The following is a 108,860-nucleotide window of genomic DNA, read 5'->3' on the forward strand; positions in this document are numbered from 1 at the left end:
TTACGAACACCTAAGGAATGGAGGTTGTTTGTAACACTGAACAAAACGTTATGGTTTTTCTTTCAAAAGTTTATAACTGAACAGTGACTTAGTAATGATTCAAAGCTGTATTATGCAGAAGAAAATTGCTGCTTTTAACTATCTTAATTTAAATGAAACAAGCACAGAAACAGTTTCCTCACCTCGTCTCAAATCTTTTTTCTAAAAAACTTTCCTTGTATTTTTTTTTAGTAGTTTAATACAGTACTATACTTGCTTTTTTGTGTGTGTGTGTGTGGTGGTGGTGGTGGGGGTGTCCTCTGCTGCTGCCTGATTGCGTACCTCTGGTGCCAATAAGGTGTGTGGTTGACTGGTCAGTTCGTAACTCACCTAGGATGCAGAACACCTGTTTTCAAATTTCTCCTCTACCTGATTTGGTAGCCCTAACTCCAGGAGAGGGTTCACGGCTGAGAATCCCACGTGGAGACAGGCACCTAAGATGCAGATCAATGTGAGGTAGCCACTTAAGTCCCTTTGTGGATCTGGACCCCAAGCCCTGCCTGTTTCCTCTGCATTTAACTTAAGCAGCTCCCCACTCAGCTTGTGGGCTTCTGAGAATCCCTTTCTTAGGTGCCTAACTCTCCCCAGTCATTGTATGGGGAGCTGGGTACCTAACCCAGGGCTGTGAATTCTACTTGGTGCCTAGGAGTTCCTACATCCTCTTTGTGAATCCATCCCTAAGTTCCAAAATAGTGGTTCTAAACATTCATTTTAAAAAAAGTTACTCCACATTTCCACTATCCACCTTCACAATTAAGTACTATGGAGCCTTCCACATCTGAAGAAATTTTAGTATTTGTTAGTGATGCAAAATTAGAAATACAAACAGTGCAGCAGTCTAACACCTAGTGAACACCTGTACATAAAGGCTTTACATAAGTTTGATCTGGTATTATAAGGAGATAAATCAGGGGTGGGCAAACTTTTTGGGACAATGGCCACATCTGGATGGGGAAATTGTATGCAGGGCCATGAATGTAGGGCTGGGGCAGGGGGTTGGGGTGCAGGAGGGAGTGCTGGGTGTGGGAGGAGGTTGTGGGTGTGCAGGAAGGGGCTCAAGGCAAGGGGTGCAGGAGGGGTGTGAGATGTGGCAGGGGGAGTTCGGGCTCCGGCTTGACACCGCTTACCTCGATCAGCTCCGGGGTGGCAGCGGCGCACAGCAGAGCTAAAGCAGCTAAGGCAGAAGTGGCCAGCATGTCTGGCAGTGGCTCCTGGGGGTGGGGTGGGGCAGGTGGCTCCGTCACGCACTGCCCTTGCCTGCGGGTACCACCTCTGAAGCTCCCATTGGCCGCGGTTCCCCGTTCCCAGCCAATGGGAGCTGCGGGGGGGCAGGCGGTGCCTGCAAGCGAGGGCAGTGAATGGACTCCTCTGCCCTCCCACCCCCAGGGGACACAGGGACATGGGGCTGGCCACTTCTGGGAGCGGTGCAGGGCCAGGGCACGCCAGGAGCTTGCCTTAGCCCCGCTGTGCCACAGGGCTGGCAATCCCGCAGGCCAGACTGAAAGCCCTGACGGGCCAGATTCAGCCCTCAGTTTGCCCTCCCCTGAGATAAACGAACTGACATCAGTGTCACAAGTCAGAATTAAGTGGACTTGATGAATCGTGTGAAAGTTTTGTCCTCAAGTTTACCTGTAAAACCTGCAGACTCACTTTGTTTACCTTGTTTTATTTAAGTATTCATGAATGGACCAATATACAAGTACATACACTGCTTACATTTCAACCCATTATTTGTTACTGCACAGCAGCAAGAATACACGTAGTCTTTTTTTTTTTCCCCTAATATTTATTTTTTTCACCTGCAAACTGTAGCAAAACATGATCAGCTTTATTAGGCAGACAGGTATCCCTCTACATTATAGAGAATGTAGGCATGTATAAATAGAAGAGCTCTTTAGGAATGAACATTTTGGAGAATGAACAAAACCTCCAATTTGACTTCATGACTTTCAATAGCAATGGTTAACATGATGTAGGTAATTCATTCCAAGAGATACAACAGCACCTCAAAGTGGCTGATCTATTTCCTCAGTAACATTTTTCACATAACCATGTGTTAAAATTACAAATACTGATATGCACAAATAGCTATTTTCTAAGAAAAAAATATGTACAGTACTGCAGCATAACGAATGTGGTATCTGCAATTACTTATTAGCCAATTTTAATATACATGATACCGCTACTTTTCTCCTGCCAATTCACAGGTTAAGGATATTAACACAGCCCTCCGTTTTGCACATATTACCTGGTGGTTTTAATACACAATGCAGGGTTTTTTATTGAAGACTTCTCCTGTGTTTAAAGCTAAGATCAGTGAAACAAGACAACAGTGCAAGAGGCGCAGAGATGTTCTGTGACCACGTAAGAGTTCTTTTGGGTAAAGTGTCTATAAGGCTATAAGAAAGGATTGGTTGATGAGCTTCCTGTTGGAAATTGTCCTGCTGGTGCACCAGCCTGAAAAACAGACAAATGCCAAAAAAAAAAAAAAGAAAAAAAAGAAAAAAAAAATCAAATGCACAAACTGTTTTTCCACATGGCAAACCCCAAAACAAAGTACTGTATCTGGATGGAATAAAAAACAAACAAAAGCCTGTTACTACCTTGGTAAGAAAGATTTGCTTTTTATGTTTAGCTTAATATTTCGGCTGTCAAGCAATTAAAAAAAATAATCGTGATTAATCGCACTGTTAAATAATAGAATACCATTATTTAAATATTTTTGGATGTTTTCTACATTTTCAAATATATTGATTTCAATTACAACACAGAATACAAACTGTACAGTGCTCACTTTATTTTTGATTACAAGTATTTGCACTGTAAAAACCAAAAGAAATAGTATTTTTCAATTCACCTAATGCAAGTACTGTAGTGCAATCTCTTTATAATGAAAGTTGAACATACAAATGTAGAATTATGTACAAAAAATAACTGCATTCAAAACACAAAATATAAAACTTTAGAACCTACAAGTCCACTCGGTCCTACTTCAGCCAATCGCTAAGACAAACAAGTTTGCTTACAATTTGCAGGAGATAATGCTGCCCATGTCTTGTTTACAATGTCACCTGAAAAAGAACAGGCATTCGCGTGGCACTGTTGTAGCTAGCATCGCAAGATATTTACGTGCCAGATGCGCTGAAGAGTCATATGTCCCTTCATGCTTCAACCACCATTCCAGAGGACATGCGTCCATACTGATAATAGGTTCTGATCGATAACTATCCAAAGCAGAGCAGACTGACGCATGTTCATTTTCATCATCTGAGTCAGACGTCACCCTCAGAAGGTTGATTTTCTTCTTTGGTCGTTCGGGTTCTGTAGTTTCCGCATCGGAGTATTGCTCTTTTAAGACATCTGAAAACATTCTCCACACCTCGTCACTCTTAGATTTTGGAAGCCACTTCAGATTCTTAAACCTTGGGTCGAGTGCTGTAGCTATTTTTAGAAATCTCACATTGGTATCTTCTTTGCGTTTTGTCAAATCTGCAGTGAAAGTGTTCTTAAAACGAACATGTGCTGGGTCATTATGCAAAACTACTATAACACGAAATATATGGCAAAATGCGGGTAAAACAGAACAGGAGACATACAATTCTCCCCCAAGGAGTTCAGTCACAAATTTAATTAACGCATTATTTTTTTAACAAGCATCAGCAGTATGGAAGCATATCTTCTAGAATGGTGGCCAAATCATGAAGGGGCATATGAATGTTTAGCATATCTGGCACATAAATACCTTGCAACGCCGGCTACAAAAGTGCCATGGGAATGCCTGTTCTCACTTTCAGGTGACATTGTAAATAAGAAGCAGGCAGCATTATCTCCCATAAATGTCAACAAACTTGTTTTGTCTTAGCAATTGGCTGAACAAGAAGTAGGACTGTGTAGACTTGTAGGCTCTAAAGTTTTACATTGTTTTGTTTTTGAGTGCAGTTATGTAACCCATTTGTAAGTTACACTTTCATGATAAAGAGATGAAGTGAATTGAAAAATACTATGTCTTTTATCATTTTTACAGTGCAAATATTTGTAATAAAATATATAAAGTGAGCACTGTACACTTTGTATTGTGTTGCAATAGAAATAAATATATTTGAAAAGGTAGAAAAATATCCAAAAATATTTAATAAATTTCAATTGGTATTCTATTGTTTAACAGTGCAATTCATCGCCATTAATTTTTTTAATCGTAGTTAATTTTTTTTGAGTTAATCACATGAGTTAACTGCGATTAATCGACAGCCCTACTTAATACTTTATGTATTGTTGTGCTTTTTGGTGGTTTATTTTAAAATACAGTAACTCCTCACTTAATGTCCTCCTGGTTAACGTTGTTTCATTGTTATGTTGCTGATCAATTCGAGAACATGCTCATTTAAAGTTGTGCAATGCTCCCTAATGGCACTGTTTGGCAGCCGCCTGCTTTGTCCACTGCTTGCAGGAAGAGCATCCTGTTGCAGCTAGCTGGTGGGGGCTTGGACCAGGATGGACTGGCAGCTCCCCATCAGCTCCCCGCTCCCCTAAGTTCCCTGTGCAGCAGCCGTACAGCAGGCTATCAATTGCCAGGCAGTTCAGCTGTCCCTCCCCCCACATGCTGCTCCTGGGAGCCTCCTGCTTGCTGGGGGCGAGGGATAGGGAGGGAAGAGGCGTGCTAATGTTAGGGTGTCCCCCTCCCATAGAGCAGGGGGAACGGGACACGACACGGCTCAGGAGAGAGGGAGCTTGCTGGCAGCAGCTGCTGTCTCAACTTGCTGATCTACTTAAAAGGGCAATGTACTTAAAATGGAGTCTGTACTTAAAGGGGCAATGTGAGTCTCTTTCTCGCACACGGGGGGGGGTGTGTGTGTGTGTGTCTCTCTCTCTGCCATGTTGGGTCTCCTCCCTCCATTCCTGCTGCCTTGCAGAGTGTTAGGCTACATTAACAACAATATGTTAACCCTTGAGGGCTCAGCCAAGTGCTAGCTCATCATTTAGCCGTAAGACATTTCCTGGGAAATATCCCACCCTCTTCCACTCACAATCATCATTGCCGTTTTGCTTAAAGTAGCATTTTTCAGGAACATAACTACAACGTTAAGCAAGGTGTTACTGTACCCCCTAATAAGATCATTGTACATAAATACCTCGGTCTGATTTTGAACTGCCTTATCAATGCCATGTCATCTGAATACTGAATTGTATTTGGAGATCACATGCTGCATTCCCTAATTTAAAACAAAATCAAGCTGCATGCGTATCTAAATTAAATGTATTGTAGATTACATCTCTTTTTGGACCTGTAAGATTTACTATTACTGTGCAATAATTCTCACTTACCATAAAAGGATTACTAGATACTCCAACAGCAGCAACTTGTCCAAAGGGGGTTACTACAGGCTTTGCCTGTCCAAATGCAGCAAAACCTGCACCTTGTCAAGATAAAAGATGTTAGAAGTAGCTTCATACTGGTGGCCAAGCCTTTAAAGGCAGAAGACTATTTCCTATAAGCCCACTCCCATCACAGTGACACAGGTTAAACCTTTTAGTACATTGGTAATTTGTCTATCAAGGCAGCAGGACTGGGTCAAATCCGGTCCATAATTTAGCCTCTCTAAATATAAATTTATGCAAAACTTCAAAAGAAATTTTAAAAATCTATGAATTTTCTTTCAATTCCTATGGAAACATGTTTTTAGAATTCCCATGACTGTTTCTAAGCCAAAACGCTCCAATGTTGTTCTAGTACATGACACTCTAGTAAGTTTCTAATCAATTTAACGTAATCAGAGCGAACATGGATGTGAAACAATTTTCATCACGTAAGGTGAGTAAAATGCCAAACACACTAACAATACAAGTTCAAATTAAGTTTTTCAGCTGTAAAAATTAGAGATATTGAGATTCAAAAAATTAAAGCTTTGTAAACCCTTAAAACACAAATTGTCAACACCACGACAAAATATACAAATTAAATATGCTTAAATCAACAAATCATAGCTCTTTACATGATTCATGTTAGTCCACTTGTAACAAGCCTAATTCAAAAGTCTTAAATCACTGGATTTAAATTCAAATAAGTTCTCAAGCAGCAATTTTCTTATTTTGCCTACCTGTACATTTCTATTGTTAACTGAAATCTCTGTTCAGTTTGTGTACACACAGGGAAATCAATGTTTATAAACACTTACCAATAAAAACCTAATCCTTCCAAGCCTTGCTATAAGCCAGGACTATTAATGGTTTTCCAGGAAGAAGTAAGGCCAAATCATTGTGATTTTCTACTACACATTTCGTACAAAGTAACAGTACAGTAGCACAGTAAACTACAGCATCTTTTTAAGTGTTCAGAATCTGAATACTCTGCCTCCCTAAAGCTAATACCAACAAATATTATTGAACCAATACCCACCAGAGATAGGGCTTTATAATATTAATTACAGTTACAAGTGCATTAATCAGTGTTAATAGAAAATGTTAAAGAATAGGAAAAACAAAGTAGCTACTTTTGTGTTACTGAAAAAAGGAAGCAAGAGTTGGGTGGTTATTTCTAAAGGTTCCAAAGTTATTCCTTCCTGACTATATTCCAGTGCACAGTTTTCTTTTTGGACCTTTTCCTGCATGTAAAAATTCATTAAAAAATAATTTAGGCTATTTTCTTTTATGCTCTCTAGCCCTCTCTCCTTTTTAAGGTTTGAGGAAATATGTTGTAATAGGTTCCAGACACATACAGTCTCCTTCCCTGCACAAAAGTTTCAGTAAAAAATCCATATAAAAAGTCTCACTATCATTTTGAGATAGCGATCATAGTTATAGCAATAAAATTGGAGACATTTGACAAAGATTATACCATGCCATAAAAGACCATGAAGAAACCAAGTTCTTTAGTCCTGCAATTATATAGTTGCAAGATCATCCCAAAAGATCCAAGATAAGGAAAATGTACATTAGAAGTTAAGTATTATCTTGGATTGCTAAAATGTAGTTTGACTATGCGATCCTCTATGTTTTTTGCTACTAGCAACGTACCACAACTGGCACAACAATTAAGGTATGCTCCTGTCATGCCTGCTCCTTACATGCAAGGAATTTCCTTTACATAGTCCCACTTGCTTAACCAAGATTTCTGGTATGTATGAACTTACCATTTGGTTGCTGAGCAAAAGCAGTCTGTTGTGGGAAAGCTCCCTGGGTTGGGAAGGCAGGCTGCTGGAAATTGCCACTGAAGCTAGTAGGAAGACTGTAGGATGCAGGAGTTCCAAATCCTGCAGGCATGCTCATGGATGCTGTGCCAAATGTAGCCGCTGCCAAGTGAAGCAACATTCAATTATTTTTAATTTACAAGTAATTTCTTATACAAAATGTACTACAATGCCACTAAGAAGAATCTTGCTAGCTTTCTAATACCCGCCCAACAGCCACTGGGCGGGTTAGTCTCAGCTTCCAGTAACACTACATTAATTTGCTCACTAGAAATTAAACAAAACACATGCAAGATAAAAAAAATTAAAGCTAAACTGCGAGTAGAACACCGTCAAGTTGGCTGGATCCAACTTTTTTGATTACATTAGCATCTGTAAAGTCAATGGAATTCTTTTCCATGTTTTACTTCTACTCAAGTGCTTCCAAAAGTTATTTCTGGTAAAGAGTTAATGTGGAGGCCAGTACTTACAGGCAACACCAAAAAAACAGCATGTAAGTTCAAAGAAAGAAAATGTTAGGTCTGAAAAATTTCAGTTTATAATTTCCAAGGTGAAATTATAAACAATGAGATAAAGTTGTAAAATCAATCTTCAGTGTTCTTTTAAAATAACTTCTTACTATGCTCAGACTCATATACAAAATTCCTAGCACAGAATTCCTTAGTTTAAGATTGAGGTGATGCTTTAAAAAAAAAAAATCTCATCTGCCTCACTGTTACTGAACATTCCAGGTAGAACAAACCAGGCATGTCTTCAGAGAAATGTTGAGTAAGAGTAGCACAGTGTGACTAACAACAAAACCATTACTAAATCCTTCGGGGTTTACTGTGAATAATATTAAATAGCACACAAAGCTTTTTGGTATGAACATAAATGTCAGGCATTTTTGCTCTAATTCAGCATTGAGTGTAACCATTCTTTTAATTTAACTTTCTTTGGTATAAAATTTGCACAAATTTAATTCCAAATCAACACATTTGATTAACTGAAAAGTAAACTACTGTCTGGAGATAGTGTGCCCTTGTTGCCAAGAAGGCCAATGCCATTTTGGGATGTATAAATAGGGGCATTGCCAGCAGATCGAGGGATGTGATCGTTCCCCTCTATTCAACATTGGTGAGGCCTCATCTGGAGTACTGCGTCCAATTTTGGGCCCCACACTACAAGAAGGATGTGGAAAAACTGGAAAACGTCCAGCGGAGGGCAACAAAAATGATTAGGGGACTGGAACACATGACTTAGGAGGAGAGGCTGAGGGAACTGGGATTGTTTAGTCTGCGGAAGAGAAGAATGAGGGGGGATTTGATAGCTCCTTTCAACTATCTGAAAGGGGGTTCCAAAGAGGATGGATCTAGACTGTTCTCAGTGGTAGCAGGTGACAGAACAAGGAGTAATGGTCTCAAGTTGCAGTGGGGAAGGTTTAGAATGGATATTAGGAAAAACTTTTTCACTAGGAGGGTGGCGAAGCACTGGAATGCATTACCTAGGGAGGTGGTGGAATCTCCTTCCTTAGAAGTTTTTAAGGTCAGGCTTGACAAAGCCCTGGCTGGGATGATTTAGTTGGGGATTGGTCCTGCTTTGAGCAGGGGGTTGGACTAGATGACCTCCTGAGGTCTCTTCCAACCCTGATATTCTATGAAAGGAATGGTGAGAGAGTGTATATATTTAAGTAACCATTAAACAGAATAAGATAAGTATGGGATATAAAGTAAACAGATAATTGACACAGTACAATTATCAAAGAATGCATTGACATTACTTTCACAAATTCCCATCAACAGAAGAGGCTATTTAATAGTGAACAGCTTGACAAAACAGCAAACCCAAACACCATTGCACAATTTGTCACAATGGTTTAGGATATCCAAAAGGTGTCAAACTTACTACAAGCAAGCTTCAAAGAATTTACTCAAATAAGTTGTAAGCATCTACTAACGTGACCATGGAGGTAAGCAATAATGACTTAATTGCTTGATGCAAATAAAAAAATTATACTAAGACAATGCCAATTTTTTTCCAAGTGCCACACATCCATGCTCACTCCATTTTAAAATATGGAAAACAGCTTACTCAAAATTTACATGCAGAGAACCAGGAAGCTGGCAATAAGTTTTCACAACAAAGTAAACAATTAGCCACACGAAACTCAGATATCAAATGTGGCCACCTACCAAAATGAGCCTGAGGAAATATGTGAGAGTGCATTGCTCCCGAGAGGCCTTATGGAAAGCCACAAAAAGACCAATGTCAAATGATTTATATACTTGTGAACAGTCATTTTTATACAACTATTCTACATAACAAAAAGTGCAGTGATTAAAGAGCTTTTTTAAAACCTGTAAAAATTTTCTAACAACTAAACTTTGAATTTATCAAGTGTACTGCAGACCAATTGGTAAATTATATATGTTACCTGAAATAATTATGCTAACAAAGTCAAAGGCTTTTTTCTAAAATACACTATAAAGTTTATACCAAACCCATTTATACTGCACACGAGATGCAAATATAGCATAAAGCTAAATTATAAGCAATCTTATTATACTTATCACGTTTGCAGAAAGGAACTTGTGACACAGAAAATGTTAATTACAATATCCTATCAGATCCTTAACTGGAGTACAGTAAAACTTGTTGATGCCTAAACACTTTTTCAAAGGACAGCATGTTTTCAGAAGTAAGGGAACACAGAAGTAGCTGAATAGAATTTGTTTTAAAGGGTTAATCTAAAAAACAACCTTCACACTTGTCTTCACACTTTGTGACAACCTTCACACTTGTCACAGGGCTTGTCTATACTGCCCTGCAGTTCAGCCTACGGGGGAGTGAACAGCAGTGCACACCAAAGCGCTGAACTGTAACTCCTTGTGTGGATGTGAACTAGAAGGTTACTACTTCACATTAATATAACCCTGTTTGAGGAGGATTATATTAATGTAAACTAGGAGCCTGCTAGTTCACATCTGCAGCATCCATACAGGGGAGTTACAGCACAACTCACACCCGCACAGTTCAAACTGCAGGAAGTGTAGGCATATCCTACATCACTATCTGGCAGAGACCTTCTGAAGGTAATTCCAACAGCCTCTTTAAAGCTAAATTTTTTCAAGGATACAAGAGAATGACAGAAATTTTTAAAGATAGTCCAAAGTGGTACAGATCATAATACTGGGATGATATTAAATAAAGGAGAGAATTCTGGTTGCATACCAAAGGTTTTAACCAAACAGCAGAGTCTATTAAATGGCAGAATAGCCACAGTTGCCACATGGGGCCAATCCTAAAATTCAGCATTGCAGATAAAGAATTAATCACAGAATAAATTATTAATCTTGTAGTAGTGTCTAAACTGAGGAGCATTGTATTGTAAGAAGGAACATTAAACTGGTTTTTCAATTTATAAATTAAACTATTTTACATATGGAGTCATGGCCTCATGGATTCTGCAGAATTCACTTCTTGTCTCAGACTTGTGCTCCATTAATTTAAGCTATCATTTAAAAGGATTTCTCACCCTAACAGTAGGGAAGGAAAAACCTGTAAACGTGAATGGATGTGGGGTTTGTCTTTGGGGGTGCAGAGAATGATAAAAGCTAGAATTGCTCCATTCATTTAAATGGGGTGTAAATTCTGACAGTGACAGTGTAAATGTCACACTTAACTGTTTCAAATACTTAAATATCCAACAAGTGTTCTTAACTCAATCCCACTCTGCAATTCCATGGTGGATAGTTTAGTATAAAAAAAACAAAATCAATCAATCAATCAATCAATCATAGGGGCTACTATACTGATTGCATTATTAATTTATATTTTTATTCTAAATGAAACTGCTGCAGAATTTCCAAGTGCAACAAAATTTATATTCTGCAGCTAGCTGGAACTAAGGTGCCCTACAGATGCTGCCTTTCACTGCTGAGTACCCCAAAGTGCTTTTCAAACTGTATAAAGAAACTCTTACAGCCAACACTGTAACGCAATCACATCTAGCATGTAACAGCAATAAGTGGAACACAACAGGTCAATGCTGTAGCCAATTAAAACTGGAGAGGGAATTTAAGAGACAGAACAGGATTACTAGAGCTGGTTGGAAAAATTCTGAATGGAACATTCTTACACCAGAAAATAGCAAATCACTGAAACTGAAATGTTCCATGAGACTATGACAATAGAGATGGAAGCCAGGCATTTTAAAAAAACCTACCTAGCTTGGTTTCCTGCTAGTCACCTACCAGGCTCCTTGGCAGTCCTGGTTCCTGGCTCCTTAGCAACCTCTCTGATGGGGAGCCAGGAGCCCATTTAACAGCTCTTGGAAGCTCTGGTTCCAATGGCTTACAAAGTCTGTGGCACTGGGGCAGCCCTCCAGGTGGTCTGCCCCACAGCTGGGACTCCCAGAACTTCCAGGCTCCTCACTAGGCAGGCTGCCTGGAGGCTTGGGAATGTTTTGAAAAGGTCAAAATGAAATGTCATTTCAACTTGAACAACTATTTGACAATTTGGCTATATGTCTTATTTAAATATTGTGCTCTTTTACTTAAAAAACAGAGTGCAGAATTTTACATTAACTTGTGCATGACCTATTTTCAGTCAATTTCTAAAAAATAAAATTATGAAACTACAAATATAATGAAGTTTTGAAATTAAAAATGTACGTATAGCATATAAAACTGTACAGTGCAGTTTTATTTTTCACCTGTTGCTCCTCGGCTATTGGTCTGGAACGGGTTTGTTGAAGGTGCCACCGGAGCGACAGGCGCAGCCACAAATGGATTTGTGGAAGGTGTTGCTGAAAGATTAAGAACAATTAATTTAAAAAAAAAAAATTTTACACAGTGCTGCATGGACATATATTTGTTCTACACAACCTTCACAAAGTCAAATACAGTCAGAAATTACTTTACATAAGAAGTTTTTCCATACCTTTTCTGTATTGGGTACTACAGGATATATATATTTTTTAAACACACACACACAACCACCACTGATATTTTAGACTACTTGCATCATATTGCCTGCACTGGAAACAGTTATGTCATCATTTCTAATGACAGTGAAGTCATTAGTACTACTATACAATGGGACTAAAATTTAGTAGTATGTTTGCTTACAGTCTGCATAAACATTAGTAATATTTTAATATACCTCCAAATGGAGCAGGCACACTCGAAGACGCAGGCTGTGTCTGTGCAGTAGCAGCCACTGGTACTGTTCCAAAAGCACTGCTGAAAATAATTCACATTCATTGAAGTCAGTGTTGCTCCTTTAACATTTAACATCTACAATTAATTTTGGCAGATAAAAGCAGGGTAGAGAAGGGATATTTAGGCACAGATTTGAAATGCTATATAATCCATTAGCACCAGGAGTTGAATTCTTGATGCCAAGGTCAAAGGCTAAATATATTAGCGCTGAGCAATGGTAAACCCTGTCTGCCAGTGGCAAAGTGTAAAAGTATGGACAATGAGGAGAAAAAGAAATAGGCATAGGCTGCCAAGCAAAAGCTTCAGGGAAATTTGCATTTCCAAGCAAAAAGTTACTACAGGTACGTGCTTTTAATTACTTTAAAAAATTTTTTAAAAAAAAACGTACATTGCAAATGTCTCACTTTTCAAAACCAAGCTCTTACCAATTACAAGGCTATATGCTTAAATATGCATGCAAGTAATCCATATGGAGGATTGTTATCCTCCAACAGAATTTAGTGTGTTGTCGTCTAGGAAGGTGTAAAAAAAGTGTTTCACTGATAAACACTTGCTTCAGTTTCATTTTACAACCTCTAGCGGGCAGTACAACCACAACTACCATTAAGAAAAGATGCAGTTTTAGTAAGGACACTGAAGTCAACACCCAACTAACTCCTCTCCAGAATTATTTCCCTACAATTTTTAAATCGTGACCTAAACAAAGAACAGTTGAATACAAGCAGGTTTTTTAAAAACTTTATCAACACTACCATAGGGCTATTTTTCTGTCTATAAATACAGTTGGTTTAGGGCTAATTACTTTAACTTCTAACAAGAAAAAGTACCTGCTAACATTACTGGTGGAAGTATATGCATTACTAGAGGTTGCTGTGGAGCTGAACACACTGTCTAATTCTGCTAGAGCTGCATACTTGTCTGAAGATGCACTTGGCTGACTTGGGGCTGACACAGCAGGACCTGACGGTGCTGTAACTACAGTGCCGAAGCCACTTCCTTGCTCACTACCACCTAGAAAAGAAGATACCATATTGAAATTTAAAATGACACTTCTAAAACCATGTTTTCTCTATAACCTTCTCCATACTAACAGAAAATGTTAATTAACTGTTCTCCCATCCTTTAAGACTAAAATTAAACAATAAAACTTAGTGCCACTCTAATACACTATGGCTCCCAATCTCTATCTTTATAAGCACACAGTACCATGCTTCAACAGGTCTATCGCTCCAAAAGTGGCTTCCTAGTTTCCACTGATCGCATTATTAAGTGAAGTACACTGCTCTCTCTTGCTCCAGTTAGAAAGATGGATTTGTTTTAAACCTCAGTATGTTGTGCATGACTCATCCTTAGAGTACAGCTTTGAAATTGTTGTACATTTAGAAAGCAACGAGGCATAAGAAATCTAACAATTAAGTTACAGAATGATGGACTCTTACTTCACTATTATCTCAAAGTATAATCCTGCGGAAACTCACACTGCCAGGTTCTTGTGACTAACCATATGCTGTGGAGTATTCCCTAGCCTACTGTATGGTATTTCCCACTAAAGACTGAATTCATGAACCATGCAGTATGTGTCACAAAAGCCATATCATATCTTCCAACTGGTGGCTTATTTTCATTTATGCCCTAAGAGGGTAACTGCACTCCAAATCCTGAAAAGATGCTAAATAATACAGACCCAGTGTATCAAATTCAGGAGAACAAAATGATAGGTAACAGTATAGAATTGTCTCGTTTCCAAGGATACCTGTTCTCAGCAGACTGCCACGGAGAGAAAAAACTCCACAGATTATTTTACAAGCACCAGTGTATGGTATTTTGTAACCAAGAAGTCTAAAATGTTCAACAAAAACTGGAAGTGTACAACAGTGTAGAGGTGCACTGAGCAATAACACCTACTTTTTGGAATATGGAAGAATATGAACAAAAAAGTTGACAAAGGAGAATAATTTAAGGATTTTTTGTAGGTAAAATGTAAGAACAAGAGTGGTTATGTCACCTCATGATACCCTTAAGTAAGTTTCACTGAGCTAACAGTCTATCTAGCAAATATGCACTAAAGCATGCAGAAGCAATCAAAAAATTGGACAACTTGTGATTAAAAGTAGGGTATTTTTGAACACCTGTGTACCTTATCCCTCCATAAACATTGCCAGGTCAATGGAGATACAAACACTGAGTGACTCTTGATAGTCCACCTCATAGTCCTGTTGTTTGTGTTGAACACACATATAACAGCAATGTTTGTCAGAATAGCTGCAAACAACTTAGTTATGGAGCAGACAGTGTCTACTCCACAATTAGAATAATGGCTCATCCTAAGAGTCAGTCAACCACTGCCCTCCTCAAAACCACACAACTTTAAGGGAAAGAATATTAACAAAGCCATATACTGTATCAGTTTTGCTTAGGAGCTGATATACATGACTTATTTACCATTGTAGTATGCTGGACTGAATCCAACTTAAACTCCAATGAAATTCATGTTACCGTCCTTGTTCAATATATGGTTACCTTAGTGTGCATACAAAACCAACCCGTTAAACACTAGCAGTTGTAATCTCCTTTAAGAGAGAAAGACTAGTCAAGCTTTACGTTATATGAACATCTAAAGAAGCTATCATGGTGGCTTTTAATTGTAAAGATAAAAAATATCTTAGACCGCAACTGGTGTGATTGAATGAATAAAGTCGCCCACTCCAGCAATATACAGAAACCTGAATAATGTACTACTAGAATACTTATCACTCATGAAAATTTTTTTTGAGTGATCGGCTCATAAAAGAAGCATGATCTTTTTGATAAGTACTATTTTGCAAATGACTGCATAGATTAAAGCATTTGCTTTGTTACAAGAAGCAGCACGGCAATATAGGAGTTTAAAATGTGCAAGTGTGAAGTTAATTAGAATTTTCTGAAGAGACAATTTAAAGCATGCTTAACATGGTTGGTTACCATTTTGATAGGCACAGCCATCCTCATAAGGAATAAAAATGAAGGATAACAGGTCAAAGAAAAAAAACTTTAATACCTTGCCCTGTGCTGAAGATATTATCTAAATTAGCAAGAGCTGCATATTTGTCTGCTGACTGGAGATTCGGTTTATTCACTGCAACTTTACTGGCAGCAGTTGCCGTTGTGTTGCTCTGAGAAGCATTGAAGGCTCCAAAATCAGCACTGGAGGATTTGGGGAAGTTATCAAAGTGAGCAAAGTTAGCATTCATTGATCCAGCACTTCCACCTGTAACAAAATAAGTTAAACATGGATACTTTAAAGGTATAGGAAAGTCTCTCCAATTGCGCTTGGTGGCAATATCATCCCACCTCTTGGTGGTTACACCAGGCAGTAACATCACTTTTGTTTTTTATCCCACAGGCTAACTAAAGCCCCTCTAACACACTTAAAATTAATCTTGAATCAGAATGAGCACATTTATATCTATAAACTTCTAAATCTGAAGAAAACACTGAAAATTCAATAGCTTTCACACACCGTAATTAGCTCTTGCAAAATTATGTTTCAGTGCAACATCGTTAAGTCAACTCAAACACCACATATTTAGCTAGAAAAAAATTGAGTTAAATTAGCTTTAATTTTATAAATCCAAAATACAGCTTTTGCTGCTGCAAGAATTCAGCAAAGTAAGTAGGAGTTGCTTTATTTTCCTCAATGGTACAATATGCTTGACTATTTCAGACATCAGTAACCACTGCAGGCAAAACAGGTTAGTCTGAAAGTCCAGAGGTAGCACAATGGGATACCAAGTCAAGGTTCAGAGAGACTAACTCAGTCCTTTACTCCCAGATGTCATGGCTGCACTCAGACAGACAACACAGTCTTTTGGAGGGGAGATAAAGGAAAAGAACAGAAGGGATTTGAGAGCCCTCCTTTCAAAGAAAAAAAAATTATTTTCCTAGGATACACATTAAATATACTCAAGTAAATAAATCACTCTATTAGGATTTATACTAACACTCTGCTGATCCGAAATACAGGAATCAGTTTGAAAGCTCCAGCTTTTTAATGTGTGCAACAAATTTTATGTTTAAGTCTCTAAAAAGGTATTCATTTATGAGTTTCCAGATCTTCTCTGTGGACAGAGGATTCTGTTCATATGCGCAAGTCAGATTTACATTTTAGTTTAATAGAAAAAGGTGTATGTGCGTGCACACACACGTGTGTACACGTAGTACACTTGGTTGAATACTCAGTCCACATTAACTATGAATAAACCATTAGCAATTTGATAATTTTAAAAGCAAGCACAGACATAAGCAATGACTGGTGAAAATATATGTAAGGGCGGAACTAAAAAAACACAATGGCATATAAAAACAAAAAACTAAGTTTCCTACTCAATGGAACTTACTGTGTACAGCCTGGAGAGGGAAAGCTGAAGTAAATTCACCAAAACTGCAGCTAGATGAAAGCGTTCTGAACGCTGGATAGCCAGAAATTGTGTGAAAGGGATTAAAGTTAACAAAAGGGAGAAAAAAATTAAAAAGAAAGTTTAAATGACACCACATTCAAAAGGAAAAAAGGAAAAGTAGTCAGCCAAAGATTAGACAAACAGCAACTGTCAGCCCAAGCAAAAGTTTTAAAGTATGATCAAATTAACAAGAAAAGCAAAATAAGAATTTAGCAATAGACCTTACACATGAAATCTTCTGATAACTGAGTGGCTAACACGCATCTGTGTGGTAAATATATTCAATACTTGTATTACTCTGGTCTGCATTATCTATCTTTACTGAAATCTTCTCTTGGAAGATGGAAATCACAGATGTAATCTCCTTTAGATAAATGTGGCCTGACATTCAGAAGTACCAATATAGTTACATTCAGTAAGCTTACAAATATTTCATGTGTAGGGCTAATTATAAGCGACATCATCATAAATTAGGAGACTTCCCAAAAGTGCCAGAAAAAAGTAAAACAAAAAGAAAACAAAATAATTCATACCAAATAACCAAACAGAAAAAGGCATTCATTTCAGGTTTCCCCAGAGCTTCAGATTATGATTGTGTTAAAGCAGGCAGATGCAGGAAGTAAACTGAAGTACTTTCTCACTTGTATGTCTGGATTATTTTGTAAAAATTAATCAGAAGTGCTAGTAGTCTACCTGTATTTTGGGGCTGAAAAGGAGACTGACTTGCTGTGGGGAAACCTCCAAAATTACTCGAACCACTAGACTGTCCAAATGCATCAAAGTTTGCAAAACCTGCATTTGCAGAGTTCTGTGCTGTAAATTGTAAAGGAACAAAACATGTTAATGGACATGGAAAACAAAAACACACGTATTAACTGAAGTAAGTTATGGTTATGTTGGTCTGAGTATGATGTCCTACCTCGAGCATGATTTTTTTCTTTTTTATAAATGAAGCATCACATTCTTATCTAAAGTATAATACACATCCTATGGATTAATCTTCAAAATTTATTTTAAGCCTTTCATGTTTTCCTTCATAGGTTTGTATCAATAAATTTCCCACTCATTTTTCCATAGTTCATTTCTGTTAAAGCATGAGTGATATGCCATTACCCACAGTAACTGCATGACCTCAAGAAAAGGTAAATCTGCACTGCAATCAAAAGCGTAATTGCAGCGAACGGTGACATACCTAGGCTAGCTTTAATCTAACTAGCATGGCTAGCAATGAAGCTGCAGCAGCACAGACTTCAGCATGGGCTAGGAATACTTGTAAGCTTTGAGATGAAGCCAATACTATGCTGCTGCACTGCTATTTTTTAGCTACACTAGAAAAGCTAGATTACAGCTAGCATGGGCATGCCTACTCAAACAGCAATTATGCTTTCGATTGCAGCGTAGACATACACAGTGTCAGATTCATCTTAAACCAACAGTACTAGCACAGAAAGCCCTGAAAACAGAACACCAAATTTGTAACTGTTAAAAGAGTCAAACAAACAAGATTTTATCTTTCCAAACACTGTTTTCCAGTGAAATGCCAATCCGTCTGGTAGGCTATTTGACTCCCACGAGTCTGGTTTGGAAATGTGAAATATGTTCTACTTCTAGGATGTATTTTTACACCATTTCAAAATGTCAAGCATTTATATATGAAGTACAACATTGTTAGAGGGAATTTAATTTGTCACTACTGAGTTTGTTTTGGATACATACTATTTAGAAGTCATTCAACCTGTCAAAGCATTCAAAGCACTATGTAATTAAAATGCAATTAAAAAAAATCACATAACAGAACACGAAGCCAAACCAAGCAGTGAAATACTAAAGATGCCTTCTTTTGCAAAACAGCATTTATATTGATTTGGCCTTTTTAGGGGTTTTTTTGCCCCTAGATCCAGATATTAAGAATACTGGACAATTAACAAAAATTGCATGTCCATCAACATTAGGTGTGAAAAGTGAACCTGCAAAGGAAGGGAATTTAGAATTGACACCCATTGTGCCCTCAACCCTTCCCTTTGTGTCATGACATTGTAGGTAACTGAGGTAAGCTGTTGGTTGAGGGAGTCAGGGGCTCAATTCCCAATGAAAATCAATATAAATTCAGTGTTCAACTCATTGGCCCCTTTGAAAATTCTAGCCATTATTTACGTGCTACACTATGCAAGCAATAATGACTAGAGGGGAATCCCTACACATGAATCTCTAATTTAAAGTGACTTACTTTTTTTTTAGGTTGATCTAAAACCCCTCAATATGATGTGATTTTCCATTGGCATAACAGAATTGGGAATGGGTTCTTTGGAGGTTCTGTGGTATTATCAGGTCAGTGCTTTCAATGTGCCTGAAGCAACTTTTTACAACTAAGTTATAAATCCCAGGAAACAATAAGCTATAATAGAAATGCTGATGCCTAAAGTATAGTTGTTGTGACAATTCTGGCTATGAAAATAAAGAGTTATCTTACAAAATATAAGAATTCTATAATAAACATTTACACTGCATATTTAAAAAGGGAAGAGAAGTTGTATGTAAATAGAAAAACTGCCATTTTCAAACACTCATGACATTTTTTGCAGCATGGACTTCCGAAGAGAATGTCTGTCACCCCTCCTGATAAGGATCTTGTGACACATTCCCACATCCTCCTTGGGGGAAAGATGGTAACTAACTTGTTTAGTAACTGTTTTTCTTTGAGATGCGCTGTTCATGTCCATTCCACTCTTGGTGCCCGTGCACCCAGTGATGGCCGTTGGAAACCTTTTCCCTCCACAGTATCCGTTGAGTGGCTTGAGCACCCGTTGCTGCCACGCACCACTGCATGAAGGTATAAAAGGGAAGAACCACTGCTAGCCCCACTCTGTTCCTTCTGGCTGGAACTCCAATGTAGTGGGACAGAAGGGCGGATCATGGAATGGACATGTACAACGCATCTCTAACAACAACAGTTACAGAAAAAGGTTAGCAACAGTTTTTTCTTCTTTGAATTATTGCACGTGTGCATTCCACTCGTTTTTGTGGCTTGAGAGTCACCAAGAGGTGGAATTGGAATCTATTTAAATAGAGATTGGAGAATTCCTCATCCAACTTTAGCCGTATCTCTGGAGTTTTGAGCAACAGCATAATGGGAGGCAAATGTGTGGACTGAGGAGGAAGTTGCCACTCTACAAACATCTACAACCAGAACCTGTGGCAGAAACACCATCAAAGCACACTGATCTTGTCAAATGAGCTGTGACTGATCGGTGGGGTGACATTATCCAGGACATAGCACGTGCACATATAAGAGTTGATCCAAGAAAAGATTCTTTGCACAGAGACGGATTGTCCCTTTATTCTGTCTGACACTACAAATAGTTGGTAGGACTTATGGAAGTGCCTGGTCCTGCACAAATAGAATACCAGAGCTCTTCTGATGTCCAAGGTATGTAAAACGCTCCTCCCTCCCTGTTCGAATGTGGCTTCGGGAAGAACGCAGGCAAACAAATGGACTGGTTGATATGGAAAAAAACACCACATTTGGAATGAACCTGGGATGAGAATGCAAATTAACCATGTCCGTAAAGAATATTATATAGGAAGGCCCCGACATTAAGTCACATACTTCTCCTACCCTTTTGGCAGAAGTGATGGCCACTGAATATATCATCTTCACTGGCAGAGGCAGCAGAGAGCAAGTAGCCAAAGGTTCAAATGCCAGACCCATAAGACTGGACAAACACCAAATTTCGGTCCCATGGAGAATTACCATCTTGTACCTGAGGACAGAACTTGTTAGGCCCTTCAAAAACCTTGTAGATATGTCATTAGAGAAAATAGTGATTATCTTTAGGGTGGAATGCTGAAATAGCTGCCAGATGTACTTTGATTGAACTAACAGCCAAACCTTGGTGTTTTCAGTGCAATAATTAGTCCAGAATATGTTGAACCAAAGAACAGGTCAGCAATACCCCACCACTGGCAAGAACAAATGGAAAAATGCCTTCATTTAAGAGAGATAAGTAGCTCTTGTAGAAAACTTTCTACTATTTAGAAGGACCTCCTGAACCTCTTTCAAGCAAGATCACTTTCTAATATTAACACCGGAGCATCCATGCAGTTGGAGTAGGCGCCCATGACCTTGAGAGATTAGGTCTCAGTTTAATGGAAGTGAGATTGGCGGTTTCACTGACACTGCCAAGAGAGTGGAGAACCAGTGTTCATGGGCTCAAGCTGGAGCCACACGTATGACTCTGGCTTGGTCACATCTTATCTTTAGTAATACCCTCTGAATGAGTGGGATTGGGGGAAAAGTGTAAAATGGGCTGCCTGACCACGGCAGCAAAAACAGCGACTGTCAGGGAACCTGGGCTGCAATCTAGCAGGGAGCTGAACTGCTGACACTTTTCCTTGTCACAAACAGGTCTACTTGGGGAAACCCCACCAATGGAAGATGTATCTGGACCAAGACTATTCAGTGACTCATAAGCAATCTGATCAGGTGGTCTGTTGGATCATTTTGGACCCGCAAAAATAAGAAGCTTTAGATCTATCAAGCTAGCAATGGAGAGCTGCCTCTTGATAGAGTGGAAAAAGTTGGCTCCTCCCTGCTTGAGACAGAACATTACTGCTGTGTTGTATGTAAGGACTAACAGACTCTTTTCCTTGATGTGCAAGAAACATCAGGCACTACGGTCCGATAGTTTTACACATCAATGGCAGGGCTGAAAGCTAAGTGTTCCGAGGACCAGAAATCCTGAGTCTGCAGAGAACCCAAATGGATTCCCCATCCCAGGCAGACACATCCATCACTAACATGAGCATCAGCTTCAGGCAGGCAAATGGAACACCTACACATACATTGGCTGAACCTGTCCATCAATCAAAGGAGGCAAGAACATAAGTCATTCTCATCACCAAGTCTATCTAATGGAGGCGCAGCGAGTAGATGGATGCCAACCTACTCTGAGGAATTCTGGAGTTCAGGCCGGCATATTGAACTACATACAGGCAGGAGGCCATATGCCCCAGGAGTCTCAAACAGTTTCGTGCTGTTGTGACTGGGTAATGTTTTCTACCTATAATAATTGATTGAATTGCCTGGAACAAAGTCCAGCACAATCCCTATAAATGCTACTCTCTGGACCAGGGAGACAGGAGACTTCTCTGCATTGACTAGCAGTCTCACAGCATTGAACACTGACTGGATCAGGCATAAACTGCGCTGTACCTACAGTTGACACAGACCCTTGACAAGCCTGTCATCCAGATTTACCCCTACCCTCAACTCCCGATCTTCTAATGAATGCAGCTACTACTGACATAACTTTTGTAAAGATCCTGAGAGCGGCTAATAGGCCAAATGGTAGTACAGTGAACTGATAATTGTGACACTGGTAACCGAGGTGCTAACTCTTACCAAATCTGCACACTGACTCCTACACTGAAAAATTCATAGCTGGAAACCAGACCAGCTCACGTGTGTTAGTACTACTCAAGATAGGTGCTAGACTTGTAAGACTGTGTTTAGACTCTACAAAATGTTGGTACGTTGCTGCATATATTAATCTTACTTGTAATGTCTGTATCCCATACTCTCAGGAAAGTTTTGCTTTATAATTGTAAAAATGCCTGTTCTGAACTTGTGAACCTAGGCAGGAAAAGGACTATCAAGTCTAACTGTGCCACTGTAGGACAAAAACTTAGTTGATTTCTTCATGGGTGGAAGTTTACTATAGGATTAGCTACCAGCGTGCTCTTTATTGAGATGTCCGGTACAAACTGATCTGGGGTAAGTGACTGGTCTATTGGGACTGGTAGCAACCTGAGTATTTTGTGATTTTTGGTGTAAGTAATTATTTTTCACTAAGTGCAGCTTGTCTGGGTGGCAAGATAGACTGGAATGCCCGAGGGGACAGTCTGTGACTCCATGGTAAGACTAGTACAGTGATCCAGGAGTTCACATGTGTTACTGGGTAGCTGAAATCTAATTACAGAACCACCACTTTGGGGCATCTGCCCTGCTTTTTGATAGTTTGACCTGAGGCTGGCACTCGTGGACATGAACCACTCCAGACAGTGTGACAATAATAATTTTGATTTACCAGAAATCTGAGATAATCAAGCTCACAGGAAGTGACTGCCACAAGGAAGTACGCAACCTGTAAGACGAGGGCAGCATACCAGTCCCTAGGATCCAGGGAAGGGATAACTGAAGCTATCTTTTTTAAGAATGTATTGAGTTGATGCAGGTCTACAATTGGCCTTAAACCTGGCCCCTTCACCTTTGGGATTGGAAAACCGTGGAACTAAAACCCCTTCCCTTTCAGAGGATGTGGAATCTTTTATATTGCCCCCAACCAAGAGAGACTGTATCCTCCTGGAAGGGGAGCTCCTCTTGAGAGTGGTCCCTGAAGAGGCATGAGAAAGAAGGATAGCAGGAAGGGGTAGAAACTAACGGTTGAGTATATCCCACCTCCACAGTGCTTTAGACACACTGGTCCAAAGCAATTCAGGACCAAGAACTGAGGAAGAGGGACAGATGGTTGGCAAAGGGAGGAGGAATTTGGGTCTGGAGAAATGACTGGCACTTTCCATCCCCTTCGAGATACCTGGAACTGGAGCCAAAGCAGCAGGAGGAGGAAGCCTGTACCTATAATCCCATGACTTCTTTTTTGACAGATACTATCGAAGAGCTGGAACAGAAAAATGGTGCATCTGCTGAGGTTGATAGTACTTTCTGACTGGGGCAGGTGAATACAAATCTAAGGAGCGTAATGTGGCTTGAATACTTAAGTCCATGAAGCTTGCTATCTGTCTTGTCTGAGAACAGAGAAGGACCCTCAAATGGCAAGTCCTGAATAGTATTCAGGTCTTCAATGTGTGCTTTGCCCAGGCACTTCAGACAACTATTGTGTGGGTCGCTCACTGACAGGCCTTGAGCAAGAAGTACACGGCTTGAAGCCTGGAGACCAGGGCATGCCTCAGTAGCAGCATCAGAACCCTGAAACAGGGAACAAACCACCATAATTTTAAAAAATTAACTTTTTAACACCGTTAAAAAACATGCCAATCAGCATGTAAATTTTCAGATTAAAAAAACTAACTATAGTAAATACACTAACTACTAAACTAAGCTCAGGGAAAAAAAGTTTCCGACTGCCAGGCCTTGGGTGCACAGACACCAGGAGTGGAATGGATAAGTGCAATCACTTGAAGAAAAAAACTGTACTACTCTTGTGAACTTTCACATTTTCAGTTAAGTAAATTTGTACTCAAATTGTTTTCCTTCCCCAATTCACATCTACAATATGTTAAACTAGTTTCCTTTGCCCCACTCTTCTCCATAATCCCTCTGCCCAAGTTCCCATGTACTACTTGGCACATTAGGACCTCCACAAGATGGAGCATATCAGAAGCTACATTTTTGTGCAGTTACCAGGCATTACAACAGTACAGCAACACGCACTCAAACCTCCCACAGAGTGCTCTCACTGTCTCCACAGTCTACCCAACCAATGCAGAAGTACCTTATTACAACAGTTTTTTCCTGCTGGCTACTAAATTCACCCATTCCCTTGTGGCTGCAACAGTTTATAACAGAGGCTGTTAATCTTGCTGCCCCTCAGCAGTGGTTTCTATAAGGGGCCAGACTATATATTCCAAATGAAAAAAATATTCAATCTCCTGTAGGAGTAGCTGTAAAGGAGGCAGAACCACTACCACATCAACAAAATAGGCATCATGGACCAGCATCAGTACGCTGCCAAAGCAAGAACTGCTGACCTATATATATCAAAGCCCTCTATCTTCTACTACAACAATCTTTGTAGCCAATCACCTGCCCATGTATCTTTTACTATCAGATGTTCACGTACATCTTAATTTTGTGTGCAATGATTCCCAATTATATTCTATAGACCTTTTAAGAGTTTGCTATTGTACACGTACGTGAGTTCAACAACTCCTTCCTTTGAACCACAAAGACAAATCTGTAACTTCAGAACCAGCTTCACAGGGTGTTACCGCAACCAAAGTGTAGAAGCCAAGTTCATGAGGGGAGAAAAAGGCACTAGAATGTTGATAGGCATAGAACAGAAGGGCTTCAGCCACGTGACTTATGAGCTGGATCACTGAAAACAGTTTACTGCATATGAAATGTCCTTATTAAGGTATGGTGCTTGCCAGCCTGGTGAGCAGGCACTTTGCATTGTACAGAAACTGGCTTAGTGATCTAAAATTTGCCACCAGATGTTCATAATTTAATGTGTTTATAAGAGGTAAAAAGTACCAGCCCTAACAAACTCCGAGGTTCTAAATTCTGTGGGACTGTTTTCCTCAATTCACTATCTCAAGAAAGTGAGAGCACTTTACTACAGAAAAGGACACCAGTGATATGTACTCAGGTATTCATCCCATTCACAACTTAAAGCAATAATTTCAATCTAAAAACTAGCTGACTTCATTAAAAATTTTAGTCTTTCCTCTTGAAAGATATATCTTCCTTTGTATCTGTTCAAACCTATATAAAAGTAGTAAGATAGTCCTGAACAGAGGCAATGGACCATGGTTTATGCTGTATTAGATTGATCAAGCATAAAATGAAAAAACAGTTCGCCTAAAAAGAGGCTTACAGTTCTTGAGGTCTATTAAAAAAAAAAAGAATTCAAGTACATTGTAATCGGATACAAATGTGGTTTGATTAGGCTGGATCTTTACAGGAAAGACTTCTTAAGTATCCAGACGCCCTTGGAGTGAAACTTTGTTTTATGTAATACTGGCCAATCAGCATGTAAATCTGCAGATTAAAATTTGAAAAAATCGGTCAACAAACATCATTCCAATTTAAATACATTCCAAGAAACTGATTTACATGAAAGCCTTTGTTTTACGCATGCTTTATAAAATAAGCTAGAACTCTTCATGTTTAATTCTACTGATTTTAAATTGGTCATTCACATTATCTTTAAAATAGAATGCCTGAAAAAAAGTTTTTAAAAAAATATTTATAAATGTTTTTATTTAAACTGGTGACGAATACCTTATTCAACTCACCAGAAGTGTGCACCCATGATTTTTCAACTTTGTAATTTCACGCCAACTATGATGACAACACTTCAGATGAACACAAGATTTTTCATGAGCAGCATTTCTCCTCAGTATTAGCAATTTTAGTAGATCCCAGAGATACCAACCAAGATAGGGGCTCCACTGCCTTAGGTACTAAACATTTTAGTAAACAGTACCTAGCCTGAAGAGTTCATAATCTAAGTAGACAAGGACAAAGGGTAGGTACTTGCTCATGGTCACACAGAAGGTTAGTGGCAACACACTACTCAATATCTATAGGCTGCTGACGTATAACTATTAGTGTTCTTCAGAATCAACTTAGTGGTCATTATTCTTTAGGATAAAGTTATATGGATTGAGGTTTATTTCTCCCCCTCTGTAATATTCAGGAATGTTTACAGACAGCCATTCTAAATATTTAAAAGTCTGTCCCACCACACCTACCCCTGGTTTTTGCTCAAAAACTGTTTCCTTTTGCTGCTGCCCCCACACTAGTGAGTCCCAGCCACATGGACTTCCTCCACTACAAGTTTGTTCTCTCTTCCTTCAGTTCTGTCATACTCAGTGAGGCAGCATTGCTTCTTCCCCCTCATTGACACCCACACCAGTTGTCTGTTCACTATTTTTCACTCCCTTCCATAAAGTATCTTGCCAACTTTTTCAGAGAGAAGAAACATCATCTTGCATAGCCTCTGCCCACTCCCACTACTTTACTCACCTCCTCCTCTCTTGCCACCAACACTGATGCTTCCTGACTTCTAGCCAAACATTTGCTTTATAAACAAGCAACTCAAGGGAAAAAAAAATTAAAGCAGAGTGACAAAAAAGTGACCAAACGTAATTTGTGTCAGGTACACATCAATATTTATGTGATCCATGTCAAACAGTACTACTACGCTATATTTTATAGCTATTCTCTTCTGTTTCCCATACTGTTTATTGCAAAGGAAATGCACAGTGTAAGTTTTAAAACTTTAGAATAATACTTGCTTTATTAAACTTGATTTCCAGCTTGCCAGAAGCTAAATCTTAACAAATGATATAACAATGTTCAAGGCACAGAATATTAATTCTCCTTTTACTAATTCAGAAGATCATTCCTATTTACGAGCCATAAAGAATGAAAACTCCTCAGGTTTCTATACATTTAATTAGAAGGGAGTGTCTACACAGAACTCTTACCTGTATGACTGTTGAAATGTGCAAAGTTAGCAAAATTTGCTGTAGCAGTTGACTGAGGAGCAGGAGCAGCAAAGATATCTGAGCCAAGGTCACTGAGGAGGTCAAATTGTTTCTTTTCCTGCTGCTGTTGTCCTTGAGACCTAACGATAACAGGGGACTACAAACAACATTTTAATTAGCTAAACAAACAGGAAAGCCAATATTTAACCACGCTTCACAAACAGCTAAAGGCTACAGACCGAATAAGCTACTTCTGGTACTAGTTTTGAACAGTTTTTTGCCACGGAGCATGGTTAGCAAGCCATATCAAGTTTCTTAACTTTAGAATTCAGACCACAATTATGTGAAACAAACAAGCAATGAACCCGTTAAAATTTGGTAATTTTATCTAGAGCTTCTAGTTTAAAATCTGGTACACAGAAGAATCTTTCCTCCTCCTCCTCCTCCCCTCCCTAAGGTGTGCAAGAGCATATTCCCCCCCCAACCCCCATGGGCTTAGTGTGAGTCTTCAGGTAGCCCTACTGAAGTGCACCTTAGGAGTTACACAGCAGACTTCCAGAGACTAAGATGCATGTAAAACAGGAAAATTAGAGGTATCTAAACAAATGGCTCCATATTATGGAACCTGTATGTGGTATTTGCAATTATTTTTGAAGCCCAGCAGAGCTTCAGAGCCATGTAGACTGAAGCTCCTTCTTCTCACTGAATCCCCATTCTTTTTCTTCCAGAAAAAAAAAAAAAAAAAGTTAAGTTTCTTGCAGAATTCCTCAACAGAAAATTACAGCTGCATGCTAAAAAACTCAAGAGTCAGGAAATTCTAAACAAACGTTTAACCTTAGCTTTACCCTCTTGTGCGTTTGCATTATACAGACTACTTACATCATACATTATTTTTCAAATATGCATTTTTTCCCTCCAACCTATCATGTACCGTTATGGATGAGCTAGACAGAGAGCCGAAAGTCATTTTACAAGAATGCAACAAGACAATTGCATAATATACAGCACAGTATTCATGACCATATATAGAGAAAAACACGTTAATTAAGTTGCTTCACTGACCCCTGAACTGCTTATAAGGAAGGGAGGTTGAAGTTATAGTACACTGGACTGACCAAAATACTTCCCTGTGGTATGAGGAAGACCATTTATATAAAATCTAGTTTATAGTTAACTTAATTTTGTCACAATGGCCCAAATTTGGGGGGAAGGGGAGGCTGGGGTGAAGAGATAAAGCAAATCTCAAGATGTTGAAAAAACATGGTTTTACTTCTAAAAGCAGTAACCCTGACAGGTTAAGAAAAAAGTCCTGTCCATGCCTCTCTTTAATAAAAAGATGGCAGTTGTAACAGAGGGCTTCATAGTAGGCAGTGGTGTGTTTTTAAAATTCCAACAAGGATGCAAGGGAGGAGGATGACTCAACCCACCAACAGAAAAAGCTGTTTTATCCGACATGTTGGGGGAATAGGGTGTGCCAGTAAGTGAAAAATGCCAGTTAATGACAGGAGGGAGTTTGGGTGCGGGAGGGGACTTGGGGCAGCAGGTTGGGGAGCAGGTGCGAGTGCCAGATCCGTGGACCGCTCACCTCGGGCGGCTCCCCGCAACTGTCCTGGCTGCTCCTAGGCAGATGTGCAGCAGGCAGCTCTGCATGCTGCCCCCTGCCCTGCCCCAAGCGCTGGCTCCACAGCTCTCATTGGCTGGGAACGTGGCCAATGGAAGCTGCAGGGGCAACGCCTGCGGGCAGAGGCAGTGCACAGAGCCACACCTCCACCTAAGAGCAGCCAGGACAGGTCACCATTTGCAGGGAGCCACCTGAGGTGAGCAGCCCCCAGATCCAGCACCCTGAGCCCCCTCCTGCACCTCAAGCCCCTTCCTGCACACAAACTCCCTCCCAGAGCCCACGCCCCACACCCCAACCCCTTGCTGGCCCCGCGTCAACCGGACTGTAAACCGGAATTTCAATGAAGATCAGAAATGCTGTTTATAGAGCTTTCTGGTTGGTGAAGTGCCAGATAAAACAGCTTTTACTCTATGTTGTGGATACACAAGATGTTTAGCCAAAAACCTGTTACAAAACAAAACAAAAAAGTTTTAGTTTTATTAAATAGCATCAAAAATACCAGTCTGTCTATTAGTTATTATTACACAGGGCAGAGGCTATCATTTTTAGTTTGAAGCATTCAAAGTTAAGCCACTGAAGAACTCAGTTTCTGGATTTTACTGTCAGTCCCCTATTCACATTCCGTAAAAGCAACAGAGCATGAAAGCTATTAAGGACAGGACAGTTTTATTGTAATAGCAGTAACCCACTAATGCCACAATTTTCAGTATTTTGTAAAATCTTGTCCAATTCACAAAATGCCCATTCTCCTTTTAAATACCGTAACATAATCCCATACCACTGAACTCTTAGCCATTACTCACTCACTTGGCTAGGTGTGCCTTTATTTAAGTGCAGTGCTGGTGCAGATTCTCCCAAGAGAGATTTAAGCGGTTTCACCTCAGGTGTGCTGCTTGTACTACTAGCAGAGGACCCTGATATAGATGCATGGACTGATGCCACCACCTTAGCTTGTTCTGGAGGAACATACCTAAGTTGAATAAGAGTAAAATTATTTAATATTTAACACAAGTTTTGTTCCAACATCCATTATAATGGTAGCACGGGGATCAAAAGTTATTGCTCTGAGGTCTCAGATTTGCTATTTTAAGATCTGGACCAATGTCAAATAGTATTACTGGTCTGATGGTCCAGTCACCATTTTAGTGTCCCATATCTCAATCACTGGGATTACAAAAGCTTGAGACTCCAGTTTTCCAATGTTTTATAACAGTAATTTTCAACCTGTGGTCTGCACAGACTGTGTCTAAGGGGTCCGCTAAAGGTGACTATGAAAATAAAGTTTCAGATCCCAGAAAAGGCATACTTTTGATCAATCGAAAGTAGGTGAATGCCCCCCACCTACAGGTCAAAACCCAGAAGTGCTGTTGTTACCACAGAAGCCCACAGTTTAGCGCCCTTTCTCACGCTTTGTCAAATACTGTGCCGAGCATGTGCAACATTTATAGTTGAGTTCTGCTCAGTCACTTTTCAGTCTAAGACTTCTATGGTAGGGGTCTGCGGACCACAGGTTGAATTTCCAAATGGTCTGCACCTCCATTTGAAATTTTTTAGGGGTCCACAAATGAAAAAAAGTTGGAAAAAATATTTTATGGCATGTTTAGCATATTAAAAATCACATCTACTTCATCTCAAAAGTGATGTTAATGGTCCCTAATCTCAACCAACTGCCAGGGTTGAACCATTGCTGTACACTCTATTAAAGTCTGACATCCCAACTTTTAAAGTGATGTGAGCTAGAATGGAAGGAGGTGAAGCAAGATGCTGACAACACTTCTTTAAAAGTCAGATTGAGTTACCAACAGTTATTAACTATTCACCTTACAGATCATCAATATTTTTACAAAACCCAAGTAAATATTTCTACCGTTACTGTAGTTCCATCCCAGTAAGGGACTGTTTAAGTCCTATACTGCTACTGTCACCATAAGCAATTACAGTTTCCTGGCTCGAGACGAATTATGATTGCCCCATTAAGCTGAACACACTTTTAAAGACAATTTTTTTTTTTTTTAAAGAACTTGTAAAGAAAATAGTCTGATAACTTCACTTAAATGAGCTGTAATAGCTCTTACACCCTATTCAGCAAACAACTGTCTACGTAATAAGTCCAGTATATTCTGACAAGGTTTGCCACATATATAAAAGGAAAAATAAAAACAAACAGCCCTCCAGACAAGCAAACATAGTAGAGCTGTTAGGGCAGAATAGAAGCTTTTGTGTTCTGCTCATACTCTATCTAAAAGCCACTCTAAGGGAAACAGCAGAAGCTGGGCTTGTGAACAGGCAGCAACTTCCCCACCTGTAGAGTGCAACAGTCTTGTGGATCCTCAGTGCTGCTAAAGCAGTTTGGACCCAAGTGCAGCCCTTTAGGAAAAATAACTGACACCCTGTACCCCACGTTCACCACTTACATGGTTACATATTTTGTACAAAGTATGCCTTGTGAGATATCATTTGTAAACTCATAATCTGATGATTATTATCCTGTAGAAATGTGTGTAACACAGCATGTGAAATTGTGAGATTTTGCTGTAGGATTGTTACTGGAATATGTCGCAATTCTGGATAACACCCATAAGCCCATTCCTCACAGACAGACACACTAGCACATCAGAAAAGTGCTAAAGAGCCATTACCTGCTGGGGGATTGTAAACAGGAAATTTACAACTCATCTGAAAAGACAGTTTGAAGCTCACGCACACCATGGAACTGGCTGCCCACATGACCCAGCAAGGATTTTTCCAGCACCCAAGGGTTGGGGTATAAGAAGGGGGGGAGGGGGGGGGTCGCACGGGGGGAATTAGCAATTAGCTTGCAATTTTATCTTTTTATTTCTTTTGTAACCAATTCTGATGTCTATGCCATACTATATTATAAAAAAAAAACTTAAAATCTACTTTTCTGCAGTTAATAAAAACTTATTTTGTTATTTTATCTAAGCCAGTGTGTTTGATTGAAGTGTTTGGGGAATCCTTTTGATCTCTACTCAGATCAAAAGGACTGGTGCATATATTTATTACCCACAGTTGGAATGACAGACTGATTATGAGCTTGTCCTGTCCAGTGGGGCTACTGAACAGTACAAGATGCACATTTCTGGGGGAAAAGGCTGGGCCTGAGGGATATGCGGGTGTTGTCTTATATGTGCTTCGTGGATAGCTGGGCATAGATTCATGCACTCAGCTGGGAGTGACTTTGCATGCTGGTGGTGAGAGTAAGCAGAGCCTGGAAGGGTTTGCTGTTCACTAACAAAATAGCGTAAAAGGCATCCTAAGCTGGAGAGCTAAGGGGACGCAGCAGTCCCTGGGGAATGTCACACTAACATATGTCGTGCATCTACTAACAAACGGCCATGTCTTCTTCATAAGATTTTAAATGAATATCTAGGTTTGGCAATGTTCAGACTATACAGATGTAATATTTAGTGCTTTACAATGCCCAGACCTATATCAGTACAACTTTGTTGCTGGGCAAAGTAGGTACACCAACCTCACCGACGGTGTAGACAGTGCTATGTCATCGGGAGAGCTTCTCCCATTGACATAGCTTCCGCCTCTCGTGGAGGTGGATTAACTACAACTATGCCAACAGGAGAAGCTCTCCTGTCGGCATAGTAGCATCATCACTAAAGTGCTGCAGCTGTGCTGCTGCAGTGCTGTACGTGAAGTCAAGTCAAAGTCTTCCATAAGCCTTCTTTAAAAATTGAGACGTCGTCAAGGTCTCTTTTCAGCCACAAAGTAACACTCATTAGTCACAATGAAAGACAGACGTCAGCCAGCAATTTACAGTAAACCCAAAAGGGACTTCTGGTTACAGGGAAGGAAAAAAAAATTAGTTTTTAATCAAAACTGAGTGTTAGCTTACCATCTTTTCTTTTCGTATTTTTCCTGTAGAAACTCCTTTACTTTCTGTGGATCCCTGAAGTCTGGAATTGCTGATGATCTATCATCAAATAATCCTAGCCAAATCTGTTTACACACCTTATTTTGAGGGAATAAGGTGGGAGGGAGAGGGAAAAGAGAGAAATCAATATTAAATAACTTTCAAGTTCAAATTTATATTTTCACTCTAAATTTACAACCATAGATAAAATGCATTATTAATTTTTGAATATCCATTCTTACCATTTATTTGCAAAGGACTTGTCTTACACTAATTGATATTTCAGCCAAGTGTGAGTGCACAGTGTACTGTTTAGGATTTCTGTTTGCCTTGCTGAGATAGATGGCCTTGCAACATCTAATCTCTTATTTAACAGGCACATACATACAAAAAGTACTTGATTTTGAAAGTACTCCTAATGGTGTAACACACACAACTGCCATTTTTGTCTTTAGAAATACTCCTCCCCAAAGTCTATATATTCAAACCACAGACAAGATTCTGTCCTGCTTCTCTGTTCAGCTTACAGTGACCTGTAAAGTTTGGAAGACGCTAGCGTACGAATTATATTAGCATGCATTAGTTTTTAAGAGTCCTTCTGAGCTTCTAAAATTTACCAGTACACAGTGCTTTGTACTCAGCTGAACACAACAAATTCCTGTCTAATATATGAGGAGCTTACAGAACAGCAAGGGGTTTCCTAGAAAATTAACATACTGTGTTTAAAAACACCTGACAGCCCCCGGACCTCCCACCCCTAACTGCCCCCCGCCGCCCCATCCAACCCCCTCCCTCCTTCCTGACTGCCCCCCCGGGACCACCCCTTCTCCCTGACCACCTCCAGACCCGTTGCCCCTTACTGCCCCCCACCACCCCATTCAATCCCTCCTCTCCTTCCTGACTGCCCATCCCCCAGGACATGTGCCCCATCCACCCAAACCCCCACTCCCTGTCCCCTGACCACCCCCTGCCACCCCTCCACTCCTTCCTGACTGCCCCCCCCAGGACTCCTGCCCCCATTCAACCCCCATTCCCACCCTCTGACCACCCACTGAACTCCCCTGTCCTCTATCCAACCCCTCCTGCTCCCTGCCCCCTTACTGCACTGCCTGGAGCACCGGTGGCCGGCAGCACGGCTACACCACAACAGGCAGCCGCGCCACGCAGCACAGAGCACCAGGGCAGGCCGGGATCTGCAACTCTGTTGCCCAGAGTATTGCACCACGTTGTGGCGTGGCTGCGGGGGAGGGGGGACAGCCTCCCAGGCCAGGAGCTCAGGGGCCGGACAGGACGGTCCCGTGGGCCAGATGTGGCCCACGGGCTGTAGTTTGCCCACTTCTGGTCTACATTGACACCACAGCACCCTACCTACACCAAAATAACTCCACCTCCGCAAGTGGTGTATAGCTTATTATATCAGTGTAGTCGTATTCTGTTAGTTAGTACAGCACTTACATCGACAGGAGCAAGGCTGTACACTGTGTACACTGACAAAGCTGCCTTATGGTGACCTGTATAGTGTAGACCAGGGCAGAGTTTCTCAAGTATTTTTTAACCTTCAAGAATTAAACTCGCCATAGATTTCTTGGAGGTAGACTTATTTATTTTTATTTTTCAAATACACCTAAACACAAAAGCAGTAACTTGACTGAAGTTTCCTTGATTTACTACCTCTTTCCATTTTTAAATTAAAAGCATGTTACAAGGGCTAGCTTTCACAGAGTCCCTGCCTTACTTCCAGGCATCACTCATAGGTTTTACCTCTCCACTACTCCCAGCAACACACAAAACATGAGCATTAAGCACAAGTGAAAAAAAACACACAGCTCCACTGCTATGCACCTAATCAATTTGTTTCCTTTTTGTAAGACAAATACGGGGATTGTTTGGGTTAAGCACTGCAGCTTTATTTCACTATTTCCAAACTTCAGGGATGCAAATTAAGTTTATCATCAAGGTTACATTCACAAAAAAGAAAGAAAACAACAGAGATGGCATGCACGTGATGACATTTTTATCAACTATTAATGAAAGCAAGCCCTTTGAAGAGTTGCCTTGCATAAGCTTTAACATAAAAAACTTAAAGGGCATAGACCATGTCTGCATTAAGTATAATCCTACGCTCTCAGATTTTTCTTATTCTAAAGTTATGCATGAGTCAAACTTAACTGAATTACATGGCAACATGCAATTTGAGTGTATCTGATATGCTGTAGAGTGGTGGTGATGACATTTAGTATTCGTATCATGGTAACACCCAGATGCTCCATTGAAGAACATGCTGTTGGGGCTGTTCGCTAACATGGACCCAGTCCTGAGAATTTCAGAATCTAAAAAAAGTTTACAGTCGAAGGTTTGAAGCAATCCACAGTACAATCATGAAACTTTTCCTGTAGTCTTTTTAGAATACCAATGATATAGACATATCTGGTACATTTTCAAAAACTGAAAAGTTATGTAATGTAAGAGCAGGCAAAGCACATAAGGGATTACATGGGGGGGGGGGGGGGGGAGGAAATGGTGCCACAAAGAAAATAGAAAAAAACTTTTAAAATGGCAGAGACTAGGAAATGCTGGTAAATCAGAAATCACAAAAACATTTAAAAGCAGATATAGTACTTATTTTTAGTGTTCTAGTTTGAAAGAGAAAATATCCAAATAATGAAAACACTGATTTGAAATTTTAACATACAATCTACTCAAACTATACACTAGCTGGACCGTATAAACTTTAGAATTGCTAAACATTTTAGTGACTAAACCTTTTATCTGCTGTCTCTCTGGTAAGTGGGCCATGAGATAATGCACCCAAAAACATACTTAGAAGTATCTGAAACCTATTAGGAGAAATTCTTAAGTTAAGTGAACAATCAGATACAATTGTGTATGCTGGGGGTTCTCAAACCTTCTTTGCTGGGACTCTCTTTGGAAGTATTTCAGGCTGTGATGTCCCCTTATCCCCACCCGCCACTGCCCATGCTATGCCACCCTTACTTCTGTGCTGCTGTGGCGGTGCAGCCTTCAGAGCTGGGCGCACAGCCCACAGCCACCACTCTCCAGCCACCCGGCTCTGATCGCAGCACAGAAATAAGTGTAGCAATACTGTGACCACCCTATAATAGGCTTGTAACCCCCTTTTGGGTCAAGATCCCCGGTTTGACAAATGCTGGTGTATGCTATTAAAGGGAACATGGGTCAGCAGAGATCACTTGCGCTGGGAATCAACCACACAAATTCCAGGCCTAAAATGGTACTTAAGTCTCACCAGGACCAGCCTTAACTGACTTGCAAACCTGAAAGACTACACTGTAGTTCAAGCTTTGACCTCACTGATAATTCCCAATAATTCACCAGGATAAATGAAAAAGTTTCCTTTAATTAGCCATTGTCCCTTCAGCTGTGATATTAAGTGTATCAAAAGGATAGAATCTCTAGCATTTTCTATTTTGAATATTAGGTCTGTTCCATAGTTGTGGTGTTATACGATTGTTCCCTACTGTACATATACTAAAGCTTTGAGCTGGATTTAGCATCCCATTACAGAGATTATTCCATAATTTAAATAGAAGTGGTAGTCTGACTCAATTAAAGCTCACAGTTCTAATTTCATCATATTTCTCAAACTCCCATGAAGAGACAATTCTTCATTCCTTGACCTTTATAGCCTTCTTACACATAGAAATAACCCATCTCATCATTTAGTCAAATTACACAAATGTATCTTTTAATCTACGTTCATAAAACCTATCCAACCCCCTAATTATTGCTGTAGCTCTCTAGAATCCTTCTAGGGGGGAAGAAGAGAGAGAGAAATGAAGTTTCCTTCTGAATGCATGGATGGTACAAAAATTTTCAAGTTTAATTTTATTTCATTTATTATAAAGTTTAATTTAGTTAAATTAACAGTAGTTTAAGTGGCCAACGAAAAAGTGCTAGTGATCTTATCAAAAAGTTCAGAAACATGCAAGCAAATTGGTTAATTAGAAAGCTTATGTAAGTTAAAGCCAGTACAATCGAAGACAATCCACAGAGGATTTACACCCTTGTAAGGAAGCATTAAGTTTCAAAAAAAAAAAAAAAAAAAAAAAAAAGAAGACGACGGAGAGAAAAATCTTTGACTTCACTTAGAAGCAACACTAAAGAGGACTGTCCTCTAGCTAAGTCAGTGGAATGGAGTTTAGGACATCTGGTTTCAATTCTTGCTCTGCCAGGGTTCCTATCAGACTTTTATCTGTTCCTCAGTTGCCAATCTGTAAAAGGGGGATAACTACTACTTCCTTTCTCTCACTCTATCTTGTTTATTTAGATTGCAAGTTCTTCAGGGCAAAGACTATCCCATGTTTTGGAAAACACTCCTGCAGCAGGGCACATCAGAGGAACGGACTTACCTACCCTCTGTAGTTTCAGCTTCTATTTTGAAAGGAGTTTGTCTCCCACTGTTTTGGTTTTAGAGAAAGCCTTGAAAATGCTACCAGAGTGGAACTGATGCAGTAGCATCTGCCCAATTTTGCAGAGCCCAAAATAATAGTTTTTAGGTGTCAAGCGACCCATTAGTTTAATCTGAATTAGGTAGCACAGACACCAAGGATGGTACTTTAAATGCAAATGCTTAACCATTTTCACTCCTCAAAGCGTGCACAAAAGGAGAGCACATCTGTTATAAACGTCTATTCCAGCATTTTCCAAAATGGGGGACACAAAGCAGTGGGGGAAATATACAAAGTAAGGCTAGGTCGACACACAAACTTTCACTGGCAAATTATGTCCACCAGGAGTATGAAGTGATGTGACCCCAACGTAGCTGTGCTGGGCAAGAGCCCCTGTAAAGATGCTGTTATTTTCCTTATGTACATAAATCAAACAATTTGCAAAGCAAAAACTAGAGATGACAACACAACAAGACTATGTTTCAAAACAGAATACTCACTGCAGGAAAGATTTGGAAATATAGTTTCCTTGCATAAGCAAATAACTGTTTAATAACTAATATTGACATCAGAAGTGCTGAATTACTAATCTCTGTAGAGTAAAAAGAATTGTATGCTTCCAGTAATAACGATATTTGAAAGTGCACTTTGTATAAAGTCAGGTTAAGTCAAGGGTTAAACCTGTAACTTGCTTTCTATTGTACAGTGTTATGAATACTCCTTCCCTCAAAATCCTTTCCACCTAAAGTGTAGTTTCTCAAACATGGAGGGGGGAAAGGAGAGGTGAGAAGACCTCGGGTTAACTGGACAAGTGACTTGAGATTTGCAATTTAGAGATTGTCTACACTCAGTTTTTTCCAACAATTTAAAATCAAAAGAATAAACTCTCTGATCAGGGCAAACCCCTGGTGTGGACAGTTATACTGGCATCAGGGTGTTTAAATCAGCATAACTTGTTTTGATTGTTAGTCAAACCAATGCAAAAACCAAAAGCTACCCACACACATTTTTTGCACCGATGTAAGCATATTGGTTTAAAACTGGTAATTATTGGTCCCAAAAACTCTGCAGACAAATTCTGAATGTAAACCAGTCCCTGGGGCAGAGAGGGTTTGATTATTTAAAGATTGACATAAAATATCAAAGATAGCTCAATGTAGCAGTCCAGGTTTTATTCATCAGTCCTGGACAAAAAAAGCACGTAGGACTGTTCGATATATTTTGATGCAAAACTGGGATTTAAATTGAAAATTTTTGAAATTTCAAATGCCCTTCCAGGGTTCCAGTACAGTAACTCCTCACTTAACGCTGTAGTCGCATTTCTCTGAAACATGACTAAGCAAAACAATGTTAAGCGAATCCAATTTCCCCACAAGAATTAATGTAAATGGGGGGGAGTCGGGGAGGTGTTAGGTTCCAGGGAAAACAAATTTTGCCAGACAAGAGGCATTATATACATTTTAAACCATTTAATACAGGTATTAAACAGGCTGGCAGCCCACCTATCAGCTCCCATATCCCCCTTCCCCCGCAAGCTGATTGCCACGGGCAGGAGGCAGGGGAGGGAGGGGGGGACGCTGCGCGCCGCGTCCTCACTGCTCCCCCCAGCCTCCTGAATGCCTGATTGCCGCAGGCAGGAGGTGGAGGGGGAAGATGCTGATCTGCGGAGTCCACTGGTGGGCGGGAGCTTAGAGGGGCTGCCAGCCGTGGACAAAGCAGGCAGCCAAACGATGTTATAGGGGAGCATTGCACAACTTTAAACGAGCGTGTTCTGTAATGGAGCAGGGACGTAAGATCGAAACAATGTTAAGCAAGAGGACATTAAGTGGGGAGTTACTGTATTTAGAATCTTCAGGAATGGTTGAAGGGTTGTGGTGAAGAGACCGAAACTTTCATTAAAAAAAAAAAAAAAAAAGATAAGCTTCTCTTTTTGAGAGGCTTTCAAAATGCAAACCAATGCGGAGGGTTTATGTCATGACAATTTCTTTAAACAAAAAACAAAAACAAAAACAAAAAAGAAGAGTTCCTCAACCAGACACAGTTACTTGCCTGTCAAACCTCTCAGATCCTCAGCTGTTAGCCATACATATTAGGACAGGGGTTCTCAAACTGGGGGTCGTGAGGTTATTACGTGGGGGTTGCAAGTACATACACGAAACAGAGCAACTGCTATAAAATATTATTTAAATCTTGCGTTTTAGAAAATTACCTGCTTTTCTGTTGCAATGTAGTGTATTTACCTCAAAAAGTATTGTAAACATAAATGCAGCGATCATTGTTCCTAAACATTATATATATATTTGTATTATCACCACTTTAAGGAAATTGAACTCTGGGGATTATAGTATTGTGTGTGCAGATTTGTCATCTTGATACTAAAAAGACAGGATCGCGACAACATCAGAGGGCTTGATTGTCCAGCTGCTGAAGAGTTGCATTAAAATGCAGACCAATCAGAACACTGAGATCGGCAAAAAGAAGTGATTTATAATTTAACAGACACACACAGGCAGCGGCAGACTGAGGGAGGGGCGCCTTGTGGGTGCGATAACCACCCTAAAATTTTACTTAGGCCCCCCCACTCCGTAGCCACCCCTCCCACTGCAAAGTTCAAATGTTATGCAGAAGCAAGGGTGGCACGGTATGGCACTGCCACCCTTATTTCTGCAGTTTGCGGTGCTGCTGGCGGTGGCACTGTCTTCAGACCTGGGCATCAAGCCAGCAGCCACCGCTCTTCAGCCACCCAGCTCTGAAGGCAGCACCGCTGCAAGCAGCAGCGTAGAAGTAAGAGTAGCAATGGGGCACTAAGTCCGTTGTGGAAAAAAGTGATTTTAACAAATTTTATTCAGCCCCTCCCTCCAATATTAAACAGTATTTTAAAAAAAAAACTTTTCTGCTTAGAACAATTTAATAAAAGTGTTTTAGTCTTAATTTAAAAGCAGTGAGAAAAAGGCGAATTCATTTTCAACAACAGAGTTATAAATTTAGCATTTAAAATAGTGTTCATATAAAATGTGTATTTTTAATTTATAAGGGGGGAGGGAAATCTCATTCAGAAGCTTGCTGTCTGAAAGGGATCACCAAACACAAAAAGTTTGAGAGCCACTATGCTACGGGAAGGTGGCAATAGTCTCTTTGCCACCTCCCCTTCAAAGAGTAGTCAGCAGAAACCGCCAACATACATTAGATGGTTAATAAGTAACTGATATTGATATTTTCCAGAGCAATTCTTCCTCTCTTCCCCCTCCCCCAAAAAACTAAGTACCAAAACAGTTCAACTGGAAAAAAAAAAGTTTGATTTCGAAATGCTGCCATGGTGCCCATGGGAGTTGTTGTTAGGATGCCTTATGTGCCCCACCCTCTTCTACAGGCAGGGCCCTGGTCAGACTACATTTCCTAAGATGCGCCAAAGGTCTCTTCTGTTGGAGATAAGAAACAGAATATCATGGTAGACTTAATTCAGCCAGGGAATCTGACCTACAAAGAATGAGGCACTGTGGCAGCATAAACTCCAAGGTTCCCCCCCCCCCCCCCCCAACAGAAAGCAGACACTTTCCACAAAAAAACCACAACAACTCATTTAGTCAAGAACTCAGTTTTCCATCAAAAGTAATTTCAACATAAAAGTTTTGACCTGCCCCAATAACTATAGTATCCCAATGATTTGAATTAATAGCTACTTATTTACATCCTAACCCCACAAAAGTTTTATTACTTTGTTTTAATTTTAGTTAAACGTGGAAGTTGCAAGCTCTTCCACCTATACCACGTATACCTATACCTTTTAACCTCAGCAACTGCAAGAGAACAGAACGACATCCAAGGAAATTCAGAGACTACATTCACAGAAGGCGTAACTTCTACCACTTATGCCAGTGACTGAGTGACTCATGACTTTCATAAGGCCTCTAGCAAAACTGGCAGAGATTCCATCTTAATAACGGCTGTTTCAAACACTGTAGTCAGCGCTTGAAAAGCGGTCTTCATACGTTTCGCAGAGACCCTTAAAACCAGGTAAAACTTGAAATTAATGCTACAGTTGCAGAACATGCTCTAGTAACACAGAGGTCAAATTCATAATATATGAGCAAAAGGCATCCAATAAATTAGAGAAAAAGCATTTTCCCCCACAACATGTGCATAACTTATGGACTGTATGATAAAGAGTAAGAAGTGAAAAATATTAGTTCATGTGGAATGTGACTAACGCATGACACGCTCCCAAAATTCATTTGAACCTTAGTAACTTTGGCCCAAACCAGTGATCCACCTAGTCCAGTATTCTGTTCTACGGTAGCTAGTGATGAGAACTTTCAGAGGAAGACGCAGAACCCTTTCCCTCTCCATAGACTAGACGAGAGGTGAGCAAACTACAGGGCTACATCCAGCTCACAGGACCCTCCTGCCTGGTCCAGGGGACAAGTGCCTGGCCTGGGAGGCTAGTCCCCAGCCCCTTCCCTGCTGTTCCCCCTCCCCCGCAGCCTCAGCATGCCGTGCCGCCGGCACAAAGCTCTGGGCAGCCGGGCAGCACAGTTGCAGAGCTGCGGCCTGACCCAGTGCTCTGGGCGGCGCAGCTGTAGCGCCACCAGCCACCGGTGCTCCAGACAGCATGGTAAGGAGGCGGGGGGGGGGGGGGGGGGTTGGAGGGGTTGGCAGGGGGCAGGAGTCCCGAGGGAGCCATCAGGGAGCAAGAAGCCAGGGGTGGCGGATAGGAGGCAGGGGCGACGGGTCTGAGGGTAGTCAGGGAAAAAGGAGTGGTTGGATGGGGTAGGGGTTCCGGGGGGGGGGGGGGGCAGTCAGGAAGGAGGGAGGGGGTTGGACGCGGCGGGTGGCCCGGGGAACGAGAGCGGGTGGGGAGAAGCGGGAGGGTCGGATAGGGGGCGGGGCGGGGCTGGGTCACGCCTGGCTGTTTGGGGAGAGACAGCCTCCCCTAACCGGCCCTCCATACAATTTTGGAAACCCGATGCAGCCCTCAGGCCAGAAAGTTTGCCCGCCCCGGACTAGACTATCGTACAACAACCGGTTAACTGGGAAATATTCTTCCAGGACTGTAGGTACTAGATGGCCAATTCCTTTCCGACACCATGGAGCACCAATGTTTGATGCTGTAATTATGAAAAATCAGGAGTCAAAATGAATGACTGTTGAGCTCTAGAAGAATATCTGTAGTCCTAGCCGTTTGATAAAGTTTGACATCGGAGGAAGTCTATTCTAGTAATTTATAAACTACATGAAAGAATGCTTGATAGGTCTCTCAATAGCACTCTGTAGAATTTTTTTTTAGTATGAAATGGAGAAAAGCAAGTGTACACTTTGGTAGTCTTTGGACTTTCTGCCTGATGCCACCAAATGTGGGATTAAATGTTTTAAAGTATTATTAATAAATTTAATATGTAAACATGTGGCAGATGGAGAATGAAAGCCATCAGATGCATAAACGAGGATGCTTCACACAAACTTCTTTACGTGGATGGTTATATGCTTGCTCTAGTTCACGAGTAAGTGGGGTGGGGTTTTTTGCGAGGGGGACGGGATAGGGATAGAGACAAAAACAAAAAACAAAAATCACCATACTCCAAGGTAGTAATAGAGAGCACACAAAGTGATCTTAACACTTAGGACTAAAAAGTATGAGCACACTGACATTCCTTTCATGCCATATTTCAGCAATTAACAGAACAGAAGAGGGGGCTTGGAAGGAGTGAAGAAAAGGGGATATATAAAGAGGCCTAATAAAAATTCAAATACATTGTGCTTCTTAATGTGTTTGTTTCAGTCAGTGATAATGAATCTGGGTTATGCAGCAACAAGTTTACTACTCAATATAATGCCCCAGGAAAGCTGAAAGTGTTTAAATTGTAATAATATACTCAGTTCTCCCAGTGGGTATTTAATCTAGTCCTTTATGGTGCATAAATAATTATTACTTAGGCTATGTCTACACTGGCAGAGCTTCTTTGCTGAGAGTTTGGTTGCTGATAAAAAAAGCACTTAAAGAAAATCGCTCGTGTGTGTTCACATTGTCTTCCACTGGCAGCATAGTATGTTCACACTTGCGGCACTTGCATCAGCAATGAGAGCAGGGTAATGCGTGTAGTTATCCCACAGTGCAGTTCTCCCCACTTCTGCCGCTAGGTCTTGTTGGAAGGTGGAGGGAGATCGCGGGGCATCATGGGTCCGGGCTCAATACCCCATGATGGAATGCCTGGACGGAAAGCAGTGCAAGTGCTTCTATCTTCAGTTCATGGCATTTTTCAACGTCCCTTGTTTTCTGCTTGCCCCACCACATCTACCTGCAGGAATGGATCCCCGCACTGATTTCCACTGCTCTGCTAGTTAGCACTAGCACATAGCACAATAGTAGTGGAGTTATTCTTGAAGTTATGAAGGCAACAGCAGTCACAGTTGCCGGACACTGTGTCCGACATGGAAAGCAGCAACACGGGATTGCTTTTGGCATTCACAGAGGAGGTGAACACAATGGAACATGGCTTTTGGGCTCAGGAAACTAGCACAGAATGGTTGGATCGTACCATTATGCAGGTCTCGGATGATGAGCAGCAGCTGCAGAACTTTCGGATGTTGGAAGCCACCTTCCTGGAACCGTGTGCAGAGCTTGCCCCAGCCCTGCGGTGCAAGGACGCCCAAATGAGAGCTGCCCTGTTGGTAGAGAAGCGTGTGGCAACTGCAGTGTGGAAGCTGGCGACTCCAGACTGCTACCGGTCAGTCGCGAACCAATTTAGAGTAGAGAAGTCGACTGTCAGTGCTGTGTTAACGCAAGTGTGCAAGGCCATTAAATCGCACCTACCTTAATGAGGAAAATACTCCCATGGTAACAGCGCAGAGGTGGGTAAACTGTGGCCCACGGGACCGTCCTGCCCAGCCCCCGAGCTCTCCGCCAGGGAGGGTAGCCCCCAGCCCCTCCCCGGCTATTCCCCTTCCCCTACAGCCATGCCTCTGCGTGGGCAGCACTCTGGGCAGCAGGGCTGTGCACTCCTGCAGGGCAACATGGCAGCGTGTCTGTCTCCGGTTGGGCGGCACGGCTGCCAGACACGCTGCTCTGAGCGGCATGGTAAGGGGGCCAGTCCTGGGGGGCAGTCAGGGGACAGGGAGCGGTTGGATGGGGCAGAGGTTCTGGGGGTGGGGGGGGGGGAACAGGGGTGTTAGATGGGGCAGGGCTGTAGTCAGATGGGGGCGGGGACCAGGCTGTTTGGGGAGGCACAGCCTTCCCTACCCGGCCCTCCATACAATTTCGCACCCCAATGTGGCCCTTGGGCCAAAATGTTTGCCCACCCCTGTTATAGAGGCATGTTGCACACTGCATAATATTTGTGAAAGGAAGGGTGAAAAGTTTACTCAGGGGTGGACTGCCGAGGCAGAACACTTGGCTGTTGATTTTGAGCAGCCAGATACCCAAGCTATCAAAGGAGTGCAATGTGGGGCAATGAGAATCAGAGATGCCTTGAGGCAACACTTCGAAAATGAAAACCAGTAATGTTTGTTGCTATGCGTGGGACTGTAATGGCTAATTAAATTTGGTATACTACAAAGCAGTTGTGATTGTTAAGGCCTAGGATTCAATGTAAGGAATTGATAAAAAGTGCCTGTTGATTTGCAGGTGTCATCTGCTATTGTAACTTGCATGGAAATAAATAAAAAGTGCTTACAATTCAAAGAACTTTGCTTTTATTGCCAAATAAACCACACCACCACACGCACACACAGATTTTTGGTAGGGGAGAAGGTACTGGGGGCAGGAATGACTTTCAGAGCTAGCGTAAGTCCAGCTTTTGTTTGAAAAGCTGTCTGTGGGGGTGGAGTGTAGAGGAAAGCACGAAGTGCCAGAAAGCAGAATGGAATGTGCAGGGGGAGTTTGTGGAGCGCACGAGAAAGAGTTCTGAATGTGCTGAAGGGAAGAGCGCACACGCATCTGCTCAGTCTGGACTGTTACAAGAGACTGGAGCATGTCAGTTTCATGCTCCAAAACTTTTATAAGCCTCTCCGTAGCATCCCTATTGTACGCATCATTTTACTTTCTTTCCTGCTTGTCACTTTTCCTCCATTTCCTGCATTCAGTCTTTTCTGCCTCTGACTGAAGCAGCACCTCCCAGAATATATCTTCCTTGCTTCGTCTTGGGCATTTTATCTGGCGCAGATGCTCTGCTGCTGTTGGGAGGACTTCAAGGTCCTGTCTGGAGAGGCATAATTAACAACAAACAGAAGCACTATTGTCAACTACACACAGAGCATTGAAATACTACATTAAAATACACAGCTGGTAACATACTTAGTTTCTCTGTGACCCTAGGCAAGCACATGTGCAGGAGAACACCCCAAGTATGGCGAGTGAACCCAAGGGCAGGGGCATTCTTCATTGTTGAAAAGCAATATGAAAGGGTTGTGGGGTACTTATGGGGGGCAACACTCTAAATTTCCCCACCACTTTCCACAGGTGGGGTCACTAGGGAAGATATCTCACTCCTGAGGGGAAGCAAGGGTGCATCTGCTACATACTTGTGGCTTCTGCCCCAATCCCTATGCTGCTTGCCTGTGTGCAGCCTTTAGCCCTGCCCAAGTAATTGCAGAGTGGCACAGGAAAGCGTCTCTCAATGGGGGAAGGAACAAAGCAGCTCTGCCAAGTAATCTCTGGCAGAGGATTGCTGAGTACCTCCAGGACAGTTTCCTAGAGATCTCTCTGGAGTATTCTTGTGAAATCTTGGAGTGCATCAACTCCATGTTTCGTTGTACTGCCTCGCTGTGCAGGGAAGTGCCCGGCACACAGAAACACAGCCAGCCTTGTATATTTCTCTCTCCTCTCCTCTCCTTGTTCTGGCTCGCCAGAGAGCAACTGCTGAGACTGGCTAGACACCTCTAGAATAGAGAGCAGCTCCTGACTGGATGCACCACCAGGCAACTCTGCCATGGGCTTCACATCTTCTTCAGTCTCCACCTCGTCATTAATGGACTTCCTCCTCTGGGTTAGGTACACTTTCTACTAGCTTCAGACATGCCGAAGTATCCACAAGTGCTCTTGGCGGTGGAGGTGGGGTTGCCCTCTAGGATAGCATCCAACGCCTTATAAAAATGGCAAGTCTGGGGAACAGTACTGGAAAGAAAGTTTGCCTCCCTTGCCTTGTGGGATGCGTTCCTCAGCTTCTTCACCTTTGCTCTGCACTGCAGTGTGTCCCACTCAGATCCCTTTTCGCACAAGCTCCACACAAGCTGGCAATAGGTATCGAAATTCCTATGGCTAGAGCAAAGCTGGGACTAGACAGCCTCCTCTCCCCAAACACTTATCAGATCCAGAAGCTCCAGTGGTCCAAGAGTGAGATAGTTTGCTGCACGGAGAAGCCATAGCCACGTGGGAGGATGCGATGTGAGCTCTCCATGCCGAGCAAACAGAAAGGGGAATTTCAAAATTCCCGAGGCTTTAAAGGGGGAGTGGTGGAAGGCGGTTTATGTGGGGGCAGGGCAGCGGAGTTGAAAATGCTCACCAAAGTGGTCAGGATGGGCATTGTGGGACACCTTCTGGAGGCCAATAACAGCGCTAAAATTAAGCATGGTGTCTACACTGACACTACAGCGATAAAGCCTTGGCACAAAAAGCCTTGACTCTCATCGAGGTTTTGTTTTGTTTTTGTTTTTTTTTTTAACAGCGCTGCAATAGACTAGTTTCATCGCAAAAAGTGGCTTTGCAATGTGTACACCTCTGCTATTTCATCACCAAAAGCTGCCTTTTGGCAAAAAAGCTTGGCAGTGTAGACCAGCCCTTGGAATTAGGGGCTCATATACATTAATTACCACATAATAAAGTGAACTAGTCTAAAACAAAGATTAAGGAGCCAATCATGTTAAATATGGCATTACATTTCTTGCCAGATACAAGCGGGTGAGAGAACAAAACAAAATAACCAATCGTTGCAGCTGTTATTGGTGTGTGCTGTAGGCAGTCAAAATGTCTGCCACCAGTTACAATTGGAATGACAAACAGTAGGGCAACAATCCAAATTAATTTTCAATGGACTGTGCGTACATGCTACAACAACATTCATGCTTATTTTATTAGCTTTTAAACAATTCAATACTTGTTAGTCAAGACCAGCCTTCTCTTTTTTGTCTCAATATGCATTATATTATTTTCTGTCCAACACTACCTTTCCATCCAATGTACAAGCAAAGCTAACAACTTGAGTGAGTTAAATTTTTATAACAGGCCACTGAAAATGCACCCAACTGTTTCACGTCTAAGTCACAAGTTAGGATGGATTACTCATGGATTTGGCCTTCTAAAGAGCTGGACAAGGCCACCTTAAATCACTAGACATTGTTACAGGTCAGGCATTTCCTTTAAAAAAATTTTTTAAATGCATTTTTGATTGACAAAATTGAAAAGAATCATTGTTCAGCCACAAAGGTCAAAATTTAAGATAAAGTGCCAAAAGACAGATTTAAACATCTACTTGCCCTGATTTCCAGTAAACAGGTAGAACTGGGAAAGTTTTTTGGAATGGAGTGTTTAAAATTAGATATCTAAAATCTTAGACAGCCAACTTCTAATCAATTTTGTTAAAGAGCCCTGCAAAGCAACAGCATTGATATAAGAAACTGTCCAACAGTTTTCCTACGAAAGGATATTATTTCTTATTTCTGCTTTCAAGATGTACATAAAATGTGCTACTTTGTGCGGCAAATTAGGCCAATAAGGTAAGCTTTTCATTGGGATACTCCAATTTTCTCCAGAAAGCAGATAGATTCTGGACTATTTTATATCTCAAGAGGACAACAGAAAAAAAATGCTTATTTTAACAAATCAAGTATATTTTAATTGTTCCATTATTTTTTTTTTTTTGACTAAAACATTAAAGCACTATCCAAGAGATGCTCTGTAATCAACATTTATACTTCATCTAAGTTTACTTAACTTATACTAAAGATATCTACTCTTGTTGATACTTCACCGCTAAGGACAAGCTACTGTGTCTCTAAGGCAACCTGAAACTAATTTACCCAGTGAGGCCCTCTGGTTTTTGGAGCAGCTTTGTTTAAGTCAAAGCAGCATTTTGAAAAGGGAACAATACGGTCAGCACAGTGATCCCCATGTTACTTGTTTTGATATCAAATTCAAGCCGCCTATGTTGTCCCATTCAATTTTCAACATACTGAAGATTTTTGGACTGATAATACAAATGCAACACAGAAGCAATTAAAACAGACAGTGGGGTTTGATGGTTTTGGCACCTTAAAACGGAGTTTAGTATTATGGGTGAAACATTAGCTGTATATTTCTGCTATAAGAAAAGGAGTACTTGTGGCACCTTAGAGACTAAAATTTATTTGAGCATAAGCTTTCGTGAGCTACAGCTCACTTCATCGGATGCATTCAGTGGAAAACACTGTAGCTCAAATAAATTTGTTAGTCTCTAAGGTGCCACAAGTACTCCTTTTTCTTTTTGTGAATACAAACTAACACGGCTGCTACTCTGATTTCTGCTAGTTATCTTCATGTAGTAAAAGTGCAGTTATTTGCACCTCTTAGCCACTGTTGCAAACTTTTGAAGACACTGAAAGTGTGAACAGAATATAGACCAATGAAAAGCTTTCTTGGCAATCGTAATATTTTAAACTAAACTTTGATTCTAGAACATAATGCTATGAACAAGAGGGCAAATTTGCTATCTGTAGCAAATTTCACGATCAGAGTTTTACACTGTGATCAGAACATTCAGAGCCCCAGCTACACCCCCAAACCAACACAAAGCTACAATATTTTATAACGTATTCAAGCCCTGACTTGAAGATTTGTGAAACTGCAACACGATTCTGATTTAAATGTTTGATTTTAAACAGTTACGAGCCAAACAGTTTCATAATTAGACTAATAACTTCAGATTTTGTTCAAGTCGATCTAGAAATGATTGCTAGTCAAACTCTTCAGAAAGTGCTATGTATCACCACAAAAAAAAGCAGCTTTTTAAAAAAGAAGATTTTCCTACTTTCATTCTTAAAGCTGAACCAGATTGTCAAAGAACATGTTTATATTTTGTTATAAAGGATGGTCATTTTAGGGCTGTCAATCAGCTAACTCATGCGATTAACAAAAAATTAATCACGATTAATCAGTTTTAATCGCACTGTTAAACAATAATAGAATACCAACTGAAATGTGTTGTAAATATGTTTGGATGTTTCTCTACATCAAATATATTGATTTCAATTACAACTCAGAATACAAAGTGTATAATGCTCACTTTATATTTATTACAAATATTTGCACTGTAAAAGTGATAAACAGAAGAAATAGTATTTTTCAATTAACTTAATAGAAGTATCACAGAATCATAGAATATCAGGGTTGGACCTCAGGAGGCCATCTAGTCCAACCCCCTGCTCAAAGCAGGACCAATCCCCAATTTTTGCCTCAGATTCCTAAAGGGCCCCCTCAAGGATTGAACTCACGACCGTGGGTTGAGCAGGCCAATGCTCAAACCACTGAGCTATCCTTCCCGCCCCCCCATTCCCCCACCATACTGTAGTGCAATCTCTTTTTGGTGAAAGTGCAACTTATAAATGTAATTTTTTTTAAAAAAAACACAACTGCACTCAAAAAGTAAAACTTTAGCGCCTACAAGCTTCATGCTTACCTACATGCTTCCATGCTGATGATCTTGTTTAAAAAAAAAAGTGTTAATTAAATTTGTGGATTGAACTCCTTGGGGGAGAATTGTGTGTCCCCTGCTCCCTTTTACCCACATTCTGCCATATATTTCATAGCAATTATAGCAGTCTCGGATGATGACCCAGCACATGTCGTTCATTTTAAGGACACTTTCACTGCAGGTTTAACAAAATGCAAAGAAGGTACCAATGTGAGATTTCTAAAGATAGCTACAGCACTCATCCCAAGGTTTAAGAATCTGAGGTACCTTCCAAAATCTCAGAGGGATAAGATGTGGAACATGCTGTCAGAAGTCTTAAAAGAGCAACATTACAATGCAGAAACTACAGAACCTGAACCACCAAAAAAGAAAATCAGCCTTCTGTTGGTGGCATCTGACTCAGATGATGAAACCGGACATGTGTCAGTCCGCACTGCTTTGGATCGTTATCAAGCAGAACCTGTCATCAGCATGGAAGCATGTCTTCTCAAATGGTGCCCGAAGCATGAAGGGGCACATGAATGTTTAGCATATCTGGCACATAAATACCTTGCAACACCAGCTACAAAAGTGTCAGGTGAATGCCTGTTCTCACTTTCAGGTGTCATTGTAAATAAGAAGCAGGGAGCATTATCTCCTGTAAATGTAAACAAACTTGTTTGTCTCAGCTAGTGGCTGAACAAGGAGGACTGAGTGGACCTGTAGGCTCTGAAGTTTTACGCTGTTTTGTTTTTGAGTGCAGTTATGTAACAAAAAACCCCTACATTTGTAAACTGCACTTTCACAATAAAGAGATTACAGTACTTGTATGAGGTGAACTGAAAAATCCTATTTCTTTTGTTTATCCTTTTTACAGTGCAAATGTTTGTAATAAATATAAAGTAAGCACTGTACACTTCGCATTCTGTGCTGTAATTGAAATCAATACATTTGAAAAATGCAGAAAAACCATCCAAAAATATAACAAACTTCAATTGATATTCTATTACTGTTTAACAGTGAGATTAATCACAGGGTTTTTTTAATTTTTTGATAGCCCTAATCATTTTTAGTGACTTGCCTTGTCAACAGTCTCTAATCCAGTGGTCTCCAACCTTTTTATGCACAAGATCACTTTTTGAATTTAAGTGCAACACAGGATCTACCCTGCCCCTTCCCCAAAGCCCCGCCCTGCTCACTCCAACACCCTCTCTCCACCCTCACCCACTTTCACTGGGCTGGGGCAGGGAGTTCGGGTTCGGGAGGAGGTGTGGGCTCTGTGTTTGGGCCAAGGGGTTCAGAATGCAGAAGGGGGCTGGTTCCAGGATGAGTCTGGGGCAGGAGAACGGGGTGCGGAAGGGGGCTCCAGGCTGAGCTTGGGGCAGGGAGGTGGGGTGCGGGCTTCCGCCAGGTGGCACTTACCTCGGGTGGCTCCCGGTCGGCAGCGCAGCAAGGCTAAGGCAGGCTCAGGCCCCTGACCCACGCCACTCCTGGAAGGGGCCAATGCACCCCTGTGGCCCCTGGGCGGGGGGGGGGGCGGGTACTGGCTCTGCGTGCTGCCCCTCTGCAGGCACTGCCTCTGGAGCTCCCATTGGCCACAGTTCACCGTTCTCAGTCAATGGGAGCTGCGGGGGGAGTGACTGCAGCAAGGAGCAGCGCAAAGACCCCTGCCCCTCCGCAGGGGCCTACTGGCTGCTTTCGGGAGCAGCATGGGGCCAGGGCAGGCAGGGAGCCTGCCTTAGCGGCAGCCCCACTACATCACCAGCCGGAGATCACGATCAACCTGGGAGAGTCTTCAGGATCAGCCAGACGATTGCGTTCGACCAGTTGGTGACCACTGCTCTAATCCATAATGCTGTAATACTTCCACTGTGGGCTCCAATAAGTTCTCTGCCCCCTTTCCTTCTGTTACCCTTCCTCCCCTCAAGGGCTTCAGGAACTGATTTTACGGACTTTTTGCCATGTGCACTATAGATATAAGAGCGTGCAACAGATTTATTCTGTTTAAGATTCTTTGTCTTCAGACACTGGTGATGCCTTCAGTCTCCATGGATGGAGCTTACAGGGCAGGAAAATAAGAGTGCATACTGCATCTCTCAGGAACACACAGCAGAAGGTAATAGGAGTTGCAGCATAACGGACTGACATACTTCAAGCACCTGACTAGACTTTCTCCAAGCCAATGGAGGGGAAATGGACACCTAAAAAGAAGGGTAAAGGTTCCAGCTGTATGACCCCAGGTCTCTCCTGGTTAGTGAATAGTGCATTAATTGATCAAAATCACAATGTTTTCCCATGGTAACTGAAAGAAATTCTCTTTTTTAAAATGTCCATTCAGAAGATTGAATTCTTCAGTCTACTTTTGGGCTGCAACACTCGTATGTTCTCTAGAGAAATTCTTAAAATCAAATATTGGAACAAATTAAGTCATTCACCAAACATTAGGTATTCTACAATAAATAAGCACTTACTTCATTCCCATGTTTCTGCAGAAATTCTATTTCCTGTTGCGTGAATGTGGTCATGGAGATAGATTTAACCCTGTGGGGTGGATTTAAACCTCGCCTAAAGAAGAAGAACAAACGTTTGTCAGTATTCTGAAAAATCAAAATGTAATACCACTTCTATATTTCCAATAAGCTAAAAAACAATTTAAATTAAAGTATGGTTTAAAGAGCTGGGCTTGGGAAGATATGCAGTGAAACTACAGCCAACCAACCTAGTGAACCCTGAATGGTACTGTATATCGAATATACTACACACAAACTACATTAAAAGAATTTTGAGCCTGCAAAGTCAATCCCCATATTTGCTTGTGCAACCTTAATTTTGCCTCTGTTAATTATGATAGGTTTTTGTTACATAACTTTTTTTCCTACAGTCCAAGTGTCCCTCCCTCAGCGACTCATCTAATCTTCTTCCCTCCCCCACACCTCAGCTTCTTCTCCCAGTCCTTGCCCAGCCAGTCCCAGTTCTCCCTGCTCCTTTCCCAATCTTGCTTTTTGTCAGATCTTTGACCTCTCCCCAACCCTACCACTAGTCCTCAGTCCCAGTCATTTTGCCTAGTCAATTTCAGCTTCCATCTCCACCTGCCAGTCTCCCTGCCCACCCTGTCTTTGCTCCGATTTAGTCCATCCTCCATCCCCATGTCTGCCTTATTCCCTCTGCATTCAAATCCAGGCAGCTTCTTCCTTCACACTGCCTGTGCACCAGTGGGGGAAAATATGAGACCACAAGAGAGGCACCTTACTTTCAGTTCCAGTGCCCAGACCAAGATCCAGCACAGCTCCAATGGAAAGTCTCATTGAGCTCCAAAGTAGAACATGCTCAGTGCCAAGAGAATCTGAGAATTTAGCTGCTAAAATGAACCTAGATGGAGCATGCGTAAATCACAATTTTTCAAAGGCTTATAATTTGGCCAAATTTTCATGAAAACAGCCAACAACACATTCCTAACAAAGGCTACACCCCTGCTCCCACCCCCATCCCACCAAATGTAAAGTCCTTGCACCAAAGCATGGGTGCACTAGAGCTGCTGAAAGATATCACCACCAGAAATTTTAACATAAAATTACACTTTCCCCTCCAAAATGGCTGAAATTTCAAAAAAAGATCAGCCTTAGACAGTCACCTGACATAGAAAATTCCAGCCCAAAGTTAAAACGCTGCCATAGTTACAAAAAATTGAAAACAGGATCTTAATGGGAAGCGTCGGGCAATCTTAGTAACAGACATGCTACAAACCCTGCCGGTAATATTATAAAGATAATGTTTAAAAACATTTATGGTTTTGCAAATAGGCAACAATCATTTTAACTGGAGCCTTCTAATGTAATGTATGCACTGGATATGCAAGGGGGTTAAAATGCCTTTTGCTTTAGCTACACTGCACTCTTGCATCCGATGCAATAATTTATACTAATACAGAGACCAATCTAAAAAAAATGATGTTGGACAACAGTAGTTCAGTGTGAAGCTCTGGATGAGGTTTTGGTTTGTAGCAACAAGGTTTTGTCAACATTAATCTAGTGTTTTTGATGTTGGAGTTCCAGCTGCAAAGGACACCAGCCCACTGAGGAAGTGATTCAGAAGTAAGGAGCATAATACAAGCTTCTAAGTACTCCTTGAGAGGCTACTCCTAGGAGCTTGTGGCCCCTTTTGTTCAACTTTATTAACTATGCAACAATCTTGAAGGACCTGACTCAAGATATGAGGTGTCAATCCAGCTTGAGGGATAAATTCTGTTTTGCTTGAAGGAGCCATTAGATTTATTTATTTATTTGCAGGTGGAGAGGTTTTGGGTAGAATGGAAGTTACTCAAGGGTTTTGGTTTTTTATATTATATATTTGTGCTTGTAGTAATTCCCGTTTTGGGGATAGATGGAAAAAATTAAACAGAACATTTAACACATTAGCCAAGATGTAGATATTTCATTATTATTAGTTTGGTATAAAAAGGGAGTGACTGATATATTTCTACTAATATAGGTTAGATAATAAAGTTTGTTGTTATTTGTTTTTGGTATTTAACATTGGTGTTCACAAAGCCTGACTCAGGCTCCCTTTAAACATGTTTTTTACAAAAGCAAGTGACCCCAGTTAAGTATTAGACTGTAAACTCAATAATAGTTCCCCTTAAAGAAAAATATTATTTCCTTTTGACCACACTGGAAAAGATCATTGATAAAAAGCAAACAATTCAGCGGATGATAAATCAGAAGTTCCGAAGGATTTTTTTTTCCTGTTAGTCCTCTCTCCTGTAAGGATGAGATTACGTTAGCAATTTGGGGTTGAGATGCCTAACTACGGATTTGGGACGCACCCACATTTCAAAACACCTGCTGGTCTTATTTTGCTGCAAAACATCAACCTGAATCTTACCAAGAGAAGTAAACAATTTACAGTTTAATTCCATACCCAATTACATCAAACTCAAAATATTTCTAGTGTTAAGGGAGTTTCTCCACTCTGAGAACTAATCCTAATTGTGATGAAGTGAAATATTCACAGCTCCCTGGAATGATCATTGCATCCCACATTTTGGCTGCACAGGCCCCAAAGTAAGTTCAGATGGTATTAGGGATTAGAGGATCAATTTAACCATATGTGTTGCCATAAAGTGAATAGCTTCACCAATATACTAAACCAGTGGTTCTCAAACTGTGGGTCATGGCTCAGGTTACAGGCCCCCTGCCTGGGGCTGAAGCCCTTGGGCTTTGGTTTTGAGCCCCACACACACCCTGGGGCAGTGGGGCTTGGGCGGGCTCAGGTCCCTCCTCCTGGGGTTGTGTAGTATTTTTTTTTGTCAGAAGGGGTTGCGGTGCAATGAAGTTTGAGAACCCCTGTACTAAACCACATGGGTGGCGAGTTTTATGGGCCCGTGGTGCCTGGGCATCAGGAATATTCCTGCCCCGGAGCCCAGCTCCAACAAAGTTTGAGGCCCGGTCTCTCCCTCAGCCCCACCTTACACTCCTGGGCACTCCCAACTGAGCAACTTAAAATGGCGCAGGGCCCCACCCACCACCAGCAGCGTAGTGGAGCTGAGTGGCTTCCTGCCTGCTCACTCCAAATGGCTGCCAGCCCCTCCCAGTGGCTCTTGGGTGGGGTGGGTCTGTGTCTACATGCGTTGCTCCCGCCCCAAGCGCCCCATAGGAAGCTGCAGGGGCAGCGCCTGGGGGGTAGCAGCATGCGGAGGCCCCCTGGCCTGCCCTGCCTAGGAGCCCCAGGTAAGCACTGCACCCCTCACCCCCTCCCAGAGCCTGCACCCAGACCCCCAGCCCAGAGCCTGCACCCAGACTCGATCCCAGAGCCTGCATCCCTCACCCCCTCTTGCACTCCCACCCCAAAGCCTGCACCCAGCACCCAAACTCCATCCCAGAGCCTGTACCCCAGATCCCCTTCCCCACCCAAACTCCCTCCCAGAGCCAACCTCTCACACCTTCTGCACCCAAACTCCCTCCCAGAACCTGCACCCTGCACCCCTCCTGCACCAGACCAGGGCCTGCACCCCAGACCTCCTCCCCCCCCACCCAAACTCCCTCCCAGAGCCTTAGGCAGGTGGGGGGCAGAGTTTGGGAGGGCGGGCTCAGGGTACCACCAAAATTTCTACAAACCTGCAGCCCCTGCTAAATCATTCTCATGTGCTTCATCAAGTATGATATACCCAGTTGTTTCAAGAAAGTGACCTGGCAGTCTTTACAAAACAGTTGAAGTTATCAGAAAACATGTTATGCTTTAAAGAAGAGAAAGTAGGGATGCAGGACACTTTATACACTACAACAGCCCCCAGTTCCAGCCCTCTAGTTTCACAAAAAGAAACTCTCACTTTACTTCCTCATTGGAAATAATTCAAGCTGGTATCTGGGAAAGAAGAAGGGATAAATATTGCTCTATTTGCTGAGACGACCAATCTGAGGGAATGCAAGTGTACACTCAAGCCATTCCAAATGTTTGAGGTCCAGCTGACATGGGCAAGAATGAATCTTGGGCTTGCATGGTTGGACACACATTACAACAGGGAAAAAAAAAAGGGAAATATGTTCAAGTGTACACATTTATCTATAGACCTACAGAGAGCGAGACACTTCAGCTCTATTCACATGCAAATACCATATTAACACAGCAAACTCATCTACTTCTGTGATTAGACTAGCATTTCTGCCCTTCATTTTGGTTACCATTGCTACAAGAATCTCCTGCAGTCCATAAAACCCAAGACTGGTCCAAAGATAACATTTGGCTAATTATTGACCAGTTGTCAAAAAACTGACAAATATTTTAAGCACAAATTAGAACAGTCACAAAAAAAAAAAAAAAAGAGTAAGACTTGGTGGTCTCCAGTAGCCCTAGCCTTAGGTATTTTTGCTTAATTACAAAAACAAATTACTGAACTGAGTTATTTTAACTAGAACAATGAAAAACAATGAAATGAAGTTCTAGAAAATTAAATAATTAATTTTACAGGTTAGCATTTAAATGTGAATGGACTTCAAGACTGAACAGTTACAAAAGAAAAATTAAACACACAGCAATTATGCAAGAAACAGTCATTTTTAAATGCACTTATGCTAGGTAGGTAGCCAACTCTACAAGCATCTTGCTTTTTGTTGTTATTTTTCTTTATCAGCTTCAACTGCTACATTTACATCTTTGTCGTCAAATTCATCAGCGTCCCCTTCTTCCTCTTCGTCTTGTGATTACTGAGTCATCTTTTCAGATGCCATTTTCTTCTGTAATCTTAAATTGTGATTCACAGTCACCAGCTTCCCAGCAATGAAGGTCTTCAGTCTATTCCTGGTTTTTGAATGGACGATTCCCCAAACTGACCAATTTCATTCTACACATGCAGCAGTACGTGGACATGTTAAAAAATTTCTGCCACCATAGCGAGAGTGCAAGGAGGACACCCCTTTCCATCACAATGAAGGAGCAAGGTGTTTTGATTTAACTGCTGGGACTGCACTCCACATTGCTTTGCAACTGAACGGGCCACTTCTTGCTTTATAGATTTTCTACCTCCCTCAGCACTGTTTGTTCATTCATTTGGATATCCTTTGAACATTTCAAACAGCCATTAAGAGGTCACAAGCTGAACAACATTAGTCTTCAGAAATGGCTTGCCCTAGAAGCATGGATCAAAAAGGTAGGCAGTATTATGTGCAGGAACGACCACCTGATTTTTCAATGATATTTTGTCTATAATCTTTTTCTCTTCAGATTTTGTAAGTGGACTGTTCTTTTCACAGTCCACTACACAAATACGTTTCTTAATATTCAGGAACCTGTTTTTGGCTTCATACAATGTAGAACTACTATTTTCCATATTCTGAATGGACTGAGCTACAGTTTAGGCAAAGAGATGAAGGGGGATATGACCCCACCACTTCTTCAACCGAGGGCTGACTGAAGAGTCTTCTTGCATATCTGAAATTCTTTGAGGCATTTAACAGCAGATAGCCTTGTTGTGTTAGATGGGTTACTCAAGATGGGTAAAACTGAATGTTGTACTAAATTAAACAAGTACCATTTTTCAGTGTGTTTCTGAAAAATTTCACACTGCTCTTCACTTGTGTCATGTCACAGAGAGCGGTCAGATCTTCAACATCACCAATGAGAAGCCACGTTGTAAGGACAGCACATCCGTCATAGGGTTTGGATACTCATTTATCAACAAAGCCCAAGCAGCTTTCATATTAGCCACATTGTCAGTTAACGGAAATAACCTTCTGGGAATCAATTCATTGATTATATTTTTCAACTGGTCACCAATTTATTGGGCTATGTGCTAATCCTCAATTGTGCATCAGAATAAGTAAAGCACTAGTTGTGAAGTTCTCATGAAGTTGATGGTACCCTCATTGTGAATATTGCTACATCCATCAGACACCAGAGACAGCTTGTGCAATATGAACGTCAATCCTCTCTCTTTCACATAATCTCCTTTGGCATTCGGAAGAGTTCCTGTAAGCCATTTCCTACTCAGTACTTTATCAATTGGATGTAATTTACAACAATTTCTAGCTTAAAAGATTTTCAACTATACGAAATGGTGTATTGCTGACATAAATACCTCTGGCAAATATATGGTCAAGTTGGTTCTTCTGGTCAAAGGATATTCTCGCCGAAAAAACTTGTTAATTCCAACTTGAAGATCAGAAGACTTCCCAGGAGTAAGTTTTCAATGCTGAAACTTATTAGAAGATGAAGAAATAGAACTAGCACCACTTTCATTGTCACTCATATTACTGCCTTCAGCAAACGACTCCATGCTTTGTGATGATGCTGCCAAAGACGAAGCAGAAGGAGAATGCAGAGAAGGAAGAATTTTGCTGCAAAACAGTTTTCCCTTTCTTGCCATTTGACTGCAATAAATCTTTGCCAGTAGACAGACACATCACTGAACACATCACAAGAATTCATGTTTCTCCATTCTATCTACATGTCACATACACAGAACAGAACTTGCACTCAGCTTTAACAGTTTTTCCATGTTCATGTTTAGTAAACAAATTTTCCATATAAATTTTTTTTTGGCTTTCCCCAAATCTACATAATTTATTAGGTCTCTGTTATTAATGTTTCACTACTTCTGGCATGCTCTTGTTCTCTGAATTTCAATCATCCAATAGCCATTCACTTCTATTTCTAGTTGCTGCAGTTCCAGAAGATTCCATCCATCAAAATATTTTTTGATATGCTGCCTGTCTGCCAGCCCCCAGGACCAAACAAACAGTTAACAGACTGGCTTACCAACCCTCCTTAGTCATATTTCACCATCAATACCCAGTCTCAGCCCTTGTCACAAAAAAAATAAAATAAAATAAAAAATAAGAACCTATGCATGCATGCCAAATAAATGTAAGTATTGAGGCACATGTCGCAGCACCTTATTTTCCAAGCTTTCCCACTTTTTACATCACTCCCTTGTTTTTCACAAAGGTCTTCTCCTACAACCCTGCTGTCCTTTAATTGTGATCACATCTGTTTCTGCACAGAAGCACCAGCATGGTCCTAATTAAAGAAGGAAGATTACTCACTGGGAGTTTAGTTAATGCTAATGTACGAGACTGAGAGAATGAAATAGATTCTTTCCAAATTTTTTGTCACTATAGCAGTGTTGGTCATGTGTAAAAAGTAATCTACACCATCAGAAGCAGCATATATGACAAATTATACATAGGGTCAGACCTCAGAGTAAACAGTTCCATTTTTATATAGTGATAACTAAAGATTCCATGGTACTTTAAATAGCACTATTGTACCTAGTACTCCCTTCAGTAAGGCTATGCCTATACTACAGCGTTTCCGGTGAAGACTCTTTAAGCCAACAGGAGAGAGCTCTCCCATCAGCTTAATAACTCCTGCCTCCGCAAGAGAAGCTCTCCCCGACATAGCGCTCTCCACATCGGCGCTTAGGTCGCTATAATTTACATCACTCAGGGTGTGTATTATTCATACCTCTGAGAGATGTAAGTTATATTGAAGTAATATGCAGTGTAGACATAGCCTAAGATAGTTTTTGGAGACCAGAATCTATAAATAAACTATTGATAGGATATGACTATTAAATATTCCACATCAATGTATAAAACTTAGTTTGGAAAAGTCTGATAGACATCTCACATAAAAAGTGTTAAATAAAAGCATGCTCTATATTAAACATGGAATTATACAAAATGTGTTAAATGGATGATTTAAACAAATATGAAAAGTTTTAAATTGAAAATGTATCTTACAATAAAGTTAATAAAAAAGCATGTTAAATACAAAGCAGCATTTAACACTCAGTACTTGCATTAACCTCATTTATAAATGCATCCAGTTACCAGGAGATTTCAATGCTGTTTCCACCTGATCATAATATTTTTGCATATTTTTAGAACCTCTCTCCTCCATCTGAGCTAATAATTTTTTAAAGGAGCACTCCCAATCACAACACAATTGAAAGGAAATTCTATACACAGAACTGCAGCTAAACAAATCTGTTGCAAATGCTGATGACAGTAGTCCATAGTTTACTCCCAAGGGAATTTCGCATAAAAAAATAAATTCTGCACACAATATTTTAAAATTCTGCAAATTTTATTTATCAATAAATGAATGTGGAGGCTCCAGTACGGCAATGGGGAGCACAGGCCACTGGCTGCATGGAGGTGGGACTGCAGCTCCCCCAGGACAGGGACTTGGCCATTGTGCTGTGTCAGGGTTTGGTGCAGCCTAAGGACCGGCCCTGCCGCTCCATGCCAGGTGCACTAGGTGTGGGCAGGCAGGCTCAATCCAGTAGAATTTAAGTGTGGAGGGGCTGGGGGGGGGGGGAGGGGGGGGGATGTGGAGGAAATCCAGGCATGGGGTAAGAGGGTCCTGTGTGGGGCAATCTTGGCATGGAGTGGCTCAGTGCGGGATATGGATACATAGGGTCTTATGGGGGGTGTTCTGGATGCAGAAGCAATGGGACTCTGCAGGGAAGTCCAGGTGAAGGTGGTTTGGGCTCAGTGGGAGGGGAGGGGGTCTGGGCATGAGGAGCTTAGCAGGGGTGTCCAGGTGCAGCTGGTTGGGATTCAGTGGGGGGGAGGGTCTGGGTGCAGGGGGCTCATCAGGATGGGGGTTGAGTGGGCCTGCTTAACGGGGGAGCCCCAGCTGCAGCAGAGGGGAAACGCCACATGCCAGGCTCCCACTCCCCCGATCCAGATTTCCCTGTCCCCTTCTCTTCTGCATCCCCTCCCCTTCTCTCCCCAAATTGTTCCCTGTCCCATCCTCCTCCCCTCACTCCCACATCCCTCCTCCTTCCTTCCCCAACTGCCTCTCCCTCCTCCACCCCCTTTACCCCATCTCTCCCACCACGGGTACTCACTGTTGTACACACAGAGAGGGAACACAACTGGCACTAGGAACCAGGAAGCGGCATCCTGCTGCAGAGCCCAGTGGCAAGCTCCAACAGCTGGGCAGTTCTGTGCTGGCAGGAATGGGGGGTGCCTCACTGGCATGTGACACCGTGTGCCCCCCATCTCTCCTCTGTTTGGGGGGTATTGCCCCCGACCCTGCACACGGCTTCCCTTTGCTTCCATGTCACTTTCTTCAGGAAGCAAAGAAATCTGCTGGAGGTGGGGACGGATGACATTTTCTGTGTGCGCACAGAATTCCCCTAGGAGTAATAATTAGAAACCCTTACCACAAGATGAATGGGTTATAATATGTAATGTTGTATAATAATGTTTGGGTTTTTTTTTTTTTGTTTTGTTTTGTTTTTAAAAGGTCATCTTACATTTCTCTAGTCAGCTCCTATTATTCAGGACATCTTTCAAAAAACATGCATTTAACATGCTTGCAAGAGAGACAGAGCGGAGGAATACATTTTCATTGTTCATGTCCAACGTGGAATCACAGGATGACATATGTTTAGTGTTTTAAACATATCTGTACTTTAGGATGAGATTCTGTAATGCAATCACCACTCCTTGTTTTTATCTCTATCAAGAACCAGAGGTGGGAGTGACTAGCTAGAACAGCATATTTTAAACTATTTGAGTAATCTGACCCCAGCATCTCCTGTGTGCAATCTGTATTCTCACATTCGCATCAGATATTTTCCCAATTCCTCTAATCCATGGCCTGCCATTAATTCATTTAAAAGCTATTTTATGCCATGCTGCTTTCAACAAGGAATCACTCATGTCTTACAGGAAGAATCTCTACATGCATTGCAGACATGATTATTTTTGGCATATTGCAACGCTTGTAGTGTAGATTATAGATCCCTTTTATACCATGGAAACAATCATTCATGTTTTTCTTCTAGGGGGAAGTCACTTTCATGAATGCAGCAAGTGGCATACTTCGACAAAATGCTATACCAATGTTTCCCAAACGGTGGGTTCCAATCCACCAGTGGGACACAGGTAGGGTCTAAGTGGGTCAAACATGCCTCAGAAGTACTCCTCCACCCATGCTCTCACTTCCCCAGGACAGCAAGGAATGGCATGTGGAGCAGGATCTGGGCAGCAGTGCAGAGCAAGCCCCTCTGGGGTACAAGCAAGATGTGACAGGCTGCTGACTGTCCACTCACTGGTTCTGGACACTTACTCCACACTGCTACTGTTGCCAACCCAGATCCCACTCTCATTTTACCAGAAGCCAGGCAGCGATCACAGCCACCTTGGGCTGCAGGAACAGAGGATCACAACCACCTAGGACTGCAGGAGAGGGCAGGGCTGAGAAGAGTAGGGCAAGGGTAATGGTGGGTTCACAAAGACAAAATGGTGGTTGATGTTAGTTAAAAAAAAAAAGCCTTAGTAAAAAAAAAACTTTTGAGAACCACTATACTATAGTCTTACATTTAATTTAAGGGCACTGAACAGACATAAGTTACCCTGATGAAAACCTCATACTATAATTTATAGTCCTGATGTAACTAGCATCTTTACAGTTCTTTACAGCAGTTAGAGTAAGAAATTCAGTTAGGTTGTCATTGGAGATTAAGTATTGAAAATACAGACCTAGAGCCAGTTTTTGTGCATCTTTTTGTAGTTGCCCTTGCAAACGCATTTTGTTCCAAGATCAGAATGCTCATCCTAAACAGCACAGTAGCCCAAGCTCAAAGAAAACCATGTTTTTCTCCTTTGCAAATATGCCACATCAGATGTGGCATAAGGGGAATAGGCCCTTATTCCCAGTGAAGCAAAACAGTCAGACATCCTGCCTGAGGGACATATACCAATCCATAAAGGAAAGGCCACCCTCTTGCACTACCAAAGGCTAAGTACACTATCTCAGCAACCCTCCCAGCACCTGCTCCCCTATAAGACAAGGAAATTTTGACCACAACCTCTCATCCCCAGCATGACACAGCATTGTACCACCACAAGATGGATGCTCTATTACATCAGTTACTACTGATAATTGCATAAATGTTTTTTAAGTCTCATTCTTATGAATATGGACATAAGACATTTGGTTGTCAAACTTAATATGTTATTAGTCTAACAACCTTATTAGTTGGGGATACTTGTTGTTTGATTTCTTTTAAAGGGGGTTGCTTGGTAAAGGTGGTGATGGAATGCAGGCATCCCTAGGAAATTGATTTAAGGATAGGTTTCAGAGTAACAGCCGTGTTAGTCTGTATTCGCAAAAAGAAAAGGAGTACTTGTGGCACCTTAGAGACTCACCAATTTATTTGAGCATAAGCTTACGGGAGCTACAGCTCACTGCATCTGATGAAGTGAGCTATAGCTCACGAAAGATTGTGCTCAAATAAATTGGTTAGTCTCGAAGGTGCCACAAGTACTCCTTTTAAGGATGTGGTAAATGACAGTGGTCTGTGCCAGCAAGTGGAGAAGTAGAAGGAAATGTACCATTAGGAGACCACTTTATTTTGTGGCTGTATGTCAACAATGTTTTGAGCTTAACAACCCTAATGCAAAACATGGCTGTGAAAAAAAATTCGAAGGTGTTTTTGTTTAGTATATATGCATTGATGTCACACCCACATACAGATTCATAGAATGCCGCCTCTCCCAGATTCTACCAAGAATTTAAAAAAAAATAGTAAGAAAGTGATTGCCAGAGACAAATTTTAGCTGGAAATCAATTTCTTCTCTTCATGCATTTTTAATAGGAAGGGTCTGAAAAACTACAAAGGAAATTCAAAGGGCATAAAAGCCATTATGTGAACATTGCCACTGAACGGCCACTAATAGGAGAGCAAAAGAAGAATGTTTACCCCTTCCGAGCCCACTTCAGAAAACTATGGAGTTTTAAATTAAAGGCGCCACAACACAGTGTGCCAAGACAATCTAAAGCATGTGCGCAAGCATCCTCACATAGCTCTACCAATACACCCAGCTTTTATAGCTATGCCAATACTACACTTTAAGCAACTCAAACAGTTAAATATGCTAATTTTGTCTTTTAAGAAGGCCAACACACAGGAGGACAGAATTACAACTGATTTAAGTGATCAAATCATGTTAAAATCTTTCATGTTAAACCTGTGATATCATTCTTGGTAATCTGTATCTGTTATTTCTTGCACTGTACAGTAACAGCAGTTAGGGCACTAGCCTAGGATGTGGATTTGAGTCCTTTATCTGCCAGTCTTCCTGCGTGACCTTGTGGGACCATGTCACTTAGGGAACTGAGACACAGGGCCATACAGATACCTAAGGTAGATAGAGATAGATGCTACCCTGAGCAATGGTGTAATTTTTCCAACTGTAACAAGACAGAATTGATTTAAATCAAAAGTACAATAAAAGCTTTTTTAACCAGCATGTTGGGGGTACAGGGGTGCCAGTAAATTAAAAATGCCGGTTAACTCAGAGGGAGGGGGTTGGAGTGCGGGGAGGAGGAGGGGAATGCGGGGCACACTGTGGGAGGGGGCTCGGGGCAGCGGCGTGGGAGGGGGGCTCAAGGTGTTAGACAGGGGGAACCCCCCCACCTCCAATGGCCCCCCGCAAGCAGCTCCCCGTCCCTGCTGCTTCAAGCAGAGGCGCGGCCAGGTGGTTCAGCTCTGCAAGCAGGCACACTGCCTCCATCTGCAGGCGCCGCCCCCTGCAGCTCCCATTGGCCGCAGTTCCTGGCCAATTGGCTGGGAGCTGCAAGGGCAGCATGCCTGCAGAGCCGCCTGGCTGCGCCTCTGCCAGCAACAGCAGGGACGGAGAGCTGCTTGCGGGGGGCTGCCAGAGGTGAGCGCTCCCACGAGTATCTGGCACCCCAAGCCCCACAAACACCCCCAACAACCTGCCCCAAGCCCCCTCCCGGACCCAAACTTCCTCCCAGAGCATGCCCCACAGCCCCTCCCATGACCCAGCCCCGTTCCGGCCCCGCACCAACCACAATATAAACCTGACTTTCAGTGCAGATCAGAAATGCCGGTTTACAGAGCTTGCCAGTTGGTGAAGTGCTGGATAAAAGAGCTTTTACTGTAAGATGCTACAAAAGAGCAGTGTAAAAGCCAGTGAGTAGAAAGGGTTTAGTCATGTGTCACTATCATCCAGAAGTGACACAAGTGAGCCAGTTCCGATGTAACGTATTGCAGTTCCATAGCTGTACGTTTGCAACAAAGAGGGGGCCAAAAGCAGAGCTAAAGCTAACTGTACTACTTCAAATTCTACTAACCTATGGAATCCACCAGTTTCCACATATTAAGACAAACTTAAATCTAACAAGTGTTTAAGTTTAGTAGGAGTCTGTTACAGACCACTAAATCAGACTATAGAACCACACAACTGTTGTATCTATAATATATAGAAAGTAAAGTCTCATATTATTAATACTAAAACATCCTTCTGAATTTCTGAAAATTATAGACAATTTTGTTATACAAGTAGTATACCTGAGTTGGGATAATTATATTTAGATTTCATTTGAGAGATAAATTCATCTTATAAATGAATGCAAGACGAGGGGTTTCCTTGGTTCAACTGAGCATGAATCCCAATTAGAATTTAAAAAAACAAAAAAAACAAACAAAAACTTAGAACTAGAAGGGAACTCAACAGGTCATTAGTCCACTGCAGTGAGGTTGGACTAAGTATTACCTAGACCATCGCTGACAGGCGTTTGTCTAACGCGTCTAAACCTGCAATAATAGAGATTTCATAACCTCCCTAGGTCAGTGGTTCTCAAACCCCCCCCCCCCCACCACAGACCACTTGAAAATTGCTGAGGGTCTCAGTGGACCACTCAGTGATCTTTCCAAATGTTATTTGTACTGTTAGCTAACTATTGTAAAGCACTTGGTTAAAAGCGCTATATAAAAAAAACCCATAATTAACTTTTTTTGTTCTACAAATAAAAGCACAAAATTCATATTTTAATATCAGTAGTCTTACCTTTCTAATGCAGTGGATGTGCCCTCTCCCCCCCAACGCGGCAGCCCCTGAGCTGAGGCTAGGAAGGGGGGGGGGGGGCGCGCCCCTCTCCCCAGCAGCCGCAGCCCTGGAACTGGGAAAAGTAGTCTCTCTCTGGCCACCGCAACCCTGCACGTCCCAAATTCCCTTCACCCCATCTTCTCACTCCACTGCCCCCTCCCACCTACCCCCTATTTCCCTTCCCCCCCCCAGGCCACCACCTCACCTTACCTGTGCATCTTCTCCAGGGTCCAAGCACCAAATTAGCGGACCCATCTTTGTGCAGCTCCACTAATTAGGCCCTTCATTCTCTTGTGTGCAGCTGCCCAGGCACACACCTTAGAATGAACTATCCGCGGACCACCTGAATGGAGCTCGTGGACCACAGACTGAGAACCACTGCCCTAGATAATTGGTTTGTGTTTAAATGCCCTTACAGTTAGGAAGTGTTTCCCTAATGCCTAACCCAGAGGTTATCAAACCTCATACATAGTTTTAATTCCTGATTTAAGTACAAAATTCAACTTTAACTATCAACTTTAACTATATAGTTAGACTTCATCAGACGTCTTCTGGAAAAATCTTCTGAAGGTAACTGAATACCAGTTTTAAAAGTTTAATGCTGACAATAATAATATCTGAAACAACCCTAAGTATAAATTTTTCCACTATTTATATAATTTCCCTCTTCCAAAATAATATCTGAACCAAAATTAAGTGCCACTTTAATCTGTAGAATAAGAACCTGATGTTCCATCATTGCACAATGCATTTTAGATTTGAAATAACTGTCTCACTATACTACAAAGGAACTACAATTTGAAACAATAGTGAAAAACAAAAATTAAAATTGGAACATAGGAAGAACTGTATCTGTTCCTGTAGAGTATGAAACAGATGTGATAAATTGCATGAATAAAGCTCTACAGTAAATAATTCCAAACCACAACCACTGCAGTAGGTGTCAAAACTATATGAACTACAGTAATTTTAGGGTAATTTTGAATGAGACCATATGCAGAAGCTAACAGTTTAAAATCTTGCTCTACTACTAAGTTCTCTCTCTCATCACTGTTGAATTCCACATTAAAAATTATGTTTGTAGTAAGAAACGAGTTGGTTTGAATTAGAGTTTCATTTTAACATGAATACTGAGTGAAACTTCTGAAAGACAATGAGACAGCAAGACTAAGGGCTTGTCTATACTGGCACTTTACAGTGCTCCAACTTTCTCCAACTGGGGGGAAAAAGAAAACACCTCTGTGCGCTGCAAGTGTCAGTGCTGTAAAGTGCCAGTGTAGACAGTGCACCAGTGCTGGAAGCTGTGCTCCCAGCACTGGTAGCTATACCCCTCGGGAAGGTGGGTTTTATAGAGTCGCGACTACATAGCCACGTTAAAGCGCTGCCGCGGCAGCGCTTTAACATTGCCAGTGAAGATGTGCCCTTAGAGAAACACCAGCAACAGTCCTAGCTATTAGACAAGTGTTACTTGTATCAGCATTAAGTATATTAACTCACTCTGCAAAGAAAGCATAAACTGGATACGGACAGGTTCTTACATGATAACTATTATGGCTTTTTCTTGATTCAGAATACACGATATATGAAGAAATTATAAACCAAAATGAAAGTCTGAGACTAAGTTTGTTTCAAACAGAACATTAGAATTTTTAAAGACCATTTAATTGCTATTTATTCTATTTGTAAAAATAGTAGCCACTTCCTCAGGATTTTAAACACACATTGCATATTTAGAAACGCTGGGCAATGATTTTTACTTTATTAGAAGATTAACAAAATATATCAAAAGACTAAGAAGCTCTCTTTCAAAGGATATCTGTGTCTCTTCAGGTATTTGTATGTATGTGTAGTGTCTACCAGTGGTGGCTAGACAATTAGCAGCCCACATCCTGCAGTTTGACTTGGTGTGGGTGAATCCTTCCTTATTGTAGACTGGACTATAGACCTCAGGGGTCCATAAACAGAAGCTCTAACTGGTGAGCTAGAAGGGATCCAAGTCACTTGCATCCCAACTGAAGTCACTTTTTGTATATCACATGTGCTCATGTTTATTTAAAATAGCCAGCCTGCCAATTAAAAATAGTACTGAGTAATTTAAATGTGCTATCAGTTTAAGCAAAAGGAACGTATCCAGTCATTAAGTTTATGTACAGCATATTCAAAACTATTTTAAGATAAGCACAGATAATTTATTACTTTGAGTTGGCTGCTTTAGGAACCAAGTATATATCCAACTCTAAAGCCCATTCACATTTCCACAATCTGAGCTCACTTTTCAATTTTGAATGGCCTTCACACAAGTATACACATGTGAAGAGACATCTGTGCAAAACAATGAAAAGAAAAGGAAAAGCAAGATTAATTAGGAGTCTAGTGGTATAAAAGACAGCTTATTCAAAGGAAATGCAGCATGGAACTAACTTGTTTGCTTTTTTTTAAAGCTACCAGTGTTATACCAAGACACTTAGTTTGCAATTGCTATTCCCCCCCTTTCCCCCCCCCCACACTTACTTCTTCATTCCCATTCAATATAAAGAGCTAGGTTATTTGGATTTCTGAATTCAATATACAAACCCAAGTCATCTAATGAAATAATATTTACTGCCTAAACACTGTCAAATTGCTTCCTTCCTTTAAAACTCAAAGCAGTAAACATCTGCACATGCAAAGCTTTATCCATCTCACTGAAGCCAATATGACTGAAGTTACACAGATGAGTTTACAAGATACCCTTTAAAACCAACTGCTCTTCAATGTTTCTGATTTCATTCACTTCTTTCTGGTGGGGTATGGGAGTGAGGCAAAGGAAGACATGGAAGGCTGTTGGGTCCATTATTTGTACAGCACACGTGTAAGCACAGCAATTCATAAAGAATCAATTCTATATTTCAGTACAGCAACTGGAAAACATTCTTGAAATTTCAACAGAGTTTCATTTCCAGTAACTTTGGACAGCTTAAAGATAAAGTTACCATTATCACATGAAAATTCTACCAAACTATCTCCTGTACTTTCCACAGTTTAAACTTTAATCCAGTCGAAGAAAACCAACTCATTTATATAAGCAAACTGTTTGACAGCCTGGCATTCCACAAATTCTGTCCTACCTCATCATGACCCTTCATGCATCTCAATTTTATGAACTAAAATATGTATCAAATCAAAAACAATGATTTACCTTACTAGTAACAGGTACTTTGCCAGTATTTATTCTAGATTTAATCCTTCCATTATTTTGAGAAAAATAGTCATGAAAATGAGTAGTTTGCTTCCCTCCCTTCCAAACATCCCCCTAATGTTGCTTAAAAATACGATTTCTATATTTTTAGTTTTTAAGATGTAAGTGATTTGAGACTCAATCTTGCAAGAGCTTGCACTAAACAGGGTCATACAACTATTCATATGAATACATGCTTGCAAGATCAGGCCCTAACTCCCCTAATCCACGTTATTAGTCTCGTATAATCATTTTCCAAGTGCTAAAAAAATGACTCGCCAAGCCTGGTACACCACAGTGTTAAGCAAACTCAGAAGACTAGCTAAAATTAAAGGATGAGCAGGGTAGTAAAACCCAGCCCAGAGAAGTGAAACCAGGCCGTTCTCCGGTTCAATCCCCCAGGGCAAACTAAGCGCCGTTGCTGGATACGTTCAAACAGCCTTGCGAGATCACCAACGGTTACCGGCCTTCGCACCGCCGCCCACCCCCCGCCAACGGAGGAGGAGAAGGAAGGGAACTTGCCCTCGCAAGAGAATCACCCACCCGAGGCAAACACCCCAGGCGAGAGCCAGGCGAGAGCCCCCTCCCCCGGCCCCGGCCCGCACTCACAGGATGCCGGAGCAGGAGGTGCACACGAAGCTGCCCACAGTCATGTCGGTGTAGGTGGGGCCGCGCTGGTCGCAGTCGAAGCACTTGCGGTTGGGCGGGAGGCTGCTCATCTCCCGCAGCAGCTTCAGGTGCTTCTCCTCCTGCTTCCGCTTGGCGCTCGCGGCCATCGCCCCGCCGGGGAGGGGAGAAGCCGGCAGGAGCCGGGCCCCGCACACACCGGGCGGCGGCGGCACGCAGGGGCCCGGGGGCTGAGGGAAGGCGGCGGCGGGCCCCCTCGGCCTCGGGGGGAGGCGGCGGCCGCGACGCGGGGAGGGGTCGGGACCAGGCCCACGCGCACCCGGGAGAGCGGCACCGAGGAGGCCAGGAGCGGAGCGGGGCCTGGGGCGGCTGAATAACGAGCTTAGGCGGAACCTGCGCGACACCTTGGCGTTGCGGGATCAGACAAGGAGAGCGGGGCCGAGGCGGGGGCCTGGGGCTGCTGCGCCGAGTGCGGTGGCTGCCTGCAGCGCCCCCTGCCGGCTGGGGGGACTCGCAGCTCCCTGATCTCAACCCGACAAAGGCGTGGCCACTGGGCTCTTACCTGGAGTGGCCGAGGCGGGGAGGAAAGGCCAGGGAGGGGCGAGGGCGAAAAGGAGGGATTCGGATGGGTGTGTTAGAGAGAGGGTGTCTTCCGCCCGCCCACTTCCTGGATTCCCCAATAAGGCAGACCTAGAGCTAGCCCAAAAGGGGGGGGGTGGGGAGGTTCCTGTGGACACTTGACCACAACTCAATCTTTTACATTTCCAAACACCTTTTTCAGACTGTCAGCTTCTTGGCAAAGCATCAACAGTCAAAACATTGTGGCAACCCCCGCCCCCCACACACACACAGTTTTCACAGGTTTGGCATTTTGATTAAATACCAACGTTTTCTGCAGCAGACACTTTTCCCAAACGTATCATTTAGTTGAAACTCCAGTTTTCCATCAGAAAACAGTTTTGAAGGAAAAATTTCCACCAGTCAGCACTCCCCTGAATGCAACCAAGCCCTTGCTGACATACAACAGAGACAGGGCTCACAGAAAGTTTTTCAGGAATGTGAATGTCATTGTCATGTTTGCAGTGTTGTTGCTCTCAAATGAACTCCCACAGAAAAATTATAAAAGACAAAAGCACCATGTCGCTTGTGGGCAAACACTTTTCACAAAACGATCATTCCATATCTGAATCTCCGTCCTCAAGAAAAACCTGCATAATATGGTTAAAAGGTGAGCCTGGGAGCTTAACATTCATAACATTTTTCAGAGTAATAGCCGTGTTAGTCTGTATTCGCAAAAAGAAAAGGAGTACTTGTGGCACCTTAGAGACTAACCAATTTATTTGAGCATGAGCTTTCGTGAGCTACAGCTCACTTCATCGGATGCATGCTGTGGAAACTGCAGAAGACATTATATACACAGAGACCATGAAACAATACATCCTCCCACCCCACTCTCCTGCTGGTAATAGCTTATCTAAAGTGATCATCAAATTGGGCCATTTCCAGCACAAATCCAGGTTTTCACACCCTCCGCCCCCCCCCCCACACAAACTCACTCTCCTGCTGGTAATAGCCCATCCAAAGTGACCACTCTCTTCACAATGTGTATGATAATCAAGGTGGGCCATTTCCTGCACAAATCCAGGTTCTCTCACCCCCTCACCCCCCTCCAAAAACCACACACACAATCTCACTCTCCTGCTGGTAATAGCCTATCCAAAGTGACCACTCTCCTTACAACGTGCATGAAAATCAAGGTGGGCCATTTCCAGCACAAATGCAGGTTTTCTCACCCCCCCCTTTTCCAAAAAAACACACACACACAAACTCACTCTCCTGCTGGTAATAGCTTATCCAAAGTGACCACTCTCCCTACAATGTGCATGTTAATCAAGGTGGGCCATTTCCAGCACAAATGCAGGTTTTCTCACCCCCCCCCCCTTTCCAAAAAAACACACACACACAAACTCACTCTCCTGCTGGTAATAGCTTATCCAAAGTGACCACTCTCCCTACAATGTGCATGATAATCAAGGTGGGCCATTTCCAGCACAAATCCAGGTTTTCTCACCCCTCCCCCCCAACACACACACAAACTCACTCTCCTGCTGGTAATAGCTCATCCAAAGTGACCACTCTCCCCACACTGTGCATGACAATCAAGGTGGGCCACTTCCAGCATAAATCCAAGTTTAACCAGAACGTCTGGTGGGGGGGGGGTAGGACAAAACGAGGGGAAATAGGCTACCTTGCATAATGACTTAGCCACTCCCAGTCTCTATTTAAGCCTAAATTAATAGTATCCAATTTGCAAATGAATTCCAATTCAGCAGTTTCTCGCTGGAGTCTGGATTTGAAGTTTTTTTGTTGCAAGATAGCAACCTTCATGTCTGTGATTGCGTGACCAGAGAGATTGAAGTGTTCTCCGACTGGTTTATGAATGTTATAATTCTTGACATCTGATTTGTGTCCATTTATTCTTTTACTTAGAGACTGTCCAGTTTGACCAATGTACATGGCAGAGGGGCATTGCTGGCACATAACATTGCTAGACACGAACAATCATGGTTGTAAAAAACTGGATTTATGGCGTATTAAAACAATCTGTAACCCACTAAACCCCCCTTTTTGTTAGACTGCAGAAGTGTTATCAGGTCACTTCACTTGCAAGTCTCTGTGCTAAATACTGTGCTAGAATATGTGCTAAATACTGATGCTAAACAATCTGTTCCACAGCCACTTGTTGTATTTAGCTGTGACACTGTGGCTACCTTTCCCAGACCGGAAGAACAACTCTGTGTATCTCAACACCTTTGTCTCTCTCACCAACAGAAGCTGGGCCAATGAACAATATTACCTCACCCACCTTGTCACTCTCATGCCATTTTCAGTCATTCAAAGGATTATAAAATGTTTGCCTTATTCAAATCTTATGTCTAAGCTTAAAGCCAAAGTTCGTTGATCCTTCTCATATAAAGAAATAAGGGATACCAAAATGTGGGACTAGTAGAGTGGCACAAAATGAAAAACACATTTTGTTATGTACTAGAGCTGCCTGTTTTTCAGCTAGCTCTACTTTGTACAAACTTACGTATGCAAAGATTTTCAGATGTGTAGTGTGAATTCATGCTAGAGCTTTCCAGAGCAAGAGCAAATAATTTGGGTTTTTCAAAGTAATTCAGATTTTTCAAGCAGAAACTGAAGGAGAGAGCACACCTCCAGTGAGGAAGCTCTTTATAAGATATCTAGTTCATAACTCATATCAGCTGTAACTATTTAAGGTTTATAATCTAAAGAAATTTATGCCACCATATAAACATTTTAGCCCATCTGGAGGTCTCCAGGTGTCTAGAATGGTTCATGACAGTGAGTGCCAACCTCAGGGCAGACTGCCAAAAAGCAGGGCAGAGACCCAAACTGGCTGTGTGTTCTACAGTTAGACTTCACCAATCCTACAAACCCCCCCCTCCCCCAAGACGTTCTGGTTAAACTTGGATTATTGCTGTGCACATTGTAAGATGAGCTATTGCCAGCAGGAGAGTGAGTTTGTGTGTGTGGTTTTTGGAGGGGGTGTGTGGGGGGGGGGGGTGGTGAGAAAACCTGGATTAGTGCTGGAAATGACCCACCTTGATTATCATGCGCATTATAAAGAGAGGTTTCAAAGAGGGATGGGCTATTACCAGCAGGAGAGTGAGTTTGTATGTGTGTCTGTGTGTGTGGGGGGGGGGGGGGGGGAAGAGTGAGAAAACCTTGATTTGTGCTGGAAATGGCCCTCCTTGATGATCACTTGATGATCACTTTAGATAAGCTGTTAGCAGCAGGACAGTGGGGTGGGAGGAAGTTTTGTTTCATGGTCTCTGTGTGTATATAATGTCTTCTGCAGTTTCCACGATATGCTATGCATCCGATGAAGTGAGCTGTAGCTCACGAAAGCTCATGCTCAAATAAACTGGTTAGTCTCTAAGGTGCCACAAGTACTCCTTTTCTTTTTTCTTTTTACGAATACAGACTAACACGGCTGTTACTCTGAAACCTGTCATTATGCAAGGCACTGCATTTAGCCGCATGGAGTGGAAATCTATCAACTGCATGAAAAAACTTGTACAGATACAGACAGACATCATCTTCCTTTCCAAATGCAAACAGATGGACATCGTACCAAAAGGACTGAAGGTAAAAAATCCATTACAATCTACATACCACACAGACTATGCTGACAGCTTGTGCCACACGCTCTCAAAGAAACTGCGGAATCACCTGATCAACATCCTCTACAGCAAACAGGGAAAGATTAAGAATGAGCTCTCAAAAATTGATACTCTCATAAAAAACCAACCTTCCACACAAACTTCCTCGTGGCTGGATTTTACTAAAACTAGACAAGCCATTTACAACGCACACTTTACTTCTCTACAAAAGAAAAAGGACACTAAACTTTCTAAACTACTACAGGCTACAAGGGGCCACAGCAATGGTCCCCTCAACCCACCCAGCAATATTGTTAACCTATCCAACTATACTCTCAGCCCAGCAGAAGCAGCTGTCCTATCTCGGGGTCTCTCCTTCTGCCCCTCCACCCCCTCGAACATGATACAGTTCTGTGGTGACCTAGAATCCTATTTTCGACGTCTCCGACTCAAGGAATATTTCCAAGATACCTCTGAACAACATAATGATCCACAGAGGCCTGCCTACCAACATTACAAAAAGAAGGATTCTAGGTGGACTCCTCCTGAAGGTCGAAACAGCAGACTGGACTTCTACATAGAGTGCTTCCGCCGACGTGCACGGGCTGAAATTGTGGAAAAGCAGCATCACTTGCCCCATAACCTCAGCCGTGCAGAACACAATGCCATCCACAGCCTCAGAAACAACTCTGACATCATAATCAACAAGGCTGACAAAGGAGGTGCTGTTGTCATCATGAATAGGTCGGAATATGAACAAGAGGCTGCTCGGCAGCTCTCCAACACCACTTTCTACAAGACATTACCCTCTGATCCCACTGAGAGTTACCAAAAGCATCTACAGCATTTGCTCAAGAAACTTCCTGAAAAAGCGCAAGATCAAATCCGCACAGACACACCCCTGGAACCCCGACCTGGGATATTCTATCTACTACCCAAGATCCATAAACCTGGAAATCCTGGACGCCCCATCATCTCAGGCATTGGCACCCTGACAGCAGGATTGTCCGGCTATGTAGACTCACTCCTCAGGCCCTACGCTACCAGCACTCCCAGCTACCTTCGAGACACCACTGACTTCCTGAGGAAACTACAATCCATTGGTGATCTTCCTGAAAACACCATCCTGGCCACTATGGATGTAGAAGCCCTCTACACCAACATTCCACACAAAGATGGACTACAAGCCATCAAGAACACTATCCCCGATAATGTCACGGCTAACCTGGTGGCTGAACTTTGTGACTTTGTCCTTACCCATAACTATTTTACATTTGGGGACAATGTATACCTTCAGATCAGCGGCACTGCTATGGGTACCCGCATGGCCCCACAGTATGCCAACATTTTTATGGCTGATTTAGAACAATGCTTCCTCAGCTCTCGTCCCCTAACGCCCCTACTTTACTTGCGCTATATTGATGACATCTTCATCATCTGGACCCATGGAAAAGAAGCCCTTGAGGAATTCCACCATGATTTCAACAATTTCCATCCCACCATCAACCTCAGCCTGGTCCAGTCCACACATGAGATCCACTTCCTGGACACTACAGTGCTAATAAACGATGGTCACATCAACACCACCCTATACCGGAAACCTACTGACCGCTATTCCTACCTACATGCCTCCAGCTTTCACCCTGACCACACCACACGATCCATCGTCTACAGCCAAGCTCTGCGATACAACCGCATTTGCTCCAACCCCTCAGACAGAGACAAACACCTACAAGATCTCTATCAAGCATTCTTACAACTACAGTACCCACCTGCGGAAGTGAAGAAACAGATTGATAGAGCCAGAAGAGTTCCCAGAAGTCACCTACTACAGGACAGGCCTAACAAAGAAAATAACAGAACGCCACTAGCCGTCACCTTCAGCCCCCAACTAAAACCCCTCCAACGCATTATTAAGGATCTACAACCTATCCTGAAGGATGACCCAACACTCTCACAAATCTTGGGAGAAAGGCCAGTCCTTGCCTACAGACAGCCCCCCAACCTGAAGTGAATACTCACCAACAACCACATACCACACAACAGAACCACTAACCCAGGAACCTATCCTTGCAACAAAGCCCGTTGCCAACTGTGCCCACATATCTATTCAGGGAACACCATCACAGGGCCTAACAACATCAGCCACACTATCAGAGGCTCGTTCACCTGCACATCCACCAATGTGATATATGCCATCATGTGCCAGCAATGCCCCTCTGCCATGTACATTGGTCAAACTGGACAGTCTCTACGTAAAAGAATAAATGGACACAAATCAGATGTTAAGAATTATAACATTCATAAACCAGTCGGAGAACACTTCAATCTCTCTGGTCACGCAATCACAGACATGAGGGTCGCTATCTTAAAGCAAAAAAACTTCAAATCCAGACTCCAGCGAGAAACTGCTGAATTGGAATTCATTTGCAAATTGGATACTATTAATTTGGGCTTGAATAGAGACTGGGAGTGGCTAAGTCATTATGCAAGGTAGCCTATCTCCCCTTGTTTTTTTCCTACAAACCCCCCCCCCCCCCCCCAAGACGTTCTGGTTAAACTTGGATTATTGCTGTGCACATTGTAAGATGAGCTATTGCCAGCAGGAGAGTGAGTTTGTGTGTGTAGTTTTTGGAGGGGGTGTGTGTGTGTGGGGGGGGGGGGGAGTGGTGAGAAAACCTGGATTAGTGCTGGAAATGACCCACCTTGATTATCATGCGCATTATAAAGAGAGGTTTCAAAGAGGGATGGGCTATTACCAGCAGGAGAGTGAGTTTGTATGTGTGTCTGTGTGTGTGGGGGGGGGGGGGGAAGAGTGAGAAAACCTTGATTTGTGCTGGAAATGGCCTTCCTTGATGATCACTTGATGATCACTTTAGATAAGCTGTTAGCAGCAGGACAGTGGGGTGGGAGGAAGTTTTGTTTCATGGTCTCTGTGTGTATATAATGTCTTCTGCAGTTTCCACGATATGCTATGCATCCGATGAAGTGAGCTGTAGCTCACGAAAGCTCATGCTCAAATAAACTGGTTAGTCTCTAAGGTGCCACAAGTACTCCTTTTCTTTTTTCTTTTTAAAGCACCATAATAATCTTACCAGGGAGTCACAGACAGTGCCAGGGATTTCCCTACACCCCCCCAAGGGGGTGTGTCCCCACCCGCCCCCCAGTTTTGTGAACTAGTTACATGCAGTGTTGCCAATTTAGAGATTGTTCGGAAATTTGAATTGAAATTGAAACATTAATACACACTTTAAAAGCATATACAGTGTATGATAAAATACATGTATCTGAAAAAGTATAATAGATTTGAAAAGTATGAACATAGACTAGCTTCCCTATACAGATGTTGTTTTTTATGACAGTGTCAGTGCATTCATTTCGGTGATGTTGGCCAACCTAATAATTTCAAATTATGATTTATAAGCAAAGTCTAAATGAGCTCTCCCTGACAGCTCGTGATGAGCTGGGGGCTGGAGGGAAAGGCTTCAGGACCAGATTGTATTTACATTCACACCTAATCTACCTAGGTATCCAGAAAACAGAGTGTTGCCCAAGTGATAGATTTTGGCTGGGGTTGGGTTACAAATCACCTGAATGCGGGTGTGGGAAGGTGTTATGAAATGTTGTTTTTCTTATTGTATGAGTAAAGGACAGTAGAACTGTACTTAGCCTGTGCTGATTGAGGGCAGAGAGAGAGAGAGAGAGGACAGGTATTTTGCTTGATGGTCTGCCTGAGTCACAAGTACTATTAGATCTGCCCCTCTCCACTGTTTAAAGACAAAGCTGATTTGGCTCCATAGATAGTCTTTGTTTTGTTAAGTGATCACTACAGCTGAAATCACTGATAATCAGGTCTGAGTGCTTAGACCTGCTGTGGGACAGTGTTTCTATGGAAGAGATGGCCCAGTCTGCACTAGCAGCGAGGTTCCCCCATTGAGAGCTCAGCTAAAATCACTGAGAGCTGGGTGGAACCTCAAGAGACCAACTCGCAGAGGTCACAGTGGCAGGTGGCAGCAGAAGGTGATGGCGTGGGGCCATTGGCAACAGAGCGATGGAGTAAATGGTAGCACAACGAACAACAGTGGCCAGAGCAAACAGTGAGCAGCTGGAGGAATGAGCAAGGTGCCTTCTTGCCCCCCACCTGAGAAATGAACTCATGTGAAAGCACCTCTGAACTCTGAGTCCCCACTGACCAAGGACAACACCGGTGAGTGTTAATAAGGTTGTTAAGAATGTTGGAGACACAACACAATTCACGTAAACAAACATGGCCTTGGCATCATAATTTCTATTTAAGCAAGAGATACCACATACTACAAACTGGAGGCCAATGTGAAGTGCATTGTCACTTGTTCATCCTGAAGTTGAACACTGGTTTGAACAAGACCAGCAAATGCTCACTATCTTTCCTCAAGAAACTCAACTGACTGGCTAGATGCATGTGGTGCAACAGTGAAAGACTCAACAGTTGAAAAAGTGAAGAACTCTCTCACCACAGTCAAAACATTTGCATACATGGCTGATGAATGCACCAATGCAAATGGTCATCAAGTATTAAGTCATTGTGTACATTATCTTGATTTCAGTGGTAGGCCAGTGGATGCATTTCTAGATGTTCAAGTTATAGAAGACAGATTGGCTGCATCTGTGACAACCCACATCTTAGAAGAGTTAAATGCTTATCAATGGGACCCCAAACAGATGAATGCTTGTGCATTTGATGGAGCTGCAAACTTCTCTGGAAGACATGGTGGAGCACAAGCTTTGCTCAGACAAAAGTGTAACCCTAATCTCTCCTATACACACTGCAGAGGGCATCTACTCCAACTAGCGCTAGTATGAGCTGCAGACTCATCAAAAGACATTTAAAAAGCTATAAATGTAATGTCTTCATTATATTCTTTTTTCAGCAAGAGTCCAAAAAGACTGAATATCTTGGAAAATATAGAAGATACACTGGGACTGAAGTTCAAATTAGTCCAACCTGGGAAAACCCTCTGGCTTTCTCATGAGCGATCCTTGGCTGTTGTCTTAAAATTACTCCAGCCATTATTACTGGCTTTGGAAAGTATCTACCAAGATGGGATGGATCTAAGTAGTGAGGCTGGTGGATTACTTTTGCTACTACATTCAGAGAAGACTATTGCCATTCTCTCTCTTATAAGTCTACTGTTGAAACCACTTGGGTCATTAAACAATGCCTTCCAGGCATCTGCTACAACAGTAGTAGCTCTTTGTCCAGCAATAGAAGCTACATTTGGATCAATCAGAGAGCTACCCATTGAAAAAGTACTGGAAGAAGCAAAGACTTCAGTCCAGAAGTTGACTAATGACGGCATTTATATTGAATCCTTAAGTGAAGCAGACAAGAAGCGTTTAAGACAACTGAAAAAGTACACAGACTTGATTCTTAAAATATATCTACAACAGCGACTTCTAGATTCCACTCAACTTCTATCGTAGCTTTTACAGATCCCTATCTTATAAAACACCAACAGTTGAGTGGAGTGAGGCACTACCAGCTATGGGGCTGCCATGTGCTCAGGACAAAATAGAGAATTTGAACACAGAGTGGAATATCATATGACAAATTAATGAAGATTTGACTTCAACTTCTTTTTTATCATCACTAGTGGCTCGATCCGATCTTTATCCTCTGTTTCCTGGGATGAAAGAAGTAGGAATTCATCTCTTGCTACTCCCAGTCACAACAGCTACAGTTCATTCTTTTTCGTCATGGAATAGAATTTTGTATTTTGAAAGATTTCAGAGTAACAGCCGTGTTAGTCTGTATTCGCAAAAAGAAAAGGAGTACTTGTGGCACCTTAGAGACTAACCAATTTATTTGAGCATGAGCTTTCGTGAGCTACAGCTCAGTCGCCTTCTGCCTGATCATGTTATTGCCGGCACAGAGTGCCCGAGGCAAGCAACAGCTGGGTTCGTTGCCCGATATGCGTCGCGCCAATGACCACAACGGGGTGGAGAAGCAGAGAGATTTATTTGGAGCTCCAAATAGGGCTCAGGGAGACTGAGCTGTCTCAAATCCTGCAGCAGTGCAGCAGATTCCAGTATACATTTTATACCTTTGCCTACTTCACTACACAAGCTTAAGCAACTAATTACCTGTTGCCCCGTACAATACCATAGCCAATCAGCTAAAGCAGCCAGTTGTATTTTTCCTCTGTAGCATTGCCCGAGCCTTGCCTTATTTGTTCCTATTTGTTACTAGTTTTTGCTAATCATTTCTGCCTTATCTATCTGTTTACCAGGCCAAAGCTGGCCTTGGCTGGCGAGCCGTGTGCAAACCTGTCTGTGTGCTAGCTTCCTCAGAGTTATGCAGGTTCACAGAGGGTTCAAGAAGCAAAGGGGCCTTGGTTTATCCGGGCTTAGAGCAGGAGGGCTTCATCGACACTTGTGGTCTTTCACCCTCCCGCCTTACCTAGTGTAGTGCCCAGTGTCCCCAACAATGTGAATGAACTAATGAGCATATCAGTTGAAGGAATGTAAGTACCAGACACACAAGAAGCCACCAAAGATGAATGCATTGCATTCAAGAAGTTCATTAACAGAGTTGTGCAAAATTATAACAAGAAACCAAGAAGGATGTAGATGTAGTGCTTCATAGAAGGCTTGAGTAGACAACTTTAATTTGTGTGATGATTTAAAAAATCTAATAAAATGGTCATGAAACATTTTTCAGTTTTTACTATGGTGCCATACAGCTCACCTTCACCCTCACGGTCTCACCCTTCATTGGCCCTGACCCTCCCCACTGTAAATTTGAACACACACGCCCCCATTTCAATTCCTGGGGAAAACACTGGACAGTGCCCTTGGGCATTCCAGTCTATTTTGCCATCCAGACTAGCTGGACTTAGTGATAGTGGGTTTCTATACACCAAAGATCACAAAAGATTCAGGTAGCTCCCATTCCCAAGAAACCAGTCATTTACCCCATCTCATTTTGTACCATAGATCGCTCACCAAAGACAACTCTTGTAACCAATCCTGTAATAAACTAACTAACTGGGGAGGGGAGGGGGGAAAAGAGTTATTACAAGGTTAAAGCAGGCAAACATATATACACAAATGAGTTGTAGTCTATGGTTTCCAAAAGATGACAGAGTTGTAGTGATCTGTCAGCTCTGAATGTCTTTTAGAGCTAAGCCAGGTTGACCCTGGGAATTGCTGTTTCTGTTTCCTAGCTCTGGTCAGAGTCCAGACAGCAAAGAGATAAAAAAATTTCCTGTCAGCTACTTTTTATTTCCTCCTTCCACAATTCAAAGCTGATGGGAGGAGCCCTTTTGCACTTTGCTTCTTCAGGTGTGTGAAGGGACAATTAACAAAGTCTTTGTATTGTGATGTCCCACAACACCCATTTATTTTTGATAGCCTTCTTGATGACCAGGAGATGATCCATCTTAACAGGTTCACAGTTTCAGAACAAACATTTTTTACAGTTACACAGCAAAAACATAAATATTACATTAGAGCATGGGATAAAGATAGTGTGAAATTAATGCATGCAACAACTTACACACATTTTATAAAGTCTGAACACATTGTGATAGGTTCAGTATCCATCTTAGCCATACTAACACACAGGTGAAGCAGACTGGTTTCCAGCAAATAACATGTCAGTGCTTGGCTGAGGCCTAAAGCCTTGGCAAGAGCTGGCACCTGGTTTGTTGGCATTACATAGCCCTTTAAATTTTCCTTTCTTCCCCAAAGTATGACCATTCATGATTTTTTTTTTTTTTTTTTTTACAACCAGAGACCAAATTGACCTTTTCTATACTAATAGAATGAGTTCAGTAAAAACTCTGCCATTTTCAATCATCCATTGTACCTTTATAACTTTTTCTGATTACTAGATTTCCAAGATGATCCCTACTTGATCTTCTCAAATTGCTTCAAGGAAATTATTCATTGACTATTTTAGAAAAGCTTAGTGAGCATTTTCAAAGTGATTTTTAGAAGAGAATTGTGTTTGTGAGAATATCATTGTCATAGATCTTTGTCTTTTTTGTTAAGTTCAGACATACACATTCTTCCCTTGCTAAATCTGGCTGCCCTTGATAAACCAAACACTTTTTTGATCAAAAGAAAAAAAAATAGAACTGTTCCATAGAATTTGTTGATCTCCTGGAGGAGCTCTTGGTGCTGTTCTGAATTAAATCTTCCCATATTGTACTGAAAGTGTATTTGGGCTTTGTAAATCTTCTTAAGGAATGCTTTTCAAGTGAGTACAGTATATTTGAAAGAAAGCAATTAGTGAATACATATCGCTATACTATGATTTAATTTACAAAATTGCTTAGTTGCTGTATCTCCATTTGATGAATATGAACATAACCTCATTCTTTTTGGAGGGTGGTGTGATGCTGTATGATTGAAGATGACCATTTGTCATCATTGCAACCACTGTTGTACAATTGCACTAAATCTGAATCAAAGTACTGGTATGTCATGTAAGGTATAGATGGAAAAGTTTTAATCTGCTAAACTGTTTATATGCATGTATCATCTTTGTATCTGAAGTTATGAATATTTGCTATGTATTTGTATCTCAGACATGTGTTTTGTTCTTGGTTGACACCCACAAGGTAGTTTTATATCTAGTCTAGTCAGCCCAGTGTTGATGAACCATTCAATTTTTGAGGGACCATTCAAGTTCTGATAGATGATTAAGGGAAATCAGCTCTTCAGTGAGTCTTCCTGCAGATGCCTTTGATAAAATGGATCCAATGGCTTCTTCTCTGATTCAGCAAGTATAAGGACATGTGATGAAGACATTTGATCTAAAACTCCATATTTTACCAGTAACTTTCCATCCTCGTTTGACCCTAGACTCCGTCTTGGCCAATAACTTTCCATGGATATGGGATGAGCTATAAATTGCAAGCGAAGACATCACTCCTTTGTCTTCATTCTCTGGACTGTAACTTTCTATGGAAGCCTTGAACAAAGGACTGAATGACCCCCAAGCTTTTGGTTATGATCCAGGGAGAGACTTTTGCATGCCTGCAGAATTACCATGTGTGCTATGATCCTGACCTGCAAACTGTAAAAATCAATTGTAATGTGTATGATTCCTTAACCATTTTATAAATCTCTTATTTTCATATCAGTAAACCTTCTTAGTTACTAAAGGATTGGCTACAAGTGTGATTTTTCGGTAAGATCTGAGTTATATATTGATCTAGGAAAGTGACTGATCCTTTGGGATTGGAAGAACTTTACATATGATGAATCTGGTTTTCAGTAACCTCTCATCAGAAAGACCAGGTGTCAAAAGGGTTGAATTGCCCAGACTGTTTAGCTTCTTGTTAACCAGTGTGGTGATACAGAAGCTTATTTTGTTACTGGTTTGGTGAATTTAGAATAACCACAGGTTTGGGGTGTTTCTGCCTTACCTTTATCAGTATGTCCTGAGTTTGGCATTCACAGCTCTACCCCACACCAGCCGCAGTCATGGGTGTAGTTAAGATCCAGCTATATTATGCATTTAGAGCCTAATTCCTCACTTCTGAAGCCAAGAATAATTTTAACATTGACTTTAGTGGAAGCAGGATCTGAACCTTAATATTTACCCCTGTGGTTTTGTTGAAGCAAACAATCATGGCCAAGATCCTCACTTGATGTTATTTAGCATAGCTTTATTGACTTCAGTTGAGATTTTATAATGGATTTCAAGGAGTTGTGCTAATTTACATCAGTTGAGCACCTGGCCTCGAGTCTTAAATATTAAGCAAATATTGCACTGTCCTCCAATTTCTCTGCCTCTTATAATGAAAGCTTCTGATCTGTATTGAAAAAATAATTAAAATTAACTACCATAATCTTATATACCTGCCTTTGCATTTCTAAAGCACACATCTCTGTAATGTCTAGGCATGATTAATATATCTATCACACAATTAAGAATACTGTTGTTCCAACCTTAAAAGAACTAAATGCTCTGCTCCTTTCCTTCTTCATTTTTCACTTCTCTCTGAAGGGTTATTATTCTTGTTACTTAGCAAATATGCGCAAAACTTCTACAGCTAACAGCAGCTTTTAACTTTTGCTTTCTATGAACTATGCTAATTCAGGAGGTTTTCAGGTTGCAGATGAACTTGCTTTTAATAAAAAAAGTTAAAAGCCAGCTGGACCATTGGCAAATGCTTTGGAAAGCAACGATTAGCTGGCAATTAATTTCTAAAATCCTTTCTTTCTGCAGTACAGGTATTATGCATAACAAATTAGATGTTACTCCCATTATAGTCAAAGGCAGTTTTGTCATTGACTTTGATGGGATTGGTCCCAACTTTACTTTGAATGTTATGAGTATATTTGCATGACTGTCACATTAGAATGTTACACTTTCTTTGAGAGAAAGAACACAATTTTTATTAAAAACACGAAAGTTTAAGGCTAGCACGTGAAATCCTGCCCCTATTGAAGTCAGTGGCAAAACTCCCACTGACTTCACTGTGGCCAGGATTTCACCCTAGTCGGTCCATTTAACCGTGGTTAACAGGTGCCAGAAGCTGGGAATGGGTGATAGGGAGTGGATCACTTGATGATTACCTGTTCTGTTCATTCCCTCTGGGGCACCTGGTATTGGCCACTGTCGGAAGACAGGATACTGGGCTAGATGGACCTTTGGTGTGACCCAGTATGGCCATTCTTATGTGGAGGTCTGGTCTACTCTACAGACCGACATCAATATAACTACATTGCTCAGAGGTGTGAAAAATGTGCATCAGAAAATCAGGCCACTTATATTGATTTAGGTACCTAACATTAGGCATTCAAGTTTTAAAATTATGACTCCAACAGACCATCTGTGACAGAGTGTAACCCTCTGTCACACACTGTAAACACAATTGTAATGTTTGTATAAGTGTGCCTCTAAGATATTTAAACTCATAATTTCCTTATCAGTATGTCATAGAAAAATGCATGTAGCAGCATTACATGTGAAATTATAAACATAAACTGAGATCATGACTAAAAGTATGTTTTCCAGAGAAGTCTGAGGAGTGGCCAAACCACTTCCTCAGAGACAAAGGGCAAGCTGACACCTCAGCCAGGTATAAACCACCTCAGCCAGGTGTAAACCAGATGGACCATTATCTGCTAAGTGGACATTCTTTGGCAGGAAAGGGGGCAGAGGCAAAAATCTATATCTTAGCAAAGAATCAGAATGGAGTTTCCTTGCACACACACAGCTTGTTGCCTTGTTTCTGGCTGGAAATGCTTCTCAAAGGGAAGACAGAACTATAAAAAGAAGGGGAAGATACCCCTCTCTCTCCCTGCCCACTGCATTCACTACATCTGAAAAAACAAGGGAAGTGGCCATTAGGCTTTGGAGGAGGAGTCCTGAACTAAAGAGTTTGGCAGTAAGACTGCTAAAAGTATGTGGTGAGAGAACTCTGCTTTTAATCTAGTAGTTTTTTTAAAAAGAAAAGGAGTACTTGTGGCACCTTAGAGACTAACCAATTTATTTGAGCATGAGCTTTCGTGAGCTACAGCTCACTTCGTCGGATGCATACTGTGGAAACTGCAGAAGACATTATATACACAGAGACCATGAAACAATACCTCCTCCCACCCCACTCTCCTGCTGGTAATAGCTTATCTAAAGTGATCATCAAGTTGGGCCAACTTGATGATCACTTTAGATAAGCTATTACCAGCAGGAGAGTGGGGTGGGAGGAGGTATTGTTTCATGGTCTCTGTGTATATAATGTCTTCTGCAGTTTCCACAGTATGCATCCGACGAAGTGAGCTGTAGCTCACGAAAGCTCATGCTCAAATAAATTGGTTAGTCTCTAAGGTGCCACAAGTACTCCTTTTCTTTTTGCGAATACAGACTAACATGGCTGTTACTCTGAAACCTAGTTTTTTTTAAGTTAGGCACCAGTAATTGTTTTATCTTTATTTTTCTTGTAACCATTTCTGACTTGTGTCTCATTGGTTGTACTCAAAAATCTATCTCGTAGTTAATAAACTTGTTTTATCTAATCCAGTGTGTTCCAGTTGAAGTGTCTGGGTAACTTCATTTTGGGTAACAAATTGCATGCATATTATCCCCTTAAAGGAATAACAGGTTTAATATACCTGTACTGGCCAAGACGGGGTGGACAGTACAGGACACGTTTCTAGTAGGACTGTCAATTAATCTCAGTTAACTCATACAATTAACTCAAAAAAAATTAATCACAATTACAGTTTTAATAGCACTGATGAACAACAGAATACCAATTGAAATTTAGCATATCTGGCACGTAAATATCTTGGAACACCGGGTACGAAAGTGCCATGCAAATGCCTGTTCTCAGTTTCTGGTGACACTGTAAATAAGAAGAGGGCAGCATTATCTCCTGTAAATGCAAACAAACTTGTCTTAGCAGTTGGCTGAACAAGAAGTAGGACTGAGTGGACTTGTAGGCTCTAAAGTTTTACATTATTTTGTTTTTGAGTGCAGTTATGTAACAAAAAAAATCTACATTTGTAAATTGCACTTTTGCAACAAAGAGATTTTGCAACATTTTGCAACAAAGAATTTTGCAAGAAAGAGATCGTACTACAGTACTTGTAGGAGGTGAAGAAATGGTATTTGTTTTTTTACAGTTCAAATACTTGTAATAAAAAATAAATATAAATTGAGCACTGTACACATTGTATTCCATGCTGTCATCTAAAATCAATATATTTAAAAATGTAGAAGACATCTACAAATATTTAAATAAATGATATTCTATTATTCTTTAATAGCGCAATCACACGATTAATCACAATTTTTTAAATCACTTGACAGCAGTAGTTTTTAAGGGGAAAATCTGGGATTGGGAGTGTGTTGGTGGGTCATCCTCTGGTACTCTTTAGGGCTAGTAAGAGCCAAAGTGTGTCTGAATGGCTACAGCACACAGATATAGTTGGGAGTGGCCGAACATGCTGGAGGCTGTTTGTGAGCAGTTCAGATTAGCAGCTACAACAACAAGGCATTGAAGCCTACCCCAGGTTACAGGGCAGGGGTCACACAGCTACTCACTGGTCTGGATTGTACCCTGCTATGTCATACCATTTTTTGGGCAGCATATATATAAAACTTAATTCCAAGTTAATTCAAACCCTATTTCATCTCCCAACAATGGTGTGGAGATATATTATGGTGCCTTTAAACTGTATACATGACAGAACTGAGCAATCAAATCAATTTATTGCTGTAACTCTTACTCTTCCTCCCTTTTCCTGCTTCTATTGTTTGTTTTGCTCACATCTAACATTAGATTGAAACGTCTTCAGAGCAGAGTTCTTGCCTTTTTATTTTGTCCTCTCAAGTGCCAAGTGCTATGTAAATAATAAGAATAATCCCTAGGTTTCTCAGGCTCTACTTGTCTCCTGCGCTTTCGCTTTATCAAATATCTTTTCTGTTCTCTTATCCTCAAACCCAAATGTCCCCTTCCTACAGCCTCTTTGTCCCTACTTCTGCAGTTTTCCCTCTTTGTTGTCAGCTTTAGGCTCCTGCAATTGGGAACATGCTGGTCAGCTGTTCATTTTAAAAGTATTTCATCCTAGCTGCACCTGCTATGGCCTTTAAAATTATTCATAATAGCAATAAGTAAATTAGCAATTTCTTATGCCTATGAGTTTGATTTTTTTTTTTAAATAAAAAGCAAAATTTAAAAGCTAGTGCAGCCACAGGTCATCATTTCTGAAAGCCACATCTTTCATAATGCACAATATCAGTACATACTACAATTTACATTCTAAAGGAATACTTACCAAGAACAAAAGAAACAAAGATTCAAGAATGCACAGAGGCAATTGTGAGATGAAGCAAATTCCCTGTGCTTGTCACAAGAATTGAGCTCAATAATGTCCATTTTAAAGCAATTAACCCAGCAGGCTAAGTGACAAGGAAAACAATCATGCTGGAAGATTAATGGGCTATTAAAACCATCTTGTCTCACTACTGATGGGCCTACAAAATTAAACCTGAGATTAGGTGTATAGGATTGGGGCCAACTGCTAGTGCCATATTTGCATGTGAAGGATTCTTTCAAAATGTTAGCAAAAATTACAGCAAGTCTCTCTGATAGGAAAGGTTGCTATTACACACCAGGAAAAAGTTAAACAAAAGCATAATATGCTAAGTGGTCATGTCTGGTCCCACTTAAAGAGATGTGTTTACATTTTTAAATTAATGTAAATATTTCAATTAATTATTAAAATGCAGGAAAGTCATGGTAACATTTCTAGAAATTAGCAACGTTGAACCTTATTTCAATCAAGAAAATGTAGCTATGGGAAACAGTCAAATAAAAATGGTTGAATTACAGTATTTCTATTTAAGAATTTTTTTTTAAATGTTTCCCATGCACTGCCTTGAAATTAACCTAATGAAAGGGGAAATTATTTATAGCCCTGCGTTTCCCTATAAAAGCTCCTTGTAGGAAGCAGACTGCATTGTAGAGAGGAAGGAGTAATCACAGCAGTTTAATTTTCATTAATCCATAAGCAAACTTTGGCTAACTTTTTTAAAGCAAATTTTGAGTGCCTGTGCCAGGTGCTAGACTGACATGTCAGAAGACTGAAGAGCCCTGATTATTCACAGATGAAGTGTAGCACAGACATCAGAATACTAGGGTTCCCAAATTTGCCCTACTAAAATATTAAAAAACCCATTCCAATAGAAATCACTTTTACCGATTGACAGGGTAATTCATTTTCCATTTCTTTTCAATCCTTGGGTGCTAATTGTGATGGTGGGGTTACCACTCCATAGTGAATTGTTTTGAAACCTCCAATTTATTTCACATAGGCCTCTTAAAAGCTGTCATGATTAAAAACTTCCAATCTGAGCTGGATTTGAACTGTGAACTTTGGTCTTTCATTGTTCTGAATCATTTTGATGCAAAGGGACAGGAAGAGAAAGATGGATCAGGAAAAGCAATTAACAGGAAGATATAAGAAGTGTTAGTTAATATAGGCCATCAGCTACTCCTAACATAGGTCAGCCCCTCTTCCAGCTCCCGGGTGTATAAGACAGACTCATAGATTTCCTTACCAATATGTAACGTATGGACATTTTGAATCTGGCCCTAAACCAAGAGAAAATATTACTTGACGGGATAAATGAATGAGCAAAAGAAAACTACCCAGAAACCACTACCGTGAACATGTACAAGGCCAAATGTGTCACCTGAGCTCACAGATGCAGTCACAGGCTAAGGCATTCGGAGCAGGAAGTGCTTTTCTGTTAAACTACATGGGGTGCTTATTGTGAATATGTGAGTTTGTAAAAACACCTTAAGGAAAGAGCTAGGGAAAGGAGGGGACAAGGATTAAAAGACACATAAGTAACACAGCTACCACTCTGAAATAAGTAACAAATCAGATCTTATTTCCAGATGATCTTACAAGGACTCATTTTAGATAGAGAGGCCTACAGCTGTCCTCTGCCCAGCCATGCAGGCAGGGCCGGCTCCAGGCACCAGTGAAGGAAGCAGGTGCCTGGGGCGGCCAATAGAAAGGGGCGGCACTCCATCAGTTATTGGGGCGGCACATCCAGGTCTTCGGCGGCGGGTCCTTCATTCCCTCCCTTCCACTTCGGCACCTCCAGCACCAGCGTCCCGGGGCAGGGAATCACTCCGGCCCCTCAGGAGTGGTGTGATCAACCAGGCCAGCCACTGCCCCACCCGGACTCCTTCAGGATCCACTTGCCTGGAGGGGCCCAGCCAAGCCCCCCACACTGTCCCTTCCCCCGCGCCCCCAACTGGCAGAGACTGGCCAGGCTTCTGCATCGGTCCCAGGCAGCTCAGCTCAAGGGAGACAGGTGGGGTCCCACAGATGGTGGGAAGCAGAGACTGCCGGGAGCCAGAGGTGCACTGGGGTCCAGCCAGAAGGCAGAGAGAAGCTGGCAGGAGGCCAGGGGTGGAGAGGAGCCGCCAGCGGGCAGGCCAAGAGGAGCAAGTGGTGGGTAAGGTGTGGGGGAGCTGGCGGGATCTCAGGGTACAATGCAAGCAGAGCAGGCCGGGGCCCTTTCTGAGCATGGGCCTGGCTCCATGGCGCCACTGTAAACCCAGCACTGCTCACAAACGGCTTTCTGGCATGCAAGTCACACTGTGAGTGTCTGTGTATACCTGAAGCCTTCCAGCCATAGTTGGGTTATACTCTGCTGCTCACCAGCCTTCATTATGCTGCAGGGTGACCCCAACACTCCCAGTCCCAGATTTTCCCCCCTGCAGTGTATGTCTTGTACTGCCCAGCCTGCTCCTGGACAGTCCAACTATATTAAGTGTTATTCCTTATACAGTACAGCAACATTTACAATATACAGCAGCTTACCCCTTAAATAGAGTTATCCAGACACTTCAATTTAAACACCGGATTAAACAAAACAAGTTTAACAAAAACATAGATATTTAGTAACAAGAAACAATGAGACATAAGTCAGAAATGATACAAGAGAAATAAAGATAAAAATGCTTTAAGCACCTAGCTTACCAAAGTAGTTACCAGAGTAGCAGCTGTGTTAGTCTGTATCCACAAAAAGTAGGTACGTTTCTCACCACATGCTTCCAACAGCATTACTGACCAAACTCTTCAGAATCAGTGACTGCTTCTTTTGTCTTCTCAGGTGCAACAAGTGAGATGGATAGGGAGACAAAGGAGGGCTGAGAGGATGTTTGCCCCTCCTTTTTATAAATTTCTGTCCTTCTTTGAAAAGGATTTCCAGCTGAGAAGCAAGGGACAGGTGGTCTGGTGGAGGAAGGATGGCCAGTTGATAGGTGATGGCCCATCAGCTTTGACGACACCTGGAGGGAGCATCAGTTTGCCCTTTGTCTTTGAGAAATGGATTTAGTCACTCCTCAGACTTACCTAGGAAACACTTCAGTCATGATTTCATCTTATGTTCATAATGATGTTGCTACATGCATTTTACCATGATATTACTGATAAGGTTTTTTTTCAAATGATACCTCACACCTTGCTCATAAGACATGCCTTGTACAAACATTACGAAAATGCTGTTTAGGGTGTAATTACAGGGGTGCATTCCATCACAGGTCCACAAAAGTAACCACATAATCCTTTCCATCTTCAGAGTGTTTATAGACATTAAGTAAATAATGTCATCTCCTGATGCCACTGGGATGAATGGGGGAAAGGGGTGGAGTCGAAAGCTTTTCAGGAGGCCCTGCCTACAATTTAAGTTTTATTGGCATAAAGCATACAAGTGGTGTCAGCCGGTATCGTAACGAAGGAACAGGTGCCATGATTTCCATGGGGAGTTCCTGAGTGTGTCCATCTTGTAGTATTAGCCATTTCTGGTTCATCAGAAGGCAGTCACATATTGGGAGGGCAGTTCCAAAGTCTCTCTTCACTCCCAAAGCTAGACTTTCTTCTCGACTTTTCAGTGAGAAGTCTGTTTGTATTTGTGATTGCTCAGTAGTCACTTCTCATCTGCCCCCTTTGTGGTTGGACAGTGAAGATGAAAAGGGATCACAATTTCAAGCTCTCCTCTCGTGTTACAGTGTCCTTGGATGTCTACCAGGCCTCATGTTTCCCAGATTCTATTTCCAGTCTGTAATTAGAGACAGTCTGTTGCAGTAAGTTTGTCTGCAAAGGTGGAGCTTCTGTGCTGAGAACCGTACCACTAGAGGCTGTTGTGTGGGGTTTATTTCCCCACTCCCTGTCCATCCTTTTCATTTTAGCATGTGACCAAACCAGTTCAGAAAGCAATCATGGAAATGGCAGTTTTGTTATGGCTCTGGATGTTCACATGGTTAAGTGTCTGGAGCAATATGATGCAGAGTGCTGCCTGTCCTCCTGGTCTTTCACAAGAAGGCTGTTACAGGCTGCCTTTTAGAAGATCCTTGTGGGGACTCTTTTGGATGTGGCTCTGGAATCCTCTCCATCTGAAACAGAAAGAGTAATTCACATTCCTTATCGTAGGCAGCAATACTAGAATAATGGGGAGCCATTAAAGGATCATGGTGTCCTTCGCGGATCTGCCATATTGGAATGTTAAGGTGCAAGACAGCCTAGAGTTTTGGGAAGAGAGACAGGCATTAATGGAATTATTAGGAAATGATATGGACTAGAGTAATGCCCCTGATGGGAGAAAAAGTGCCTTCTTAGGATCCCAAGATCTGAATCATGGATTTTAGAGATGGAAAAACATTTTAAGTCATCTAATCCATCTTGCTGCTATCTCTGAATTAAAGGGGGGAGGAGGAAGAATTGATGTTACAATTGATAAAGCTATAAAAATCAAAATCCATTTTGGGCAGTTTGTCTAAGTTAAAGCTATGAATACCAAAGTGACAGAAACTCATCCAGTTTCTCTGGACAGGAACTGCTTAATTTCCAGTACTAACATTTCTGTAAACTAATCCATTCTATGAGCTTGGGATGGGAAATTTTCTGTGTAAAGCATTTCCAAGTCTATTGCCTGGGCCCCTAGATCTTTTCCATTTGTTGATGGGCATTAACTCCATGCCATGTCAGGGGTGAGTTAAATAATGAACACTGAGTGAAGTCTGATTCTGTCTGTCGTTGCAAAAATACTAGCTGGAAAAGCAAAACAATGAGAATAAAGAGAGACCTTTGTTTCCATGTGTTAATGAATCTGTCTTGTTGCCTCAGCAGCCTGATTTATGGAAACCACCAGTACCAGCTACTGTTGGGTTGCAATAGAACCAGATTTGGTGAAAAGAATTATAGATGACCTGACATACATTTTGACTGAGGGACATGTGATGTGAGAACAGACAATGGAAGGAGTTTAAAAACAAACAAACAAAAAAACTCCTTATATTTATCCACATCTTACAAAAATGCATGGATCCTGTCTGAAGCCCCCCAGTAACAGGGTAGCTGGCCCATTCAATGAAACTGAGCTCAGCACTCCTGTTGCAGTCCACATGCTCCCACTTGGGCCAATTCAGAAGGCCTGGCAGCACCTCAGGAGCTATAGGAGGTCTGGTGAGATCCAATGAGAGAACAGAGCAGACTGAGTCAATCAGGAGTGAGGCAGGAGAGAAGAGAGAAAAGTGGCTCCTGGGAGAAGACTAAAGGTAGGAGAAGCAGCAAGAAAGGATTGGTGGCTAGTGTCCCCAAGTCAGAGAGCCAGGGCCATAGGACTGAAGGCGGTGGCGACAGCAGCAGAGGGAGCAGCCTGCTGACTAAGCTATAGAGCCAGAGCCAAAGGCCAGAAAGGCCCGAAGGAAAGAGGAGCAGCAGAGCAGCTTATCTGATGATGTCTCCTTGCTGGAGAGCTGGAGCCAGAGGAACAGCAAAAGGCAGATACTTCCAGCAAAGAGGTTGTGAGAGCTCTGGGTGGGAAGAACAGAAGGGCTTAGCTGCAGCCTCATCCGTGAGGTTGTGGTCTGAGGAAGAAGTTTCTTGTGACAGAACTGTAATAGGAAGGATTAATGAGACAATGTCCCATAATCATTTGAAGGCACAAGAAACACGATGGAATTGTTGAGAGCAGAAATGACTAGTACCTGGTAACTGTGGCTATCTAGTTGGAAGAGAGGACAGTGAGGCGTGGCAATAGAGTCTTAGTCTCTAGTGAAGAAAAACAAGGTTGGTGTCAACTATAATTTGCTGTAGATTTTCTTTCCCACGCCTATTTCTAAAAGTTTAGAATATAGAGAAGAGACTATGAAAACTGCTCTTTCTATACATCACATAACATTCTCCTCAACAGTGAAATTCAGCTATTCAATAGGAGTTTTGGAGAGGACTGAGGGTGTTAAGGTCCCATGAGCCTGACGTTCACAGTATTATGCCCTCCCCCCCACACACTTTCCTATTCTTCATTCATTTCATTTGTTTTTGTATCGAAGCCAGTGAGTCCAAGCCAGATCATCAGGAGAGGCGCCTTAGACACTCCTACACTATTGGGACAGTCAGGAGAAAAGGATCCTCCAGAAAAGCTAAGTGACAAGCAGCTAAAGGTTCCCCCCACCCTCTTTTTGGCCAAGAAAGATTTCATTCTGATTGGCCGGGCAATGAGATTTACATGAAGATCTGCTTTTCCATTAAAAATACATATGTGGGCTTCAAAGAGGCAGATCCACCCACCATTGTCACTTTACCAGAAAGAACATTGTTAAAAGGAAGAAAGGTCCTTTTCCAAAAATGTGTCGGAGCGATGACTAGTAATACTGTAAGTAACACTGAGCACAGGAAGGAAAATCAGAGGGCATCATTGTTCCATTTCAGTCTGTATCAGAGGCCTAAATACTACTTACCACTCACTTCTCTGGAGAAGCTCTGAGCCAAAAACCACAACCAAACAGCCCCGGAAAAGGGGGAGATCATAACAAAGTTAGTCTGACAAAAGGTCTGTTGTGGGTGCTAGGCATGCATTCCCACAACATATGATCATCCTGCACCTTTGATTGAAGGTGATCTCTTAACAATAAAGCCCACCTCTCCCCTTACTGAAGCCTGGACAGAATGTCCTTCTGAATTATAGTCACCATCTACAGGGAGAGATTCAGAAGCAGTAAAGGCTAATCTTGGCTTGCAAAAGAATGCACTTATGAGCTGTGCTGCTCTGTGGAGCCCCACTCACTGTGACTGGTTATTAGGGGGGCAGGGGATAGAATAAACTAGGGCCACTTTTCAGCGAGCTGCCTTAACCAAAGCCTACATCACCAGTCTGCAAGTGCATCTTTCTTGTGCATGTCACAGTGGATTCCACACCTGCAAACTGGCCTAGTGAGAACTAAATATTTGCTCCCTGTTGGTAATGAAGAGTTTCCCAGGGCTCTCTCTTCCAACGGAAAAGGGCCCTGAACATGCAGTGTTTTTTTATTCTGCCAGGGAAACATTGCTTAATCCGGGCAAACAAGGAAGAGAACAAACAAATGAAATGCCGGATCCCAAAGTGCTACAATAAACTAAACATAATAGGGCAAATCCCAAAGGCCTCCTTTGTTTCAGTCAGTCCTTGTTCAGGCAGGGCCAATTCCTGAAGGTGCTGAACACCTGGAGCTCATTTATTTCACCACACTACAGCCACAGCCCTCTCAGCTGCTAACCCCGCTCTTCTCCACCTCCTGCTACAGCAACATCCCATAATACTATGTACAGAGCATTTGGCCCTATGGAGAAGCGCAGCTGGGGAAGCTTTGTACGTTTCAGAAGGGGTACAGACTTGTCACTAAACTGCATAGGGCCTGCAACAGGAGCCTTTCTTGAGTACAGAGTGCGTCAAAAGTTTTAGTTACCTCAGTAGATAGGAGCAGATGGGCAAAGAAACTAACCACTACTAGCCGGCATCCCCGGGCTCCCACAACAGCCAGACCTCCAAGGCCCAGCTTGAGAAGGGAATTTCATCAATGCCACAGCCACTCTTGTAGCTTCTGCAGCAGGATGTTGAAAATCAGTATCCCTGACCCCAGCCAGTCCTTGATCTCTGGCCACTGAAAGTATCCTCCCATCCCAAAACACAATCGTGGCTTATCTTTATGCTATTTCCCTGGGCCTCTTCCTACCCTACCATCTCAAGACTTCTTTCCCTACAACTCTTCTGAGGTTGTCCCTGCTTCCAGGGTTAGGATTTTAGAGCCTATTTCCAGCCCTAGTTTTCTGCTCCTGGAAATCAATTACTGTTCAGATGGTCTCCCTAAGACTCTCACTACTACCAACATCTCCTGTTTATAACCCTTCTCCTCTTTCTCCCTGCATCTGGGCTGCATCTGCAATTAGTGTTTATGATTCCCTGGGCCTCCCCTCAGGTGCAAATGTGAAGGTTAATTGGCCCCTCCTGAGCCATCTTAACCCCTTCACATCTGGTGTGAGGTGAACACCTCATCACAGTGTAAAATATTATGATGTCCTGATGAGTCAGTTTCCCAGATGACAAGAGCCTGAGAGAGACACATGTTTTATAAAATGGTCTGGAGGAAGTGCATGTACAATCCTAACAGCAAAAAGGGCATTTTAAAGAGGCCCCTGAAGTGGATGAAGGATGAATTGTGCTTTTATATATATATGTAAACCAGGAGTTCCCTACAAAAACTTTAGCCCCTCGAATTAGTGTTTGTAAAACATTTTGTACATGAACAGAGCACCAGAAGTGTTTAGTATGGTGATTATTAGTTGAGTTTCTTTCCGGGAAGTGCGAGCTGTCGATTTTCAGAAGCTCTGAAAATTAGGCCACTTATTTAGGTGCTGACTTTGGGCATTTTTTGCTTCAGTGGTGCTATGCCGATTTATACCAGTTGAGATAGTTCCCCTTCTCTCCCTCTTTGCAGGAACTGCTAAGGGTACAGGATACATCCCGTATCAGAAATATGAAACTGATACTATGCTTGATCTTAGCTAAAAGACCAAGAAGATACTTGGGCCTTTTCTGGAAAGCACCATGTAATTTCTCTTCTATAAGAAAACCAGCTATTCTAGGTGGAGACCCAATAACAGTGGTGTGCATTGGACTCTTTCAATACTTTTTGGGCGTTAACTGCTGCAGCCAAACCATGACAAGTTTCATTGTGATAACTGAGTTTCTGGCAGTAGCCAACGTGCAGAGGTGAGGCAAGCCAGTGAGTCAGGATGAAAGTAAGGTTTTTCTTTTTTTAAATAACAAATGACAAAGGGACAAAGTTAAGCTGTCAAACACTGGTCATTAACGAGAGTGGTCCCAGGGCAGTGGCTGTGGTCCACAGTTGCTAGACCAGTTAGGAGAAAATGACATGTAATAATGAGGAAGAAGAACTGAATAGTCTTGTTCATTCAGTCAAGCATATAGCAGTGTCAATTGCAATCTTAAAAATCTTATAATCACAACAAAAGTGTACAAGCTGGACAACATTTTTAAGGAAGTCATCATATTTAATCCAGCACCATAGTAAAAGATGAACTACAAATTCCAGGATGAAACTTTCTGGTGCTCAAGAAAAAGTGTTTTCAGTAAAAGGCCCCCCATCTGTAGAACTCCGATGCTAAGGAGCGGAATGGACTCATAACTCACTTGTTATTATTAATTATACTTTGTACTATAGTAGTGCCTTGAGGCCCCAACCCTGTTGTGGTAGGCAGTGGTGCAAAAGTATAACAGAGACAGTCCCTGCCCTGAGAAGTTTACAGTCTGAGGACAAGGCAAGAGACAACAGATGAATGCAGACTCAGGGAACATAAGGTAACAATGAGAGCTACTGATCCACATGATAGAATGTGGTCTCAGTACACCAGCTGCCTAACCACTGTTGATTTTTTTTTGTAGGCCCCATAGCAAAGGAAATTTTTAAAGGAAGAATTTAATGGAGGACAATGTAGTGGTTCTGCAGATTTTTATGAAGAGCAATTCCCATGCATAAGGGGCAGTGTGGGAGAAAACGCAAATGTGCTTGTCAGAAAATGGTACAAATGAGTAATCATGAAATGAGGAGGAAATAGTCTGCAAGTAGACATCAGGTTATTCTTTTAATCTCTTTCATGGTTCCTACATGGTTTGGTGAGAGGCTATACGTAGGGTAGATAAACACACACCGAAAAAAGGAGAACAAGAGGCAGAGGCAATACAAGCTTTTGAGACTGCTGAGCAGAACATACCACTTACTTGTACGGATGCTGATAGCTGGAAAAAGGCACCTGCCAAATATAAGGCTTTATGAGTTTTACCATTGGTTCCAGTGGGAACAGAGTTAAGCCAACGTTGAGAACTTTTGGAATCCCATTCTTTAAACCCTCCCTATTTCCCTTGATTTATCAAAGCTCTTAAGCAGTTTGATGAATAGGGATGGAATTACTTAGATGCCTAAGGTTAAGCAAATGTTTAAGTACTTTGATGAACTGGGACATTAGGCCTTACTGTCATGAATAGTTAAACCTTCTATTTACTTCTTCACTGGGAACACTCACAGTAATGAGAACTAGATTTAGGACTAAGTGCTGGCAGTACTTGGTCCTAAAGTCACATATTCAGTGGGCCTGACCCTGCAACGTTGGAGTAAAAGGGATTTTTGCCATTGATTTCAAGGGGAGCAGGAATAGGCCTTAATCCTTTATATTAATTTGTGTTGCATATATTAATCACTTCTGGTAAATACAGAAAACCCAACTCATTTCTGAAGATATTTCTCCTCAAAACAAGTGGATATTTCCTCATTACCAAGGAAACATGCTGACACCACAATAAGCCACATACTGGATATTGAACAGAAGCCAAGCAGTGAAATACAGAAACTGTGTGACAGGAGAGGAAGGGAGAATCAGCAGATTACCAGATCCAGCTAGAACTAACGGGAGGCAAAATATATTCAAACTGGAGCTTGGTCTTACTCAAAGTTCCACAGGACCTCGAATAACCGCAAGTGGTGATGAGCCTAGTAGTGTTATGAAGTCAGCAGTTCAAACCTTCATTCCATGGTAGGAAATTAGTTGAGGTTTGACTTGGCCATAGAGCCTCTAGCAGCACTCAGCCCCCTAGATTCATCGCATCGTACTCCTGATTAGTTTATAACAGCTAGTAAGAAGAGTATGACCTGAGCATCAGGCAATGCATGAATGGCTTATACTTTCTGTTCTGGTTGCAGACAGAAGTATTTATTCAAGAACATTTGAACATTCACATTCATGTCATGTGTCTCCATTTCCTGAGTTCTTTTGAAAAGTTCCTGGATTACAAGCGCTGGAGCCAGGAAACAGCCGTGTGGATGACCTTGTAAAAAGTGGCAACAAAATTAATTCTCAAAATAATTGGAAGGATCAGTCACGTCCCATCTGCAGCTTTGCCAGCAATGGGCCAGTTAGCTATTTCATAGGAAAATATTACACCACCGAAAAAAGGGAGACAAATGCAAAGTAGAAGAAATTTGAAGACATTGTATTACAGATATTTTTAATGGGATCACTGTCCTTTAAATGGGATAATTTTAGCTTTAAAATAATAGTCATGTCTCTTCATACTAATTCATAATCTGCTAGTAATAATATTTAGTCACATAATGCCAGAATGTTTCAATATTTAAATGAAGCTAGCTATCTGGCACCCTGTCGTCTACTTTTGGTCCATTTGGGTTTTTTTATTAGATTATTTACTCAGTATGTACTTATTCTTTTTCTACTGGGCCCTAAATCCTGAAAATGGTGAGCCCCACCGACTCTCGGTGAAGTCAATGGGAGGCTAGGGCTTACTCAGAGCTTTGTCAGATCAGACTGAATTTGTGTAATATTTCTTTGCAAACTCAAAATATAAGACCTAAAAGAAAGTACATGATGGAGATAGGAATGGTTAACACCCTTGAACCTAGCTCCAGTCTGTTTCCCTGCCACATAAAAGTTAAGGAAGTTCTTAAATGGCAGTAACTTAATCAGGGGAAGATGTGTGGTGTACTGAGAACTGTGCTGGAATTGCAAGCTATTGCTCTAAGGGTTTATCTCGGGGGTGGGCAAACTTTTTGGCCCAAGGGCCATATCTGGGAATAGAAATTGTATGGCAGACCATGAATGCTCACACAATTAGGGTTGGAGTGTAGGAGTGGGTGAGGGCTCTGCAGTGGGGTCAGAAATGAGGAATTCAGAGTGCGGGAGGGGGCTATGGGCTGGGGTGGGGGAGTGGGGTGGCGGGGATGAGGGCTCCAGCTGCGGGTGCGGGCTCAGGGATGGGGATGGGGATGAGGAGTTTGGGGTGTAGGAGGGTGCTCTAGGCTGGGACCTATGGATTCAGAGGGCAGGAGGGAGATCAGGGCTGGGGCACGGGGGGAGGCTCAGGGGTGCAGGCTCCAGGCGGTGCTTACCTCACGCGGCTCCCAGAAGCAGCGGCATGTCCCTTCTCCGGCTCCTAGGCGGAGGTGTGGCCAGGTGGCTCTGTGTGCTGCCCTGTCCGCAGGCACCACCCCTGCAGCTCCCATTGGCTGTGATTCACAGTCAATGGGAGCTATGGGGGCCGCACTTGGGGTGGGGGCAGCTTGCAGAGTGGAGCCCCCTGGCTGCCCCTACATGTAGGAGCCGGAGGGAGGCCATGCTGCTGCTTCTGGGAACCATGTGGAGCGGCCCCCGACCTGCTCCCTGGGTGGAGCACCGGAGCGGGGCAAGCCCCAGGCCCTGCTGCCCAGCAGGAGCTCAAGGGCTGGTTGAAAACGGCTGGGGGCCGTACTTTGCCCACCTCTGGTTTATCTACACTGCAATTAAAAATCCACAGCTGGTCTGTTCCAGCTGACAGAGGCTCGTGGGGCTCGGGCTAAGGGGCTGTTTAATTGCCGTGTAGACATTCAAGTTCGGGCTGAAGCTGTAGTCTGGGCTCTAAGACCCTGTGAGGCAGGATGGTCCTCAACCTCAGGCTGCAGCCTGAGCCTGAATGTCTACATCACAATTAAATAGCCCCACAGCCGGAGTTAGCTGGCATGGGGGCCAGTCATGGGTGTCTAATTGCAGTGTAGACACACTCAAAGAGCAGCGGGTGGGGGAGGGGTTCTGGGTTCTGCTTGTAGGCTAAAGCAGGGGTTCTCAACCTTTTTCTTTCTGAGGCCCCCCCAACATGTTATAAAAACTCCATGGCCCACCTGTGCCACAACAATTGTTTTTCTGCATATAAAAGCCAGGGCTGGTGGTAAGGGGTAGCAAGCAGGGCAAGTGCTGGGGGCCCCACACCACAAGGAGCCCCACAAAGCTAAGCTGCTCAGGCTTCGGCTTCCACCCTGGGTGTTGGGGCTTTGGCTTTCTGTCTTCGGCTGGCCCTGTTTGGTGGGTCCCTGGGCCCTGAAATCTGCTTGTAGCCCCTTAAGGCAGGGGTTCTTAACCTTCTTCTGTCTGAGCCCCCTCCCCCAACATGCTATAAAAACTCCACAGCCCACCTGTGTCACAACAACTGGTAGCAAGCTGGACAGTTGCCTGGGGTCCCATGCCACCAGGGCCCCCACAAAGCTATATTGATCAGCCTTTGGCTTCAGTCCCCGATGGTGGAGCTCAGGGTCCCAGGTTTCAGCCCCATGCAGCAGGGCTTCAGCTTTCTGCCCTGGGCCCTAATGAGTCTGATGCTGGCCCTGCTTGGCGGCCCTCCTGAAACCTGCTTCTCGCCCCGCAGGCGGCCCTGGACCCCTGTTTGAGAACCACTGCTCTAAGGGGTTGAGAACTGCTGGGCTAAAGGGCACCGGACTAGCAAAGAATGAGAGTGGGAGCAGAGTCAGTCTGGAAAGAGCCTGCTTAAAGCTAGATGGGGTGTGTTGTGCTGCTCTATCTTAGGGATTTGCCAGGTTTTTTCTCTCTGTATTTGGGTTCTTGGGTGTTCTGAATTCTAACCAATAACATTGTGTTATGTGGCCACCTTCCAGCAAGAGTATTTCAGTTTTTATCTAATTTCTGTGTATACTGTGAACATAACAAGAGGGAGGTTCAGAAGGTATGTTTAGAAGCTCTATAGCTCTTGGCAATGGAGCAAGCACAAGGTTCCTTCCTAGCCTTGTATCCCATTACATAAACTCCCTTACTTCTGTAGCTGCTCCACAGATTGTCTTTTGGTGGGTCAGCTTGGTGCACAGACTGTGTAAGCTTCCACACAGGACTAACTCATGTGCACAACGTGCTTTGTATATACCAAGCTTCACTCAAAGGTGGATTTGTAGGGTAGGTTAAAAACCCATGGAAGAAGGCAACATTTTAAAAGAGAGACTCTTTTAAGTCATGACAGATTTAATCTCTGTGTTTTTTCACCAAGACAGCAACATAGGGGCTTGTTAGACAAGAGCTAGAAACCGCTATTAGTGTCATCAGTAAGAATGATAACATGTCTATGTTGTTAGCTTTGACCATTTGTTCTGTGATGTCACGTGCATAATAAATCGAGAGACATAACTGGTTAGCTGGAAGGGTGGGAGCACAGTGCATCAGTGGCAGGCACCAAGGTCTTTTCCTCAGGGATTAGTGATTGTATCAAGCAAGTAAAATAATATAACATGAGCAGCAGTAAACAGAAAAATTCCCCAGCTGGGGCTTTTTACCCGTTCTTATGACCTTTGGATGTCAGCCCTGCCTTCCTCTGTCTCCCAAACAGCCATTCCTATGGCCCTTTCATTGAGTAGCTGTGACTGGAAAGGGGCAGCTGTGCTGGAATTGCTTCTTCACCAGCTAAACAGATGTTAACCCCTCCATCCCCTCGCAGAGGGCTCCTTTGCCTTGAAATCAATCTGGCAAGTCAGGGGGAAACCTCAGGCTGCAACAGTCTGAAACCTTCCCTCTTCTCCCAGTGACTGCAAAGGTATTTGGAGGGAGGGGGGCCTTAAATAAGGCTAATCAAAATTCATACTTACAGATGCAAGCTCATTACCTGCATGGTTTTACAAAGCACCTTTCCATGCCCATCCATGTAAAGCCTCACACAAATGGTGAGGTGTACGGTGTATGAGGTTTTGTTCTGTCTATTTTTTCTTAACAGTCAGATACAGACTGCTACAGGAGGCAGGAGACAAAGACTTAATAGACTAATCAAACCTATGGTCTGATGCAATATGGAAAAGCCTGTGTTAAGATTGCCTTTTGTCACCTTTTTTGCTTGTGAAAATAGTGCAGCTCATAAAACGATGGCAAACTGGTGTAATCTGAAGAAACTGAAAGCATTGTGCACTGCAAAAATTTGTTTGTCTTCCCACAAATTTTTATGAAGCAAATAGATTTTCCCCAGTTCTAGCACTGAATATTATGCTGGGCAAGCAGGAAATATTATTAATCCTTATTAAATTAGATGATAAACACCTGAATTGCTTTTTATTGCTCATGTATGTTTCAGCCTGCTAAAAGGCAGACAAGGTACTAACTAGGAGGGTGAGTTAGCATTGAATTCTTGAGTCTATGGTGTGGGATGAGAATAACAGCTGGAATGTGTCAAGACTTTAGTATGTTAGCGTATGAAACTGCTTTTTAGAACAGATAAAATGGACAGACTGAGGAGGTAAGACTAAACTGAGGGTAATATCAGCTGTCTATGTTAGGTAGGAAGAAAGCATGGACTTCATCACACTTATTTAATGAGCGGAACTTCTTACAATAGTACCAGCTCCAAGTGTTCGGGAATTAGGCTTCAAAAAAATCAAGAGATTGGCTTAAAAATCGTAAGGGATTTTTTAAATTAAAAAAAATTTTTTTTTAAAACTTTTGAGTTCACATTTCCAAGTTTTGTCTGTAACCACAAAAGCTAGAAATTTACATTTTAAAAGAATGAAGGATGAGATTCCCATGGAATCACTTGACTCTAGGAGCTTTAAAGAAAATATCAACTATCATGACAGTTGGCCACACAAATCATGCTAGCATTTTTTAAACTTCCAAACTATAGCTCTGTCGAGGACAGAAATTCCATTTTGTGACGGATTACGAAATTTAGCTTCAAACAAAACCCAAACATTTTGAAATTCTCCATTTTTTTTTTTAAAAATATTTGTTTTGACAAAATGGAAACACTAAGCTTTAATTTTGACTTTTTAAATTTATACTATAAAATTACAAAATTCAAAATGAAAAGTAGTTTCAAAATGAAAAATTGAAATGTTTTATTCCAAAAATGTTGAAACAGGATCCTTTGATATTGGTGGAAGTTTTTATTTTCCATTTTTTTTCAACAGAACTGCATTTTCTCAGGGAATATAGTTCCATCCAAGTTTTTCCAACCAGCTGTACTCCAAACCAGTCAAACAGTTAGGTGTCATTATCACGACATAAATTTGAGCACCGCTCGCTATATGGGAGAGGTGATGGAGTGGAGCTGGTACACAAAGAGTAGAATCTTGTTAAGTCAGAAGGTGGGACCATGAAGTTTTTTGCAATCTGCACCTTATTACATAAACTCCCTTACTTCTGTAGCTGCTTCACAGACTCCAGATTTGGGACAACTCTTGAAGGCTCATGTCCAATGGACTAACTAGTGTCTAAAGTAACTAGTGTCACTTTAAAAAAAGGCATAAATGTTGAGGGTATTACAGCATGTAAATGCTGGAGAGTATTTGATGTCAACAATAAAACGCACTAGATTATGAGTGTTATGGGGAGGGATTGGGTCATTTTGTTTGTACGTAATATACCTAGCATAGTTTTGTTTCTATAGGAATAAATCATCACAGTAATTATATTGTCTAATATCTTCACACCTATGATGTGTTGTAAAGCACAACTGAATTCTGAAAGATACATTCCCTCAGATATCTTAGATATGGTGATGTCAGACTAAACCAAGCTAGCAGTATGCAAGAATAATTTAATCTCAAATTTCAGGGAATATACTGATCATCTAAAGGGCTGCTGGCTCTAGCAGGCTACTAGACATGATTAACAAAAAGTCTGAACCAATATTTGTCCAGGTAATATATAGCCCATATTACTGTAGTATCTGCTACTAAATAAACTAGAGGTAAATCCTTTATATTTTTTACCAAACTAGCCTGTATTAATTTGTTGAGAGCTTTTTTTTTTTTTTTAAGTAATGGTGGTGAAAACACAAGATTATTTTCTGTAAATTCTCAAAATTCTAGGTTTAGTAATGCTATTATGATAACTAGCCCAATCAAACTACCTTTGGGAATGCTGTTTTTATAATATAGATTAATCATGTCTAGGGAATACATTCTTGTCTATTGGCCTGATTAGTTTTTGTTTGCCATCAAATACTAAACTGAAGTCAGCGTTAGTCTAAAATCCCCATCTTTAATGCCCAGACAGCAAGAACAAGATTACACGTATGAGCATTTATTCCAGCCTTAAATTAAGCCAACTGGTACAACTCAGTCAGGCAGATATGTGAGTGCTTACGAGAGTGCCACGCTGCATTTGGCCTAGAAGCATGTTGTGATGGGAGTCCAGAGGGAGCCCCCAGCCTTAGAAGAGGGAGAAACACAAGGTTAAGGAGCCGAGAAGGCTTGGAATTACCCAGGACTTAAATGACTGAGTGAAATCTTGGCCCCATTAAAGTTAAAGGCAAAATTCCAACTGACTTCAGTGCAGCCAAGATTTCATCCTATGTATTTTCATATTCTAATCAAATAGATAACAAGTTTGAACATTTTAAAAAAACAGGCTCATTAACAGTAGTTAGTTTCTTTTTAAAAGTAGGCATCTGGCCTACACCAGAGGCAGACACATCATTGAGTCTATACAAGTGGGAAGGAGCATTATTAAATATTACTTTCTCCCCAGGACTGCCATTTTCCTATGCCTGCCTCTATGTGCATTGTGAGCAGCTGCATTGCAGCACATCCAAGTGGCTAAAGAACAATCAACAGGCTTCACTGTTCTGATTCTGTCACCAGGACTGTGAGTTCACAGAACATCTTTCTATCGCAACAGCAGACTACATTGCCCACGTCGTACCAGTTAGTTTCCTTTTTTGGATCAATTTATCAACACAAACATGTCATAGATTTGTTTTAAATCAGTAGCAATTCAACCAAAAACAAACAACAAAACACACTAAAATCACGAGATTGAATCATTGAATTGATTGAATCATTTTGGAAAGATAAAGCCATCTGCAATGGGATGTTTATGTCTTTGCAGTAAAGGCATATCTCAGTATTAGACTTCAAAGTCTGTATGTACTTTGGGAGACACAAATGAGTATTTCAGAGCCTGCTTCAGAGCTTAGCACTGCAGTTGGTAAGAGATGATGATGAGTAAAAGTAGAGCTCTTCTGAATTTTTGTAACAACTCATTTAAAAAGGAATGCCAATGCAGAACAAGATTCTTGATGCTTTGTATTCTTCATGGGGTTTAGTACAAAATAGGATTTTTCCATTTAGCACACAGGTTCCTGGTTTTAGGAATTGAAAGAAAATACCAACGTTTCTGTGTAACTTTCAAACTCCAGGTTAACAAGAACAGATGTATAAGGCAATCATATTTTAGTCTTAAAAAAAAAATAAAATCAGTAGTGACCCTTTTATTTATTGTTTCTTTGATTTATTGGTGCTCCCTGCAGTGGCAATGCCTTTGGCTGCCAAAATCAGAGCAGGCTGCATCTTCAGAGTAAGGGGCATGTACAGAGCAGAGGTTGTGATATTGAATGGTTTAAGGTGCAGCACCAACAACTTTTGAGCTCAGACATAACTTGTTAAAGGTGTACAAAGTACTATGCAACAGCAACTTACTCATTTTAGATGCCCAGCCAGGACTTGAATACAAGGAAACGTATCTTTCCTTGTTTAACATAAAGCCAGCTTAATAGTATGATGAGAGAAGGGAAGGAGAGTTCTCATGATTACATATAAGGAGAGATGAATCACAATCAGAATTTGATCTTTGGGATGAATGCCTGATTCCAAACAGCAAAACTCCCTACTGACTTCCATGGAGTCAAGATTTCACCACTGATATTCAATCCACTTTGTATATTTATAAATTGATTTAGATCCACACTAAAGTACATTTACATGTCAAATATCAATAGAAAGTTCAAGCCAGGGTATTATTTATTAAAGAAAACTGGAAAAGAACCAACAGAATACTGTGCTTTAGGCAAATTTGATTGTTAAAATAGAGATGACATAGAATATTGCAGGTTATGTATATAAAAAATTATTACTGTGACCTGATGTATTAATTGTAACTGACAACTGTTTTACAATCCTTACTAAATACAAAGTTTGAAAGAGTTAAAGGAAAATAAATATAAAACAGAAACCACAGTCTTTATCAAATGAAAAAGAAACTAATGTGCAGGATAAAGAAAAATGTAACAAGTTGACTCATTAGGTGATTTTAACGGATTATATATTTCCATGAGTGCTAGGTATCTAACATCCTTAATTCATGCCAAGTTAATTTAATGGCCATGATAATTTCCATAATGAACATCAGTAACAACAGAACTGGATTGCAGTAATGGACTGTATTGATTTTTTTAAAGTGACATATATGTTTTAAAAGCTGCTTGATTTACTGTCTTCTCTGCTTGTCCTCTGAGAAATTATATGAGGGAGTATACATAGGCTGAATGAGACCTATGCCGTTGTGCTGAATACATGCAATCAGAATTTTTGCCAGCTAGTCATATGGCTCCTTCCACCGGGCTTATTCCTGCACCCATGGAAGTCAATGGCAAAATTCCCACTGACTTCAGTGGCGCACAATCACTCCTGTAATCTCCATCTTCAGAGGAAATAAGCATTTTTATCAGACTCTGTAGAAACTGACAAAGTTTTCTGAAAAAATGGTTTAAAGATATTTTCCCCTAGATATTTGTTATGGCCTGATTTCAGCAAAACACTTAAGCATGTGATTAATGTAAAGCATGTAAATTATCCCATTCCTATAAAGTGAAGCATTTAAGCACATGCTCATCCCACTAAATATGTTAAGCATGTGCTTAACTGCTTTGCTGAATTGGAGTCTCTCTCCGACTCTTAGAAGCTGAAAATTAAAATGTATTTTCTTACCAATAACCCTCTTTTCTGTCATCATATATCCACACTCTACTCTGTTATGACAGGGTTATTTTGGGTGCTGAGCTATTAACCCACATAACACAGCATTGTAACATTAGACTGGAAAAGGGGAGAGGGAAATGTAATGCTTTTGCTTTGCAAACATTAGCTACATGTGAAATAATACATAATGGGGAGGTGTGGGCTTAAGCTTTTATTAGCATGAATTTGGGATAGCTTTTACTAGTCTTGAGTTACTGAAAATGATGCCAAACTCGTGAAACCAATGACATCCTTAAAAACCCCCATCACTGGGTATTCTGTATATACCTGGGTCCTACCCAACTCCTGTCTAAATGAATGGGAAGACTCCTATTAACCTGAATAGGAACTGGATTGGGCCCTATGAGTCCTACTGTCTCAGAGGAAAAGAAAAACATTTTGGAAACCTCAGTTACCAGAACAACCTTTCTAGACATAATAATGGTACAGTTTTAAAGTCCAATATCTCAGGATCTTCCAGAGTTAGAAACCATAACCTGTTGGAAACTTAGGCATCCCCAGCTTTCCAATGGCATAAATCTTACGATATTAGTTCTCACCTTAAACCATCACTGGTCCAGGGCTGAAAATTGCCTCACCTACATCTCAGATCAGTGTAACTATTTTTCTGAAGAGTAAAGGAAACTTCACCAGGTTGTTTGAAAAAGACATACATGTGGCAGTAACAGCCATATGATACTGTACATTGCAAAGCCAATTGAAAAGTTCTTGCTCTAATATCTTCATTTTGTTTCATTCCTTAAATCCTCTGCTTCCTTCCTTAATCTTCACTGTCTCCATTTCACTTCATCTGTTCCCTTCTGTCCCCAAACTATCCTTTACTCTTAAATCCAGGCTTCTGACTGGAGCAATTCCACATTTTACATGATAAATGCACCATTCATTTTCTCACCTGCACTCACTCCCCTAACTCATTTGTACTATGACATTCTAATTTTCTGAACTGCTGAGTAGCTTCATGCAGTTCTTTTTTAAAGCCAACCTGCTGGCAAAATGTTTTTTTTTTTTTTATACACACATATAATAGTAGGCATATTAACCTTTTGGGGGTAAAAACACAGAGTCCTTTTAAACCAGGTGAAATCATTAACAGAAATACTTCACAACTGAAAAATAGAAGTATGAACTAGTTTCCTCTTTTCAGATGCTGTCTTCATCCATTCTGAATGTAGTGAGCATCACTGGAGTGCTGCATTGGGTGTAGGTGTCTATTCTTTTTCAATGGACCTCAAGTTTGTCATAGTGAGACCAGCATTTTATTTAGCTGTAATTTTTCAGACAAACCTAAGGTAGGCAACCAGGCCTTCCTGAGCCCGTATCTTATTACTCTCATTTTATGCTCTATTGACTATGATGCTGTGCATTTTAGTCATAA

At 41.7% G+C, this 108,860-nt stretch overlaps 1 protein-coding gene across 15 annotated transcripts; it reads right to left on the reverse strand.

Annotated features, from left to right (window-relative positions):
* Positions 1-1,684: 1,684 nt before the first annotated feature.
* AGFG1 (ArfGAP with FG repeats 1) lies at positions 1,685-70,101 on the reverse strand. Of its 15 annotated transcripts, none has more exons than XM_074963883.1 (15): positions 69,856-70,101; positions 52,134-52,227; positions 32,583-32,698; positions 29,522-29,684; positions 27,094-27,250; positions 17,554-17,673; positions 16,801-16,872; positions 15,462-15,671; positions 13,252-13,435; positions 12,366-12,445; positions 11,917-12,009; positions 9,395-9,442; positions 7,167-7,325; positions 5,362-5,447; positions 1,685-2,496 (listed from the first exon to the last, which is right to left on the reverse strand). In XM_074963883.1, the coding sequence occupies exons 1-15, from the start codon at positions 70,020-70,022 to the stop codon at positions 2,437-2,439; spliced, it is 1,809 nt and encodes a 602-aa protein (XP_074819984.1). In that variant the 5' UTR covers positions 70,023-70,101; the 3' UTR covers positions 1,685-2,436. The 15 variants fall into 15 exon arrangements, with proteins under 15 accessions (XP_074819984.1, XP_074819983.1, XP_074819988.1 ...); XM_074963882.1 differs by having other exon boundaries at positions 1,686-2,496; positions 5,362-5,453; XM_074963880.1 differs by lacking the exon at positions 1,685-2,496 and adding an exon at positions 3,067-3,544 and having other exon boundaries at positions 5,362-5,453; positions 13,339-13,435.
* Positions 70,102-108,860: the final 38,759 nt, after the last annotated feature.

The sequence above is a fragment of the Natator depressus genome, chromosome 9 (assembly GCF_965152275.1).
Source record: "Natator depressus isolate rNatDep1 chromosome 9, rNatDep2.hap1, whole genome shotgun sequence".
Lineage (NCBI taxonomy): Eukaryota > Metazoa > Chordata > Testudines > Cheloniidae > Natator > Natator depressus.

Coding starts and splice junctions, on each gene's coding strand:
- AGFG1 (XM_074963876.1), bottom strand. CDS start 70,022: ATGGCCGCGAGCGCCAAGCGGAAGCAGGAGGAGAAGCACCTGAAGCTG. Junction 52,228..69,855: donor ACCTCCTGCTCCGGCATCCT/GTGAGTGCGGGC, acceptor CTTCTTCTTTAG/GCGAGGTTTAAATCCACCCC. Junction 7,326..9,394: donor ATTTCCTCAGGCTCATTTTG/GTAGGTGGCCAC, acceptor TTCACTTGGCAG/CGGCTACATTTGGCACAGCA.